Source organism: Aedes albopictus, chromosome 3 (assembly GCF_035046485.1).
Source record: "Aedes albopictus strain Foshan chromosome 3, AalbF5, whole genome shotgun sequence".
Classification (NCBI taxonomy): domain Eukaryota; kingdom Metazoa; phylum Arthropoda; class Insecta; order Diptera; family Culicidae; genus Aedes; species Aedes albopictus.
The window spans coordinates 268,388,894-268,533,072 of NC_085138.1; the positions used below are offsets into that span (position 1 = coordinate 268,388,894).

A 144,179-nucleotide genomic window follows, 5' to 3' on the forward strand; every position below is an offset into this window, starting at 1 on the left:
AATCTAGTAGTGCTTTCTCCATTCTCATCGGAAGTTTTTCGAAAAATTCTTCAGAAATATTGCTAGGGATTCCAATGAAAATTCCTACATGAATGTCTTCAGGATATTTTTCACGGACTTGGTTGCATTAGGAAAATCCTGAAGGTATTCCTCCACCGATTTTTTATTATTAGTTTCAGTGATTCCAGCAGCAATTTCTCCAGACCCGAGCAGGACAAAAAAAAACTGAAGAATAGCAAATTCAAGTATGGTAATCAAATACCTACAACTTGAATAAGGTGTAAAGAAGCCCTACCTAAGAGGTAAAAGAACTAAAATAATAACTGGTGAATATTCTGTGCATAACACGTGAATCAGGTATAGCAATACCTAAATAATAATCAGCGATTTTTCCATACAAATAGTGATTTTCCCATATTTCAGCAATACCTCAAGCAGTCCTCAACACCAAATCAATAACTCGTTAAGATATTTTATCAATACTTATCTACAAAATACCAAAATAAGTCATTTTTAATACCTGGGTAACCGACTAATACCACTAGTTTACAGCATTTTTGAACTCGGTAAGCTGATGAATGTTTTTGGTGTAGAATCATGCCCTGAGTTCGAAAACACGAAGGAAAAAAAATACAGTAGAGCGGAAATTTTTTCGACTTTCCATACAAGGCTGATGATTTGAAAATAATTTTTGTTCTATTTTTAAGCAAAGTCACTCACTTCACACATCTCATTCTCCGTAATCAATGCTCCGATTGAGCTGAATTTTTTACTGTAACTCGCCTACATATGATAAGTCAAATAAACGTTGAGAAAGAATTTTTAAATTATTTTTTTCTTATCGAAAAAAAATACATTTCTTCCTATAATTTTGGAAATTTTGCTAAAATTTAAGGAGGTCGTCCCCAAAACTCGCCAATATCTTGAATTTCATCAATCTGACGCAAAACCTGTATTTAGTTGATCGAATGGTATTATATTCAGCTTTTAATTTATGGAAAAAGATTTAAAATTGGTTGAACAAAACGCAAGATATTTGAATTTTATTAAATTCCAAATTTTAAAAAGTTGTTACACTTGATATTGAGCTAAAACTCAAAAACTGTTCTACTTTAAATTTTTTGAAGCACGGTTTCGAAATCAGCGCTAAATTATGCTTCAAAAATTTTGGTCGTTGACAGAAGTTCACGACTTTCGTTTTATTTTGTAAACTAGTGTACTTTGTCTTGGTATGATACCTGACTTTTGTATGCTGCAGTCATGTGTCAGTTATTCGTTCCTGCTCAGGGAGCTTCCAACAGAAATTCATGCATAAATTATTTCAGGAGCTCTACCTCGTGTTACTCCGTTTATTTTCCCAGAAGTTTCTTCAGGATTCTTTATGGGGTTCATTGGTTCTTTGAAAGCTTCATTCAGAAATTCTCCAATAATAACCCCAAAAATTCCTTTAGAAATTTTAAAACGGGTTTGATATGAAACGTTTACAGACATTTTTTTATGTGTTTCTCAAGATATTCCTTCAGATATGCATCCACTCCATGAGTGCTTTTAGAAAATTCTCCAGTAACTTTATTACTGAGCTTCCCCAGGATTGTTTGCAAGGTCTAAATATATTATTTTATGAATTCCACCAAGGTTTTCCCCAAGTATTCCTCCAGTAGTTTTCCAGATATTCCTCCCGGAATTTTGCAGGAATTCTTCCAAGAATGACTTCAGGAATTTCTAAAGGGAATTCTAAAGGATTTTCTTCCGAAATTCCTCAAGGGTTATTTCAGAAATTCACAATGGACATCTTCATTTTTTTCAGAAATTCCTTCTGAAGTATCTCCAGAGGCTCCTTTTGTATTTCACAGATTTCATCGGAAATTTCGGCAACGGATTTCTTTAATAGTTCTTCCATTTTTTTTTTTCAAAGAATATCAATATGCTTGAAACATGAAAATGTAGGTTACATTTTTTCTGACTTTTAACTGTGAAAATTTAAACATGCTACATTTTTTTCTCCTTACCAACAATTATGTTTACTGAAATGTTCAAGAGTACGATTTATTAATTGAAAGTCGCGAGAAGATTTTATATGAACATAAAATAATAATTGTTTTGCTACATTCCGTTTTTTTTTATTTATCGCGAATAAAACTGTTGTGGCGCATTTAATTGAATATTCATACCATTCCTGTAGCCACCGGTATAATCACTCGTAAGTCGTGTCTTGGACCACTGGCTGATCACAACACATCCAATACATTCAAAGTAATATCACCCTCCAACGCCCATGTGTGAAACTTAAGAAAGTATTCGCGTCATGCAGATTCTCTCACGATTCAAACGATCGCGCTAAGTATTGGATTGGCGCTCTCGTCGCCATCACCGTATAAGCATGCAGATATGCCATGCTCTCGCGATCTTGGCCACCGAAGAGCGCGCCGCCAAAAGATCGTTCGCAGCTTCCAAACGGGGGGAAAAAATCTCAATCCACCTTCAGTCAACCGTACCTGCATTATCTAATCGGATGCTTGGGGAGCTCGCGCTCTCGCCGGTCATCGTCTTTCTCCCGGGTGGAGTTTCTTGTTTGGCACCTCGCCTCGGAGTGACCTCGGAACTTTTTTTTCTCCTGTACTCATTTTGTGTTATTATCTCGTGAATGGTTGATTTCGCCTCAATCAAAACCGGGCGCGTCGAGTCAAAATATCTGTGTCAGTGGAGAATTTCTCCGCTGCACCTGGTCCAATGGATCGTCCGTCAACCGTTAGAATAGGCGCTTGAGGGGCCGTCGTCATTTGACTGTGTTTTGTGTGAGCTGCACGTGAGTTGGTGTTCAAACCATGCAAGTGTGACCTTTAAAATAGTTATTGTGATATTTACATCCAACTAGTCACGCGTGACTGCATACTAGAACAGAGACAGCTAATCCAGTTCCAAATGTTTACCAAATGTGAACTTCAAGAAGGTCAATGCTGTTTGTGTACGTTGTGTGTATTGCTTCTTGGAGTTGGAGACATCTCGTGGATATGCAAAACAGATCTCGCTCTACTGTGTTGAGGTGATTGACAATTCATGGCTGCTGCCATAGTAGGATCCTACGTACATCAATATTCTCCATTGAATGATTTACCATGAATTGACAGATGTATGCAAGTTCTTAGTGAAGAAAATAAGTATAAATGGAAGAATGTTGCAATCATTACATCGAAAACACGCCGTATCTGCGCCCAGAGCAATTGAACTCCACATGTGGCGCTTGACACATAATATTCAGGATGTGTGTCATGCAGTGAAATCGATGTCGTGTTTTCCTTCATAGCTCCACGAGCCACCAAGGAGATTAATTAAACCAGCGTCGTCATTCCAAAGACCACCAAGACATCGTGTCGGTCGGTTTCCTATAGGTACTAGGTAGCTATCAGCGAGAGGAGAAAGTGGCGCGCTCCGTTTGCGAGACCCGACCCGACGACGACTACGAGAAGTCAGAGTGCGCAATTATAGAACTGCAATAATCGTAAAATGTCGGGCTCTTGCTGTTCTTGCGGTGGCAGCAGTAGTGCGACAAGTGGCGAGAATGGTTCTCGCTATCCGTACGGCCAGGACAGTGGGAATGTAACAGGTTGGTATCATTGGTATGTGGACTGGGGGGGATACTTCTGGGAATGGGGATTCGCTCTAGTAGTCGTAGGGAATCTACGAAAAGGGTGCAGCGGTTTTCATCGATTTTGTCGCTACTTCTGGCCTAAAGTAAAAATTAAAGCTAATTCTTCTGAGATCTGAATTTTCTGGACTGAGGGAGATCAACCTGCTGTTAAATATGTGGAAGCATCGTAGAATCGTCGTGCCTAATATGTTTTTTTTTTTTTACAAACAGCTTCAAAGAGAAGCGTTTCGGGGGTGTCGTGTCGAAGAGTCTCATGGGGTCCGAGGGAGTTTCGAGGGGGATTCGAAGGCATTGCAGGAAGTTCCAGAGGAGTTTTGACTGATTTCAGATGCATTTTCAGGGGTTTCGCTGGGTCTCAGATGCGTTGCATGGGGTCGTAGGGGGTTTTGGGAGGATTTCAGGAAGTTTCAGAGGATTTTTGGCTGGTCTCAGAGGTTTTACGCTGGTTTCGATGGGTCCCAGGTGCGTTACCAAGGTCCAAGGGGGGTTAAGGAGATTTCGGAGGATTTTCAGGATGTTTCAGAGTATTTAAGGCGGCTTTCAGAGGGCTTCGGAGAGTTTCCGGTGCGTTACATAAGGCCCTAGGGGATTTTAGGGGAATTTCGGTGGCTTTTCAGGAAACATCAGAATATTTTCGGTGGGTTTCAGAGACGCTACGGAAGCGGTTTTCAGGGGGTTTCGAAGGGTTTCAGGTGCGTTACATGTGTTTTGAGGGGGGTTTTCAGGAAGTTCCATAGTATTTTCGGCGGCTTTCATACACGTTACCGAGGCGTTGAGGAGGCCTAACGGAGGCAATAGGCTCCGAACCCACCCTGAAACGCACCTGAAACCCCCTTCAGAAGCCTCTGAAATGCCATTAAAACGATCAGGAACGTTGAACCCCATTGAACTTTCTTAAATTACTGACTCTGAAATGCTTTGAAACATTTCCCTGAAATTCCTCGTAATGCCCTGTAGAGGCTCCTCAGAATCCCTGAATTGTCCTTAAAGCCCCTTGGAACATCCCTGAAACCCCCTAATACTTTTGAATTGTCCCTAAATTCCTATCCCATTAAAACGCCAATGAAATCTTTCGAAACGCCTCCTAAAGGCTCCTGAAACCCCTGAAACAGCCCCCTGAAATGCCTCTGAAGCCGCCCTTGAGCCTATTTCAAATGCCCAGGAGCAAGACCTGTTATCGCAAACTAGATTCAATCATTTAAGCCTTAACTTAATTAGTACACAAATGTTCCTCTCTTAACCGTTACCAACCCCTCCTAACGAGAGTGCGAAAAAACACTCGTTTCGCTATAACTTTCTTGTTTTTTCAATATTTTTCAACCAAATTTTGACACAAGAAGCGGATATCCTTCTAGTTTAGGGATTTTCCAGGGATTTTTGGAATGACCACCTGGTTCCGGAGTTATTCCGGAATTAAAATGGGTTCAATGACCATATTAGATAAAGTGAATTTTCAATATGAGAACAGTTTAGTTTTTAGACCTAAATGAACCAGAATGATAGAAACATATGTCTGGAAGTCCATACCGGTCACTAAGTGCCTTGAAACCAGTTTTACGGATGTTTCGGGGAACCGGTTCCGGGGTCAATTTTTTAATATGATTCAGTACCATCATGCGACACCGCAAACTTCGTGATTTTTTAAGATACATCATTCTGAGCTGTTTTTATGTTATCCGAAATACTTTTGGCCATTTTGGAACCGAAAGGCGGATTTCACGGGAATTGGTTTTGGTGGTCCCGGGTAAAATTTTCTAAGATGAATAAACACCATCATGCGACATATCAAACTTCGCGATTTTGAAGGTTATAGCATATTATTACGATGATTGGTCATCTAGAATACATTTGGACATTTTGAAATCGGTTTACCGTTTTTCCGTAATCCAGTTCCGGGGCAAAGATTTGGAAATGGTGCAATACTGTCATTTGGAATTTCAAACATCGCGGTTTTCAAAATACACCGTTATGTGCTAGTTTTGCGTTGTATAGAATACTTTTGGCCATTTAAAATTTATGCACATGTTTAATTTATGCACTCCCAGCCAATGGCATAAAAAGAGGTTCTAGTGTATATATATTTATATATCATTTCATTCACTTCATTTATTTAGTAGGCTCAGTGTACCAGTTATGGCTATAGTACCTCAAATTCGCCATAGTTGATTTTCAACTTTTAACGATGCAAATCATCAAGAAAAAATATGTGAACAATAGATCACGTTCATAAAAGATGATTGTACTCATTCAAATTTCACATTTTGCTTAAATTATGATAGAAATAAATCATTTTCCTTAAAATTTCGGCTTCCTTGCACCCTATTTCGCCATAGTGTACCAGTTATGGCAAATCCCATAAGGAATGCATGTAAATAGTGCGAAGTGGAACCGAAATTAAAAAGTATGTCCATAACTGGTACAGGGTTCCTATCATTGGCACACGCCGTAATAAATAGTAAAAGTGGGTTAAGTAAAAGTAAAAGTAAAAGTAGTTTTCCTTAGGTAGTGCGATAACTGGTACAGGCACCCTATAACATCAAATTGAAGATAAAACTGAATCAACAATATTTCTCCATAATACACGGTTTGTGGCTGCCGATCTCCTTCCTCGGTCACGCTCGATGTTCGCCAAGTCACGCTCCATGTGATCGGCCCATCGTGCTCTCTGCACTCCACCCCATATATGCCAACCGAACACCAACTTTGCAGGGTTGTTATCCGGCATTCTTGCACCATGCCCTGCCCATCGTATCTTTCTGGCTATGGCCACCTTCAGTATGCTGGGTTCGTCGTAAAGTGCAGCGAGCTCGTGGTTCATCCTTCTCCGCTACACACCGTTCTCCTGCACACCGCTGAAGATCGTCATTAGCACGCGTCGCTCGAAAACTCCGAGCGCTTGTAGGTCCTCCACGAGCATGGTCCATGCCTCGTGTCCGTAGAGGACTACCGATCTTATTAGCGTTTCGTACATAGTGCATTTGGTGCGTGGGTGAATCTTTTTAGACGGCGTACTTCCGCTGATGATACGCGTTCGTATTTCATGACTCTCGTTGTTGTCAGCCGTCAGTAAGGATCCAAGATAGACGAATTCCTCCACCACCTTGAAGGTATCCCCGTCTATCGTAACATTACTACTCAGACGGGTCCGGTCGTGATTGGTTCCACCTACCAGCATATATTTTGTTTTTGAGGCATTCACCACCAGTCCGATCTTTGCTGCTTCGCGTTTCAGGCGGGTGTAAAACTCTGCCACCGTTCCAAATGTTCTGGCGATTAATGTCCATGTCGTCCGCAAAGCACACAAATTGACCAGATTTTGTGAAAATCGTTCCCCACCTTCCAGAGCGATGTTGAAGAGTAGGCATGAGAGTCCATCACCTTGTCTTAATCCCGGCGGGATTCGAGTGAACTGGATAGTTCACCCGAAACCCTTACGAAGTTTTGCACGCCACCCATCGTTTCTTTAATCGTCGCTTTGATGTCGTTGGACAGGTGATGCGTTGGGACCTGGTATTCACGGCATTTCGGCACCAACATTTCAAAAGGGCGTAACTGAATTTTGAAACAAACCACTCTTTCACATCTGTGGGTCATATTTTAAGTTTCCCACGAAATTCACAAACATTACTAGACAGAGAAATTTCTCTTCTTTCCTATACAGGCGGTGATTTGCATGGCGGCATTGAAATACGATCTACAGATGTGAAAGAGGGGTTTGTTTCAAAATGCAGTTACGCCCTTTTGAAATGTTGGTGCTGATTTCATGAGGATTTGCCGTACAGATCTGGTTCGTTGTCGACCGGCCGTCGATGATGCCAGCTTGATAACTTCCCACGAACTCATTTGTTTTAGGTGACAGACGACGGAAAACTTTTCTGGGCACATCTTGATGAGTTCAGCTGCGATTGCATGCAGTGGCTTAATTTCCCCAACAGGGGCCCATATAGCCGAAGCGGTAAACGCACGGGTATTCAGCATGACCATGCTGAGGGTGACGGGTTCGATTCCCGGTCGGTCCAGGATCTTTTCGTAAAGGAAATTTCCTTGACTTCCTTGGGCATAGAGTATCTTCGTGCCTGCCACACGATATACGCATGCAAAATGGTCATTGGCAGAGGAAGCTCTCAGTTAATAACTGTGGAAGTGCTCATAGAACACTAAGCTGAGAAGCAGGATTTGTCCCAATGAGGACGTTACGCCAAGAAGAGAGAGAGAGAGGGAAGGAAAAAAACATCCTTACCAGCTGCTTTGTTAGTTTTGAGCTGGTCGATGGCATCCTTAACTTCCCTCAGCGTGGGAGTTGGTTCATGTCCGTCCTCCGCTGCACTGGTGTCGTCGTTTTCTCCATTGCCGTGGTTTCCCGTGCCTACGTTCTCCACGCCATTCAGGTGCTGATCGAAGTGCTGTTTCCACCTTTCGAGCACCTCACGCCCGTCCGTCAAGAAGCCTCCGTTCTTATCACTGCACATTTCGGTTCGCGGCACAACGCCGTTGCGGGATGCGTTGAGCTTCTGGTAGAACTTCCGTGTTTATTGGGAACGGCACAGCAGTTCCATTTCTTTGCACTCCGCTTCTTCCAGGCGGCGCTTTTTCTCCCGAAAGAGGCGGGTCTGCTGTTTCCGCTTCTGTTTGTAACGTTCCACGTTCTGTCGAGTCCCTTGCTGTAGCATTACCGCTCTCGGTGCGTTCTTCTCCACCAAAACCGTTCTGCACTCTTCGTCGAACCATTCGTTCCGTCGATTCCGTTCCACGTACCCGATGGTGCTCTCGGCTGCGCGCGTCGTTGATGGCTGCTTTCACTGTACTCCAGTAGTCCTCTAAAGGGGCATCATCGAGCTCGCCCTCGTTTGGCAACGCGGCTTCGCGATTCTGCGCCTATGCTGAGGGGACATCCGGTTGCTTTAGTCGCTCTCTAGGTTGTACCGTGGCGGTCGCCGGTACCGTACAATGTTGATGACGGAGGGTTTTTGGCGCAGTTTTACCATCACCAGATAGTGGTCGGAGTCGATGTTGGCGCCACGATAGGTCCTGACCTAGATCCTGACGTCTATAATATCGGAGAAGTGCCGTCCGTCAATCAGAACGTGGTCGATTTGAGATTCCGTCTGCTGTGGTGATCTCCAGGTGTAACGATAAGGGAGGCTGTGTTGGAAAAACGTGCTACGTATGGTCATATTTTTGGAGGCGGTGAAATCAATGAGTCGTAGCCCGTTTTCGTTCGTCTACTGGTGGGCGCTGAACTTTCCAATCGTCGGTCTGAATTTCTCCTCCTGACCTGACCTACCTTGGCGTTCAAATCCCCTATGATGATCTTGACGTCCTTGGGCAGGGGTCGTACTCGCGATCGAGCTGCGTGTAAATGCGTCCTTGTCATCATCAATGCTTCCGGAGTGTGGGCTGTGCAAGTTTATTATGCTGAAGTTGAAGAATGGGCCCTTGATCCTCAACCTGAACTTTCTTTCGTCGATCGGCCACCAACCGATCACGCGCCTCTGCATATCGCCCATCACGATGAAAGCTGTTCCTAGCTCGCGTGTGTTGCCGCAGCTCTGGAAGATGGTATGATTACCTCTGAACGTTCGCACCATGGATCCTGTCCAACCCGCGGTTCTTCAGTAGATCTACGAGTATGCGGGTGCTCCCAATGAAGTTGAGAGATCGGCAGTTCCACGTACCGAGCTTCCAATCGCAAATCCATTTTGTTCGCTGGGGTTGTTGCCGTTGGTTCGTATTAAAAAAATAACATCACACTGGCGCACACAAGCGGAAAACGAATCCAACTGGTGGTCTCTTCTTCCACTGACGGGTTGTTGTCGCTAGCCCAGCGCTGGAACAGAATTTCACGGGAATCGAAAAAATCCCAACACACCAGTGCACACAAGAGAAAAACGAATCTCACTTGTCCGAAACTCTTCTTCATACTCCGTACGATTCTCCTGAGGATCTCTTCATAAATTTCTTTGATGAATCTTCCAAAAATTCTTTCAAAAATTTCTCCAAAAGTTAATCCGAGGACATACATTTATAAATTTCTCCGAGCATTCGTTCAGGGATTTTTCTAAAAATTCATTTGTAATTTTCTTAAGAAATTCTTGTGACGGTTCTTTTAAGCACGGAGGCAAATTTCGTTCGTTTGAAACAAAAATATTCATGTTTATTCGGTAAACTGATAAAAATTTTAAAACTAAAATTTTAATTTTTAAAACTAACTATTTTATTAATTTCTACAAGACCAATTGGGGAGCCCCCCGTTCCACCGTTGAGAAAATAGACAAAAACTCACAAGTTCCAGCTGCCACTCCAAACAAGATTTCCTCCTGCAAAAAAATCATGTTTCACCAGAAGTTTCCTCGAAATCCCGTGTATATTATCTACATGGTGTTGGCATTGGAAATGCCACGCGGGAGGTGTTTTTTTTTTCAGCGAAGAAAAACCAATATTTCCGCCAACCAGCAGCAAAAAAAAACAAAACAATTTAAATTTGTTTTTAACATAACCTGTCGGAAGATGCATGTTTGTTTCAAACATGGATTGCTTTCGCTTCAAATGTGACGTTCGATTTGCTTCAATCAGTTTTATTTTATTTTATTTTTTTTTATCTGTATTAACAAGATTATCAGCCCTTGGCTAGTTCATCTCGGGACCCACGCTTTACTTCTCTTCCGAAGGAAGAACTCACATTTTGCGAGTTTGCCGGGTGTGGGATTCGATCCCAGGTCCTCGGCGTGATAGTCAAGTACTCTAACCATCACACCAGGTCTGCTCCACAGTTTTATTTTTATTGCCTGAACAAATTGACAATTTATTTGAATTTACCTTAAATATTTTTGATTTTACCATATTTTTTTCTGTGTGAGGGTTGCTCAATAAAATCTGCGAGAATTTCTTTAAAGCTTGATGAGGAACTCTGATCTATCAAATCTTCTTTAAGTTTCTGTAATGAAACTTCACGAAATTCCTTTGTGATTTTTTTCAGGATTGTTTATAAGAAACCTTCGAAAAATTGCTCGTTCAAAGGGTGTCCTGACCTAAATTGCATCACGGAAAATAGTGTACCGTAAACCGGGGTCAAATTGATCACTCGGGTACTACATAGTAAATCCATACTAGGAACTCTTAAGCGTCGTAATGATCTCAAACTTTTTACGTCATCTGATTCGTACCGTATGCGTTATAATGTTTGCACCATCGTCAAATAAAATTCCAGTTTGACTTGTGAAGACAATGTATTGGTTTTATTTGCAGGCATTTAAGCTATTACTCATATCCTAGTAGGCTGTGAATAAAAAGTGTTGATTTTCTTAGTTTTACACTTGCATAATGACTAAGTGGCAACCTAGCTCGTGATTTGTCCACGCGCAAATGTCGAAAAGTATCCGTGGTAGTGTCAAAGTCAAGATTAACAATTTTTGAATTTATTTTTTTATTTTGACATTGCATAATGGTGTAGACATTGGCACACAAACAAAAGTTATAATAACTATTGATTCTGGAATTTGGTACGGATCGATAGTTTTTCGGAAATCGAAAAAAACGGAGGTTGCGTTCGGGCAAATTCAAGACTTTCTTATATGGCACTACTCGTAGCTCCTGGATGCCATTGGTAATAATGTAAGTTTTTTTTCTATGGTCGAAGGATCATAAAGGCCACCGTAATTTTCCTTTTCGATATGCCATGCCGTTAAGTCGCTGATTTCGCGTTTCTTTGCCATTTTTCTCATTGAGCGCATATAATTCACCCAAATCTAATTTTTGGTGGCAGCGATATCTTTCTTAATCCATGTTAACCTTGGACGACCAGTGGACACCTTCGGGAATAGTTGCCCTTGCTTTTTTTCGGTCTAAGACTGTTTTACGGTTCTCCTGAACACTCCTGAAATGTCTTTTTTAACATTTGCGCGTGGACAAGTCCCGACTACCGCTGCTACCCCTACATGCTGCAAATTTTAAACTTAAGAAATCGGATTTTTTTACCCGCAACCTACTGTGATATGAGTTATAGCTTACGTACATGCAATAAAAACCAAGACATTGTGTGTACAGGTGATATGGGTACCTTATTTGTACGATGGTGCAAACATTATCACGCATACGGTAGATGTCTAGAGATGAGTGTAGACTTTTATTTTTTTTTAGAAAAAAGTTGGTTTGCCTTATTTTTTCAAGGAATTTGCAATGTATTTCTCATTTAGCTGAAATCATTGCTACTAAACAATCAATTGCTAATAGGACTTCCCGTGAATTTTCTGTTTTAAGATTTTTGTGGAGCCTTGGTTGGGGTGTTATGCAGCTAATCAGCACATGAAATAGTTATAAAAAGTTCATTTTATGAAGAAATAGTCATTTATTGTGATAGAAATCACTTATTTCAAATGAAATTACCTGCCTTTAGGCGTTTAAGGGGAAATTTCAAAATTAAATTTTGCAATTAAAGTATTAAATTTACTAGTTGAAAGATATTAGACGCGTTATTCGGTTTTAGAAGAGCAAAATTAAGCGGTGAAGGAAGTTTTCCTTTCCAACCGATGCTTAATTGTATACTGATCAATTTCGCCCCAAAGTGGCATTTCCAATATTTTGATATTTGGAGTTATTTAACTAAGTTTAAATTTGTTGAACAAAATTCTGTCACACGGATCCATGGAGATCCACTGGGTACTGATTTTACAGAAATTCTTTTAGCAATGTTTAAACAGGCACTGATGTTATCCGCAAAAGTTGCTTTAAAGTGATCAATTTGACCCCGGTTCACGGTATAACTTTTTATTGCATGCATCAAAATGGAAGATTCCCAAAATCTAAATTTCTCGCATCGGAGATATCTCCATCAATACTGAACCGATTCTGATGAAATTTTGATAGCATCATCTACACATAATAAACTGTTGCTGGTTGAAAAATTAGCCATTTTGATGCATGCAATCAAAAGTTATACACTATTTTCCGTGGTGCAATTTGAGTCGAGACACTCTTTAGAAGGTAATTCGAGGTCAATCCAGAAATTTATCCAGAAACTCCTACGATGGTTACTCAAAACATTTTTGTGAAGATTTCTCCTAAATTTACTCCAGAAGTGTTTCCTTTAATTTTTCAGGATATACTACAGATGTTTTTCCGAGGATTTCTTCACATATTGCCCCGAAGTGCCCTTCTGAAATTCTTCCAATTTTTTTCCGAAAACTCTACTTGAATTCTTATGATAATTCCTATAAATTCATCCTTTTCTTAAGATTAAAAAAAAAACAAGTCATTGGTTAAGTCTTCAAGAATTTTTTGAAGTAAACATTGTTGTAAATTCTTCCGGAATTTCGTGAACAATGGGCAAGATAGTCGGATCAGGAGAATTATGATCTGATGAAGGCTGGGGGCAACCGAGGGCGGAGAGTCGTAGCTGCAAATTGATTATTATGGAGTGAAATAGTTAGTTATAGTTTGCTATGAATGTGTTATTACAATCTAAATAAATAAATAAATAAATAAATAAATATACAAATAAAAATGAAAAATTGCTTGGAGCCAACGATTTCCAATTGATTGTAAAATGAGGAGAAAAAGTTCGGCCCAGTTGAAGCGTATTACACCTGTATGCGGAACCAAGTTATTTTCAGCAATCACAACAGATAAAGTTCATTTTCCTCCTTTTGTCGGAGTTTCCCCTCAATAATGAGTGATGAAGCCCAGAATTCGAGCGATTTCCGCTGACCCAGTTTCAACTTTATCAATTAGAGATAATTGATTCGCAAAATGAAAAATTATGCTCCACCGTAGTATAGATCTCATTTCCGCTACTTTCGCAATCATTCAGATTTATACTTTCTCCCGTTCGATCAGTAGCGGCATCCTGTCACGGCTCTTTCTGTCGCTGTCGCTGCTGCCGATGCTATAATGTAATGTGAATCTGATTGATAAGAAAATGAACCTCCTTCGCGCAAGCTGTTCGCTATCGCATATATGCACCACAGGCCGATATCAACTGGCTGCTTCAGTAGGTACCTACGAGCGAGAGTCTAGTGGTAAGACACTGTACTAACCTAATCCAGTTCGTATTCTACATCAGCATAATCACGTGAAACGGGGTGGCAGAGCCAAGCGTTTCGCCCGTTCGCCCGGACCCGCAGTGAAGGGCAGAATCAGCATCATTTCATTGCATCATTCCGGTGGATACACCACACAGTGTGCTTCTAATACTTCGGGTAGGATACTTCCACTGACTGACTGGCAGCTGCTCTGTGGGACGCCACCCGAACATGTGGTGCGTGTGCTGTCTTGATCCTTTGCCATCATCTTGGGTCTCGTTCGTTTGCTGAGTTGGGCGGCTTCTTGGGAGTAATTTCTGCTGCATGTATAAAGCTGACTCAGGTTCGGAAAAAGGGTTGAAATCAGTCCGAAGGGTATGAATCCCAGACAGCGATCATCAGTGATGCTTTTTTCTCAATAGCAAAGCTTGGAAGCTAATCTCAATTTAAAAGTCAACACGGTCCGCAATATCCAGTTGATAAAAGCGGAATATTTTCTTCAACAAAATATTTTGCAACATTTCAATACTAACGGAAAGTCATACTATATAGGAGCGGACCATAGAACACAAGACTATCACGCCGATGACCTGGGATCGAATCACACTCCCGACATACTCACAAAATGTGGGTTCTTTCTTCGGAAGGGAAGTAAAGCGTGGGTCCCAAGATTAACTAGCCTAGGGTTCAGAATATCGTTATAATAGACAAATAAAATTACTTTAAAACACATTTCTAAAGTAAAATGTTGTTGTTTACTATAAAATTAATTTGTTCTTTGAAGTTTCCTAGCTCATCTTTTTTTTTTTTTTTGAAAACACGGACACGTTTAATACTTCCAGTGAGCTGTTCGCTCTTTAAAGGAAGCACGACACTAGACAACGGACAAGCATGCAACGCCCAGTGGCACAGCCGAAAACTTTTCCTGACAGCTGCGGCGGGAATCGAACCCGCGCTCCTTAGCACGATGTGACCAAATGCTTGGTGACACTAGCCGCACGACCACGAAGCCACACAACAATCTTGGTTGCACAGTTTACATTTTACAGTGTTTAACACCGACTACAAATTTTGACCACATTTTTGTGACTCTGGGAAGTAAAGAAATTTAATTTCAAATATCTGTCTATTTTCGATTAACGCAAGACTGACGCATATTACAATTCCAGCACCGGGATCGACGCTTTCAAGAATGAAACAAATCCAAAAATGAATCCAGGAACGAGGATTAAAAGGATATTTTGCCTGCCATCCGGAAGATATTTCTCCACGAGTACCTTCCTAGATTCCTCCAGGTATTCTTTCAAACATTCCTGTAGAGTTTTCTTCTGGGATCAAAAAATATTCTAGGTTTCTCCAAGAAGTTCCTCCTCGGATTCCTCTAAGTTAACTCGTACCATCCCGCTTGATTATCTCTTGAAATGTGAAACGTGAGATTTGTTTTCAAAAAGACTTTCTGACGCCTAGGATTTCTTTGGAAGTTTGTTTCACGTAGAACACATTGGTAAAAGTCGGTTTTCTCGGCTCTGTTAATGTGACCCATCCGTCTCTCTAAAGGGTTAAACCATTTTTGTCTGCATCTCGACCAATTGTTACGTTCTTCTTCTTCTTCTTCTTTTTCTTGGCGTAACGTCCTCATTGGGACAAAGCCTGCTTCTCAGCTTAGTGTTCTATGAGCACTTCCACAGTTATTAACTGAGAGCTTCCTCTGCCAATGACCATTTTGTATGTGTATTTCCTGTGGCAGGCACGAAGATGCCCAAGGAAGTCAAGGAAATTTCTTTTACGAAAAGATCCTGGACCGACCGGGAATCGAACCCGTCACCCTCAGCATGGTCATGCTGAATACCCGTGCGTTTACCGCCTCGGCTATATGGGCGTTCATCAACTTGAATTAGATGTGCTGTGTATTACACATCCTGAATTGATAAAATAAATGAAAGCTATTATCAATTTTTAATAACGTTCGCTGAACAGCTAAGATTTTGTATCCTTAATTTTACACCAGCATGTCAGATATATATGTTTTAACTCCTCAAACTCTAGACTAACTTAAGCTAATTTTATAAAGAGTTCATCGTAGCAATATAATTTCTTTAAGAGTTCCTTATTGGATTAGCCTAGACGTCACTATTTAATTTTTTTCCTGGAGTTTCTTCGCGGATTTTTTCAGAAAAATTAGAAGGAAACGGGAAAATCATTCTGCACTACCGTTTACCCCCGTTGGTTTGAACGACACCTCATGCAAGCCAACGGGGTTCCGTTTTCAATTTGAACTTCTGTGGGCATCGAAAAACACAATAATGGTAACCATTTTTGTTGGTTTGCTTTGATTCTGCGTTCCGTTTCACCAAGTTCCACGAACACCATTTTTAGTTTCAACGATGTGCAGATTAGAGGAGGTCAAATTAAAAAGTGTTCAGATTAGATGCGGTCAAACGAACGGAGGTAGACGGTAGTTGCTATTGAGATTTACCAAGATTATCCTTTCGAAATTTCTACTTGAGTTCTTCTGACTCTTAAGAATTGTCTTCGGGAATTCATTCAAAATTGTTTTCTAAAGTTCTCCAGAAATACTTTTTGACATTCCCCCAGGAGTTTCTCCTGGGGTTCCCCCAGAATTCCTTTTTGGGATTCCTTCAAAATTTGTCTAAGATTTCATTAGGAGTATCTTCTGGAATACTTTAAAAAGTTACCTCCAGTATTCTTCCTGGAAATCGTTCTAGGACTCATCCAAAATTTTGCAGCATAAGTTTATCTAGGAGTTTATTCTAGGAATCATCTTGCTGTTCCTTATAGAAATAATCTAGAAGTAATCCTGATCTGGGATTTTTTTCCTGAAAATTCTGCAGGAGTTCCTTCCGGGGGTCCTTTCGAAGTTCCTTCTAGGAAAACTGCTGGAGTTGTTTCAAGCAATTCTTCGGAAACGCCTTGTGGGAAACCTTCAGTATTGAGGAGTTCTTGAAAAAATCCCTGGAAGATCTTAGAATTCCTTTATCCCAGACTGAATTTCTGTTCCTAAACTCAATTACTAATACAGTTTGCTCCTAAAATCCATGATGAATTTTAAGAAGCGGACCGTAAGAGAGTCAACTATACCATTCCAAAATAGAACGATAATTTGTTCCTTCACACTTATGCATTAAAGTTTTAACGTAAAATTCAACGGTTTCGACAAAAAACGGGGGTGTTAGTTTCGCCCCGAGTGTTTGTTATGCTCGAACAACCCCCCTGATCGAGTCTGACCTTTGATTATTTCATATGCATATTCCACCTGTTATAGACTTAGGGGCTGTCCATAAACCACGTTGCCTTTGGGGGGGGGGGGGGTCGGCTAATTACCATTTTGTATGGACAAATTAAAAATTTTGTATGGACAAATGACCACGCGGGAGGGGGGGGGTGGTTGAAAAGTCCCAAAAAAATGACCACGTGGTTTATGGACAGCCCCTTATTATGGTTAGCTATTGAATACAAAATGTATTGAAAACTACTGTGGCGCACACGACATTTAAGACATCATGGGTGCCATCACTTCAAATTAATTCTTGAATAAGTAACCTCAAGATTAATGATAAACTATAAATAAATCGGATTCACAGCTATCACATGCAAATGAATCAGCTTTCTGAATATTCGCCATGTGATAGCTGAGTCGGCAGTGGCCACGCAGAAAAATGGTACTTGTTTAAAACAATAAAACGCATGGTTGATTTTCAAACTGAGAATTTACTTACTCCAAAGTTATATTTAATTGTTTTCATTTAGAGTTTATCGATAAAAACAACCGATTACCATCATTTCATATAATTTTAAAAATTTCATTTGTTTCAACAAAATAAAAAACCATAAACATGGTCCGAAAGCACTCACACATCTATAAAATGCTTACCCCAACATCGCCACAACGAAGAAGGTGCAGCTAATCCATCACGCCAACTTCCAAGTGCAGCTTTGGCCGTGATGGATAACGCGCAGGTACTCACGACAGCATCCACACAAAGTTGATCGGTTTCGCCTTTTTTGTCTTTTTTTAGTCGTTCTCCTCCCCATCCGCTTACCGACGGTCTAAAAATAGATTTCCGAGCTGCCGCAGTTGCTGCCGTCACCAACACAATCACATTCTGGGTTTGTTAGTGGCAAAAGTGCAGTCGTTTGAATCAATCCATTATTTCATGTTGAAAATACCATAACACTGTTTGTTTTAACAAACTGTCAAAAATTTCGACAAATGAAAATATTTGTATTATCAAACAATAGAACAGCTCAGTTTAAACTAGAAATCAGTCTGTCGCTATAGTAAACTGAAAAATCGGTTGATTTGAACTAGAATTTAATTGTGTTTACAATTTATTTTTCTGCGTGTTTGACCAGCATGCTGCAATTCTGCATTGACACCACTAGATGATGGTTCAGTACAATACAATTTAGTTTGACGACATGACTCCAAACTATTCCAGTATTGTTTGAGCTGAGTGGCAGCCCATGTGTCAATCTGAAGCTGTACCCTACACTTGGATACCGGAACAGCTGGCTCAGTGCCAATGGAGTCATGTGATGCTCCATTGCGAGCTAATTCATCAGCCTTTTCATTTCTAGCGATGGAAGAATGCCCAGGTACAAATATAAGGTGAACAGCGTTTGCTGAATTCAGCTCCTCGATTTGAGTTCGGCAAGCGATAACTATCTTCGACCTAGAGTTGGCCGACGCAAGTGCTGTAATAGCAGCCTGGCTATCTGAACACAAGTATATTGCTTTGCCCATTACGTGCTGCTGAAGTGCTGATTGTACTCCGCACAGAAGAGCAAAGATTTCGGCATGAAAAACGGTGCAGTGTCTACCAAGTGAATAAGACTGATGCAGCCTTACCTCACGAGAATATACACCAGCACCTGCTCGACTCTCGAGAAGGGAGCCATCAGTGTAGCATACGATGCCGTCTGAAATACTTCTCTCCAGATATCCAGATGTCCACTCTTCCCAGGGAGGGAATTTCGTGGAAAATGTCATATATGGAAAATTACAAGCAGGTGTATCACTTGGAGCAAGGACAACATTGTCCCAACTCACCAAAAGTGGAAACAATGAGGTACTGCGGTTCACAGGAGTTTCCTCTAGTAAACCGAGTACCCATAGGCGGTAAGTGCAAGAAAGTGCTTCTTGCTTGAGATGAATGTGTAGTGGGCCAACGTCAGGGGGAACTTCGAGCGCTGCCGTGGGAGTTGAAGAGAACGCTCCAGACATCGCCATTAAGCACATCCTTTGGAGATGACCTAATTTTGATTGGACCGTTCTCACTTCGCCTTTCACTTCTCGATATCGTAAACAATTTTGAGTAAAAGAGTCACGGTGGACTTTCCAGATTGGTAAGCATGTTGGTTCACATAAAGAGGCACATCTGCCAGATGAACATCACGGATGTGATGGTCGGCAATGCGTTCTAAGCACTTCAGAAGAGAAGAGGTCAAACTGATAGGTCTGAAACACTGCTTCTTCATACGGCGCACGACCCACTTTCGGAATAAACTTTACAGTAATATCCCGCCAAGATTGGGGAATATACCCTGTAGCAAAACTGCAAACAAGTAGTTGTTTCAAAACATGTTTGAAATGATCAAATCCCTTCTGAAGCAAAATAGGATAAATCCCATCTGCCCCAGGAGATTTGAAAGGAGCAAAGCTATTTAGTGCCCATTCAATCGGTTCTAAAGCTATGATACTCCGAGCCGAAGCCAGAGAGTCATAACTACAAGAAAAGACATTAGGTTCATCAGAAGATGTAATATCCACACATCCGGGGAAGTGTGTACTAAATAAAAATTCCAAAACTTCCTCATCAGAGGAAGTAAAATCACCATTTGGCAAAGTTTGTTCACTTGAAAATCCTTAGATTTTGCAAGGATTTTGTTCAACCGACTGGCTTCACTCAAACTGTAAACATTTGTACAAAAGTTTTTCCAGTCGGATCGTTCAGCAGACCGAAGAGCTTTCTGGTAGGCCTTGTGAGCCGACCTGAAAGCTTTCGAACCAGCCGAACGCCGTCTGTTCAAACTCTTTCTGCATTGTGAGTCGAGTCAAGAACAAGACACTGAAGACGACCTTACAGTTGAGGTCGAAATACGTATCTGTCAAAGGATGCAAATTCTTAGTGGAATTCAAAGGAACAGTACTTAACGCGATTTTCTTTTTATATTCTTTCTGTATTGTTTCCTGAGCATCGCCAGATCAGAATTCCACCAAGGGGTTGCTCTTGTGGTCTTCACAGACCGCAGAGGACAAGCTTCTTCAAAAGCTTCCATGATGAAAGCCGTTGTAGTATCAACGGCATCATCTAAAACACTTGGAGTGTCAATGGATGGTGAGTATCCATGAAATTTGACTGCAACCAAATCGGTAAAGAGATCCCAGTTGGTTGACCGGGGATTCCTGTAACGCAAAGTTTGCGAAGTAACATTCACATGATGTAGCGATGGTCAGATAAAGATGTCTAACACTTCCTCTCTAGCAGATACCATGAAGGTTGGGTGGTTGCCTATGTTAAGTAATGCAAGATCTGTGTCTGCAAAGATTGATCATTGCTGTTTTTTTAATGCTGAACAATCACAGCAAAAAAAAAGAACATCAACAATAAAGCCAGATCGGTATCGATTTGAATGCGCCAAAGGCGAGGATGCACAGAATACCGTGTGTAAATCGCATAATGCGAACCCATATAGGAGAAAATTTAAACTATTTGGCAAGAATGGCATCTTAATAATCCCGCCCTTATTCGGCCTCAAGTATAAGATTGAAGAAGGGCAGCTGATAGTCTCAGAGAAACACAAGGTCCACCGCGCTATTGCTCCGGTTAGCGCAGTAAGGGCAAAATACTGTGGAGGGTGCCCAAGTAACCACGGTGCTGAAGCCTTATTGCATGCTGATATAAGGTGTATTTAGAGCAATCATTACTTTACATGCAAACTTAAAGTTGATTTAAAGTGGAAATGGGCAATTATAGAATCAAATTACGATTATACTGGTATCGGCTGTTCGAGCCCGTATGAAGTTGATCATCAATATTAACTTATTTTCTCGATCAGCCTAGATAGCTGTGTAGTGTCGGTAGCGATTGTCTCAATTGGCTAAGAATAACACTACGGACCGCCTGTTCCGGTGGTAAGAATCCACCAAACAGGGAACCCCAATCCAAGGTGTCAGGCGACCCGTGCTGAGGGATGAATGGTTGAGGGGGTTTAAAACATGCTCGATTTTTAACGGAGCCCGTAACGAGGGTAGATCTCCCTTTTGGGTTGCGTTACGGAGTAAGATCTACCAAACTGAACCCTGGTGACATCCAGCTTGTTAAGCTAGGGTAATGCGTTTTGGTAATAAGGATTCATGGTACAAAGCCCTTGTTATTAATGACAGTTTCTAAAATTGCATTTATTTAGCCTTACGGATAGTTAAAGACTCGGTTTATCCTCGCCGAGACTACACTTGATGTAAGGAAAACAAACATGCTTTGCGTATCTAATTGCGTAATAACCTACTAAGGACTGATAAGTACTGGTGATACAAGGACTCACGTGAATTATTATTACCGAACATATTCTCTAATTTGACAGCGTTTTGCAACTAGCCTAAAGTCCCGGTTTTTCAATGTTGTCCTGGGACTAAACTAGGAGCAAGACTCGGATGAAGCCAGAGTTCCGATGCATGGACAAAAAACAGTTCTTCCGTTTTGGTTTTTCTCAGAAATAGAATCAATTATGTGTGATTAAGGGCGCACTTTCGCTGGGATTTATTTCCCTGTGAAAACGATACTTTTTCATCACATTCGATTTCTCGAACCTCTGAGGTAACAAAACAAGATCTGTACAGAAATCGATGCTCCATTGCCTCTCAATGACAATGGAGTAGTACGACATGCACTAAATACTAAGGATACGGGTATTGCCACAAAAGATCAAAATACTGGTCGCAGTGGCTCATCCGAACAGAAAAAAAAAAAATACTGGTATAATCTTGAATCAGTCGCATAATTGCCATTTCCACTTCAAAACAACCTTAAGTGTTCATGCAAAGTAATGATTGCTCTAAATACACCGTATATCTGCATGCAATAAGGCTTCAGCATCGTGATTACTTGGGTGCCCTGGTACTCCACAGGCTCCGCTGCGATTAGGTTTTTATAAGACTCCTCTAACCATTTATCCCTAGGCACGGTAAGCATAAAGCCACATAACACATTGAATTAGGGGTCACCTGATTAGTGGACACCTACCACTGCAACAGGCGGTGCGTAGTGCTATTCTCAGCCAGTTGAACTAACCGCTACCGACACTACACAGCTATCTAGGCTGATCGGGAAAAGAAGTTAATATAAGTTAAGAAGTTAATATAATACAACACTAATGTATTGTAACCATCAGGGTACGAAAAACGGATCACGCCGAAAAACAAACGCTTTGTCCTAAGCGGTGCATGTCGGTAACAAAGGCGCTCCGCAACAAACACATGTCAGGCGATGAGAGCAATAAAACAAACATCGTTTGCCGTGCGTGTGCTGATATTCCGGCTTTTCCGCTGAAATTTTCGACCCACATTATCGAATTCATAAGCATTTGGACGAAATAAGACTCTTGCAAACCTCAGAGTTGAGTTTCAGTTGTAAAACATTGCGAAAATCACGATGTGAATAGAACGAGACAAATATTCCTACCGTTTTTGTTGTGAACAAACTCGGGAGCGATTTCGTCATTATCTGCTAACGAAAAAACAAAGCGTTGTTGCCGTGCCTTCTTTGTTGCCTATTTTTCGCTTGCGGTGACATATCCTGCGTACACTGGTAACCATGTCAAAACGCTCATTAGAAACATTTAAAAGTATCATTTTGACACTAAAGTGTGTTCACATGAAGCGGGTTTCTGCTCGTTCACTGCATTCATAGTGAAAACACGAAAACTGCGCTAAGGTGATTTAAGCGATAAACTAAATGTAGTAACGTTTTTATTCCACCAAGAAGCAATTAAATTCATATATCAGGTATGTATTTTGCATTACTAAAGTAAGTTTGACAAGAAAGTACTTTTTAATTGAAACAAAAAGGCACGGTAAATGGGTACCCTAAAAATCAATGGTCTCCATTCAACGTGCCCCATATTGTCCCATATATCTAGAAAAAATCGAAATTTTGAACATTCGTTTTTCTAATAAAATCTTGCAAGTTATTACTTGAAATGAATTTAAACGAAGAAAATTCCCTTGGCTGGGTTGTTTTGATCATTTTTAAACGATGTAGAATGAAATTTCTCATACACGGTGAATGGGTCCCTACTACCACGGTGAATGGTGACCTACCACGGAATTAGGTGACCCTACTACGCTTTACTAATTGTACTATATCACCAAATTTTGTGAATTTTTTTTTACTTCTGTGGATATTACTTTAATGTTAACATATAATAAAGGCAATTAAAAGCGGCACCAACAATGTATATAAGACTGGTGTCAAATGACAGCTCTTATTTGCCCCGAATCCTCTTAGATCCACGGTGAATGGTGCCTTGACGGTACATAAAAAAATACGACATCAAATGTCGTCACCCCGTTTATCACCGCACTCCATGCTACAACCCTGGGGAGTGCTTCAGAAGACCAGGCTTGCTCTATCCGTTTTCTGCATACTCCCGCACTTTGCAGTATGCGCTACTCCCCCTCCAGCAAGTGGCAGATATAGTTCACGTGTGCCCATATGTGCCGCTCATTTATTTTTCGCTTAGCAAAAGATTACGGCATCTACATAAACGAACGCAATAAAAAGAGGTCAATTGATTAGCATAACAGGGGAACGGGCGCCCGGCCTTGGTCTCTCTATGCGGTTCTAGAACATTGTGTCACCATTAAACTTTCTAGAATGTGATGAAGAATGGGTGGATTGTTATCGGAGAAAGAGATATTTTAAATAACTGCGGTTTTGCTCGAAGAATAATTGGGCGATTAACTTAACAGCGATTAAATATTTTGCCGATTAAACGTCGCGATCACATAGGCAATTTATGCTTGACTCTACCGCATTAGACCTAACGTCATTGCCCGGAAAGCATATTCTCAAATGAACATAAGAGTTACCATAGTGCAAATTTTGGTTGTATATATAGCAGCGCTTCTCAAACTATGGGTCGCGACCCACTGGTGGGTCGCAGGCTAATTTTTAGTGGATCGCGAATGCTTGGGCGATATTGTAATAAATGTCTTAGTTAACTTATATCACATAACTTTGTAGGCCATTTTTTTAAATTACAATTACTCTCTTGGTGAATGGACTGAGTTATTTCTAGAAATCAGGATTTTCCTTAATTAATTTATTCCACGATTTATACTAAGATATGCACACAGCAAAATCTAGCCACTGCATTTTAGATAGAAATTTTACAGTTTTCAACGAATTGTGGCAACCTATGGCGCAAATGAAAACTTATTGTGTAAGGAATCGAAAAATATTTACTTCGGGAGATATTTTGACATTTTGTTTAAAATAGAAACAAGGGAACAAGAAGTCCTCGAAAAGTTTTTGCACAAACGTGCTGAAAATCTGACAATGCACATTAAAACGATCGTCCCCGCAGACTTGAATTAGCTTTCAAGTATTCGATTCTATACATCATTACAACGTGGAAAAGTTGCAGATTAACTTAAGAACAAGAAATAATCGAAATTTGGCAAGAAGTACATAGCTTGGTCAACAATATGCATTTGTGGTTTGAAAAATCGAACTTTAGAAAATACATGTACAACAAATCATCTTTTTCACTACGGGAAATGTCGGGAAAAATAGCTGGCATCCCTTATTCAAAAGCTTAGATATTGTGTATGGATTTGGATTGATTTTTGTGCCCTGATTAGGGGCTGTCCATTAATTACGTAAGGGAATTTTAGTGATTTTCTGACACCCCCTCCCCCCCTTGTAAGATTTTTTGTATGAGAACCCAAAAATTTTTGTATGGCGCGTAAGATTTCTCAAACCCCCCCTCCCTCCACAAACCCTTACGTAATTAATGGACAGCCCCTTATGGTGGAGAATCCTTGCGTTTGCATGTAGAAAACTATGTAAAAATTGTACCGCATTTTTTCCAAAAAACCTAAAATCTCATACACCTCAAAACTCAACCCAATTGTAAATTATTGAGTAAGCGTGAATTGGAACCTTCTAAAAATGTCAAGAAAGGCAGCTTTCATAAAAAAATAAGATTGATTTTGACACAAAGGTGGTAAAAATTTCTTGGAAAGCGATCGAAGGTACTGTGCAAAACTTTACGGAAGGACTCAAGCGCAAAGCTCGATATGACGGATATAATAAGACAAATCAACAATGTTTTGATGTTGATTTAAAGTAAATTTATGCTTTTTTACGATGCATTGCTTTTGGGTTGGAAATAAGTTAGAATGCATTATTACTGCTTGATTTTGATTGGCTAGATTTTGCTGTGCGCATACCTTATAACAAACTAACGACTAACTGGAGTACAGTCATTGCACAATTATGGGTCACACACAATTATTAGTCACTTTTCACTTTAGTAGATAAATACTTATTAATTGCAAGCTTTTGTTAGCTATTATTATTTTTCTTACACAAGTTGATTTGTTTTGTTTCACTATACGTATCGCACACGGGCTTATACATCAAAAAATACAAATTTTCAATATTTTTTTGTTCGGCGCAAAACTAGCTGTCAAAGTAACGGTTCGATTGTGAATAACGGACAGTGCGTGCGCTGCTTTCGTAAGCTCTGTAAAAGCGAGATTTAGTGATTTTCATGTGCGAAATGGTATCGTCACCAGAACAAAGGTATAGTTTACGTTCTAAATGAAGAAATTCATGTGACTGCAGCTAATTAAAGCTTATTTCAGGCAAAATTTAAGTGACTCATGATTGTGCCAAGGAACACCGAAAATCACACAATTATGGGTCACTTTTTGTGCAGCATAATATTGACAGTTCTGCGTACATGGGCATTGCATACTTTTAGGCGTTTATCGGAGAATTTGTCCCAATTTTGAAAAATTGATTTCAAATCGTGAAAACACGCTTCGTTAAGAGGTTTGAGACCAGTTTTGGATTCTACTATAGTTGATCTATCGAGAGCCGATTTCTCTTGAATGACCCATAATAGGCAGCAAATTGACCCATAATTGTTACACAGCCAATTTTGACCCATTATTGTGGTTTTCATTATTCACCAACATTTCAGTAATTTTCACCGCCTAAAGTGAATTTTACAAGCATATTTTTATGTAAAACAATAAGAAGGGGTTTCAAAGAAGAGAATTTAAAATAAAAATAATGAAAGTGTTGTTTTTGTATGAAAAACGATTCATATTATGAAATGGTTGTTCCTTGAGTGACCCATAATTGAGCAATGAGAGTATATTCAATATTGAAACTTATTTCTGGGTTCTGAAACTCCTCCTCTCCAATCCTCTTCTTGGCGTAACGTCCTCACTGGGACAAAGCCTGCTTCTCAGCTTAGTGTTCTATGAGCACTTCCACAGTTTTTAACTGAGAGCTTCCTCTGCCAATGACCATTTTTGCATGTGTATATCGTGTGGCAGGCACGAAGATACTCTATGCCCAAGGAAGTCAAGGAAATTTCCTTTACGAAAAGATCCTGGACCGACCGGGAATCGAACCCGTCACCCTCAGCATGGTCATGCTGAATACCCGTGCGTTTACCGCCTCGGCTATATGGGCCCTGAATGTATGAGATTTCAATAAGAAGGTGTATGATTCAGGTAAAATTTCAGATTTTCCTGGGTGTCTGGAAAATATGTAATGAGTTTAAACATATGCGCCCGCTTGTGACGTAGTTGGGGGGCGAGGCCTCTCAAAACCAACCAATACGGAAAATACCGATGCAGTTCATCTAATTAAAGCAAATTCACGTGAAAATTTTGGCATTAAGCTAAACAAAAACTTGAATATTGTTCAATTTTGAAAAGCTTCGCCTCCCCAACTACGTCACAAGTTAGCGCCTATGAGTTTAAGTACTCGCTTGCAGTTTGTATTTTCAGTTATATTTAAACGCCCAGTTCTGCAGTTAGAAAGTCATCTGACTCATCTGACCATTCGGCAGTATAATAATTTTGAAAACTCCTTTCGCCGTAGAACAACATTTTCAACTCAATCTGTTTGAAAAGTTCTGCTGAAGCATAAAATTAAAACTATTTTTTAAAGGCTTTGTATAAATTTTTCGTTCTCTTTATTTTTAAAATATGTGATAGAATACCTAAAATGTATGGTGTTTTAAAGTGTTACATGAAGCCAGGCTGATTGATTTTGAATAAGGAACTTGGAAGCATCTCTAAAAGACAAAGAGTTAACCAAAATCGATCACTTAGGCACCTTAACCTTATTTTGAAAATGAAACAGTTTCTGTAAAGAACGTAAGCTAATCAAAACCTATGAAGGCGATAAAATATACTGCAAAAGTCAGTCCAAATTTTCTAAAATGCTGTATGTTATGGAAATATGTGCTGGAGGGTCGCTAAATTCTATAACAATCAATAGTGGGTCGCAAGCTGAAAAAGTTTGTGAACCCCTGGTCTATAGCATTGTGTTAGGAATAAGTCACAGTAACTTGTATAAATCAAAATTTGCGATAATGTGTTTTTTCACGACTAGAAAAATATGCCAAGTTTATAACACATTGCTTTATGATGTTATAAAATTTCTATAACTTATATTGTTATAAAAAATAAAAAAAAATAAACAAAATCTGATACGAAATTTTGTTTCAAGAAAACGAGATTATAACATTATAACATAATGTGACAGCATTGAGTTAATATTTTATAAACACCAAGGATATTTAACTTGATTATATCATAACGAGTTATGGATATTATGGTTTGTTATAATAATGTTATATTTTTGTTAGAACTTTTTAGACGGGTTAGGTTCATTTTAGAATATATGCTTTCGGGGCAAGTTAAGAGCCAGTTCGCGAGAACCGCGACCCCCTTTCCAAAGGAAGTGGAATCGATGTGCTCCGATTGAGCTGAAATTTTCAGGGTATGGTTTTCCATATAAAAGATGATATCTGGCCGATTTTCAGATTTTTCCGATAGGGGGAAGTGGGGTAAAGTAGCCCTCAAAGATTTCATGTCTAAAAATAGGTGAAATCACTAAAATCGCAATAACTTCCGCGAAAGTTAACGGATTCAGCTGAAATTTTGCATGGACACTCTATTCCTATGGCACTTCCATTTAAGCCAAGCGTTGGATATTCTTTGATATTAAATTTGGAGAAATAGGTTATTTTCATAATTTTTTTGACGATTTTCAGGGCATCTGTTTTCGTACCAACAGAACTAGGATTAAAAACTGAGTACTACGTTTTGAAGGACTACCCAAGAGCTTTCATTTGATATGTGACCCAGATGCGCCAACTTAAAAATTTTCGAAAAATTTATTTTTTCTCGGGGTATGCATTTTACCCCATATTTTTAGCTGTCTAAAAAGAAGTGTTGTCGCAAATTATGACAACGTTATTTAACTTTCAAGGGTTTTTCTTCAATAATAATTCAATAGAAAAATGATTACTAAGAAATGCAATTATTGGATTTTTTTCATTTTGGGGAAAGTAGGATAAAACGGACTAACTCAACCTCCTTTAGAAATAATTTTGCTACGATGTTCTCTGATCGGACTCGAATTTTCAGAGTTCTTTATTCTATTCAAGAATAGATGCTTTATCACAAATTATTTCTTTTTTTCGAGAGGATATCGAGGTAAAACAATTCTTAGAAAAAAATGTTGAAAATAATCAAAATTTCAAAACCTACAAATACTATGGTAAAACTTGGCGAAATTTCATGAAATTAGAAGAAATTTCTAAATTTTTATTGCTTATTCAAATGAGCAAGTCTGACAACATTTTGACGTCGAGAAATGTCACATATTAGCACGTGGTGTGCGATTCACCGGATTCTTTCTCAATTTTTCTTTTGACATGCATCTCCGGTTCAATTTTCCCTCTTTTTTCTCGTGAAAGTTGCTGCAGTGCACAATGGTCCACGAAAAAGATTTACGAGGGAAGATGCATTCAGCGCCTTCAAATGGTTTTTTGGACAAATATGGTCTTCTACAATGTTGTTCCCAAAAATAAGGCCCTCTTTTCAATGTAAATAAAAATTAGGGTAGTCCATATTTTCAATGAAATTGGGAACCAAACTTTTTTATTTGCAAGAATAACTGTATACATTCTTCGAGAAAGTTGTAGATCTATCAATTTTGAGCTTCCCTAAAGTTCCCTGAAAACACTTTTTATGTAGCTTTCAAATTGACCGATCTAGAGATATTTTTCTGAATAAGCTTAGGGTGATTCAATAAAAATCGTTTTTTTTTGCGTTAACTGTTTCAGTTTCGATTTTTCATCAAAGTCACTCAAGAAACACTTGTAGAGCACAGTTTTTTGAAAAGGTATTATGACGGGTTGGGGCAATCATAAAAATTATCTTTTGCCCGCATTCAAAAGAAAAAACATATCAAAAAATTAGGGGGGTGTTTTTTGAAGTGAAAAATACTTGAAAAGTGCCTATTTTTTCTAGAAAATCATCAATAACTTTTGAACGGAATGACGTAGCAACATTCTCAGCGAACGAAAATGCGCTTTTTTCGAAGCTCTAAAAGTGGTTCTCACGCGACTTAGACGAGAAATTTTAAACAAAAAAGATATAGCAATAAAACGATTTGTTCTAGCGTCACCCTTATCTTTATCTTTTTGTTTCAAATTTCACATCATAGTTGTCTAAGAACCATTTCTAGAACTCAAAAATATCGCACATTTTCGTGCGCTAGGAATGTTGCTTCGTCATTCCGTTCAAAATATATTGATGATTTTCTAGAAAAAATAGGCACTTTTCAAGTATTTTTCACGCACCAATCGGTCATATCACCTGCTTAGCAAAAACATATAATTTTTAAGAAAACACCTGTAACTTTTGAACCAAAAGGGATAAAGACCATTTCAGCGCACAAAACGACGCGTCTTCAAATGCTCTACAAGTGTTTCTTGGGCGACTTTGATGAAAAATTGAAACTGAAAGAGTTAACGCCAGAAAAACGGTTTTTCTTGAACCACCCTAAACTTATTCAGAAAAAAATATCTCTAGATCGGTCAATTTTAAAGCTACATAAAAAGTGTCTTCAGGAAACTTGCTCAAAACTGATAAATCTACAACTTTCCCGAAGAATGTACATATACAGTTATTCTTGCAAATAAAAAAGTTTGGTTCCCAATTTCTTTGAAAATATGGACCACCCTATTTTTTATTTACTTTGAAAAGAGGGCCTTATTTTTGGGAACAACATTGAAGAAGACCATATTTGTCCAAAAAATCATTTGAAGGCGCTGAATGCATCTTCCCTCGTAAATCTTTTTTGTGGACCATTGTGCACTGCAGCAACTTTTACGAGAAAAAAGAGGGAAAATTGAACCGGAGATGCATGTCAAAAGAAAAATTGAGAAAGAATAAGGTGTATCGCACACCACGTGCTAATCTGTGACATTTCTCGACGTCAAAAAGTTTGTCAGACTTGCTCATTTGAATAATCAATAAAAATTAAGAAATTTCTTCTAATTTCATGAAATTTCGCCAAGTTTTACCATAGTATTTGTAGGTTTTGAAATTTTGATTATTTTCAACATTTTTTTCTGAGAATTGTTTTACCTCGATATCCTCTCGAAAAAAAGAAATAATTTGTGATTAAGCATCTATTCTTGAATAGAATAAAGAACTCTGAAAATTCGAGTCCGATCAGAGAACATCGTAGCAAAATTATTTCTAAAGGAGGTTGAGTTAGTCCGTTTTACCCTACTTTCCCCAAAGTGAAAAAAATCCAATAATTGCATTTCTTAATAATCATTTTTCTATTGAATTATTATTGAAGAAAAACCCTTGAAAGTTAAATAACGTTGTCATAATTTGCGACAACACTTCTTTTTAGACAGCTAAAAATATGGGGTAAAATGCATACCTCGAGAAAAAAAAAAAAATTTTCGAAAATTTTTAAGTTGGCGCATCTGGGTCACATATCAAAGGAAAGCTCTTGGGTAGTCCTTCAAAACGTAGTACTCAGTTTTTAATCCTAGTTCTGTTGGTACGAAAACAGATGCCCTGAAAATCGTCAAAAAAAATTATGAAAATAACCTATTTCTCCAAATTAAATATCAAAGAATATCCAACGCTTGGCTTAAATGGAAGTGCCATAGGAATAGAGTGTCCATGCAAAATTTCAGCTGAATCCGTTAACTTTCGCGGAAGTTATTGCGATTTTAGTGATTTTACCTATTTTTAGACATGAAATCTTTGAGGGCTACTTTACCCCACTTCCCCCTATCGGAAAAATCTGAAAATCGGCCAGATATCATCTTTTATATGGAAAACCATACCCTGAAAATTTCAGCTCAATCGGAGCCCATCGATACAAGAAGGGGTTGCGGCTCTCGCGAACTGGCTCTTAAGTGTTAATGGGGTAGAGTCAAACATAAATTTACTTTGGAGAATAGCGATAATTTAATCGTTTTTCTCCGCAATTATCTGAAAATGAGAATAAAGATAAATGCCTCAATGTCCAATAGAAAAGCAGGCCATAATCTCCCGAGAATCCTGAGACGGAATTGATATTGTTTTGCTAGCACAACTTTGGAAACAAATCGACTGAACGGTACTAACAGTTAACGATATGATTGCGTGCGGAAAATGAAATATGAAGTTTAATATCCTACCGAAACACAGTTGTGTCACGTTGAGCCAAGATTAGACACGTGATTCCCCCTCAAATGACCTACTTCTTCGGACTTCTAACACTCCTGCCTGACGCCAACTACATTGCGCTCTGTTTGGTAAACTTTTGTCAAATAAAACGTGCTACGAATTGGAATCATGATCTCCAGGACCAATCCTTGCTAGTCACCCCCAACCTCCATATTTATTTGATTACATATACTGTTCATTGTTTCACAAACAGCATGCATAAAGTTTTCCTTTTCTTTCCAGAGAAACATTACGGCTGTTACAAGGTGGGCATCCTGTTCTCAGTAGTCATCATTTTGCTCCTGCTAGTGGGCTGTGTGCCCGTATTCTACCTCACCCACAACAACAACCTGATTCTGTTGATCTTGCTGGTAACGTTGATCCTAATAGGCATCGTTACGTATGCTTATTTCCGTTGGCAGCACCGGAGGGCTCTGCAAATGCGACGCAGCTACGAGGAACAGAAGATGAATCTAACCCGGGCTGTCAAAAAACCAGACCCAAAGGCACAAAACCCGGTAAGGATTATGATCTCTGTAGGATAGTTTAATCTACGGTTTGATCAATGAAATCTTTCTTCATTTCAGACGGTTCCAGATCCAGTGAAAGGAAAATTGGAAATGAACAATGGGAAAAGTGCAGGTCCTGAACAACCACGTTACTCATTTATATAATGCATGACATATGTCTGAGAAATAAAAAGACAGATTTCCAGTTTAAATTATTTGTTGTAAAATGTTTATATTAACTACGTTATTGTTCTTCTTAGTTCAAAATGCAGATAAGTACATTAAAACTTTGAAAATCTGTTGGACAGCTAAATAGAATATGAAATATCTGCTTGTGCATAAAAATGCTTTACAATCATGAAGGTATATCGAGATATCAAGATCAAGGATGGAAAATGTCGCTGAATTTCATGAAAAAAAATGTCATGACATTTTCCTATTTACACCACTTCTGGTGTTGATTTCTGTTCGTTTCGTACGCATCACCTCTTCATAACGCTGATTAGTTATGGATAATCAATGATGTCATCGATTAGCATTTCCGATTCCGACTAAGTGCAGTGAAATTAGCAAATAAAGAAATGACATTTTTATGACATTGCCCATCCCTGATCAAGATTACCAAGTCAAATATACGATTCACTATGCACTCGAGAATTGCTTTTATAAAATTATTATGTTATTATGTGGAAGAACATATTTCTGTTTACTGTTAGCTTTCGTAAAGAATAAAGTTATACTTATTGGTAAAATAAATCATACAACATGATTATATTTTTTCTGAGAGAAAAAAAAACAACCCAATCTACTGCGACAAATATTGCACATTTCAAGAGTGTTCCTGAGCCAACCGACTAATGCATACCCTGAGGTTTTCTTGTTCAATATTTTTCGTCTTTTTGCATCGACAAACAATAAATTCGATGACATGAAGAAGAACACGCTGTACGATTATTACGATAAACCAAAGGAGAGCGCCTTATCCCTCGAGCAGTCGCGTCTTCGACCGTCTTCAGCGACACCACGCTCACGCTGTGTACCACAAGCGTGCATTTTCCATGATGCGTGTACTCAGTACACGACGAAACCGCTCCCGGGTTAAGCATGACGTGAAAATTTTTATCGAAGATACCATCGCTCAGATCAGGAGATTTTCCGTCCGATTATTGGTAAGAAGAGCCCTCATTACCCAGGTAACCAGTAAGCACTGTTCTGAGCATTATAACGGTTATTGAACAGATTTTCAGTGCAAAAAAGCTCCATATAAGCATTCTCAATGCTTATAGGCACTATAAACAGTAAACACTAACATATAAGCTCTGTATGCCTATATAAAGCCTACAAGCTGTAAATAAGTTTGTCAGTGCTGTCACAGGGCTTGGAGCACATGACGTTTACATTAATCAAAATAAATTTCTAAAACAGACTCAAGTCCATACATTTTAACATGAATGTTAACGGATCGGAACCCAAGCAGACAAGAATAACAACTGAATAACATATCAAGGCATTAATGTTAAATACTATCATACCTCGATATGCCATCCATTAGGTAGACATAAGAAGCAAAATAACAAAAACGTATACCATAATTTTGTACCTACAAAATATCAAGCCTTGTTATTTCAATAATTAGTGCATACCTAAATTTTTAATAGCTGAGTTTGTTATTCAAAAGGCATTGAATAACAAAGTAATAATAATTCTTACTATTAATTTGTACTTTGGATTGACAGTTCCATGATGGAATAGCAAAATAATAATACAATTATTTCACTGCCAAATCAACAAATACCACATCAATACCAAACTCTGCTCAAAAACCTCCAATTGTTATTGTGGTGTTGTCATAAAATTTGGAGAATAATTTATTAATTACAATTTTAGGTATTAGAGCACAGGCTGTTCTTTGCATGGTATGTAAGGTATTCCCTTCTGCTCGGGAATTGGGGGCACGGGATCATTTCTGATATCATTCGAATGCTGCTCAGAATGCTGTTGTTTAATAGATAGTGGATATTTCCATTTTTTTACAAGCAATTGTGGTGATTCTAGATACGATTCTCTAGCTCTAAGTCAAACTCCAACCCATTTCCCTCTTCTTCTACAACGTTTCCCGACCATTTATATGCCTGCAGGCATCCCTGAAAAAATCCTGAAGAATCTCTAAAGAAATCCCTAGAGGATATCCTGAGGGAATTGCTGACAAAAAGGATGTCCACGAGCAACTTGTGGGAAAATTCCTGGAGGAATTCCTAGAGCATTTCCTAAAGAAATGCCTGGATAAAATCCTGGAGTAATGCCCGGAGTATTTCCTAGAGGTATTCCTGTGGAAGTTGCTGGAGGAATCCCATGAAGAAATTCCTGGAGGATTCTCTAGAGAAATTCTTGAAAGAATTACTGGATGAATTTCTGAAGGAATCTCTAGAGGAATGCTGGGAGATTTCCATTTCTATTTCTATTATTTTTCTATTTCTGAGAAATTCCTGGAGCAATTTCTAGAGGAATTTCTGAAAGACTTCCTGAAAGGATTTCCTGGCGGAATACCTGGAGAAATTTATGGCGAAATCCCTGGGGGAATCCCTGAAGCTTTTCTTAAAGAAATCGTTGGAGAAATTTCAAGAGAAATGCCTGGAGGAATCCCTGAAAAAAATCCTAAAAGTATTCCTGAAGAATTTCCTGGAAGTATCCTCGAAGGAATTTTTGAAGGTATCCCTGAGGGAATCCTTGGAGAAATCCCTGGAAAAATCCTGGCAGAATTCAAAAACTCAGCTAACTTAAATTATCCCCGACAGAATATTTTCAAATTTTGCATTTATATTATTATAGCCGAAATTCTAACATTCTATGAAGAAAAATCCGGGGTACATGAAAGTTCGATAATAATCAAAATTTTGACATCGTGCCCTGCAGGAGTTTCTAAAGAAACCCCAGGAGGAATGCTGGAAACAATTCCAAGAGGCATTCCTAAGGGAATCCCTAAACAGTCCCTGAAGGAGGTACTGGATTAATTCCTGCAGGAGTTCTTGAAAGAATTCCAAGAGGAATTCCTGAAGGAAATCTAAAAGGAGTTCCTGGGGGAACCCTTGGAGGAATTTTTCAAATAATCCCTGGAGTTGTTCTTGAAAGAAGCACAGAAGAAATTCTCGGGTGAATCCCTGGAGGAATTCTTGGAGGAAAACTTAAAGGAATTTCTGAAGAAATCCCAGAAGCAATCCCTTGAAAAATTCCTTTGGGATCCCAGGAAAGTTTTTTTTTATCAAATACTTGGGAGAATTTTTGTAGGAATACCTAGAAAAAATATATGAAAGAATCCATGTCTACAATAAATTCTGGACGAATTGAATGGACTCCCAAAAGAATGTTTCTTCCAATGTTTTAAGGAATTCCTGGTTGAATTTTTAAACAATCTCTGGTTAAATTTTCTGAAAGGGTTTCTGGAAGATATTCCTGCTTAAATACTTCGAATTATTCCAAATTGAATTTTTGGAGCAATCTCTACTGGAATTCTTAAGGAAATATATGGAGAAATATATGAAAAAATCTTGCAGAAATACCTAAAAGGATTTCTGTTTACATTGTTTTGGGAATCCCTGGAGAAATTCCTGAAGGAATCCTCAAAAAAAAGCACTAGAAAAATCACTGGAGGAACCACTTAAGATATTTCAGGAGAAATTCCCGAAGGAATGTCTGGTGAAACCCCTAGAGGAATTCTTGAAAAAATCTCTGAAGCAATCCATGATGGAGTCATTAAAGGAAGCTACGGAAAAAATCTGGAGGAAATCGTCGATGTATCCTTGCAGAACTATCTGTAAAAATGTCTGAAGAAATCGTGGGAGGAATTCCTGAAACATTTCTTGGAACAAACCCTGAAACAATCACCATCGGAACCCTTCCCATGGAAGAATTCACGAGGGAGAAATTCCTTGAAAAGTCCCTAGAGGGATTTCTGAAAGAATCCCTGGATAAGTTCCTGTAGCCTGTATCCGCAATAATCGGAACACAGGTCCCGGCTGTATCTCTGTAATGAATTTGTAAAATTGGCCAAATAATTGACTGAGAACTATTTGGTGTAGGGTAGAAGCTTCAGTTTTGGCCAGTCCGGAGTTTTGGCCATAGTGCGGTATTGAGCCTGTTGCGATCTACAGTGTATCAGATAATTGTCCGTACAGCATTTTATGGTCAAAATAATTTTTCATTTAAATGTTTATAACTTTTTTATACGTCGATCTAAAACGCTGATATTTTGACCAATTATATCCCATATATTCAAGCTCCATTGGTAAAATTTTGAGCAAGATCGAATAAGTTTTCTGAAAGTTATAGAACTTTTAATAAAACTTTTAAGATTTTTTAACACATTTTTAAAACACTATATCTCAATATGTACTTTATGAAACTTTTTTATTTTTTTTTTGTGTTACAGCTTATACCTAAGGCTTTCATATGCAGCTTCGTTTAAGGATTTATATACACTTCATAAAATATAAAAAATCTGTATATTTTCAGAGTGTCATTTGGAAATTTATCATATTTTGATCAATAAAAGTGCCAAGTGTTTTCAACTTTTTTAAACTCTCTTAATGTAATATTTTTATACAGGACCTACTAAACTACATATGAAGAGTAGGTCCTATGGATTTTTCGTTCAATTAATGCACTTTTATTGGTGGAAAACGTTTGGCAGATTATATGTGCAAAATATGGTAAATTTTTAAAGATCGTCAACTACATAAGCACATTTTTCATATTTTTTGTAGTGAATGTAAAACCCCAAACATAGTTGCATATGAAAGCCTTAGGTATCAGCTGTAGCACAAAAAAAAATTGAAAAAAAAATCATCGAGTACATATTGAGATATAATGTTTTCAAAATGTGTTCAAAAATCTTATAAGATTTACTAAAAGACCTATAACTTTCAGAAAACTTATTCGATCTCGTTTAAAATTTTACTAAAGGAGCTTTAATATATGATTCATGATTGGTAAAATTTCCAACAATTTTGATTGACGCATAAAAAAGTTATAAACATTTGAATGAAAAAATATTTGGCAACAAATTTGCTGTACGGACAATTGTTTGATACACTGTAAATAGGCGTAAATTTATTTTTTTAGTAGTAGATCCTAATACAATATGATGATTACAGCTGTGAAAACCACACATTTTGATTAAAAACTGGAAGAAAAAAATATATTTCCTTAAAAAATCTGCTCCCATATATCTATTTTGGCCAGGGTGCTTTTGGCCACTCCCATAAGAAATACACGTGATTGGCCAAAATAGAAATCAAACTAAAGAATATGGCCAAAAATGCGGCAGAGCTTCTCTTTTGGTCAGTGCCACTTTTAATACAAAAATCAAGTGTTGGCATGATTTCTGCATTTTTCCATCAAAATATAGATTGAAACCTTTCTTTTGACGCATTGGTTGTTTTCATAGGATTATTGATTATTTTTATAAAAATGATTTCCCTTAGACTGGCCAAAACCGGTGCCCGCACCCTATATTTATTGTTTGTGCCAAATTTCATAACAATCGATGCATTACTTTTAACTGTGGATGAAAAACAAACAGACGTGGTTTTAGGATTTTTTTCATTCGCACCAATTTTCATTCGCATAATTGATGGTTCTATTACGCTACAGTTAAAAGTTCTGTGATGATAGTTATGAAATTTCAATAGCAGCTATGATACTTGCAGAGACCCTTTCTTGCAAAATTTCATCAACTTTGCTAAATTGGTTTGAAAGCTGCTGGTGTTGATAGAAGTGAGTGTTAGTGAAAACTTTTCGTGTTTTTCATGTGCGATGTTTACCTATTCATAACTTTTGAAATTCTCTGCCAATTTTCATGAAATTGTCAAAGAAAGTTGTTGATTATGTGTATATTATGCCTGCAAAATTTGATGATAGTATTTTCAATAGCATAATCGAAACAATAAAAGGTGCTGAATAATTTGTGTCTGAGGGGCGAAAATCAAGTTCAGTCCCAATACATGTTTCGACTACAAAATTGTTGATAGTGCATCGTTTTTTTTTTGAAATTTTGCCTTTGCAATAATCTACATGAGAGCTTTGTGTACAAAATTTCAGTCATTTCCTTTGCCAAATTCAAAAGTTACATCAATGACAAGCAAAACTAGAGGCTGTACAAAATTCAATGGCGCACATTTATCTATCGCTACAACAAAAAGTAGTGCACCGATTCATATGAAATTTTGCAGGTGAAATGGACACGTCTTAAGATGTTATTAGGCCAAATTTGAACAATTTTAATGTATCTATTGTAGAGTTAGAGCTATATTTCTGTGTCCCGATTATTGCGGATACAGGCTTTAAACATCAAATTTGAAGCTATTCAAGCTTGTTATTTGGTGGTTATCTTGGAGAAATATGGTGTCGAAGGCCACGCCCACCCCCCTGCCCCCCTCTAGCTACAACCATGCTCCAGAGACTTGGTACGAAATCAAGTTGGCCGTATATCAGCCGAATAATTGGCCAAAAGTGGCTTTTGAGCAGCTCTATAAGAGGATACAGAACCAATTAGCCAGGTTCTATATTTGACTATAGAACCGACTTAATGCCATTATTACGGCCTTATGGTTACTTGGGAGCCTCAGAGTGCAATTCTGGAATTAAGATCTTTAAGCTCTACAAGCTCTACTCTTGTATCTCTTTCTTGATTTCTTTACTTTATCGATTGTATCCTTTCACGATTATTTCTCCAAAGATTCCTCCAAAAATTCTTCCCGAAACAGCTTCAAGTTTTTTTTTAGATTCCTTCAAGGTTTCCGCCAGAACTCCTTAGTGAATTCCCCCACGAAAGCCTCTACAAACTCTTCCATGATTTCCACCAGTCATTCCCGGCACTCTCGTCAGTTGCTCTTTCCCTGAGAGCAGCTGACACTGACCCTCTTCTGAGCTCATGGCTCAAATGGACCCGGATATTTGGACATCGGCGAACGGCAACTCATAATGGACCCCCAATCGGACTGGAAAAAAGGAACAACCAACAGCAAACACAGCAACATCCTCGTGCTCATCATTCTACCATGATAGGGTAGAAAGTGAAAACAGCGCAACGGCAACCAGTTCGATGTTGTATAATTGAAATAGAATACATTTAGGCGCTGTATAAATTGTAAGTACAGTTTCCAATTGGAATCGCTCACGCAGTGCCCTAGTGAAAAAAGAGCTAATTTACGGTTAAGTGATTGAAGAAAAAAAAAACTACAGGAATTCCTTCAGAAATTCCTCCAAGAATTTATTTTTTGAAATCCTCGAGGAGTTACTCCTGGGAATCTAGGAATTTCTCCCTTGATTCCTCCAGGAATTATTTCAGGAATTTTTATGGGAAATACTTTAGGAATTTCTTTCGGAAATATTCCAGAAACTATCTTAGGAATTCCTCCAGAAATTACTTCATGAATTCTTACAGCAAATACTCCAGGAATTTCTCCAAAAATTCCTCCAGAAAAAAAAAATAGCTTTTAGATTTTTTTCAGGAGTTTCTCTAAGAAATCCTCCAGGAATTCCGCTAAGAATTCCCTCAAAAAATTATTTACAAATTTCTTCCCAAATTATTACATGAATTCTTCCAGAAAGTACTCCAAGATTTCCTCCAGACATTTCTTCAAGAGATTCCTGGAAGTAAGTGTATTCTTGTAGGAGTTATTGGAGAAATTCCTTAAAACAATCTTCAAGAAATTTCTAGAGAGATCATTTTGGTGCAATTCTTGACAGAAGTTATGGAGGAATTTCTGGAGGAATTCTTGGACGATTTCCTGAGAGCATTCATGTATGCATTTTTGATTCTCGAGGTCGACCTCTAGGAATTCCTCAAGGAATTATTCCAGGAATCTCTTTATGTATATCTTCAGGAATTTATACAGGAATCCAGAAATTCCTCCAAGAATTAATTCTGGAAATCCTCCAGGAGTTACTCTACGGAATCTAGGAATTCTTCCCTCCCGGATTTATTCAAGGAATTGTTCCGGGAAATACTTGGAATTTCTTCTGGAAATATTCCAGGAATTATTTTAGGAACTTCTACGAAAATTACTTCATTAATTTTTACAGTAACTACTCCAGAAATTTCTCCAAAAATTACTAAAAAAAACTTCAAGAGTTCTTCCAGGGATTTCTCTAGGAAATCCTCCAGGAACTCCTCTAAGAATTCCCCCAGGAAATTCTTTACAAATTTCTTCACAAATTATTACATGAATTCTTCCAGAAAATACTCCAAAATTTCCTCCAGACATTTCATCAAGAAATTCTTGAAGAAATTCCTGGAAGTATTTTTGTAGGAGTTCTTGGAGAAATTACTGAGAAATTACTGAAAGAATTCTTCAAGAAAATCCTAGAGAGTTTCATGGTGAAATTCATGAAAGAAGTCTTGGAGGAATTCCTGAGAGGATTCCTGTATCCGTTTTTGGTTCTCGAAGTCGACCTCTAGGAATTCCTCCAGGAATAACTGCAGGAATTTCTATAGGAATAACTACAGGAATTCCTCCAAGAATTATTTTTAGAAATCCTCCAGGAGTTACTCTTGGGATTTTTTTTTCTTTTTCATTTAGGGATTTTCTGCCGTAGGCAGGTTCATCCCGAGTCTCGATAACTACTCTTGGGAATCTAGGAATTCCTACCTTGATTCCTCCAGGAATTATCCCAGGAAATACTTTGGGAATTTCTTCAGGAAATATTCTAGGAATTATTTTAGGAATTCCTCCAGAAATTACTTCGTGAATTCTTACAGGAAATACTCTAAGAAATTCCGTTTTCTCCAAGAAATGGCACCGCTCAGACGTCAACCGGTTAAAACGTGGATTAGTGCAGACTGAGAAACCATTTTCTCCAGCGAGAGCAAACGATTTGTAAGTGAGGGCTAGTTGGTGAGAGCATACTTTTATCACGTAAAGGAACCGGAGTGAGAGCCTTTTCAATCGTCTATTAGGTGCAAGGAAAATATCACAGGCTGCTTCATCCGGTATCGCTATGTGATAGATCGTTACTGGCGTGACTGAAGGGAAAAATTTAATGCCTGACTAATATCATTGTATCCCCTGGCATTTGCCCATCTGTGTTGCCTTTTCGCTGAGCAATAGGCGTTTATGGGCTTGTTGGACCAATTCATGTAGCAAGGCCAAACGCTCCACCTACAACTGTTATGTACGAATATTGGTGTATGTGCGTTAAAAATGGGACATTTCTTTCCTCAATAAAATATACTGTTTCTCATTTTGAATGTTACAAAACATCAATAGCGGAATCAATTCATTTGCATTCAATATCCATACATACAGATGTTCTTGCTTGCTAGGGTGTACTAAATTAGCTAAACATACTCAAAAGAAAAAAACAATTCAGTCTCACCCGGTGGTGGACGAAAACTAAAAAAAAACAAGTACTTACTCTAGTATTAGTCCCTAATCCAACCAACAGAAAATTATACAGTTATCAGCAAAGTTACACACTAACAGTACATAAAATCATAATTTGTTCTACTTTAGCATATGTTCCTAAACTCATTGCTCCTTCCTTTGTCCCACATTCAAGATCTTGTTTCCATAAGTTTTTTTTATGCATATAGGTACATGCGATACGTATATCATGAATTCCACTTCGTAAGCATTACGAACGGTTTAGTAAAATTGGGCTTAGCGCAGCTAGCTCTTGTTGTTTGGTGGAATGCCTGAAACGTTGGGAAGATTCTTGTAGAACTGCAACAGCTGCTCGGGGCTCAGAGCCTGCAGGTAGAGGCCAGGATTCGAGTAGATAGCCGAGAGATAAAGCGGATCCAAGGGGAATCCTCCGGCCAATGGTCCCGATTGTGGCGGTGCTGCCGAGGGTGGATTCGTCGATACACGAGTATTGGATTTATTGGCGGCGGCGGCGGCAGAGGATGAGGCAGAAGACAATGCAGCGGCTGTCGCTTGCGCCTGTTGCTGTGCCTGGAGTTGCTGAAGCATTTGCAGTTGTTTCTGCTTTTGCTCCTGAATGCGCTTCTGCTCCAAAGCAGCCTTTTGCTGTTGCTCGAGCACTGCTTTCTGCTGTTGCTCGAGTGCTGCTTTTTGCTGTTGCTCGAGCGCTGCTTTCTGTTGTTGTTCGAAGAGGAGTTTCTGTTGCTGCTGCATCTGAACTTGTTGAAGAAGCTTGATTTGTTGGCTAAGTGGGTGGGATAACGGGGAATCGGCAGGGGGTGGGTGTTGAGGCGACGAAGGAATTTTCTGCGTCGGCTGGAGGTGCTGCGGAATCTGTGGCGGCGTCATCTGCTGTAGGGCTGGGGGTTGTTGTTGCTGGGCTTGGGAATTTGATCTTCGACGAGGGGTTTTCTTCGGAGCGACCGGTGGCTGTTCGGTGAGTGTACCCAGCAGCTGGGTTAAGCCAGGAATTGATGTCTTTGAAAGTCCAGAAGAAGAAAGAATGCTGGCAACCAGAAGAGGATTGGCCTTTTGCAAGTTGGCCAACAATAAACCGGTTTCAAGCAGGGAATTTGCATTCGATCCAGTTCCATTGGAACTGGATGTAGATGAACCTGATGATGATGGCCCTAAAGATATTTTGGGGCTTGGTACTTTCGGTATAACCGTGGGGGGTGTTCCAGCAGCGGTTGGGTATGGCACAAATTCGTAAGGCTTTTTCTTCAAACTTGGAGGATTCTGTTGCTGTGGACTGGTTACGGTTGGTTGAGGAATTTGCAACGGTGTTTGGTTGGGTCCATGCACCAGCGTAATTTGTAAACTTGGTGCTGACCGTGGTGCGGACCGCCCTGCACTGGACCCTGAAGTTGTCCGTTGTCTGGACGATGTTGCCGTAAAGTCCAGACCTGCTGAACATCTTGCGGAAAGATTCTCCGGAGCTGCCGTTTTGCTGCAAGTTAGATCTAGGAAATCCGTAGGTGCCGAAATCGAAATTTCTCTCGATGGGACGGAGGGAACAATGGGGATGTCCTTGGGATTCCCAAAGATTTGTCCAGTCTTTGCATACATTCCCTGAGTCTGACATTCAATCGGTGTTGGAATGTATTTCCTATCCCGTGACCGGAAATCATCGGGCGCTTTATTGCCCCGTTGAGGACTTAATTCGGCAGTAATATTTATTCTCACTGGGTTGGGGCTTGCTTTGGGGCTATTCTGGGAAATAGCCGAGAAAATGCTTTTTCCATTGGAAATGGGCGTAACTTCAAGGCCACCCTCCCGTAAAATGTCTAATTTGCGCTTTTTCATCGGTGGTAGCAACGAAGGAATTGGACGAATTGAAAGCCCAACCTGCTTGGTCGGATTGGTATTATTACTACTAGGGCTTTTTGTGGGAGTTGATGGCTCACTTTCATTATCACTGTCCACGAGATCAATCACTTCAGTGGGCGCCGGGATGCTAGGTTTAGGCACACTACTTTCCGCTTGAATGGCCGATCCCATAGGGTTCCCACTCAAACCGGAAGCCAAGCCAGCTAGCACAGCAGCTCCGGCCGGACTGCCCAACAAACTGGAGGCAATTGGAGTTATTGTTGTGAGATTTTCTCTGCTGAAAAGAGCTCCCGCAGCGGATAGTAGAGGAATGTTTTCCTTTTCAAAGGGCTTAGTAGTAACCGACCCAGTCGTGAGGTTCGACCCACTACCGGATGCCTTTCTATCAGCCTTCATGCGGACATTTCGTAAGGACGACGTTTTCGAGGGTGTATTCGTACCACTCGGAGGATTCGTACTAGCAGTACTAATCGATACCGTACCACTAGTAGGACAAACGGAAACCTCTTTGATCGTGAGATCGGGATCTGTGTTCACGGGGAATAAGGTTGCACTAATGTTGTTTTCGAAGTTAGCACCTTTGGAGCTGTCCGCCGATGGAGACTCGATATTGATTTCCTGACCAGATTTGTCTTGCTTAAAGCTATACTTAAACTGCGAAGCGTCATTTTGCCCACCATTGGAGTTCTTATCACTCGATTGCACGGTAATTTGTTGGATCTGTATCTGGTTGGTGATTTGAATTTGATTCGTTATATGCTGAGGACTTTGTCCACTAATCTGTTGACTATTTGGTTGCTGATTATTCTGGGGATGGATGGTCGTCTGGTGCACCGTAATGGTTGTGTGCGGTTGGTTAATCTGTATCTGCGACGACTGCTGATCTTTTTCGTCGATGTTCGGCCGTACAATTACAGTCAACGGAACGGACACCGGAGACATTCCTAAATGTACCCCGTTCGGACTGCCCGTCACAGGACTACTGTTGCTGTTGTTGCTCTCCAGTAGCGGGGATAATGCCTTCGCTCTTAATTTACTTTGTACTTCCGCAGTATCTTCCTTGGGAGGCTCCGAAACTTTGCTGTCTTCCACCTCTTTCTTCACAACAACGTCTTCCACGGTCTCCTCAGGTGATTCCTGATTTTCCTTGTCCTCTTTGCATTCTTTCTTGACAATCACCTCTTTCTCATCGACGGGTTCCTGCTTCTCGACTTTAATTTCCACAATTTCCTTAAAGTCCGATTCACGCGGTGTAGGGGAGATTTGACTTTCGTGGGACGTTTCCGTCTGCTCGTCAATTTCCTTCTTGATTGCTTCGGCAATCTCCCGCTGATGCTTCTCATAGGGAAACAGTATCCTTTCGTACTTCTTTCGGGACATGGCTCCATTTTCGCCTCCCGTTCCTTCGAGCAGGCGGTTCCATTGCTCCTTGGAGTTTATCTCACTGTACCCACCAGCGTTGAGTACTCGCGTATAAATGGTGTACAGTTTCACTGAAAGAAAAGAAATAAGTTAATAATAGGTAATTATGTAACGAGTTACAAAAGGAAGTGTTTTTTCTGTATCAAGCGTAAATTCATTCAGAAAAGTTTGTGGAGTTTTACAAATACGGGACTGCTTATTTAATCGATTTTTGCAATGGGTGGGCTGCAGAAAGTGTTATACAATAATGTTTCGTGAATTATGTGCATTTCATTTGAGTACAATGAAAATTTCGTTGGTTCCTAGCTTGATGTAGTTAATATTGGCACGTGCCAGTACTGGCCACGTCTTCTTGATAATTGAGAAAGAAAAAGAAATGTTAGTACGGCATCCGTTGTTACTGAAAGCAGAGCAATATCTCTGCATCTTCACGGTTGTCGCGGGTTTAGCAGGAAGACATGAAAAGCTACATGATCAATCAGGGTTCACCTTGGTACCGTCGACACAGAAGTACGGCTGTAGCTCTGTAATGAATCGGTAAAATTGGCCAAATAGTTGACTGAGAACTCTTTGGTGTATGTTTATTATTTGTGGAAAATTTCATATAAATCGATGCATCACTTTTAACTGTGCATGAAAAACAAAAAGACATGGTTTTAAGCATTTTGTACAATCATGGCCAATTTTTATTCGCATGATAGATGGTTCTTCTACGCTACAGCTCAAAGTTATGTGATGACTATTATGAAATTTCGTTAGCAGTTTTGAAATACGTTCACACAAAATTTCATCAATTTTGATGAATTGGTTCAAAAGCTACTGCTTGCCAATTCATAGCTTTTTAATTTTTCTGCCAATATTCCTGAAATTTTCACGGAATGTAGTTGATTATTTGTATATTATGCGTGGAAAATTTGATGATTGTTGGTACAGTAATTTCAAAAGTATAATCGAAACAATAAAGGGTGCTGACTAATTGCTGTCTGAAAGGCTAAAATCACGTTCAGTTCCAATACATGTTTTGACTATTATATTGTTGGTAGTGCATCGATTTATTTGAAAATTTACCTATGCAGCAAATCGACAATGATTTTTCATAATGCGGGACTACTTTGGACACTTTTGAATATGGGTTTTTTGAATTCGAAATATGATTCAAATCTGTTTGATATCTTTGGGACTATTATGCAGCAATAGTTGTCCCTTCATTTGGTTGAAATTATTTTTCAAACAGACCGTTTAGGGGCTGTCCATAAACCACGTGGTCATTTTTTTTGGGACTTTTCAACCCCCCACCGCGTGGTCATTAGTCCATACAATTTTTTTTATTTGTCCATACAAAATGGTCATTGGCCGAAACCCCCCTCCCCCCCCCTCATGACCACGTGGTTTATGGACAGCCCCTTATTGCTTGTCAGGATGCGAAGAAACATCGAATATATCAATAAAATATACATAACGTATCAGAACATTTGCTCTGTAAGCATTGTTTCTACAGTTCATAAATTTCAAAGCATCGATCAATTCATTCAAATGCATCAACGTAGCATATACAATCGAATATTTGTATAGTTACACATTATAAATGACCGTTTCACCTAAATAAAGGATTGATGGTCCCTCTTTTAAGGTTGTCAATATAGAAATATCATGCTGCTCATAATACCAAAGGTAGCACAGAATCATCTTAAAACGCATATATTTTTTGAAATCATGTCTGATATAGTATACTACAGTATTGGTACAAAATAGTTTTCTAAATAACCCTGGAATTTCAAATGCAGTTTTGTTATACATAAACATGCCCAAAGTTGCCCCATCCGGTTCTTTATGAGATGTGTACGATTGGTGTATGAACTACTTTTTTTGTTTGTTGATGGATTTAGTTCAAATTTTGCATACAACCTACTTACACACTCACGTTTATGATGTGTAAAAATTGTGGAAATCCGTTCACTACTCTGGGAGTTATAATGTCATAAAGTTGAAAAACCATGAAAAAGTGTAAAAAGAAGCCCCGCAGGACGGTAAGCAGGTAATGAAACCTATTCAATTTTACGGCTACGTACCTTTGGTGACGAACCATTCAAAGATACAGTTAACAACCCAAGATATCATCGAGATATATACTTATCGATTTGCGAAAACCTGTGGTTTGTAATTGATCAGACGATCAACGATGTTCAGCCAAAATTGACATTTTTCGATTTGGTGATAATGATGATGGTTTGATTCAAACCAACCACCACCACACCACTGATGAAGGATAAATGGCGAAATATGTAGATGACGCATTTTTGCTCAGATTTCAAGGTATCAACGAGCCAGGAAAGAACTTTTGATTGATTATCAGCTAGATTGTAGCTTAGCTAACACTTCATGTCGTACAAGAAATCATTTCATTTTATTTTACTACTTATTCCTTGTATTTAATTAAAATTGTCCAAAATATCATGACGTCCCGGTGCCATGACCGCCCTGCTTCCTTAAAGTCAGCCCTGCAATAGATACATACCTTCTCTAAGTGCTGCTGCTTGTCTATTTGCATAAGCCAAAGCCTTCTCGTCCAGATACTGCTCGACTCGCTGCAGAAAATCTTTCTCATCCGGTGCCATTCCGTCTTGGATGACAAACAACTTGCATTCCAGCTCTTCCTCCTGCTTTTCTTCTCCAGCTTCTTCCACTGGTACATCTTCCGGTTCCTCCTTGTCCACTTGAGTTTCTTCGAATGTCGATGTTTCTTCATTCTCCTCCTCTGGTTCACTTTCCTCAGCCTTCTTAGCTGTCCGACCAATCTTCGGCTTGCGGCCGACCTTGGACTTCTTGCTTTTGCCCTTCGATGACTTCGATTTACTTTTGTCCTTCTTGGTAGGTGGTAGCGGCAAAGGCACAGGCGGTACAGCGATTGGGTCCACCGCCTGCTTAACGGTCTGTGCTGCCCGGGATGGCCTGGGGTTATAACGAGGAGTTGACTGAAGATCGACCTTCTTGGATGGTAAAACCTAAAACCAGAAAAAAAAGAATCAGTATGACGTATCAGCGACCAAGGGACCCACACTTCAAACAACATACCTTGCTATAGGAGTAATCCGACACATCCGTGTCATTTGATTCGCTCTCTTCCGAAATCCCTTCCTTCTTGACCACCACAGATGACGAGTCCGAGAGCGTCTTCTTCCGTTTGCCACGTGGTCTGCCTTTTAACTTTGGCGCCAAATGGTTGCACAACAATTCATGCGTTTCCAGCTCGGGGTAGTCGAACGTTTCTTTGCAGAACATGATTTTTAGGTTGGGTGTGGTGGCCACAAAGCCGCTGAGTGTCTCCACCAGTGTATTCCGCAGCCATTCATCCTGCACTCCCTCTAGACGTTTGAGAACGGCTCGGTAACGACAGTAGCGGGAAAAGCTGACTACCGCAATTTTGGATGCAATATTTTCGACTGTTTGGAAAACGAATAAACAACAAAATAATAATAATTAATTGGTATAATTTGACACAATCAACAAACGGGTTGGAGATAAAAGTTTGTGTAAATTCTAATTCCTAATACCAGTCAGTTTTTTTGGAAAAAAAGGCGAATGCTATGAAGAACATCATTTTTGAATACATTTAATTGCGCACTAAATGATGCTTGTTGTTAAAATAATCGTGATTCATCTCTTTAACAAACTACCAATTCACATTAATAGAAATTGGAAACACATACCGTAATCCGGGGAAAGTAAAATGAAAATGGAGATGGGAAGTTTTGTTCATGAAATTGAACTCAAATTTCCATGTATTCATGCCAAGCATGATTGTTTGAAAATGTATCTTATAGCGTTACGAAAAATAAGTAAAAAAAATTGATTTATTAAAATTTTTATGAATCTTATTTGCATAAACTTAATGTCATTTAGGAAAATGTGATTGCTCAGGCGTAAGATGGCAGAATGATATGCGGAAATCTTCAAACAGTAACAACTTTGGTTTCACTCGATAAAACATTTTCAAATTTTCGGAGGAGATACTAGAATAGTATATCTTCGAACGCCGGGTGTGAGTTTGGAGTACATTTTTGTTTGTTAATAGTGGTATCAGGCACACCGTACGTGCATATTTACTCATATAAGAAAACTCTATAGAAATGGCTCAAAATCTTCAAATCACAAAAACTTTAGTTTCCCTCGATGAAACATTTTCAAATTTTCAGAGAAGATACTAGAATAGTATATCTTTCGAATGCCGGGTGCCACTTGGGTGGACATTTTTATTTGTTAATAACGATTTTTGGCACACCGTGAGGCAGGGATTGGCGGCATGCACCGTGCGGTGCGAAAAAAGCGTGTGCTTCACACAATCGCAAGTGCTCGTCTCCCGTTTTGCCGAGAGACAAGAGACGTATGAGTGAGAGCTTTCGTAATTGTGCGAGAGACAATCGCTGCACTAGCTCTACGGCGCAGGGAGTAATGCACGGTGCTTGGGACTGCGCTTGTCTTCAAACAGAAAAAATCAATTAATAAATTAATTGAAGAGTTTGTGTTTTTGGCAAAGTTGTTAAGCTTGTCAAGGGTTGACAAGTGATGGGTCGTTTGATTCGAAATTTTTCCAATCGTGCGTAGTATCAAGCCAAGTGCGAAGCACGGAGACAAGCACCGAGAGAGTGCATACGACAGAGTGTGAGAGACAGGAGAGCTCCAGCGCGCGGCAAAGTAAGCGAGCAACACACAACCGATTGCGCGTACTCGTCTCCTTCTAGTTTGTTGTGCTGTCTCGTAGCAGAGTGTGCGGCACGCAAAGAGTTTTAAGTCGCACCCCATCCCTGGTGGAGAGAGCACTTCGAGGAATTGTTGAACGGTGGGAATGGAAGAGCGACAGACAGCATTCGAATCCACGACGACGGACAAGCTGTGGAACTTTCAACGCTAGACGAGTTCAAGACAGTCATTAGAGGGATGAAGAATAATTAGGCTGCTGAGAAGGACGAAGTCCCGGTCGAGCTTCTCAAGCACGGTAGTGAACAGCTATATCAACTCTTACACCGTATTATATTGAAAATATGGGAAGAGGAAGAACTGCCTGCTAGTTGGCTGTATGGTTTTATTTACCCTCTATACAAAAAAGGGCATCGACTAAAGTGCGCGAATTACAGAGGAATAACACTTCTCAATTCAGCGTACACAATTTTGTCCGGAATTCTGTTTAACAGGCTGAGGCCGATTGAGGAGTCCTTCGTCGGCGAATATCAGGCGGGTTTTCGTTAGGGCCGATCAATGACGGATCAGATGTTCACCCTGCGGCAGATTCTCGATAAGTTTCGGGATCACAACTTGCAGACCCATCATCTGTTTATTGATTTCAAAGCGGCGTACGATTCAGAGAAGAGAAACAAGTTTTGACAGATTATGATCGAACATGGTTTTCCGGTGAAGCTGATTAGACTGATTCGTGCGACGCTTGACGGTTCGAAATCAAGTGTACGGATTGCGGATGAAAATTCGTCATTGTTCGTAACCTTAGACGGGCTGAAGCAGGACGATGCTCTTTCGAACTTACTGTTCAACATAGCTCTGGAAGGAGCGATATGGAGAACTGGTGTGTAGCCATTGTCACAAGGTCGCATATGCTCCTGGGCTTCGCGGATGGTATCGATATTTTTTTTTTATTCTTAACCTTTCAGTACTCGCGCCAATTTTTGTAACGCGAGCAGTCGCGCGTTGTACTTTGTACAACACCCATACATTCTGAAATATCTAAGGATCCTGATTGTTTAGAGGAGGACTGTCTTTGGCAAAGTTGTTGGAAATTTCATGGGCTACTTGATGCTGACAAAGTTGATTCGTAATATGTCCACTAGGCGGCGCTAGTGAGCAATATCATGTTATATCTTATATCTCAGGATCCTGATGTCTTAGAAAGATGATGTCTTCGGCAAATTTGTTTGGTAGGTAAACGGCTTACAGATTATTGGCCGTTTAATTGGAAATTCCACCACTAGGCGCCACTAGTGAGCAAATAAACTTTAAATCCTATGTATCTCGGGAACCTGATAACTTAGAAAGATGATGTCTTCGACAAAGTTGTTTGGTAGGTCAAGTACTTACGGATGATTCGTAGTTTAATTTGAAATTTCATCACTTGGCGGCGCTAGTGAGCACGTAAATATTATATATTATCCTCTGGACCCTTATTACTTAGAAAGATAGTGTCTTCGGCAAAGATGTTTGGTATATCAAGGGCTTATAGACGAGTGACAGTTTGATTTCAAATGCCACCACTAGGAGGCGCTAGTGAGCATGAAAATTTTTAATCTCATGTAGCTCAGGATCCCGATTAAAAGGGCACGGGACACCGTCTTCAGCCAGAGGCTGTACAGACTGAACAGAACTTAACACTAGACCATGGACACGACATACATTACATGCAAGAGTGGATAGCATGATGCGGTTATACGCTTGGTAACGCTAACCGAACGGCCACGAAGCTCCACTTTACTCAGAAAGATGGTGTCTTCGGCAAAGTTGTTTGGTAGATCAAAGACCAAATGGAGGAAAAGTTACATCTCGTGCCGACCTTCTAAAAGATCGAAAACTTACAGATAGTTGTCCGTTTGAATCGTAATTTCACCACTATATGACGCTAGTGAACATAAAAAATGTATATGCAATAGTTCTCAGGATCCTGGTTACTAGAAGAGAGATGGTGGTTTCGGCAAAGTATTTGACAACTTAAGTGCATTTGGTTGATGGGTCGTTGAAATTAATATTTCGCCTGTAAGTGGTGCTAATGAGTATGCAAATTTTATATCTTATATATCTCCGAGTCTGATTACCTGGGAAGTTGATATCTTTGACAAGGTTCGTTGGTAGATCAAGGGCTTTCAGTCGATTGACCATTTGATTCGTGCTTCTGCCACCAGAAGACGCTAGTTGTAAATTTGCAAAAGCATGAATGTGTTATTATTCATCTAGAAAAATATCAACGAGCTGTAAATTTTTATACTTTCGAAAGTTTTCAAAATTTGAAAATTACACAACTACTTGATTATAATTTCAATTTGTTTAAATTTGCACTTGATTGATTAGTTTTACATGAAGTTGAAGCGCTTAGTAAAATATTCAATATCTGACCGTCGTGTTTCAATATACTCTATCTTAACCCAAGCAACACACATGTTATAATAAAGTTACGACAGCGCAAGTTTTGGTTGTATAGAAGTTTATTTTACGTAATTCTAACATTGTGTTGAAATAACGTAAAATAAACTTCTATACAACCAAAACTTGCGCTGTCGTAACTTTTATATAACATGTGTGTTACTTGGGAAGGTTGTCAATGTCACGGGATAAGTACATCCATCCTTTATCCATCAAACAACAATGTCGAAGACATCATCTTTCTAACCCGACGTCTCCACTAGACAGAAATGACTTGCCATTTTGCTGGACAGATGTGTCATGAAATGTTCTCTCGTTGTTTGCATGGAAAGCAGCGGTGTTGATCATTTCTGTTAAGTTTTCTCTTTCTTCTTCTTCTTCTTGGCGTAACGTCCTCACTGGGACAAAGCCTGCTTCTCAGCTTAGTGTTCTATGAGCACTTCCACAGTTATTAACTGAGAGCTTCCTCTGCCAATGACCATTTTGCATGTGTATATCGTGTGGCAGGCACGAAGATACTCTATGCCCAAGGAAGTCAAGGAAATTTCCTTTACGAAAAGATCCTGGACCGACCGGGAATCGAACCCGTCACCCTCAGCATGGTCATGCTGAATACCCGTGCGTTTACCGCCTCGGCTATATGGGCCCTTACAAGTTTTCTCTTTCTGGCAGCAAAATGGCAAGGTATTTCTGTCTAGTGGAGACGTAAAGTAAGTAGAGTCTGGGATCATTTGGGCAGGAGCACTTATTTTGGGCACTTGCTGCTATAACTCAGTCAGTTTTTAATCGATTGACTTGATTTTTGAGACACGATCAGATACGCACAGTATCTAGCCATGTTCAAAAATTCAAGTCAATCGGTTTGAAATTGACTGAGTTATAGCAGCAAGTGCCCAAAATAGGTGCTCATGTCCAAATGGTCCCAGACCCTAATCAGGATCTTGAGATATATGAGGTATAAAATGGGAATGCTCACTAGTGCCACCTGAATGTGAAATTGCACGTCATATTTGTCTTCATCAGTTAGTGTTTGATCTACTAAACAACTTTTCAGAAGACACCATCTTTCTAAGTAATCAGGGTCCTGAGACATATGAGTTATAAAATTTGATTACCCACTAGCGCCACCTAGATGTGGAGTTTCAAATCATACGGCTCTCCATCAGTTAGTGTTCGATTGACTAAACAACTTCGCTGAAGACATCATCTTTCTAAGTAATCAGGATCTCGAGATATATGAGTTATAATATTTTAGTACTCACTTGCGCCACCTCCCTAATAAAAATGTATTATACACTGGCGATTTGGCGAATGATTGTATCATTCCATGTATGATCAAAATGATAGCCCGAAAGGGTTGTTAAGCACGTTGTATCATATTTTTCTATTAGGGCTGGATGTGGAATTCCACATCATACCTGTCTTCATCAGTTAGTGTTTGATCTACAAAACAGCTGTGCAGAAGACACCATCTTTCTAAGTAATCAGAATCCTGAGATGTATGAGTTATAAAATTTCAATGCCCACTAGCGCCACCTGGATGTGGAGTTTTAAACCAAACGGCTCTCCATCAGTTAGTGTTTAACCAACCAAACAACTTTGCCGAAGACACCATCTTTCTAAGTACTCAGGATCCTGAGTTATATGGGAAATAAAAATTACATGCTCACTAGCGCCGCCTATCGGTTGAAATCTGAATTTCTCAGATCACCTCGCGAAGGCCCTTGATATCCCAAGTAACTTTGCTGAAGACACCATATTTCTAGATCATTTAGATTTTGAAATACACTAATTCACATTCAACTGTCTATCTTATCTTAAATATAGTACATTCTTCATATTGCGATTTTCAATTTTCCGCATTATAAGGAGTTATACTGTTTTCAAAAAAGGTCTTATAATATTCCAAATAAGATTCCTGTAGAATACATTTGGGGTTGACATCGATAGAAAAGATGGTTTCAAAGTAATAGTCGATAATTCTCATGTGTTGTACAAAGTACAGCGCGATTAACGGAAGGTCAATCACTTAACCTAATTTACAGCTCTATTGTCCACTAGGGCACTACGTGAGCAATTTCAATTAACAGCTGCACTTACATTTTGTACAGCGCCTAGATTCTATTCTACTTTATCGAACTGGTTACTTTTCTGCTGCTTTCACTTTTTTTACTTTATACCTAGTATGATGAGCACAAGGATGATGATGGATGGCCGTTGTTCCTTTCCAGTCCGATTGGGGGTCCATTATGAGTAGCAGTTCGCCGATGTCCAGGTATCCGGGTCCGTTTGAGCCATGGGGCTCAGAAGAGGGTCAGTGTCAGTTGCTCTCGGGGGAAAAGTAACTGACGAAAAATTGCAAGTGCCGGGGCTGGGAATCAAACCCATGACCATCCGCATATGAAGCGAACGTGTAACCAACTACGCCACGGGCCCCGGCAATGGTATCGATATTATCGGGATCGACCGTCGGGCCGTGGAAGAGGCGTACATACCTTTTTAAAGGGAGAGGATTGGGCTAACGATTAACACCACAAAGATCAAGCTCACGATTAATGCTGATGGTCAACGTCGGTTCGGCCGTGATAGTGGTGACGAAGTGGTGAAAAGTTTAATGTTGTGGACGAATTAGTTTATCTTGGTACTCTAGTAACGTGCGATAATGATATTACCCGCGAGGTGAAAAGACGAACTGCAGCTGCGAATCGGGCCTTTTCCGGTCTGCGAAACCAGCTGAAGTCCCGTAAGCTGCAAACGAAGACAAAACCCGCGTTGTACAAAACTCCGATTCTTTCGGTCGCTTTATACGGCCATGAATCTTGGACAATGAGAGAAGCTGATCGGAGAGCCTTTGGAGTCTTCGAAGTTCTGCGAACAATACTCGGCGGTAAACTGGAGAACGGCATCTGGCGGCGTCGCATGAACCACGAATTGTACCAAGTATATAAAGAGATGGATATAGTGAAGCGAATAAAACACGGCAGGCTGCGGTGGGCTGCTCTCGTAACTCGTATGCCGGAGAAACGACAAACTGAACCCATATTCAGCAGAAAACCAGGAAGGGGCCGTCGGCTTCGTGGTAGGCCTCGCACACGTTGGCTTTTTGCAGTTGAGGAGGACCTAAGGGCTCTAAAAGTTCAGGGTGACTGGAAGCGATTGGCTCAGGACCGAGACCAGTGGAGGCGAATGCTTCATTCGGCGTAGACTATACTAAATAATCATTTACCTGGGACTTTAAAATGGATTACTGAACACATATGTTTTTAAAATTTGGCGCACCATCTAAAAAAATGAAATGGGCCACGTTCGGTGTAGTACTAGATTTGCAGTAATGAGCTGAATTTTTTTATGGTGAGAAGGTCAATTCTCCGGTTCTGCAATGAAATGGTACAAAAAGCGTGGGTATTATGATTCCTGGCCTAATTTGATTCTGTTTGAGCAAAACTTTGGATAATTATAATTATGTTGTTTATGTTGCAAGAAATGGAGAAAACAACAACACTGTTGCCCAAAGTGTTGCTCAAACAGCACCAAATTAGACAAGGAATCATAATACCCTCGCTTTTTGCACCATTTTCATTTTTTTGCACAAAGTCATCCCCAGAATGCTCATGATATAGGGCATAGTGGTCTAGTGGCTACCGCTTCTGATTCGTATGCAGAAGGTCATGGGGTGAATCCCTGGGCCGTCCCTTTCATCCTACTTTGTATCTTCTATTCACTTTCTCTCTCTCTCTATCTCTTCTCTACATATACACTGAGGTCGACCATTTTGTAAGTTTAAGAGATTTTACTACCGGAAATAAAAATTTTGAAAGTCGGTGTTAATTGATATGTTACATATGTGTACAAAACTGCTAACAAGAATCAACGTTTTCCAGATTTTTTACCGTACAATATTCTTTCGCTACAAGTTTATTGAAACACTGAAAAAATTTTCCAATTTTGCATTTTGTGCAGATTTTTATTTTGTGGGTTGTATTCATACAACCATATTTCAAATAACCTTAAACATTTTCCAAGTTTCTTCAAATTGTTCTAAATTTGACTATAAAATTTCATTGAAGAACTGAAATGAAAAGACCAACCCAGCTTCGAGATAAAGTATCATGAATATTTTCAACTACTTTCCGATACACTCCTTAGGGGCCGTACACAAATTACGTCACGCTTTTAGGAGGGAGGGGAGTTTGCAGAACGTGACGGTCCTTGCCCTTACAAAAAATATTGAGGTCCAATACAAAAAGTGTGACATAGGGGAGAGGGGGTTTGAAAAAGGTCGATTTTAGCGTGACATATTTTGTGTATCATCCCTTATCACTAAGCTGTGAAGCATGATTTGTCCCAGTTGAAACGTTACGCCAACAGGAAGGAGTAGAAGTAGAGCTCCAATTAGCCTCAACATAATCATATTTTGGATGACCTAGAGCAGCTGTTTTTTAAATGTTTGCTAAGCTTTCAGAACATTCACTGGACATCAGGGCCCCACACTTATATATATATATATATATATATATATATAAAGAAAAAAGAAAAATTCCAAGTCTTACCTCCTGAATCGGTTGTCTTGGACTCCCAGAAGCTATGTTCAATATTTGAGCAAAATCGGTTAAGCCTAAGGGGCGCTCAAAGTGCTTGAAATTTGTATGGGAAAACGTGGCCAAATGTATGCAGAAATCTTAAGTTTTCGATGTTTTGCCGCTAGGTGGCGTTGTAAGCGTTTAATGGTAAAACCTTTGGTATTATTGTAAGTGAGCAAGAACAGAATAATAAAATGCACTGTTGTTCAAAGCTTGCTTCTTGAGATTTGTGCGTCTGAAGTTCTAATGCACTGTTATAGTAGCGGGATTTCAAGACGTTTGTCCTTAATACTTCGCCTCACTTTACCTAGGGTATAACTTTTCCAACAGGCGTCGGATCACTTTGTGGTCTTCAACAAAGTTGTTTGATATATAGTCACCTGCAATAATACCAAAGGGTTTTCTCATTATACGCTTACAGTGCCAGCTAGCGGCAAAACATCAAAAACTTAAGATTTCGATAAACATGGCATTTTTTTTCAATTTTTTTGTTTTCATATAAGTGTGGGCCACCCTACTGGACATTGTAGATTTCATATCGCAGCTTAGTATGATGTAAAAAGTTACTATTGCACCACCGGTAAACATCATGATGTAAACTGAAGGACAGTTTGGAAGGCCTACCTCATCCGAAAAAATATTTGTCACCATCTTTCTCCATTTTTATACTTTCAGGTACCAAACCTATAGAAATACGTTAAAAAAATTGTGTTATAATACTTGGGACAATTCATGCCTCAAAGGGTAAAAACAGTAATGAGCATAAGCAACGATTTTGACAAAAAAATCCTGTACGGATATTATTTTTATCTGTGTTATCGAAATTTTTAGCCCTAGGTTAGTTCATCTCGGGACCCACGCTTTACTTCCCTTCCGAAGGACTCGTATTTTGTGAGTGTGTCGGGAGTGGAATTTGATCCCAGGCCCTCGGCGTGGTAGTCACGTGCTTTAACCAGGACCACTCCACAAGTACAGATAAATGTATGATACACTGTATGCATTGCTCGTATTTAGATAAATTGCACAAAAAATTGATCAGCATAATTTTTCTTGCAGTATGCATTCTAAGAATAGCTGGTTGATCTCATGAAACCAAGTATGAGCTTTTAAATTGGGAAGAGTGCATGATAATGTATAACTGAGAAAGGATCAGTTCATTTTGATTCGCAACGCTCATCGAATTGACAGATTATTTTATCAAAATATACTGTGTCATAGGCTACGTTAACTAGGGTAAGTGTGTCCATCGTTGTGGTATTAAGGTAAATTCATTTTAAAAACAATGATCGTACCATCTAATGAAGGGTTGCAAAACGTTAGTTGATAGTTTTCAATCAAAATTTGCTTGGAAAAATATAAAAACTATCGTTTCTCTCTGTTTTCGATCATAAATCGCTTGCCACAACATAAGGCACACTGTTCCTATTATAGAGGTAAAATTTAATTTTGGTTCCTATTGTTGCGGTATCCCATTGAAATCATATGGGATACTGCAACATTAGGAACACTACCGCAACAATAGGAACACAGCAGCAAAAAATTTAAGGAAAATATTTTTTTTTTAATAGGTTTTTGGGCAAATATTAAGCACATAAATGGTGCAATCTCATAATTTAAGCATAATACATCTATTAAAAATGCCTTTTGGTAACATTTCAGTCGAAAAAGTGCTCAATTGCCACTACCGCAACATTAGGTACTACCACAACGAAGGGAACAATTACCCTATGCAATCACAGTTAGCGAAGAAGTCGTTGAACTCCCAATGGTTAGTTGAAGCATTGGAAACGATCAACAAAGATTCACTAAATGTAAGTCTTCCATAATGGAGGAGGCATCCAAATAGTACGTTATGCAAAATTTGTAAATTTTTCACCTCTTCACCTCTGTTTCCGGAAACTCAATCCATTAGTTGTCAAGTTTGTGAAAACTGAAAATTTTGCATCGCTTGCGGCGTACTTAACGGACGACCCATCACATCAGCGATCGATTTTGCCGCGTTAGCCAAAGTATAACTGTAACAGAACTCGATCGCGATTTAGTCTAGTCGGTGCCAAGAAACCCAACCATTCGCATTCGCTCGTTAGTGCTCGCGCAAGCTGTCTTCATGTCGCGGCTGGATTCTCTGAATGTGCATTTGCCATGCTTTCGCTGGCTACTAGTGTTAAACTTGGTCAGTGCATTCCTATCTCCGCCGGCACAGGCGTCTATTTTTTACTCCAGCCACACACTTCCGGTGCCTAAGTATCGCTCCTACTTCGATTCCGTAGGAGAACAACGAGTAACCGCCAACAGATACGATGTGAGCGTTATCATACAGGAGGACATTCTTGAAAGAAAACAGTGCGAATGCATTCCAAAGTATCTGTGCCACCCGCCACGTAACATCATAAATTTGCAATCGTAAGTACAAATCTACTTAAATAATTGCAAGACAATCACCACGAAACACTCAACGATTAACTAACTGGTAGTGTTTTGATGTATGTTATTTATAGTAATGATCAATATTTACTCCAAAACGTCTCATTTTGTTTCTCTTCTTTCTGTGCGCGACTTTTCTTTCCACAGGCGAGAATGCCATCATCATGAAAAAGTCTGCTGTGAAACATGAGAGGTGCTCCGACAGAAACCATAACACGAATTCGGCTCAGAGTAAATCACGAGAAGTCCGAGATTAGGTCTCGAGTGTAAAACGAACGTAAAACAATGCATGTGTTTCTACTCAACGTCAATATTCTGCTGCGGTTACGAGTTTCTCGTCAAGCGTTTATGTGAATTTGTTCTCCGTTTTCAAAATAATAAAACAAGCGTTGATATATGATGCGATAACGACTTTCCGATGGAAATCTGCGAAATGCCCATAGTTTAGAGTGGATCCCCCAATTGATCAACTACTTACCGGCATGCTTTTCCTTGTCTATGTCCTCGAAGTTGAGTGACAAGTGCTTGCTGAGAAACCGAGTCGTGATCATCGAGTCCTTGGCGCTGTGTTTGTTGTACGTCGTCCGGAGACCCCAGTTCCACTCCAAGTCGGTCGTAATCCACGTGAGCAGATCGTCCGCTCGCAGGATGACTTTGTCGGAAATGGCCAGCACTTCGTCCTGAAATGAAACGATGAAGGAAGTTTCGTTATTTGTCTTCTTATGATAGTGAAAACGTGAAAACATGAAAGCACATAGCTTTAAACTTGGTTCAAACGCGAAGCATTCAATAATCATTTATTCATTACTCATGTTTATTTTACAACATTATTGAAAGTTATTATTAAAGTTATATAACTCTAATCATTGCGGTAGGTACCGTTACAAACAAAGCCCCCTGTGCAGTGGGTGTTCAGCATGACCATACTGAGGTTGACGGGTTCGAATTCCGGTCGATCCAGTATCTTTTCGCAATGGAACTTTCCTTGACTTTCTTCGGCATAAAATATCTTCGTGGCTGCCACACCATATGTACATACAAAATGGTCATTGGCAGATGTATCAAGTCAGGCCTATTCCACCAATATGAGCCTTTGACGAATTCATCCTTAGATCTTTTCCATATTCTCATTGAACCGATGACAATTTCAACAAATTCTTGATGGTCCCAAGCTAGATTTATTAGTACCTTTTCTTCATGGATCTTTGATCAAATTCTGTGTAAAACTTTAGCATTGAGTTTTTTTGTAAAACATATGCTAAAATACAAGAGTTAATCTAAGACATTCTAAGAAATGCAACATTAGGTGGTAAATCACTCGAAGAATCTATCAAAAAGCAATCTGTTAAAAATTCGATTTTCCATCTAATCCAAACAGAATTTTTGACTACAGTGCGAGAAATAAGTATAAAGACAGAGCCGTTTTCCATACAAAATAATCATGTTTAGGGATCAAAATCTCTTTTTCTAGCGATTCGATTGTTATGGAATTTTGTCGGCAACCTTAAAATAACTATAATTTTGGCTAGAAATATAAATCATCATCCATGAAAACGTTTATATCGACTCAAATAAATATAAAGACACTTTTTTTTATATGGAAATAAGTGTCTTTATATTTATTTGAATCTGAAAAGTCGATATAAACGTTTTCATGGAAGATGATTTATATTTCTAGCCAAGATTCTAGTTATTTTAAGGTTGCCGACAAAATTCCATAACAATCGAATCGCTAGAAAAGGCTAGAAAAAGAGATTTTGATCCCTAAACATGATCATTTTATATGGAAAACGGCTCTGTATTTATACTTGTTTCTCGCACTGTAGAACATTTTTAAAATGCATTCCAAATTTTCATAAACTTACAAAGAATTATAAGACCAGCATGTCGAAAGACGACCAAGAAGACATCTTAGAAAGAATACTCTGGAGTACAGAAAAGAAAGTCAATTTGTCGAGAGCAAGCTACTGAAATATTCCTTAGAGTTCCCCAATGATTAGGAATGATTAGGGATTCACTGAATGTGCAGTTGGAAACTCAAAAAAGATTTTGCTGAGAAATCGAACGGGACATGTCAGAACTTCACTATGGATTTGACCAGAAAATGACTTAATGTAAGAAATTCTTGAAGGAACTCGCGAAAATGCTGAAAATAACAACCGTTGACGTAAACTTGTATAGGTCAAAAGTGTTGAATATTCCAAGAACTCAAACAAAGCATCTTGAAAATTTAAAACTTTGAACCGATAGTAAATCCAACAATAATTCGGCCACTAAATATGCAAACTTCCAATTAGTTTATAATAGAGGCTACATCATCTTACCCAACCTGACTCACTGGCCTTATTCCATGCAAAAGACTAGGTAAATATAAATTTTATATATGCATTTTCAAAACTAGAGCGTTTAGATAGTTGGGGTTCAAAATTTGGTTAAAATCGGCTGAGGAATGGGCTCTCGGCGAATTTTTGAATTTTCAGTTTTCACCTGGGATTAAACGAGATAATCGTGATTAAAATAATGATACATCATTATCGCTCTGTCATAAACAATGAAGTACGTTGCACCGCCGTAAAGATAACAGTCAACGCATTCGTTTCGTAGTAATCGGTGTCAAGTTTGCGTTGGTTGTCATCCTGCGTGTACGTATACACATGACTTTACCGCCAATTTCAAACAATGATATATCTTAGTCACCAAGCGTCACCAAGCAATGCGTATTATCTGATGCATCTTCGTACTATTTGTAATAGCCGTAAAATGGGGAAACGTTGATAGATTTTCAGCTGGTTTTCACAACATTTTTCCACGTAACAGAAATGTCCCTAATTTTTAAACACTGAGATTCCAGCTATCAATTGCAATTGAATGATGGAATACATATGTTTCGATTTGTGAGTGGCCCTTTAATTTGTACATGTGGGTGAAGGTTATTTTTCCAATTCAATGGCAATTATAATAATGGAAGGATGCATGTAGAGCGTAGAAGTAATAACATTTTTTTTTAATTCGTACGTGGACTTTTTTACGTAAAAAAGGAACTTCAATGATTCACATTGATTTTTTTTATTTATCTAGGTTTTTATCCAATTCCCGTCTATCTAAGCACCGATTATTAATAATCAAATTTATTCTTTCACCTCGTTTGCTATCAATTACTAATTTATAAATTAGCTTTCATATTAATTAAAACAATATTTGAAAGATCTACAATTTCCTTAAATAATAAGATTGAATAATTGTCCCTCGAATTCTATTTCCCTATAGTCCATGTCTATTTTGGGCACACCGTGAATTCGTTCCCGGCACACCTTCTGCGTGACACTATGGTACATCCATTTAGCAGCCTGGTCAAAATATATGACACCACGGTTATAACCTATAAACTATAGTTTATTCAAAAAGTCGACCAAAGTTTTCGCAATTCAAATCAAATTATATACTCAAAGTAGTATTTGAGAAAAAAGCTTTTAAATTGAAATGGATGTATGTAGCTTTAGGATAACGACCAGAGCATTTCTATTAATATTTTTGCCCACCAGATCATAATAGAATATGGTATCATTTGGCTAGGGGGAACTATTTTGAGCACTTGCTGCCATAACTCAGTCATTTTTTACCGATTGACTTGAATTTTGGGACTCGATCAGTTACGTACAGTATCTAGCTATTATCAAAAATTCAAGTCAATCGGAATAAAGTTGACTGAGTTATGGCAGCAAGTGCCCAAAATAGGTCCCCCTGCTCAAATGGTCCCAGACCCTACGTCATCACAGTGCAACAAAGGTATCTTTCTCTAAGGTTGTGAAAAACGATGTTTCATATGCAAAAAATCCACGCACATAGCACAATGGGAAAACAATAGCAATAAAACGCGAATAAATTCTATATCTCTGCTCGGAGTGACTCAAAAAGATGAGAATGAGAGAGAGAGCGGAGTCAAACGAGCTCTATACATACACTAATTTCTAGCATCGTGCGGCGAATGACACCCTCCTTATCTGAAGCTACAGAGATTTTGGCAGTTTGTGTCAAAAATGCATTGAAATCCATCCACTCCGAGCAGAGATATTGAATTGATTCGCGTTTTATATCTATTTTTCCCATTGTGCATTGCTTGCATCCTCTCTAGATGAAGGAAACTTGTTGTTAAAATTTTACCAACGAAAAAAGGTGATTTATTTAATTAATTGAATAGCTTTTGCTGTATTCTGCAGCTCAGTGAAATCATACAATATGAATCCAGTGAAGTGCAATTGAAATTTGGTCCAACAAGTGAAGCTAGCAAAGTGAAAATTGAACAGTGATGAAGATAAAATCGGCTAACTGCCGCTTTGATGCGGTTGCCTCCGTCATACGCAAAACAAGAAAAATGTTTAACTCGTAAGAGGATTGAAATTGAAACGTGAAATTCAGGTTAACTATTCGATTTCCAGTGCTAGAAGCTGGTGCTCAGCTACATCTTTTTGCTTCCATCTAATTGGACATTGTCAAATGCAAGTCGGAATATCTGTAATGATTGACTATTTTCCGAGACGAGACATGACGAGAGTTTGCACATATGATGAAGTATTTTTTTTTTGCCAGGACCCGTGGCGTAGTTTGTCACACATTCGCTTCATATGCGGGTCATGGGTTTAATTCCCAGCCCCGGCACTTGCAATTTTTCGTCAGTTGCTCTTCTCCCGTACATAGGATGGTCAAAAATTATGATTTGACCGTAGTTGTGTATTTCGAATTCAGTCAAATTCTTCACAATCCAAATCAAATCATGTGTTCAAAGCGCTACTGAGCAGACAGCTTTCACATTGAGATAGATGTTGCGTAAGAATCCAAAATGTTTCCATTAATATTTTTGCTATCCAGAACATAAAACGCCATCACAATGTAACGAAAAATCTTTCTATGTGGTTGTGGAATTCAGTGTTTCGTATGTAGAAAATCCACGGACACAATTGACTACATCTTTCCGGGAACGAAGACAATTTCGTCGAAAAAAAAACAACTTATTGCAATAATTGAGCAACACGTGCTGCATTCTTCAGTATTGCGAATATTTTGTATAGTTTTTCTTTCGTTGCGCAATTTGCGCGCCGGTCAGTTACGCGCAGCTCCACTCCAGTTGCGCGCAGCCAATCAGGAGCAAGGAAGCAGACGACGTCGTTGCGCGCCAAAGCTACTCGCAGCACGTTTCTATTGTCTGCGACCAAAACAAACATCGACGCTCGCCCACCGGCTGATTGTTGTTGTTGATAACTTGCGTGGAAAGGTAAGTTAACTCATTATGGTCCCTTTCGAGATTGTTTTAATGAAATGGAAATAAAACAATATTTTCTGGAATTGTTACTGATTCGATTGGTTGTGCCATTATTTGTTGCATTCAGTCTTGTACTGATCGAACGCGGTTGATACCGGTTGGGTATGTTTTAAGTAATACAAATATGGATACTGCCCATGATAAGAGATTCACCCTTGCGCACAACTGACTGACAGATCGGTAAAAGTGTGAAACTAAAATTTTTCTTGCTAAGCGCAATAGTGAAAACCAACTTTGAAGTGCCACACGGTGTCAAAATCTCGATTATTATCGAACTTTCATGAAGACTAGAAAATACTTTATCGGCGAAAATGTTTCCATACATTTTGTATGGCACGTGTTTTGGCCTAAAACTGTATTTAACGATTTTTAATATGAAAAATAGCCAAAAACTTAGATCAATTAAAATTGTGCCGGTGAAATATGTTCACACTTACTTGAAAATACTTGAATTTTGCCTTTTTTTCTAGAAAATCATCAATATCTTTTGAACGCGCACGAAAATGTGCGTTTTTTGTGCTCTAAAAGTGGTTCTTAGACAACTTTGATGAGAAATTTGAAACAAAAAAGATAAAGAGCTTAAACTGTTTTGACCAAATTTAGAGCATTTTCCTAGTTTTCATATGATGACTTTAGAACAAATCGTTTTATCGCGTTATCTTTTTTGTTTCAAATTTCCCGTCAAAGTAGTCTAAGAACCACTTTCAGAGCTTCCAAAAACGCGCATTTTCTTGAGCGGAAAATGTTACTACGTCATTCCGTTCAAAAGATATTGATGATTTTCTAGAAAAATATACTCTTTTCAAGTATTTTTTGCTTGAGTTACAAAAATAACACCCCTTTATTTCTTGATATGTATATTTTATAACAACATTTCTTCTTTTGAATGCTGGCAAACGATATTTTTATATTTGCCCAAACCCGTAAAATCACCTTTTTAAGAAAAACATCTGTAAGTATTGGACCAAAAGAGATAACGACCATCTCAGCACATGAAACGACGCATCTTCAAATGCTCTACAAGTGTTCCTTATGCGTCTTAGATGAAAATCAAAACTGAAAAAGTTAATGACAGAAAACTGGATTTTCTTGAACCACCCACCCTGAGCTTATTCAAAAATATCTCTAAATCGGTAAATTTTAAAGCTACATAAAACTGTCTACAGCAAACTTGCTCAACATTGATAGATCTACAACTTCCCGAATAATGTATATAGTTATTCTTGCAAATAAAAAGTTTGATTTCCAATTTCTTTGAAATTATGGACCACCCTAATTTTCATCCACATTGAAGAGGGCCTTAGGGACAACTTTGTAGAAGACCATATTTGTCCAAAAAACCATTTGAAGGCGCTGAATGCATCTTTCCTCGTAAATGTGGTTCGTGGACCACTGTGTACTGGGCGGAGCTATCAAGCAGTTGCTAAGCTGTCAAACGGTAATTTCAGAAAAACGTTTTTAAATTGCTTTTAAGTACCAAAATAAAGTTCTAAAAACCTAAAAAAAATCATAGTGACTCAGTAAAAGATGCTCTTTTGTATAAAGTCTAAAAATCAATACATTTTTCAAAATTTAAAAATCTAGTCCGGCTCGCTGCTGCTTTGGCGCGAAACGAAAAAAAAAGTGTATGCCTTCAGTGAAGTAAAATGAAAACGTAAAATTTTGCGTATATATTGCGTATTTATCCGATTTCCAGTGCTAAAACTGGTTTTTAATAGTTCACATATTTTTGCTTCCATCAAGTGAGTCACTAGCAAAGGAGAGGTGAAATATCTTTAATTATTGGCTATTTTACATCTGATATGACGGGAATTAGTGCATATGACCAGAGTTGCGAAATATCAGTCATGTCAGTTGACTACTGATTTTGCACTACCGTCACTATCGCTGTAAGCCGATCAATATCAAAACGATAGTGACCGGCAAAGACTTGATACTGACCCGCACTCCAGAGCACTATCATAGCTACTGAACTGATATTTTTGCGATTTTGGCCAAAACTCAAAATTTCTAATGACCAACATACAAAACTTGTTATTCTGTACCACATATTCAAATTTCATCACGGTAAGTGTTTATTTCGATTGTTAAACGAATTTTAAAGATGGCCTATCAGTAATATCTATCCGCCATCGCAATCAGTCCAGTTGTGATACACGCTAAGAAAAAGTTACTCTAAAATGAGTAAGATTCACACAAAACTGAGCTAAACTGGAACAGCTCAAAAAATGAGTAAATTGCATTTCCAGCGATAGCGCTGGCCCAAGTGCAAAAATCCAACCAATTTAAGCCGTATAATATTCTTCGCATCAGCAAGAATATTATACGATTTAAACTGATGAGATTTTCGCACTTGGGTCAGCGCTAGCGCTGGAAAAAAAATTTACTCAATTTTGAGTTGTCCCACTTTAGCTCAGTTTTGTGTGAATTTTCTGACCGTGTAGGAAAAGAAAAGTGACGGTGACTCAACAGAGCACACGCTGACTTGGATCGCAGTCAGCCTATCAAAATCGACGGTTTGCCTACCATCGATATTGACAGAGAGCAACTCTGCATATGACACAAATTCTACCCTATATCGTACACATTAAAGTTAGTTACTATAGGTGAATTCAGATGACCCCCAATTGTAGAGGCGCTAAGTGAGATAAGGTGAAAATCGTTTGTTTACATCAAAAATTCAATTTTTCGTTTTCCAAATTAACTCATATTTTGCCTTGGTGGTTGCTATTTTCCATTGGTAATGGCTTCTATTATCATCAATCTCGATGCCCACGGCGACAGACACCGGATTGACCAGCTAACAAAAAATCCGGAAGATTGCCCGCCGGAGGCATAGCAAGAGCTCCTCAAATTAATCACATAAGTTGTTCGTAAGTACCTACCGGATCTAAGCGCATCTGAAAGAGAATTAGATTTTCTTTTCAAAAAGTGCTCGTTTGTTTCTCTACGATGCGGAATTTGATATGAAAAAGTGAAAAAAGTGCAGTTTGCCTATGCTGCGCAATGGCAAATTTCGGCGGAGCCCCTCTTTTGAAAGGTTTCTCATTCCTGCCACCAGATGCGGAGGGATCGTTAGCTTCCGTTGGAGTTGCCTATAGGCAACTCCAACGGAAGCTAACGATCCCTCCGCATCTGGTGGCAGGAATGAGAAACCTTTCAAAAGAGGGGCTCCGCCGAAATTTGCCATTGCGCAGCATAGGCAAACTGCACTTTTTTCACTTTTTCATATCAAATTCCGCATCGTAGAGAAACAAACGAGCACTTTTTGAAAAGAAAATCTAATTCTCTTTCAGATGCGCTTAGATCCGGTAGGTACTTACGAACAACTTATGTGATTAATTTGAGGAGCTCTTGCTATGCCTCCGGCGGGCAATCTTCCGGATTTTTTGTTAGCTGGTCAATCCGGTGTCTGTCGCCGTGGGCATCGAGATTGATGATAATAGAAGCCATTACCAATGGAAAATAGCAACCACCAAGGCAAAATATGAGTTAATTTGGAAAACGAAAAATTGAATTTTTGATGTAAACAAACGATTTTCACCTTATCTCACTTAGCGCCTCTACAATTGGGGGTCATCTGAATTCACCTATAAAATTAACTGATTAATAAATGGAAAGAGTGACGAAATAGGTATCTTTCCCTACCAAGAGTCCCACACTTTATAGGCAACTCCAACGGAAGCTAACGATCCCTCCGCATCTGGTGGCAGGAATGAGAAACCTTTCAAAAGAGGGGCTCCGCCGAAATTTGCCATTGCGCAGCATAGGCAAACTGCACTTTTTTCACTTTTTCATATCAAATTCCGCATCGTAGAGAAACAAACGAGCACTTTTTGAAAAGAAAATCTAATTCTCTTTCAGATGCGCTTAGATCCGGTAGGTACTTACGAACAACTTATGTGATTAATTTGAGGAGCTCTTGCTATGCCTCCGGCGGGCAATCTTCCGGATTTTTTGTTAGCTGGTCAATCCGGTGTCTGTCGCCGTGGGCATCGAGATTGATGATAATAGAAGCCATTACCAATGGAAAATAGCAACCACCAAGGCAAAATATGAGTTAATTTGGAAAACGAAAAATTGAATTTTTGATGTAAACAAACGATTTTCACCTTATCTCACTTAGCGCCTCTACAATTGGGGGTCATCTGAATTCACCTATATGCACGACACATAACGTATAACAGATTTGAAATTTTCACTTCAACGACCACAGCGCCAAACGACGTCAACATGAACCTTACAATATTCCATGCACTCACCAATGTCGACCGAGTGTGTGAATCTTTGCTCACCGGTCGATATAGCAATATTATACAGTAGAGCGAGTGCTAAGCAGAACAAGCATGAATAGGAAATCCTCTGACAAACATAAATTGTCATACGCTGTTTCCACTGTACATACCTAGCCGATTAAAGCAAAGAGAATGAATGAAAACGAAAACTCACACATGTAATTATCTTTGGGGTTCAAAATATTCTTATTGTTACATTATGCGAGATCGATAATTTCAATATAACTTGTTTGATTTTACAAAACTTTATGTTAGGTTTGATGATGAAGCTTTTATATTAAATGTGCTTTTAGTTTAAACTTCATAAACTGAGTTTTAAATAATATGTATGTATTTATTCAAGGCAACTATTCCTAGTTTACACAAATGAATCATAAAAATAACTACGATTTAATCATAATATGCATATCTTGCATAGTCATTATGGAAGCCTCGGAAGCCTAATCAAAAATGAATGATGATTTTATGCACGACAACCACCAGGTCTCAACAAGTGAAATGTGACATATACCTATAAACCTACAAGAAAACAGATTATTTCCAGTAATTTTATCGCAACACACCAGAGCAAACCGACCGGCTCGTAATCTTGCCTTATCACTTTCCACGGTTTTACATCCAATAATGTAGGCGTGAGTGTTGTGAACGGTGAAGCTGTTGTACACGCTAAGAAAAAGTTACTCTAAAATGAGTAAGATTCACACAAAACTGAGCTAAACTGGAACAGCTCAAAAAATGAGTAAATTGCATTTCCAGCGATAGCGCTGGCCCAAGTGCAAAAATCCAACCAATTTAAGCCGTATAATATTCTTCGCATCAGCAAGAATATTATACGATTTAAACTGATGAGATTTTCGCACTTGGGTCAGCGCTAGCGCTGGAAAAAAAATTTACTCAATTTTGAGTTGTCCCACTTTAGCTCAGTTTTGTGTGAATTTTCTGACCGTGTACATAGGTTTGCTATAAATATGTAGAATAGCATAACCCCGTCCCATTCGTCTCAGCCGCGCCACTAGTGAGCTCCGAATCAGCAAGCATATCGCGTAGCGGTGACTACAAGTGGTACTTTAATTTAAACACTTATTTCAGCAGACGCGCTAAGGCTAAGCAGTGGCGGAGTTTAAACTTGGCTACCGTCCTGCATCGGTTACTGGATGCTTTTGTGATGTAAATCATTGATTTATTCCAATTTGACCATAGTTGACTCAACAATGTTAAAAATAAAAAGAAATTCGCGAACGAAAATTAACTTTCGAAAACGCAACACCGTCCGGAAACTGCTTCCGAACGGTATCGAGTCGTATCGTCATATATGCAGTTATAGAGCTATAGCAGCTTTACGATGACAGACCAGCGATCATTATCCGGTTTTGAGTCAAGCGAGGTTTGCGTGTGTATTTTTTCTCTCTCTCTTCCACTTCGTGGGCTCCAAGTTTGGCATTGAATTTTCTCGGGGCTGTTTTGCTTCTTCTCCTTCGTTACAGTATTTATACTGCTGAACCCTATCGCGAGCTTTCGATGTGGTCAAGCTGAATTTATGCCGTTGTTCTACCGATTGATGTGTTTTAAGAGCTGGTGTGATGATGTTTGTCACACATTTTATTGATAATCATTTTAAGGTAAAGATATGACGAAGCCACAGCTCAAATTTTCAAGAGCACAAATCTTAAGAACCAAACGTCGGATTGCGCTGAAAAGTTGATCGATTGGTTACCCGCTGGTGGTGATCAATCGATCAACTTTTCAGCGCAATACGATATTCGGTTCTTCAGATTTGTGCTCTTGAAAATTTGTGCTGTGGCTTAGCCATATCTTTACCTTAATCGGATTTTTGTAATTTTAGGAGGAAAAATGACGGAAAAACATCATTGTTGATCTACATGTCTAATAGAAGTCCTTCCAAAAAAGGGTTATCAACATGGGTAAAGTAACGATTTTTTGGAACAAAGGGTTTTCGGTGCCTATAAACATCCAAAACAACTGTACAAAATCGGAGACGAACCAGCCTCGGTCTGAAAGTCTCGATAATAAAGATAAAAAAAACTGTACAAAATTGCGTCGCCGCCTAGACAAACAGTTAACATGTACAGTAAAGTGTATGACTATTCTATATCTACTTTTATTCAAGCAAGTTTCATCGCATAAAGGTGCAGCAAAAGTGTCTTAAGTTTATAAATGTGAGGGCGTTATACGTGCAATGACGAGGCAATAAGAACGATAGGGTATCGCACCACTTGGGCGGTGGCTTCTATATTCGTCTGTTTTCCACTATAACTCAGTCAATTTTAAACCAATTGACTTGAAATGTTGTACACGGGTAGATACTATACCTATCTCACCACATTCCAAAAGTTGTGTCAATTGGTTCAAATTTGACTGAGTTATAGTGGAAAACAGACGAATATAGAAGCCACCGCCCAAGTATCGCGATTCCCTATATGACTTGTAGTGCGTTCTTGTAAGATTTTCGGTATTACCTATTGCAATGCAATGCAGAATCTTATGTAACCAAATAGGGGGATTGATTAGGGGCATAATGAACACCCTAAGCAAATAAGTACGTTAGGCCTGTATAACAGAGAAAAACTTAACATATTAACAGTTGGCTTACAACTTTAGCATGTTTCCTACGTATTTCAATCATTTACAGCAGGTAGAATGTCTTTATTGTGAAGAAATAATGAATCGTAAACTGTGTCTCTTTTAGGGCTGGCAGGAAAGGTACAGGGCGAAATGAACACGCATTTCACACTGGGCCACGAGCGGGATCTAGCAAGTAAAAACCTCTAGCGTTTTGGGAGTGCATTTTTTTGAGTTGGTGTCTTCGGAGACTTGTATTTATTTTACCTGTACTTTTATGTGGTGAAGAAAATTAGTTGGTAATTTTGCCGCATAGGTGGCGCTGCGATACTAACTGTTTTTGTTTTAAGTTGTAGAGCGTTCAAAAATAAGTAAAGTCGCCGAAGACACCACAGTTGTGTGACTTCAAACAACAAAGTTATACCAAGAATAGACGAATTTCGCGCCAACTCGACCAGTGGTTGGCAACACCCTCTCAGAAAAAAATGAAACTTGGTGGGCATAAAGACTAGGTTTTTATAAGCAACTTTGCATACTTAAATTTTCGAAAATTTTCAAGAGTAACATTTGAAGAGGGGCTAACTTTTTTTCGAAGAATTTTTTAAAATCGATGTAACTCAAAAATGACAAGACCTATAGAAAAGTGTTGTATAGGGGACTTTTAGAGAATTGTCCAAGCTTTCATGAAAAAATATTTTAAAAATTCTAAGTACATTTTTACACGCTTAAAAATATATTTTTAAAATTAAAAGTCAATTTACAGAAAATGCCCACTTTTTTATGTTTTGAAATTTTTTTTCCAAGAAAGTCAATATTGTTGCCTAACTTTCCTCCATACATCACAAGATGGGCACTTTTAAGGAAAAAAAGTTTTTCTAACAAAAACTTTTTCATGTTATTTTTTTAGCGTGTTGCGCATTAACTCGTACAGGATGTATCAAGAATCCTTATACCCATTTAATAACACTCAATGGGCATTACAACTTTGTTTGATTGTGTGCCTTCTTTTTCTTGGCGTTACATCCCAACTGGAATAGAACCTGTTTCTCAGCATGTTTTGATATCTGAATGCTTAAAACAGCATTCTGTTTGCTGAAATTGTATTATTGTGTGCCTAGAACCAGTGAACTAACATCATTATTAGAAGCGAATGATAAAGAATCGGTTTTATTTCAACAATGGCTAACCACTGATCGATGCAATTTGGAAACTATTACTAAGACTATAGACGAGTTTGTTCCGTATTTTGTAGAAAAAGTTGATAAGCTTATAACTCATGATTTCATTTTTAAAGAACAATCCTTATTTTGCGGGATAAAAAAGAATCTCTTAAACAGGGTGAAGTATTAACAATTTGTGACTTTTCAGAAAATTATTCATTTATCATTCAAAATTCAGCTCAAGGTTACCATTAGAATAATTCTCAAGCTACCATTCACCCCTTTGAAGTGTACTACAGAAAAGAAAATAAGTTGGAAAACTTTAGCTTTATAATAATATCTGAAATATTTACACACGATACAACAGCAGTTCAGTTATTTATATCGAAACTGCTGGATTTCATTAAACAATCGATTGATTTCTCAAAAATTACTTTCATGTCAGATGGAGCAGCAGCTCATTATAAGAACAAAAAAAAAATTTGCCAGTTTGTGCAGTTTTCGGTCCAAGTATGGATTGGAAGCAGAATGGCACTTCTTCGCAACTTCACATGGCAAAGGTCCATGTGACGCTGTTGGAGGTACTCTCAAGCGAATGGTAAAACGAGCAAGTCTTGCTCGAGATTATGGAAACACAATCACAACTCCTCGAGAACTGTATGACTGGGCAGTTAAACAGCCAGATACACATATAACAAAATTGAATTTTAGCTTTATTTCAAATGAACAATATGCAAAAATGACGGATGAACTTGAAGAACTATACACATACAGTCACGTAAAAACAATACCTGGTACACAAAACTTTCATTCATTTGTGCCAATTTCTGGAAATCAAATTGAAGCGAAGAAGTTTTCGAATTCAAAAGATAATCCAAAAAAGTTTACTTTGTTTCAGATAGACTAGAGATCTAATATTCAAAAAACGTTACAATAGAATGTATAAAAGAAGGATGTATATATTGTAGAAAAGAAAATAATTGAATACACATATACATATGTACATATTTCATCAATACACAAGCGTTTTCATTGATATAAAACCCTAAAAGCAAATTTGTCTTGAGCCCTTTCCAATATCAAGCACGTTTTCAATGTCAAGCACGTTAAGATATTAAAAAAGTAGTTGAGCCCATTAAGTTTTAATGGATTGTCATTAGGATTCTGAATACATTACTGTACGAGTTAATGCACAACACGCAAAAAAAAATGAAAAAGTTTTTTTTTAGAAAAAAAAATTTTCCTTAAAAGTGCCCATCTTGTGATGTATGGAGGAAAGTTAGGCAACTATATTGTCTTTCTTGGGAAAAAAAATTCAACACATAAAAAAGTGGGCTTTTTCTGTAAATTGACTTTTAATTTTGAAAAGATATTTTTTAACGTGTAAAACATTTTTTTATATTTTTTAAATATGTTTTCTTGAAAGCTTGGACAATTCCCTAAAAGTCCCCCATACATCACTTTTTTGTACAACTTATCATATTCGAGTTATATTTTTTGTGAAAAAAAAACGGATAATGCGCAACACACTGAAAAAACTAACATGAAAAAGTTTTTGTTAGAAAAACTTTTTTCCCTTAAAAGTGCCCATCTTGTGATGTATGGAGGAAAGTTAGGCAACAATATTGACTTTCTTGGAAAAAAAATTCAAAACATAAAAAAGTGGGCATTTTCTGTAAATTGACTTTTAATTTTAAAAATATATTTTTTAGCGTGTAAAAATGTATTTAGAATTTTTAAAATATTTTTTCATGAAAGCTTGAACAATTCTCTAAATGTCACCCATACATCACTTTTTTGTACATCTTATCATATTCGAGTTATTTTTTGTGAAAAAAAACGGTTAAAGAACTTTGACACTTTTTAAATGTTAGTCTAGGTTAATTTTGAAAAAACAAAATACGCAAAGTTGCTTGAAAAGGTAAAGTTTTGAAACCTACAAAATTTCATAACATTCTGAGGGGGTGCTGCCAACCCCGAAGACGAGTTGGTGCGAAATTCGTCAATAGTAAAATTTACGTGAAAATCACGTTTTCATGACTATTTTGAATGTTATTTGCAAATTCATCAATTTGAGCACTTCACACGTGTTAATCAAAGTAGCCTGCGTCTGATATACCAACTTTACAATTTTTCGGGACATTTCAAATGGTTTTTTGGGGCAAAATAGTAAAAATTACTATGATTTTTACTAGCAGTTTTTTCAAAAAGTTGCAAATTTCGGCAAAAGTTGATGCTTGCTTCAAAATATACCACTCAAGATGTATTAAATCTGAAAGTTTGCCGGAGGTATAATTTGGTGTTTTTGAGATATCTTGTTTTTAAATATTGATGTTTTTATACCTAAATTATTTTCAAAGAGAAGCAATTCCTTATTCCAGAGTTGTCCTGCCAGTAGATATTCACGGATCATTTTTCAATTAAGAGCTTTATGTTAACCCAACGCCCTGATTACTTCAAATTGACGTTTTGTGTTAAATTGTTTGGTGCATCAATGCGACTCACGCAAGTGCAAAGTTTCGTTATGTCAATCCGTGTGGTCAATTATGATTTTCAGTTAACTCAGCGTACAAACGTACGTAAAAACGAATAAATTATTGGTTAAATTATAAAAAAAAAATCCTCAGCCCAAGATGAGATATGAATTCACGACTCTTATACAATAGGCAAGTGCTTTACTAACTAAGTCACCAATTAATGACACGGCATTGATGAGCTAAGTTTTTTTTCATAATTCCATCAATATCCATCTAAACATTTGTAGTATGTACGTTGAGTTAACTGAAAATTATTATTGATTGCACTAACGTAAGTCGCTCATACAGGAGGATCAAAAAGCATTATAATTCTTTTCTTTCACTAGACCAATAAATATATGTGCACTGTCGATTAAATACATTGATGCGTAAGACAATTGAACATAAAACGTCAATTCCAAGTAGTTGAGGCGTTGGGTAAACATAAAACTTTTAATATAAAAGTGATTCGTGAGGATCTAATGGTAGGACAACTCCGGAATAAAGAATTGCTTCTCTTTGAAAAATTTGTAAAATACAAGAACGTATACTGTTTTGGCTATATGAGCTATACATATGACCCATATCTAATAGGTGTTATGAATTCTCACTCAACAAAAAGCAAATAATTGGCTCATTCCAGCATCGTGCATATACCTATACTTTGCATCGCCAATCATCCTTCAAATCCTAAGCAACGGTCATTAAAGTAATGCACAAGGCAGAACAAAATAAAACGTCAACTCATTCTGCATACACATTGGTCAATGCCAAAGCAATTTTCGGCTCAAGTTTAGCTAAAGAAACAAAACATACTATGACGAGGTAGGTACTGCATTCAGAAAATATTGAACACACCGTACAGTGCTGTTAGTTTGCTCCTTCTCTGATAGACTTACGACCAACCCACTTCATTATAATTATTACGAGAGACCTCACGCCAATATGGGTTTGCAGTCAGCTAACGTTGAATAGCAAATTCTGCTACCTGTTTGGCCTTCTTGTGACCCATGAATCTCATTTGAACGGAGGAAACGTGCAGCCAACGCAGCGTACAGCGAAGACGAGGAACAAACCACTTTATTGCGTTTCGAGGATATGTGGTGCTTGTGCTGCTGGCTGCAGCGTGACTTGTTTTTAGAATCACATTGAAAGTAATTTCCACCGGGGTTCCATTGCTTGCTGCAACACTTCAACGAACATCGCATTTTATGGATATTAGCCACACAATTGCCTCCTAAATATTCGCTGCGGCTCCTCTGTCACCAATCATTCATAACATGGTCTCCAACGTGAACACGTGCTGAGTCGAATGCGCTTTGGAGTGTTTAATTTTGTTTACCGCGGCTGCGAAGCCAGGTGCAACACTTGAACTCTCACTTTCACGCAACAACGGCGCAACGCAGTTGGACAGATGTGTCGCGAAATCTTGCCTTGATACATGTTGACCCCATTGGGTTCCAACGCGGCAGATGGTTTCACTTCAACGAGTGAAGACCGTTGAGGCTTAATCAGTTTTACAAAAACCTCTATGAATCTAGAGTCTAGAGACGATGTGCAATGTATTACGAACGGATCGTTTCGAGTATAAGCATGAGCATAGATGACCGTACAATTCGTAGTTGCTATTGCTACTTCGTAGATTGACCAGAACCAGAACTATCGAAATTGCAACACACGGAGCTTGGGATTAGTTTACCTCTATCAATGTGCACCTTTGAGAATTCCGAACTTTATTAAGTTAGATTCGTCATAGTCCATACGGTCATCGAGGAAAGGAAGAAATGTTAATATGACGACTTGCGTTGCTACTAATGATACCGACGTCATTTCTGCGTCTTCACGACTGTCCCGGTAAGGAGTTCTTGTTAGTAAGAGGGTAAAAGTCACACGATCTGGATTCACTTTGATAGGTGACATTATTCATTCAGTCTCTATTTTAATCAACGCACTTATTTTCATTGTACAAATACAATATGGGCTGCAAAACGGTGAGTTGATGAGGAGAGCGTCCAACATAGCTCTGGTCCTCACAAATTCCTATCTCATGTTTCTACGGAACTCAGTCTTCCAGAGGAAGAAGTGCCAGCAGGAAGAAGAAGATCGCGAAGCAATGGAAGAGCTGTACCGCGCTAAGGGCACACGGAAGTACATACTACGAGAAGCTGAACCGCTCGCGCAGAGGCTTTGTGTCACAATCCGACATGTGCCGAGACAATCACGGGAATCTTCTCACGAGCGAGCGTGAGGTGGTCAAGACGTGGTGGCAGCATTACGATGAACACCTCAATGGCGAAGTTGTAACAGATCTAGGAGTACGTGTGTAGGACATGCGCAGGACGAAAGATTTCTAGCTCCTAACCTTCAAGAGATTGAGGAGGAGGTTGGCCGGTTGAAAAACAACAAAGCCGCTGGAGCAGATCAACTACCAAGCGAGCTTCTAAAACACGGTGCACAACTATCGCGCGATCACACACGCTGCCTACAAGGTACTCTCTCAAATGTTATGCCGCCGTCTATCACCGATTGCAAGAGAGTTCGTGGGGCAATATCAGGCTGGATTCATGGGTGAAAGCACTACAACGGACCAGATGTTCACCATCCGCCAGGTGTAGCAGAAATGCCGCGAATACAATGTGCCCACACATCACTTGTTCATCGATTTCAAATCGGCGTATGATACAATCGATCGAGAACAGCTAGAGGCGAATTGGATTAGTCATTAATGTGTCGAAGACAAAGTAAATGATGTGAAAAGGCTCAAGGAAGGAATTTCTATCGACGGTGACGAAATCGAGGCGGTTGAAGAATTCGTGTACTTGAGCTCACTGGTGACCGCCGACAACGACACCAGCAGAGAAATTCAGAAGCGCGTTGTGGCAGGAAATCGTGCTTACTTTGGACTCCGCAGAACTCTACGATCGAACAAAGTTCGCCGTTACACGAAGTTAACTATCTACAAAACACTTATTAGACCGGTAGTCCTCTATAGGCACGAAGCAGGGACGCAACGTGCAGAGGACCAACGCGCCCTTGTAGTTTTCGAATGGAAGGGGTTGCGTACCATCTATGGCGGAGTGCAGATGGAAGACGGAACTTGGAGAAGGCGAATGAACCACGAACTGTATCAGCTGCTGAGAAAACCAACCATTGTCCCCACCGCGAAAATCGGGAGGCTACGGTGAGCGGGTCACGTCATCAGGATGTCGGATAGCAACCCGACTGAAATAGTTTTCGAGAGTCATCCGACGTGTACAAGAAGACGTGGCCAACGAACTAGGTCCCGTATCCGCCGTAGTGGGGCTGCCATCTTAGGTATAGCACAGAGAACAGACAAAAAGAAAGTTAAAAACCTTTGTAAATGATTTAAGTGTATCTCAACGCCACCAACGGAAACTGCCCAACAAACACGATTTGACCACGCGATGGCGGTGTTCATCGATAAAGCACACTAGCCCACAAAGTGACACAAGCCCTCAAACAGCGAAGAAGGAAACAAAAATAACAACACGACAACGTAAGTGCTAGGATGCTAGCACCACACAACGGAAGCATAACGACATAAGACCGTTTCAAAGTTTAACACAAGGCAGGAAACGAAGATAGACGTCTGATCTCTGTGGTATAGCTTCTTGTGGAGGAGCATTTCATACTCAGCCACTGGATACCATAACAGACGCTGTTTGAGCCGCACCTTCTTGGTGAACAGACGCTCGATACGTATCTCTTCAAGTCAGCGAGACAACAGTGCCAAGGCTGCACTACCAGATAAGTACACAACTCTTAGCTGGTGGTCTTTGTGATCGAGTGGGAGTCTTTTCGCCACTTGTGTCGCCACTTTTGAGAAATCTAGTATACGCATCGATACAACACGATAACAGCCGTTTTCCTACTTATAGTTTTGCCGACGACAAGGCTCACAGGCTGCTTCATTTGTATGTAATCGCTGAAAATCCGATTATGAAACTTTGTACCAGAGATACTGAACAGTCGACTTTTCATCATAATTTTTATTTTATTTAACTCATTTTTGTATTATAATGGCCAACTTTTCCGAACTGGTTCATAATGAAACTGATATGAGTTGCATAATGAGAAATAGTTGGATAATGTTCATAATGCAACTCATTTGAGTTGCATTATGAACATTATAATGCAACTCATTTGAGTTGCATTATGAACATTATAATGCAACTCATTTGAGTTGCATTATGAACATTATGCAACTCAAGTGAGTTGTATAATTAAAAAACCATTGCATGAAATTTTGTATGGAACTCGTTCCAAAACTCGATTTTTTCAGCACTCTTCGTAGTTATCCAACTCGGCAAGCCCCGTTGGATAAATGTACGACTCGTGCTGAAAAAAATCAACTTTTGCGTTACATATATAGGGTGCCTGTACCAATTATGGCACTACCTAAGGAAAACTTTTTGTACAAAAATAACGAGAAGACCAACGAATGTCACGAATATGTTAAAAGATAGTTTAGTTTCCATACTACACAGGAAAAATATAAAAACGGAGCCAAAACTACTTTTAGTATTTATTACAGCGTGTGCCAATGATAGGAACCATGTACCAGTTATGGCTACATTTTTTAACTTCGGTTCCTTTTCGCACTATTTCCCTGCATTTCTTATGGGATTAGCCATAATTGGTACACTATGGCGAAAAAGGGTGCAAGGAAGCCAAAATTTTAAGGAAAATGATTTATTTCTACCAGTGGACTTTAAATGTGTGCAACCATCTTTTGTGAACGTGATCTGTTGTTCAAATTTTTATTATTGTTGATATATATCGTTAAAGGGTGAAAATCAACTATGGTGAATGATTGGTACTATAGCCATAATTGGTACACTTACCCTACTATTCTTTAGACTTTTCATACCAAGAACAAAAATTTTTTCGTTCAATATGAATTTTTACCGTGATTTTTTTTTTGTTGAAGTGAACCTCGAAATTTTATATACGAACCATTTAAAAAAAGTTTGTAAATCAGTCAACTAGTTTGTAAGGTATCGTGATCACCATAACGGAACTTTTTGAAAACAATATTTAGAAATAATCGCGGGATTCGATGGTGATTCGGCTTGCGCTACGCCACTCTGATTGCGGTTCAGTGTAGAAAACTTTGACACGGAATCTCCGGGAGCTTTACCGGGTTTCAATGTGTGATCATTGCCGGTTGTATAGTGTATAATATACGTGGCTACTTTTTATTTTGCGTCCATTGCTGGAAAGTGATTGCGTCCATTGCTGGAAAGGTCAAGAAAATGACGACGCTTGTTTACTAAATAGAAGATATTGCATAGAGTAAAAGTGATAGTTTTGTTTCGTGTTCAGAGTGAAACGGTTCGGTTGAGCGTTGCACCATCCGTAAGACCTTTGTGTGAGTTTAAATGCCGGCGATTTACGAGTGGTTCCAGAATCAAATTATGTGGTATAGTTTTGAAGCAGCATGATGTTCCAATGATGACTGATTGCATGCGCGACGGAGATGTGACGAGGAGCAAGCAGGATGTAAGCTGTTTCCAGATAAATTGGTTAGACCGTTTTCAACTACGTTTTTCATGAGGGAGCATTTATAAACTTCGAAAACTAATTTTTGGTTCCCCCGCACGCAGTTTATTTCATTTCAGAGAGCGAGTGAAAGCGCTTAAGCCTAGGCATAAGGGCCAGGACACGGACCAAATACCTGTGTTCCATCCCAGGAAGCGAAGGACCAAGGGGTGGCATTAACCTTCTTATTTGCTTTTTGAAAAGCTGAGCGGTTGGTACGAGATGTCCCCACTCAATGGCTTTATTGTAAAACCAATAACGCTGCACAGTAGGCCTGGCCACTTTAATGCTTGTAATGCATTTCCGATGTACTGCAAACATTAATAATGACAAGAAAAATGGTAGTATTAGTCGATTCTATCATTTTCCAGGATTCTTTCAATGAATGGCTGTGTATGTGTAGACTAGACTAGACAATATTTAGAAATAATCGCGTTTAAAGATTTGCACTTTGCCATATCCTACAATGGGCTGTGTAACTTTGGTTCTAGTGCTCCAATCTTTATTAAATTTGGAATGTGTTTTTACTGGCTACAAATAAACCTAATTTTCCCTCCACTCTCTCTTGATCGAAAATAATTTCTACCACAAAATCAATGACAAAACTAAGCATTTTAATATTTTTAACACTTTATTTAGCTTAGAAGATTTTACAAAAAATATAAAATTGATTAGTGTAATCATCGATTGTGTGGTGGAAATTATTTTTCGAGCAACCAAGGATGGACGTAAAAAAAGGTTCAAGCGTAGTATACATTCCCGATCAAAAGTTTGGGTTTGGTCATTCCCTCAAAAACATGTAATTTTTCCCCGCCAATGTAAAAATTTAGAAAAAAAAAGTTATTTAATAAATTATCGCTTGATGTCATCGACCAAAAGTTTGAGGCCACCCCTCAAAATGATGTATCGGCCAAAAGTTTGGGGTCACTACCGTAAAACATGGAAAAACGATTAAATCATTTTGTTGATAACTTTGTCATATTTCATTCAATTTGAATTCTTTTTGAAATATTGAAACGCTTATTCGAAGACTGAGAAAGTCATCCCTCTTTCCATCAAGTTTCTAGTCGGAGCGGACCTGGTGTGATGGTTAGAACACTTGACTAAGGAGTGTATCGTAAAGTAGTTGAAAATGTTTAAAATAGCCTAAAAAATAGTTTAATACAACTTTTAAGTAATTTTATTTTTGGAGATACTGTATAAATCCTTGAAAAAAGAAATGGCTTTTATGATTTTCTAAAAATGTTCTTTTAAATGGGTTTTTAACCTAGATTACTGAACGCATGTTTTTAAATTTTTGCACACCTTCTAAAAAATGTAAATTGCGAAAAAAGTTCGACAATGTTCGGAAATTATTAACTTTTTTGTGCAAATATAATAAGCTCCAGAATCCTCATGATATAGGCAAATTATTTTTTTCAAGAAAAATCTCCACTGCATTTAAGCGCAATTCTTAAAAATGAAAAAAGGCCATTTTTGAGGAACACCTTTTTTCTATGCTCCTCCAAATCATGTTTACGCAAATAAAAAATACATAAAATGAAAAATTCGCATTTTTTAAATAGGGTATGTTTTTTAATTTATGGACGAGTAAGTTAGAGCAAAAAATAGAATTTTATAACCTTTTAAGATATTAAAAGCAGAACTTCAAAGTTTGACCAAAAAATAGACATTTTTTGGAGTGGACCATTTTGTAGATATAGGAGATTTTTCTGTCGAAAATATGAATTTTGAAAGTCGGTGTTGAATGATATGTTATATGTACATAACTGTTAACAAGCATCAATATTTTCCAGATTCTTTATCGTACAAATTTTACTCGTTACAGATTTTTGAAATGTTGAAAAATCTTAACAAAATTGCATTTTGTGCAGATTTTTATTTTGAGAGGTGTATTCATTTAACCATATTTTCAATAATACTAAACTTTTTCCAAATTTTTCCAAGGTATTCTAAACTTAACTATATTGTGAAGATTTCATAGAAGAACCGAAATGAAAAGACCAACCCAGCTTCGAGATAAAGCATTCTGAACATTTTCAACTACTTTCCGATACACTCCTTATCATGCCGAGGACCTGGGATCGAATCCCACTCCCGACAAACTCGCAAAATGTGAGTTCTTCCTTCGGAAGGGAAGTAAAGCGTGGGTCCCGAGATGAACTAGCCTAGGGCTAAAAATCTCGTTAATACAGATAAAAAAAAAGTTTTTAGTCGTGAAACCCTATATTAAAAATATAAATTTTTGTACAAATTGTTTTTTTTGTGGTGTATTCATTCAACCATATTTTTGATTTTACTAAATATTTTCAAAATTTCTTCAGATCATTTCAAACTTGATTATATTGTGGAGATTTGAAAAACCTAAATTAAGAGTCCAGCCCAACTATATCAATTGAAAAATATATTGAATAATATTGTTATTTTTTTATCAGAATTTGCAAAAAACATGAGTGGTATGGGGTGGTTTGAAAGAAATTATGTATGTTTTTAAATCATATATGATTAGCTTAATAGGAACTAAATAACCCAAATGCAAATACTACTCTCATCCTAACAAGCGGCATTTAGTTTCCGTAAATAAAACATTTACTTTTCCAATAGCATCCAAACCAGTCGACAAATCTACATTGAAAGCAAAAAATACAAAAAATAAATATTAAATAAATCACTCCGCATGTCATGTGCACGGGCAGGTCTTCTTTCTGGGATCTTGACTGGTCGTTGTTGCAAGTATCGCTACACGCTCAAAAGCGTACACCAACAAAGTCGATTTTTCGGAACAAAGCTTTTTCGATTCCTTTTAGCGTCCAAAACAACTGTGCAAAATTTGGAAGTGATTGGTTACTTCCTCGTATTCCGCATTGCGATTGAAATTTGTATTGAATTTAGTATGGAAAAACGTGTTTTTTTTCCATTTTTCTCTAAAATTGAAATTTTTCGTCTGAACCGATCTAACTAATGACGTTAAAGTATAGAATGGATATGATGAAAAACTTTGCCGAAGACCTCAAAGTGATCCGACACTTGTGAAAAAAGTTATAACGTACAGATTGCCCGGTGGTGCTGAACATTTAACATATAAAGGAATAATATCAATAATAAAATCTCAATTTTTGGCCTAAGTTACCAGGCGAATAACTTTTTTCACAAGCGTCGGATCACTTTGCGGTCTTCGGCAAGTTCACTATATAGAAAACTAGATTGCTAATGACAGTGTAGTCAACCAAGTAATTTAGTTAATTCACAACTTAGGTATAACTACGTAATGGTTTTGACACTTGCACTGACACTGTTAAGACACTGCACGACGCAGGTCCCACGACTCGTGACTTCAACATTCGTTGGCTATTTTGGAGGTTTTTTTTTCACCGTGCTTGTTACTAAATACATTTGGGCATATCAACTGTTTGTTCAAAAGGAGATAAGGCCGTTACAAATATTCGGCTTGCCGAGTTGGATAAATACGAAGAGTGCTGAAAAAATTGAATTTTGCAACGAGTTCCATACAAAATTTTATGCAATGATTTTTTTCATAATGCAACTCATTTGAGTTGCATTATGAACATTATTCAACTATTTTTTATTATGCAACTCATTTCAGTTGCATAATGAACCAGTTCGGAAAAATTGGCCATTATGATACTAAAATGAGTTAGATAAAATATAAATTATGATACTGAATTGCATAAAAAATATTAAAACCTCATCGGATTTCTTAAAGAACTTTTTGCAAGACCCAAGAATATTTTTTATCTGCCCCCTCAAAATACGAAATCCAGCCAATTTTTTTTCAATTTTAATCCTAATATTTGAACTCCATTAACCAGCACAAATTTTGGTTGAAGTCGATAGAGCGTTTGTTAAATTTTCTAACCGTGCACACACTTGATGATATTGTGGTGCAGGGGGTGTGGCAAAATGAGAAGAAACGGGAAGTAGCAGCAGCGCTTCTATACTTTTCACCCCTGTAGCCGCAACGACGACGCAGTCTCGTGTCGCGTCGTCATCGTCGTTCAGTTCATTTCTCTTTCACTGCCTGATCAATTTCAGTGCTCAAGTAGTTGTATACGTAATGCGACTATTCTCTATCAGCATATGGTTCGAAATTGAGATATTCTTGGGGTATGTTTTGTTTGTAATCTTTAAGCATTGATAAAGATTTAATTAGTAATTTCTTACTTTCGAAAAAGCCCTAGTAACAAAGATTCACACGATACCCTAATATCTTTTTAGACGATTTTTACACAAATTCCATATAAAGAAGTGGAACCATCTCGCAAGGCTACTATTTAGGGCAATTTTTCACTAGAATTCAGTAAATTTTAAACAGCAATAACAGAGGAGCAACCGCGGGCGGTCAATCATGCTCATGCTCATGCTCATGCTCAGAATTCAGTAAATTTTAAACCAATTGACACATTTTTTGGAACGCGGTGAGATGGGTATAGTATTATGCCGTGTACAAAATTTCGAGTCAATTGGTTTTAAGGGCCCATATAGCCGAGGCGGTAAACGCACGGGTATTCAGCATGACCATGCTGAGGGTGACGGGTTCGATTCCCGGTCGGTCCAGGATCTTTTCGTAAAGGAAATTTCCTTGACTTCCTTGGGCATAGAGTATCTTCGTGCCTGCCACACGATATACGCATGCAAAATGGTCATTGGCAGAGGAAGCTCTCAGTTAATAACTGTGGAAGTGCTCATAGAACACTAAGCAAAGAAGCAGGCTTTGTCCCAGTGAGGACGTTACGCCAAGAAGAGGAGAGGAGAGGTGGTTTGGAATTGACTGAGTTGCTCGGTACCCTATAAAAAATGTTTCGCCAAAGTCCAAAGAAAGAGAATTGGTTGCGATGTATTCACTAGAATAATGCGTAAAAGGCCATGCAGAAATTACGTCACGCTCTGGGCGTAGAGGAAATGAGGATATAGCAACGCAGTGTACGTACAACAACGCAACTAAAAATAAGGTCGCATTTCGTGTAACGCCATTTATGCGTGACATCCTGTGCATATCGGGGTTAGGCGAAAAAAAGCTACGTCAAAACCTGTATTCACAAACTGCGCCCAATTTAGAGCTCGGATCGGTCATGAATTCGCGATGCGATATTTGCAGTGCGCTGCTCTTCGATTTCCTTTTCTTGTTCGTAACAACTTTTCCTCCGCTATTTTCAACTCATTATTGCTTTTGTTGTGTTTCTACGTTTGCGATATGAGCTCGAAACCTCCACCATGGTGTGATGGTGCTGGTGGTAATGGCATTTGGTGTGGATGTCGATGATGACGGTGATGTTACGGCGTTCGGTCAGTGGTAGAAGAACGTTGAAATCACCGGAGACATGGGATGTAAGCCAAAGTAGATAGGTAGGGCAGATGGGGTAAAAAAGACATACCCTGAATGGGAATTCAGTCCTTTTCAGCATTTCCATTCAATATTTTTTCAACATTTGTATTGTTATATCTATCTGACACGTTCAGCAAAAAGTTTAAATAATCAATTAAACTTTTCATTAACGTATGAAGTTCTATAACATATCCTTTGAATTTCAACTGCGAACTTGCTGCTCAAACCACAAAGTTTATATACAGTCAACTCTTCACAACTCGATAATCTACAACTCGATCTTTTCAATTGTATATCCTTCGTTCAAAGGCGAATGAACCATAAGGTTTAAAACCTCTTTAATAAAACAAAAAAGTATGCACTCACGTGCAAAAGTTTGGGGTCACCCCCTCAAAAACATGGAAATGTTTTTCGGTCATATCTCTGTCATCTTTCATTTAATCCAGTCGTTTTCAGATTCTATCGAAAGATGAAGAGTTAGATTTGATTCGTAGGTACTTTTATCAAATTTTATATTAAATTTTTAGTACAAAAAGTGTTTCTAAACTTACATATTTTTCCTAAATCTGTACGAAAAATTGTTTTCCGTGTAATTCAAAATTAGGTCGACAAGTTGCATTATTTTTGTCCTCTTTGAGAGCCATTCATTAGATTTTAGCGGAAAAATTCATAACCTAATTTAAATGATCGAGTCAAGTTTACAAATCATCGTGCAAAAATTTGGGGTCACCTTTCAAATGAAGTCTGAGTCGGATTTTTATTCAAATCGTCATCTATTTGGTGCAATTCCAATTCCTTCTATGATAGTTGAATGGCAAGACACAGACATGGTTATGAAATGTTCATAAACTAAGTTCTAGACTAAGTACAGGTAGAAAATGGTATATAAAATCTATACTAAATCAGCTGAAGGGGTGACCCCAAACTTTTCCACTCCCATACATAGATATCGTTCGTATGAAGAATAATAAAGACGACAACAAATCTTGGATTGGCCTGTGCAGTCTCGGCCGTTTGGTCTAATTAGAAATCCTCTATATAGAGATGAGCGGAAGTTTTATATGACGAATCGGCAACGCTGTTTGTTTTGTTTACAACTGCTTCCAACACTTGCCACAAAGCTAGATGTTCAAACCTAGTGCGTGACTTTATGTGATGCAAGTTGTTTTGTTTACGATTGCTAATTAATGGTTGAGCTTTATTTTACAAAATTTTGGAAAAAATAGCAGCGCAATCAAAAAAATATTAAATGCATTGCAAAGAGCAGCGCTAATCATATTAGTAGAAGTGAATCAAGCAGCAGCAATGGAAGGTTTTACGAGAAGAGAAGATACAAAAGTTTCTACATGAACATGAGTACTTGAATAAGCATAATTAATTAATTATTATCTTTTTTACTCAGCCCTGTCGTCCTCCTTAGTCACGGGTAGTCGACGACTAAGGAGCATTATTTTTAAGTCAAAAAAGATTTTTTTTTCAAAACAACCATGCAAAATGGTTCATGTGATTATTACCAACACCCACGTGGTGCACATTTACCAAAAAAAATCACTTCACTTCACAACCACCCCCTCAGGAAGCAAAATTTAATAAAACTTTATTTTTGACCATTTTGGGTGTTCAGTGTTAACGCCCTGACCGTACCAGATTGAGTGTAAATGGGATTTGGCAAAAGTCGGTACCCACGACATTGCCCACGACCACCCCCTCAGGAAGCAAAATTTAATAAAACGTTATTTAAGAGCATTTTGGGCAATACAAATAAAAAAAAAATAATTTTACTACAATTTAATATGCCATCAATTCATCGATATCAAAAGTAAATAATTATAATTTGTTTAGTTCTGATTCCAATACCGTTCGAACGACGCATTCCTACAAACAATAAACATGATCGTTTGGCTCACACTTTGACATTTCTCTCTGCACGATTGGCTCACAATGGCCGCTTCCGCAGATCTCTATAATGTAGGATTACTAGGTCTAATGATCACCGGTATTTATAACATCGAAAGACATAGGGGGTTGTGGGGCAAGATGGCCATATGGGCCAAGATGGCCACCATGTGTTTTAAGCATAAATTCGCAACACAAAAATATTTTCTGCATGGGTTGTGATTATAAACAATGCTTCATGTTTATAATGTGCGAAAAAGTTACTATTTGTTTGAAAAATCTACTATAAAATAGTGTTTGAAGTTTGAGTGTTCAAAAACAGTGTTACCTATAGTATCAGGTCATCTGATTTTAAGGATTAGTAATGAAATAACATCGTTTTAAAAATTATTTTTAATTTTTAATGGTGTCTATATGTGACTGTTGTTGATCCTGAACAATAAAATTTCAAAGTTTTGAATTGATTATGCCATATAAGAAATGACAAACGTATCGTAATCATTCGGGGCAAGATGGCCACCTGTGGTAAGGCCTATGTCGCCATCCAAAAATTAATCTAAAGCAGCCTCAAAACTGTTATTGATGTTTAAAGATCCTGCAAAACCACAGAAAATTGCTTTTTCATATTAGTTGGGGCTGTTAAAATTATCTACGATGTAGATGATACCTCAGAAAAACTTTGAAGTTATTTGCTCTTGAACGGTGATTGGTTTCATTGAATATTTTGGTACAGAGATGGAAAATCGTAGCTAAAACCGGTAGGTAGACTTTAGATACCTGGACAAGTGGATAAAAACAAGAACGATACTACCAAAAGGTATACACATTACTGTCCTTTCGATGCCATTACCTGTAGGTAGACACTACATCGCCTGGATCAATAAGGTCGGTTTTTGGAACAAAGATTTCCCGATTCCTTCGTCGGAAATCTGTGTAATGGGAAGTCAAAAAGTTTCTGCTAAACATCTGCTCTTATTTCTAAACATGTTACGAAGAATTTTCTACAGAGTTACAGGCCGGACTCGATTATCCGGAGTCAGGTTCTGGCGCTTCCCAAAACAATATCTCAAAAACGGAATGTTGTAAGAAGCTGAAATTTTGACTGATCACTAACCAAAGTTGGCATGACAAAATGTCAAAATTTCAGCTTTCTAGAGCATGCCGTTGACCAGATATATGTTTGAGAAGCATCACAACCCGACTCCGGATAATCGAGTCCGACCTGTATTGGCGAAATTCTAAAAGTTTTAAAGGGAATTTTGGAACTCAAGGCTTTGGCTTTTCATGCTAAACATGGGATCTATTTAAGTCGAATCCCAGAGCTGTTGAATCATTTTTAGAGGAACTCTGGTAAGAATTTTAGATAAATTATGTTGTATGGGGGTCTCCAGCTAGCCTAGTGGTTAAGAAGGCTATAGATCGCCAATCCGGAAACGGCGGGTTCGATTCCCGTTCTGGTCGGGAAAATTTTCTCGACTCCCTGGGTCTAGTGTATCATTGTCCTTGCCTCAAAATTCATGCAATGGCAGGCAAAGAAAGCCCTTCAATTAATAACTGTGGAAGTGCTCAAAGAACACTAAGTTGAAGCGAGACAGGCCAAGTCCCAGTGGGGACGTAGAGCCACAAAGAAGAAGAAGAAGATGTTGTAGAGTTCCGTTCATTTTTTTTTATTTTTAGAAAAATATGATTGAAAACTCAAGGTTTCCTTCCTGAATTAAGGATGTGGTGTATATAATGAACTTCTGACAAAATCTATAAATCCTTGGAGGAAATTTCTGCAGAAAATTGTGATGAAAATCTTACAGATTTTGAGAATAACTTAAAATAGCAATTCCCTCAGAGATTGCACCAGGTATACATCTAGAGCTTTGGCAAAAAAGACCTCAGCGATTGCACCAATTTTTTTACTAGCATTTTTTTTCTGAGAATTATTTTTTTCTAAAAATTTCCTTAGCAAATTCACTGTGAATTCTGTTTGAGGGCGAAGATGTCGTCATTAATATAATCATCATCATTAAAAACTCGCAGACATCTCGTAAATAACTGAAAGTTTCGCAATTAAAATTTATAAACTGTATTGCGGGTGAAAAGTAGAGTGCTGGAACACATCTTTTATTCAAGAATTTCAATTTGTAACAAGAAAGAAAAATGAACTCAGAAAACTGCTTTCAACTTTTCAATGATGACGATTATATCAATCACGACTTCTTCAAACTCAAACCACTGGAATCTTATACCACGAGGATAATCCCAAAGAGCGTTACTTTGCTTTATATAATTGATTCTATTTTTATTATTTTTTTAAATTTCATTTGAGCAAAGGAGCAAATTTCATTTGAGGAAAGAGGGCCCTCAAAACTATGGCCCCGGCCCTCACATGTATAAATCTGGGCCTGTGCATGAGCGAAAAGAGGACAAAAACCACTGCCCTCTTTGTTTTACTCATACGGAAACGTCAAAATGACCTGAGAATTGTCAAATCATGTAATGGAGAATAGAGTATGTTTGTCAACTCTCAAAATGTTGAAACCAGAACACAACTTTCCGAGGGGGAGGGAATCAAATTTGTTCCAGCCTTATCGAACATCCCGTTATGTTGCCCACTCTACCCCCACATCTCATATGAACATGAACGCACGGATAGAAGAATAAACTGACGGCATGGAAGGGCAAGAAATCTGAAACGGAGCACACTCGACGAGAGAGAGAAAGAGAGAGAGAAAGAGGGCAAGTAGATGACGGCACATACCAAAGTGTATTTTGCTATGCTGCCCTGGAGCTTAGGGGAGAATAGTTTATAGAGTGAAAAAAAGAACGATATTTTCGATAATTGGTTTGGCATGGTTGGATTTTGATCCGAAGTGAATCACTTCGGCTAGACAACACAATAAGCTGTGTAGGTCTACTACAGTTGCAAAAGCTATACCTTGTATGATTTTCAGAACAGGCGCCAATTGATTGTGCAATGCAAAATTAACAGTTGTGTTTCAAGGGAACAGGCTGAACACACTTGTCCGTGCATTTGCTATGAAGAATATTCTGTTACAAGTATCATTTTAAACATTTCTATAAATTTTGAAAACATACAGCCTTGCTGAGCAGTAATTTATTAATACTTATGAAACGAACACCAACAATATACTTCAATAAATGCAAACTGATAACGCATATAGCCCATATAGCCGAGGCGGTAAACGCACGGGTATTCAGCATGACCATGCTGAGGGTGACGGGTTCAATTCCCGGTCGGTCCAGGATCTTTTCGTAAAGGAAATTTCCTTGACTTCCTTGGGCATAGAGTATCTTCGTGCCTGCCACACGATATACACATGCAAAATGCTCATTGGCAGAGGAAGCTCTCAGTTAATAACTGTGGAAGTGCTCATAGAACACTAAGCTGAGAAGCAGGCTTTGTCCCAGTGAGGACGTTACGCCAAGAAGAGAGAGAGAGTGATAACGCATATTTCTGCAAACAAACGTGCCTCTAGAGGTGTCGATTCGTTGGGCAAATACACGGAAGCATCTACCACAAAGAGTTTTCTGATTTGATATCTAAATAAACGAATGACAAAACATATAGTTTCAAACGCTTTTCTTGGTAATGACGGAAAATAGATGACAGTAAGCTCTTCAGAACTAATCGAAACAGATTTCACAGTCGAGCCATCATTCATTGGCATGGATACACCCATGCGCGACGGAGAAACTTAACAGGGTGATTCTTCATATTTACTTGGTAACCTATCACAACCAGCTATGAAGAGTCTCTATTAGAGACCATTTAAATTGAATAATTGTGTCTGTTTCGACGAAATATAACTTTGAGAAACAATTTTCATTTATTATTTACTGTAACTAAAATATTACATTGATAAACATTTATTGTTAAACAGTTCCAAATAATGTAAGGATGAAAGCAACAAATAAAATCTTACAGATCCGTTACACAGTCTCATCGAAACGAGCTAACTTTTATTGTTTTATGACTCAAGGTGCACCATAATCTAACGGACGCACCCTGTTATCTTTCACTTCTACACCTCCAACCCAACGTGATTATGGGAGACAAGTGAATAAGCAGCACCAAGAGGGGACTCGCCAGCCAGGCAGAAATATATAATACTTGGTAAACAAACTTCACAGGCAGGCGGTTGATCGTTGTTGGGGCGAAGCTTTTGATGGCAAAACAGAAAGTCTATGGTGCCTTTATCATCGTTTCGTCCGGCAGTCTACTGTTTAGCATGCGGGTGACGGACGGTGATTACTTACGATGGGAAGGAATTTAAGTATGTTGCAAATGTTTGCCCCATTCTAACAAGCGCGGAATCATGTCAAATCAAGGCAAACTGTCAACTCTAGAAACCGAAAGTTCGGGACCGAATGATTACATTTTTCGACTTACCTCTCCGTGGCAGTTTCGGCCGGACGGTGTGTTTTCGGGCAGGAAGTATAACCGGAGGGCAATCAAAAGACATTGCTCGTTCCGATCTTTCCAGACCATCCGCAGCTCGGCGAGGCACGCTATCGGTGAGTCCGACCATGGTCGCACTGGGAAGCAATCGCCCAGCGCCAGCACCAGCGGCCGTGGATTTCTGCAAATAAAGGAAAACCAAAATAGTTTAGTGTCTGCTCATCACTCAGATAAGAATCGAAGCCTGACTTTGTGTCATACAAACTTAAAAATGTTCAAATAAGCTTCACGAAAAAAATCAGCCTATCAGGAAGAAATGGCTAGGAATAATGATAATTTCTATAAAACTTGATAATTTTTATCGTTAAATTTGTTGAGAAAGTTATGACAGATTATGTGGAAATATTCGCGGGAAAATTTCGGGACGAATTCTGTAGTTTTCAAATAAATAATGTCCAACTCAAACAGATATCTTTGACAAAATTCGTTAAGAATCATTTTATGCAAAATCTTTATATTTTTTTTGTACAAATTCCAAATATTATGAAGTGACATCTTCTAAAAATTCTTAGAAAATTGTACTACGGTTTTTTTTTCGAAAACTACTTTTAAGTTAATTTTAAATTTCTTCCCCAATGCTCTTCATTGGCTTTCCACAATTCCTATATCCTAGAAAGAATTCCGTCAAAAATTTCAAGAACTCGAAAAGATATTCCTATAAGCAGTTCCCCAGCAATGCTTTCAGAAAGTCCTACACTATAAAGTGTCGAGGTTAATTTTCATATATTAAATCACATTTTTCGTCACTAGATTATCCAAAATTGTTCTCAGATGATCTAGCACAAATAGAAAAAAAAAACTCCATCATAAATGTTTTCCCGAAATTACGCTGTCTAGAACGTTTCCTTGAGATTTTAGTTACATATTATATTGGTACAGGGCCGGATCTAAGGGGGGCCGGGGGGCCAGGGCCCCGGGCCCCCACATTTTAGGGGCCCCCACAAAAACCAATTTTGGTTCAAATACTGCTCAAAAACAAAGAAAAACTGCATTGCTCATCGCATTTGTACCTCCGAGGGGCCTTCACAACCGCTCGGGCCCCGGGCCCCCACAATCCTTAATCCGGGCCTGATACTGGACAATAATTTTACTGAGTTCTACTAGGAATGCCGTGAAAATTCCATCAGAAACTGCTAGAAGTGTGTCCAATAATCCACCGGAAATACTTCAGGAATATCGTTTGCCTATTTCAAAGCAATCAATGGAAATCAATTTTTAATTCTGGTACAATCCGCATAGCAATATTTGTTGATGGCACAAATTCCCCAAATGAAGGAGAACGTGCCTCTGGAGCCGACCTACTGATACCTGAATATTTGTTGCAAGTTTCCAAGAAACATGGACCTCCTAGAAATAGGGTATGTGTGCCATCAGTAATCTCACGCTCCCATATTCATCCTATTCGAAAACAAGCGATTATGGCACCGAGAACGGAATCATCTTTTTGTTTTCATGAGTACTTACTACTAACAAAAAATACAAAAAAAAAAAACAAAATAAACAGCGCCTCAATCCTTTTTTTGTATGATGAAAATGCGTAATAAGGGAACCAATACCCTATAATCAACATTTCTTTTAAAGATTCACAAAAAAACAAGAGCGATGTTGAAGGATAGGCATTTCTATTTCGGGCGAAACCTGAATTGAATTCCGGGCACACTTTCTACGTGCCACGTACCTAGGATGGTAAAAAATTATGATTTTAATCGTAGGTGTTTATTCGAAAAGTCGATCGAATTCTTCGCAACGCAAATCAAATCATGTTTTCAAAGTATAATTGAACGGAAAGCTTTTAAAATAAGGTGAACGTGGCTTGAGAATAACGACCAAAACATTTCAATTAATATTTTGCCCACCAGATTATTATACGTCAGCACAGTGCAACGCGGAAATCATTCTCTGTGGTTGTGAAAAATTATGTTCCGTATGCAGAAAATACACGCACACTTTTGCTTGCATCCTCCCTAGACGATGCTTTCGTTTACATTTTACCGACGGGGAAAAAATGATTTATTGAACAGCTTTTGCTGCATTCTGTTGCAGTAAAATCCAACTTTGAAGTGCTACAGAGCTTTTGTGGAGTGTGAATTGAAGGGTGGTTCAACAAGTGCATCTGGTGATGTGAAAATTGAACGGTGATGAAAATCAGCGCGACTAGCGGTTTCAGTCGTCTTGTGCAAAACGAGAAAAAATGTCAAGTCGCAAGTGAAGTGAAATTGAAACGTGAAATTTTGCGTAAATATTCGATTCCCAGTTCTAAGGAGGGTGGTTATCGATAGTCTACATCTTTTTGCTTCCATTAATGAGGCATTCGCAAATATAAGTAAGAATATCTCTAATGATTTGATATTTGTCTTCTAAGGAGACGGATATTAGAGCATGCGACAAAGTAAATTTTTACCCTATCAACCTTCTAGGGATAAGTGTGAACTTTTCACTTTATACAAAAATTAGGCCTGAATATTTGACAAGGAAAGAACTCAAGAAGCAACATCATTTTTACACTAATTAAAATTCGATCGAGTCAAACAAGATGTTTGAGCATTGGTTTCTTTTTGGACAAATAGTTGACCCTGTGTACTAACATTTTCTAGGAGTTTTGCACTAACTTCTCTGAAAATTCATTCTAACAAATCTCTAGAAATTCTTTCAGACATTCCTTTAACTTTATTAGCTTTCTTACAGAGACTCCTCTAAGAGTTTTTTTTTCAGAAAGTTCTCTAGATTTTTTCTTTCGTATTTTTTCTAGGAATACCTTCCAAAACCCATCCAGGCCGTTCATTTAGGATTTGTCTCCGTAGTTTTTTTTTTTTTAAATTCCTGTAGAGTTCCTTAGAAATTTCTTCTAAATATCTCAAGGAGTTTCTATTGGATAAATTAAATAATCTTTCAAAAAAAATTTTGGAAAAATTTCTGAACCAAAAATTTAAAGAAACGGAAATGACGGAAATGCTTAAGGAATTGCTGGAACATATAGTGGCAAGAACTCATAGCTAAATTTTTGTTATGAAGAACCCCCTCTGGAAATTATGTAGCAAACCCGGAAGACCTTCTAAAGGCAAAAGGCATTTTTAAGGGAACTCTCGGAGTATTTTTGAAAAAAAAAATACTCCTGAAAAAGGTTCTAGAGCAACTTTTGGTTTAACTAGTGAAGAAATTTTAGTAGAATTCATACAAAACTCTTTGTGGAATTCGTGACGTGAAATAAGCACTTTGCGGAGCAAATTTTGGATGTATATTTTGAGGAATTCTTAATTAATTTATTGATAAAATGCTAGGCAGGGATCTCCAGTGATAAGCCTTGAAAAACTTAAGTTAAATTTAAAAAAAAAATTCGGCACAATTTTTTAGCCCAAGCAACACATATGGTTACAAAACAGTGACGGCAGCATATGTAAGGGTTGTGCAGAAGTCACTGCGACTTACTACGCATCCCTTACATACGCTGCCGTAACTATTTTGTAACCATGTGTGTTGCTTGGGAGGGATCATTTGACTTGGCTTCGAAGGTATGGAACATTCGGAAGAATTCCCGAAGAAACTAGACCTGAAATTGTAGGAAAGAGATTAATTTGAAGAAACTCCTGGGGGAGTGAAGAGCTCATGAAGGAACTTAAGAACTTTTGAAGAAGCATTTCTCTTGAAAGCAATTTTAAAACTGATTCGAGGAACTTCTTAAGCTTCTTGAAGAAGCTTTTTGAGTTTTTTTTTTCTTGAAGAACCATTTAAGAGAACCAGTGGCGTACCCACTGGTTTTACGGTTAAACCAAACACCAGCCCCCTCCCCCTCCCAGGAGCAAAATTTGTAGAGCAAATTCTCAGTATAAAACGCTTTTAGCAAAAAATGTTTTTCGGCTGCGCTGCTATTTTGACACCACGACTGAAATTGAATATATATACTAGACTGGCCCAAATACAAAAATGTCGAAAAATTCCACGGGGCACCCTCTAGAATCGTGCCTTTGGATGAGAAGAACAATCTGTGAAAGATTCAGCTCAATCGGTTGAAAACTTAGCTGGCGCAAATGAGTTGAAGGTTTGTATGGGATGTTCCGTCCAAATATATGGGAAATTGGATGACCTCCAGTCTCTCATACAGCACGCCGGTTTGGCGAGTTCGATTTGGCTCAAAATTGAAGGAATAGGAGTTGATACCCTAATGAACAACTTTGTAGAAGTTTATATCATGATAAAACTTAATTTAGTTGCGGTTTTACCCAAAGAAACCAGGATAAGGACATCTTCCCTCGTTTACTCTCGGATGTTATATACAGCACGTGTTGGTCGGTCGTAGCTTGTGCGCTAGATCATAGGCAGCTATGTAATTCTATATTGTCTCGATACTCATCCACATGCGTGAGCAATGGAAATGAAGGAAAACAAAGCCGCCTATGATGTAGTGAGTATATTTCGAACGGCAAACACGTGCTGCATGTAACAACCGAGAGTAAACGGGAGAAGATGTCCTAATCCTGGTTTCGTTGGTTAAAACCGCAACTAAATTAAGTTTTATCATGATATGGTCTTCTACAAAGTTGTTCATTAGGGTATCAACTGCTATTCTTTCAATTCTGAGCCAAATCTAACTCGCCAAACCGGCGTGCTGTATGAAAGACTGGAGATCATCCAATTTCCCATATATTTGAACTGAACATCCCATACAAACCTTCAACTCATTTGCGCCAGCTCAGTTTTCAACCGATTGTGCTGAATCTTTCACAAATTGTTCTTCTCATCCAAAGGCACGATTCTAGAGGGTGCCCCGTGAATTTTGAAAACTTTTTTTTCGCTTCATACAAATGTGGGCCGGTCTAATATATACACTCCCGTTCAAAAGTTTGGGGTCACCCCCTCAAAAACATGTCATTTTTTTTAGGCCCATATCTCCGCCAATTTGCTTCCGATTTCAAAACCCTAGGTTTCATTCAAAAGATAATAAGTCAAAGAAACTTTGAACATGATTTAAAAGAAACTTTTTCAAAAAAAATTGTATGTAAACTTAACCCAAAGTTGCCAAATTTACTAAAAAAAAATGAATATAAACTTACGGCAGTGTCGCTGGAAGTTGGGTAGACCAAATTTTAAGATGAGAGCGGTAATATGACCCATTTTCTATTAGCTTTCAACTGCTTTTTACAGAACTTAGCTAAAAAATCTAGAAAAAAAGTTATTAAGTAAATTAATCCTTGATGTCATCGACCAAAAGTTTGGGGTCACCCCTCAATATGATGTATCGGCCAAAAGTTTGGGGTCACTATCGTAAAACATGGAAAAGTGATTTGATGATATCTTTGTCATCTTTCATTCAATTTTAATTCTTCTTGGCATACTTGAAACAAAATGAATGATACTTACTGCATAGACATTGAACCACACATATTTGTTGAAATTCACATACTAAAACTTAACGTAAAGTTGCCTCATTTTTTGAAGCGTGGTAAAATGTGCTAACTTTACATAACATTTTTATATACAAAAATCGTTAAATACGTTAAGTTGAAGACATCAAACGTAAATTTAGTTAATTATCTTTGAAATGAGCCAAAAATAATTAAAATCGAACTATAGATGACGAAGATATCACCAAATCACTTTTCCATGTTTTACGAAAGTGACCCCAAACTTTTGACCGATACATCATATTGAGGGGTGACCCCAAACTTTTGGTCGATGACATCAAGGATTAATTTACTTAATAACTTTTTTTTCTAGATTTTTTAGCTAAGTTCTGTAAAAAGCAGTTGAAAACTAATAGAAAATGGGTCATATTACCGCTCTCATCTTAAAATTTGGTCGACCCAACTTCCAGCGACACTGCCGTAAGTTTATATTCATTTTTTAGAAAATTTGGCAACTTTGGGTTAAGTTTACATACAAAATTTTTTGAAAAAGTTTCTTTTAAATCATGTTTAAAGTTTCTTTGGCTTATTATCTTTTGAATAAAATCTAGGGTTTTGAAATCGGACGCAAATTGGCGGAGATATGGGCCTAAACAAATGACATGTTTTTGAGGAGGTGACCCCAAACTTTTGAACGGGAGTGTACATATATAATATACCATAAAGGGGTTATATATGTTGAAGTCGAGCACAAAATCGATTTTTTTATTCTATTATCTTAAAGTTGGGTAAATGATGATGGTTGGACCAATTTGGGGTATTTTAATACGTAGTCAGAATTGAAGTCAAGTTTTACATATGCTGATAAACTTTTTGCATTCCATACTTGTAATTGATGGAAAGCTCTACTCTTCTAGTTTTCTAAAAGGCCGACAAAACATTGAGTTATTTTATTAATAATTATATAAATAGTTTTTATTAAGCAAAGAAATCTGATGCTGGTTGGACCATCACTGATCATGGTTGGACCAAAACTCTGATCATGGTTGGACCAACAGAAAAAAATAGTGTATTCTTTTGTTACATCGATCGATATGATGTTTAAAAATTATAATTCCAAACAATTAAAATATAATAGAAGCTTTATACTCTTGGGAATCAGTAAATAATTGAAGTATAGCATTATCTTACAAATTTCAAAAGCGCACGTGAACTTTTCTTTTCCGGGGTTGGGACCTGGCGCTAATGAAAATGACACTTTAGGGTGTTGTTCACTCATCTTCCAGCACCCGATGCAGCTAGTAGCAGCAGAGTACCACTGAGCGGTTGGGATTTTGAAGTTTCTTGGTGGGAAATCGAAGAGTTTCTATTCCCCTCCTTCACGGTGTGCTGAAACACGATTATTATCGAACTTTCATGAACCTCTTTTTTATTTCGTTATAAGTTAGCCTTAACCGTATTGAAAAAGATTCTGGGGGGTAGAAAATCTTTCATTGGGGAAAATTAAAATAAAATTGGTTTTAGTATTCTATCATTATTCTTATATAAACTTGTGTTATGAAAAAATTAATAAAAACTAAGCTCATCTTAAAAAATATACTTTTTAATAATAAATTTTAAAACCCTTACAGCGAAACGAGCGTAGGAGTTTTAACAACGAATAACAAGTTTTTTAGACGTTCGCTGTATGTACCCAACCCACTATAGTCTGCCAAAATTCATATATTAGCAATAGAGCATGACCTTCATGTGAAGGTTCTAATTTTTATCTGTTGATGGATTTCACACAGACAAAACCCTTTAACCCTTTGGAGACGGCATTTTCACTTTTCTGGATGCAACCTAGCTGGTCTAGAACACGTTTGTAAAGGTCAGTTTTCACGGTTGAACTAATGTGACCCATCCGTCTCCAAAGGGTTGAAGTTTATGGGACATGGTAACAATCATTTTCCATAATTTTTCGGCTTCGTTGCACCCTATGTCACCGTAGTGTATCAGTTATGCCTAGTCCCATATGGAATGCATGTAAAAAGTGCAAAGTGGAACCCAAATCAACAAATGTGTACATAACTGGTACAGAGTTCCTATCATTGGCATACGCCGTAATAAATACTAAAAGTAGTTTTGGACCCGTTTTTATATTTTTTGTTAAGTATGAAAACTAATCAATCATTTGACATATCAATGACATTCGACGGTTTTCTTCTAATTTTTGTAGAAATAGTTCTTCTTAGGTAGTGCGATAACTGGTACAGGGACCCTAATTAATACTAGTTTTTTATGTTCTTAAGCTGATTTTATACATTAAATATAAAAAATATGGTTACATACTTTTACAAAAGTTCAAACTTTTCCTTATGTTTACGCACATCAACATATACTACCCCATAATATACATTGCTGATTACTAAATGCGAATGTCAAATAATGAAAAAGGTATCATTGATCATCAAAAATCCCTCCCAAAGTAAATTTCTGGCTACGCCACTGAAGGGATCTATTCATTGATTTATGAAAGAAATTTTGAAGCATTTACCAACAAAATCTTATGAAACTGCAAAAACGAATGAATAAAACCTGGAGGAAAGCTCCTCAAGGAAACTCCGTGCAGGAAATTCTATAATCTAGACGAAATTTTGAAATAAAAACATCGTTGTAATTGTAATTTTATTAGTAACGATACCCTGTTGGATACATTCGTATACTTATTATCAGGTCAAGGAGAAAACAGTTGGATATTTTAATAAGGAAACTAATTAATTACATCTACTGAACAATGAATCTAACTGATAATTTGGGCTAATAGCTTGTATGAATTCCTGGGCAAATTAAAATATCCTAAATTAATTTATCGCCCCCTAAGGGCTGTTTTGAAGCTAGATAAAGTAGATAGCTGTTTAATATGCAAAAGAAGTTTATTCCAAAACAAATCTTTTGATTCATACTTGAACAAATAGTTGAATGTTTCCAATTCAAATACCTAGAACAATCTTTTTCAAAGTATGTAGGACGAATCTTTGTAGAGCTTGTTTGAAGAGCACGTGATCTCCGGGGAAAATGTTCACATCGACTTTAAAGAATTTAAAGAACTTAAAACACAATGCTGCAAATTTCAGTAAATGTCAATACATAATTGAACTTTCTTGTAGGTTTCTATGATTTGAAATAATAATTTCTAAAACACTAGTTTTGTTAGGGACCGTTCGTAAACCACGTATATTGTTGGATGTGGGGTGGTGGTTATGGCAAAAGTCTACGCTCCATACAAATTTTAAAATCTTCGTATGGACGGATATCTGAAATGACCAAAATTTGGCCTAAGTGGTTTATAAACAGCCCCTTACCGTCGTTCCTAATCAGTCCGTTGAAAAGAAAGGTCTGTCAGGTGTTAGCGTGAGGTTCTATCGATTTATCCCTTTATTTACAGTTCTGCTCAAAAGGGGTGAGTCTGAATCGACGGTTTGTGACGGCTACACAAAAAGAATGGTGGAGTAGCTGGGATTTGAACTCATGGAACATCAACTTCTCTCTCTCTCTCTTCTTGGCGTAACGTCCTCATTGGGACAAAGCCTGCTTCTCAGCTTAGTGTTCTATGAGCACTTCCACAGTTATTAACTGAGAGCTTCCTCTGCCAATGACCATTTTGCATGCGTATATCGTGTGGCAGGCACGAAGATACTCTATGCCCAAGGAAGTCAAGGAAATTTCCTTTACGAAAAGATCCTGGACCGACCGGGAATCGAACCCGTCACCCTCAGCATGGTCATGCTGAATACCCGTGCGTTTACCGCTTCGGCTATATGGGCCCTATAATCATCAACTTATGATCCTTGAAAATTTACTACAGAATCCTGAATTTACAATAAGCATCTAAGAAATAGAAAGTGGCATGAATTGCATCTGCATTTATGCCCATATAAAAGTTTTCATATCAATTAACTTTGGCCTTCTCCTGTCGAACACTCAAAAGCTCATAAAGTCATTCCCTCACCTCTCTAACCGATTCAAATATCCCCTTTTGCTTCCCACCAACATAAAAAAAAAAACATCCCGTGCATGATGGGCCCGCGATACTTACTCTTTTTCCGCTGCCGTGGCATTACATAAATTATTCACACCGGCCGCGGTGCTGTTATTTTCACTGACACATTTTCGTTGCGTCTGTTTTGGCTTCGCGTTTGCGTTGGTTTGCGTTTTGCTGTTGTTGTTGTTGTTGCTGCTGCTGTTGCTACTGCTGCTGTCGGAACTATTGCCACTGCTACTTTGACTGGCGGTTTTCTGACTCTGACCGGAAGGTACGGTCACCGAGGGCACGGTGCCCGTCGCCGTGGACAACGGGTTTGCCGTCGATGTCGATGTCGGTTGCGACGTCGATGGCGACGCGGTTGATGATAACGAGGATGTCGATGGACAGGACACGCCTGTCGCACCCGTTGCCGTTGCTGTCGTGGATGCAGCTGCTGCCGACGCAGCAGAGTCCCTGCTGGGAAATGTGATTTTAACGCCCTTGTAGAATGTGTAGGATCCACGATAAGCACATGCTCCACCGACGACCTGCGGAAATTGGCAGAAGTAGAAAGGATAATTAGATAAGTGCATTACAGGAATAGATTAATCATGTTGCGAGGAGATGGAATGTTCGAGAAGCGTAGAACTAATATTACTCTTAAATATCTGAGCGAAAATATGATGTCCATACCCCTTCAAAATTGATTGTGTGAGTTTTTATACTCTTATAACACAAATATTGATTGATTTGATATATCCTGAAAAAAAAAAATGTACGCATTCGGAATACCAATCTAAGATTTGGTAAATGGTAAAAATGAAGGAGCAATTAGGAACAGCAAACAGGATTAACACAGTGCACAGTGGGAAAAATCGACCCAAAAAACGGATCTTTTAACGCCGCTGGTTTCGGTACGTGAAGTTGACCATTTCTGACGTAAAAAATTACGAGAAATCGATTGGTGCTAAATTCATTCTCCGCACGACACGGAAAGTGGTCCATTTTGCCCCATTTTGCCCTTTTTTTTATACACAAAGAGAATCAAAATGTACTTTCAAACAACTAACACGACTGTAGATCATTGAAAATAGCTGCAGGTGTAATTGGAAGTTAATAGGAATCATAAGAATACTTGAAAGATCATTATAAATGCTCATTTTGCCTCATATGCCCCAACAACTGTCGGATATTAACAACTTTTCCTAATTTTGAATGGATTTTTAATGTTACTGACTTGAAGTTGATTTGTTTGGTATAAACAAAAAGCGTTAGATCTGTTATCACCAGAATCATCTTTGGGAGTTGTCCAATTTGCCCCATTTTGCCCTATTTTCATGAAAAAATGAGATTTAAAATGTATTGATGAAAAACAAATACTGCTATTGAACGTTGAAATTAGTTTTAGGTGCAATTGGAGGCTAACAGTTATCATGCGCATATATGAAAGATATTTTCCCTATTTAACCCTTCATGCCCCTTGAACTGCTGGATAATAACATATTTTGTATGGTTTTGTAATGTCGCTGGATGAAAAACATGAAGCTCTGGATCATTTTTTATATATGCAAATGCGGTTTATCGATTAATACTACAATCATTCTCGGAATGGTATAAATAGCTGTCCATTTCACCCCAATTTACCCTGATTTTTGCATGTAATGACTAAATCAATTTGCCCTGATTTTTTGTCAAGTAGGGTGCCTGTTCCAGTTATCGCACTACCTAAGGAAAACTACTTCTACAAAAATAAGAAGAAGACCGACAAATGTCGTCGATATGTCAAATGATAGATTTGTTTTCATACTTTACAGGAAAAATATAAAATCTGAGCCAAACCTACTGTTACTATTTATTACGGCGTGTGCCAATGATAGGAACCCTTTACCAGTTATGGACATACTTTTTAATTTCGGTTCCACTTCGCACTATTTACATGCATTTCTTATGGGATTTGCCATAACTGGTACACTATGGCGAAATAGGGTGCAAGGAAGCCGAAATTTTAAGGAAAATGATTTATTTCTATCATAATTTGAGCAAAATGTGAACTTTAAATGAGTGCAATCATCTTTTATGAACGTGATCTATTGTTCACATTTTTGCTTGATGATTTGCATCGTAAAAGATTGAAAATCAACTATGGCGAATTTGAGGTACTATAGCCATAACTGGTACACTCAGCCTAATGAATAAATTAATTTTCATTATTAGCATTGGTACTGAAACCAATGTTATCAAAAAGACATATATATGACTTTTTGTATAATTTCAGCTTTTGATGGGGAATTAAGGGCATAATAAGCATTTTATAAAATATGTCAAATATGCGCTAAACTGATTGAATAGGGCGTCTCAGAGCACCAAATTATATAAGGGGGATTCACTTAACAGCGTAAACTGATTAAACTAATTAAACGTCGCGATCACCAAGGCAATCTTTGATTATTTCATTCGCACAATTATGAAACATTTCAAATAAGCAGAAAATCATGGCTTACGCAGCAATTTAATCTGTTTAGTGAATACCCCTATATATTTAAGATGCCTCATATAATCAGCTGTGTGCATATTTGCCACAAATGAAGATAAGGGTTAATGCTTATTATACCCTGTATTCCCCATCAAAGTCATAAGTTTTAAATGTCCTTTCGATTACATTGGTTTCAGTAACAAAAGTCCATCAACTTGGACATAAGCAAATGGGGAATTCAATTCATTAATGAGGCGACGACAAATCAGGGTAAATTTGGGTAAAATGGACAGCTATTTGTACCCTCCCGTGAATGATTCTAAACCTTATCGATATAAAAATGATCTAGGACTTCATATATTGCAACCAGTGGCATTACAAAACAATAGGAAAAATGTTATCATCCAGCAGTTTTAGGGGCATGTAGGGCAAAATAGGGAAAATATCTTTCATTTATGCGCATGATAGCTGTTAGCTTCCAATTGCAACTAAAATTAATTTCAACATTCCATTACAGTATCTGTTTCTTATAAATACATTTTAAATCTCATTTTCTATGATAATAGGGCAAAATGGGGCAAATTGGACAACTACTGAAGATGATTCTGGTGATATCAAATCTAGCGCTTTTTGTTTACGCAAAAAAAAGAAATTCAAATCAGTAACATTAAAAATCTATTCATAATCATGTAAAATTCACAATTTCCAGCAGTTGTTGGGGCATATGGGGCAATATAAGCATTTTAAAGGATCTTTCATATATGTTTATGATTTCTAATAACCTCTAATTACATCTGCAGCTGTTTTCAATGATCTACAGTCGTGTTAGTTGTTTGAAAGTACATTTTGATTCTCTTTTTGTATGTAAAAAGGGCAAAATTGACCACTTCCCGTGCCGTGTGGTGAATGAATTCAGCACCAATCGATTTCTCGTAATTTTTTTACGTCAGAAATGGTCAACTTCACGTACCGAAACCAGCGGCGTTAAAAGATCCGTTTTTTGGGTCGATTTTTCCCACTGTGCAGTGGGTGACAACCAAGCAGTGGAACTACCAACACTACTGGTTGAGGTAAAGAAGGACCTTAAGTACAATTACATTTATAGTACTTATACTAATTGAAACACTTGAAGTACTAACTCTTACCTTACTGAACTCTTGATACAAAAAACAAAATTTATAAAATATATGAACAAAATATAGTTTCCGCGAATCTCGTCAATTTAAGGTGACACAGCCAAGCACATTCCATCATCAATAATAGATTTCCTTCCTATTGTACTGCCACGGGGCAGAATCTGAGGCAACAACCAGGGCGTAGGTATTCTGTGTTTCCATTTCCGCAGGGTTGTACCGAAAGAGACACATATCGCTCTTGAGTTCCACAACCAAGTGGATGCGATATCCACCCTTGTTTTCTCCACGGAGCCACCCATTTCTATATAAAAACCTCCCATCATACTACAGCAAACACTTCTGTAGTGCTGTGTGGAGTGTACTGTTTGTATACAAGAATCATGAATCGGTATATGCTTAAACAAAATTATAATTTTCTAAATTTTCAAATCATGCAGAAAATAGTAATAGTTTAATTTAATAGTGTAAAATATCTGAAATGAGAAAAATCTGTTATTACCAGCATTATTCGAAGCATGGTTGTATTTACAAACCCATCCGAAATACATACAATGGCACATACTAGGCTACCCCCTTTCGGATGGCTTGGCTGGCTTGAATTTGCGGCTACGGTGCTAGGCGGAATAAATGCTTTCCTTAGCCAGAACTGAGCCACAGAGTAACTGCAAACGTGAGTTTCAAAGCGGACCCAAATTCGCCCGTGTGTACCTACATTGAATGGATTGGATATGAGGAGGGTAAAAACCTGCCTCCCACCACTTCTCTCCCAAACCCCATCAGAAAATTTTCCTTTCCGGTGATGGAAAGATAGTCGGTTGTTTTGAATAGGATTTTCATTCCTAATTATATTTCACACATTATTGTAACCTTTTTTTTTAGATTTCGATGCAACCGATCTAAATGTTACGAAAAATCTTTTACAATATTGATCCATATTGGGTTGTCTCTTCCTCTCCACTCTGTTATGAAGGCCAAACACAATAACTGTATGGCATGGAGCTTGGTCGTCTCGGGGAAGGAGAATGGTAGTACGTAGCAGCATGACACGTTTGGCTACATGGTGAACGGTACGGAATAGGTATGTCTTGTGCTTCCTATTCTCATGTTCATTTTTTTATGCCATCAGAGTTACACGACATGACTGGGTTTTGATACGTTAAAAATAAACTGGATGAGAAATGGTAAGAAATGAGATTTGAAATACAATGGAATGAAACTCATATTGCGCATATGCATGGTTGAATTATAATAAATTGTATAATAACACTTTGTCTACCGTTAACATTTATATTGGCAAATAGGGTCTGGGACCATTTCGGCAGGGGGACCTATTTTGGGCACTTGCCGCTATAATTTCCCAAATGGTCCTAGACCCTATATACAGGGTGTTAGGTTCCTGAGTGCAAACTTTTTAAATGGTGATAGAGGACCATAAATGACGAAAAAAATTGTTCTACGCATATGGTCAAATCTCAACCGTTACGTAGTTATTGAACTCCCCATGTTTTTGACTCTTATTGCCTTAACTGGCTATAACTTTAAAATGGTCAAACTTATCGCAGTTTTTTAACCCTTATTCGAATGATTATTGAATTTTCTATCAAATGGCATCTTTGAACCGATCGGTTTAGTTGAATAACTAAGTTTTCTAGAGCAAATAGCCTAAAAGTTGTGTGTTTTAATTTGTTTTTGTCAATTATCTTTGAAAAATGCGTAATAATTTAAACTTCTTTATTTGGCAAAGTTGTGGCCCCTGTTTCACTCGACAATTCGTTCTTTGACATCAAACTTCTATCTCTTATCGTTTTCTTGCAATTTCGATTAAAACGTCTCATTTCAGATCAGAAATTTGCAATCGTCATGGAAAGCACTTTTTTGCGCACTGTGCCGCACATTAAAATCAAAATTGCAGGAAAACGATAAGAGTTAGAAGTTTTGCGTCAAAGAACAAATTGTAGAGTGGAACAGGGGCCACAACTTTGCCAAAGAAAGAGTTAACAGTAGATAGCTGCAAAGTGGAGACATAATAAAATTTAAGTGGTTTTTCCTTGATGATGCTATTAACGAGATCTAAAAACTGAAGAAATAACAAGAAACCCTACTCTAACAAGTTTTATTCTAAGCTAGTAAATCTATTTCCCAAATTCAACGTTCATTAAACCAATCATTGCTATGATATCCTGGATTTGCAGAAAGGTTGCATATATGAAATGTTTGTTTGTCAAAGTACTTAGTTTTAAACGTTTTACTTTATTTCCATTTCATATTGGCTATACTAATGACTGGGTTTCAGCACTTCGGGAGAGATTTTACGGTACCGAAAGTACCGGTTACCAAGGTTCAATCAGTATCAGTATTTCAGTACCATACATTGGTCGGTATTACCGGTATTTTAGTCAGGTTACATGGCGTCTAAACGATGCATATAAACCAAGCAACCAGCGAAAAACAAGGATCGAAACGTTGGATGAAATAGTATCACCCCGATTATATTTTTATCCTGACTGAAAAGCCAACCGAAAAGGGGTAATTGTTCCAAATCAATAGAGCTTTAAAACTATTCTTGGAGATGTACCAGCCTTGGGCTGAAAATCTCCCCAATAAAACTAAAAATAATAAAACTATTCGGTGGAGCCGATTTTTAGTTACGTTCTACTTTATTACATGAGAATTATGACATATTTAAGGGCCCCTAGCCACAGCTGTGAAGGCGTGAGTATTCAGTATGACCATGCTGAGGGTGATGAGTTCGATTCCTGGTCGGCTCAGAGTCTTTTCGTAATGTGTAGTGTAAGTACAAAGTGGGGACATTACGCCAAGATGAAGAATGGCATGTTGTTGACCTACAAGAACACAGTCTTCTAGCAGCTTATAATAATTTTGGGCTTCAATTCTTCTCAAACGAAAAGACATCTAGCTTTAGTTGTCGACAAATGAACATGAATCGTTGTCTGATCGACAAGTATGAATTGACTCATACTAAACGAGCCGAATCCACTTCCTCTGCCATTCCGCTTTAGTTTCGAAGTGTTCTATGTCTATGTATCTGTCTCACACATGTTATATTGAAAGCAGTGACGCCAGTAACGGAAAAGCATGCCAGTCTAGATTCTAGAGGAATTCTTATAATAATCTCTGGATAAGTTGCAAGAGAAGTTTTCAGATAAATCTCTGGGGTAATACATAACGGACTCTCTGAATCACCGCTAATCCCTGAAGGAATTCCTTGATATATCGCGAATCTTTTCCTTAATCCGCATACAGATCAACAAGTTGTTCGTGATTGATGGTAACAACACTTCTACTGCCATTTTCAATTGAATAACAGTGATTTAGTTAGTGAAAAACTTGACGCATTGGTAATCAGCACGTAACTTGTGCACTGGGGTATGGATTTGAGTTAATCGTTACCCTGACGAGCAACCCAGAGGTACAAAAGAAACTCGTTGAAATACTACGTTTTCTCGACAAGCTCAGTATTCCTAGAGTAATTCACGAAGAAATGCCGGGAAATATCCAGGGAAGAATTCAAGCATGAATTTCTAAATAAAACCATAGAGAATTACACTGTTGAAAATGCTTTGACATCTATGTGCACAACAGAACATGTGCTCGATGAACAAATTGAGATTTGAAATTATGAAAAGAAATCCACGTACTCCGGTGAGACTCGAACTCACGACTCCCAATTCGCTAGACGGGCGCTTCTATTCCTTCAAGCTACGGAGTCACTCGACTATCTCCGTCGCCAGCAGGCCTAGAACTGAACTCGATTCCACAATCGCACATGGTTATCTTCTTTTCACAATCCAAACCCCCTTCGGATGGGATTAGATGAACATCTAACACATTGTCTGTTGTGCACATGTATGTCAAAGCGGGAGAGGAAGTTATTTTTAATTGTCGAGAGCTTCGGGCACTGCCTTCCAATCACTTATTGGTATGGCAATTAGTGTGCAGTCGGACTCTCGACGGGTCGGTCCTCGGCCGACCGAATACGGTAAGGGTGACCGTAGCACCTTACAAATGTCAATTTCTTGATTTTTGTTTTGGCTGACCAAGCCATGTGGGAAATTACACTGTTGAAAATGCTTTGACATCTATGTGCACAACAGAACATATGCTCGATGAACAAATTGAGATTTGAAATTATGAAAAGAAATCCACGTACTCCGGTGAGACTCGAACTCACGACTCCCAATTCGCTAGACGGGCGCTTCTATTCCTTCAAGCTACGGAGTCACTCGACTATCTCCGTCGCCAGCAGGCCTAGAACTGAACTCGATTCCACAATCGCACATGGTTATCTTCTTTTCACAATCCAAACCCCCTTCGGATGGGATTAGATGAACATCTAACACATTGTCTGTTGTGCACATGTATGTCAAAGCGGGAGAGGAAGTTATTTTTAATTGTCGAGAGCTTCGGGCACTGCCTTCCAATCACTTATTGGTATGGCAATTAGTGTGCAGTCGGACTCTCGACGGGTCGGTCCTCGGCCGACCGAATACGGTAAGGGTGACCGTAGCACCTTACAAATGTCAATTTCTTGATTTTTGTTTTGGCTGACCAAGCCATGTGGGAAATTACACTGTTGGAAATGCTTTGACATCTATGTGCACAACAGAACATGTGCTCGATGAACAAATTGAGATTTGAAATTATGAAAAGAAATCCACGTACTCCGGTGAGACTCGAACTCACGACTCCCAATTCGCTAGACGGGCGCTTCTATTCCTTCAAGCTACGGAGTCACTCGACTATCTCCGTCGCCAGCAGGCCTAGAACTGAACTCGATTCCACAATCGCACATGGTTATCTTCTTTTCACAATCCAAACCCCCTTCGGATGGGATTAGATGAACATCTAACACATTGTCTGTTGTGCACATGTATGTCAAAGCGGGAGAGGAAGTTATTTTTAAGGTGCTACGGTCACCCTTACCGTATTCGGTCGGCCGAGGACCGACCCGTCGAGAGTCTGACTGCACACTAATTGCCATACCAATAAGTGATTGGAAGGCAGTGCCCGAAGCTCTCGACAATTAAAAATAACTTCCTCTCCCGCTTTGACATACATGTGCACAACAGACAATGTGTTAGATGTTCATCTAATCCCATCCGAAGGGGGTTTGGATTGTGAAAAGAAGATAACCATGTGCGATTGTGGAATCGAGTTCAGTTCTAGGCCTGCTGGCGACGGAGATAGTCGAGTGACTCCGTAGCTTGAAGGAATAGAAGCGCCCGTCTAGCGAATTGGGAGTCGTGAGTTCGAGTCTCACCGGAGTACGTGGATTTCTTTTCATAATTTCAAATCTCAATTTGTTCATCGAGCACATGTTCTGTTGTGCACATAGATGTCAAAGCATTTTCAACAGTGTAATTTCCCACATGGCTTGGTCAGCCAAAACAAAAATCAAGAAATTGACATAGAGAATTGCCTGAAGTAATACCTGGAGCTACAGAAATCTCTAAAGAAATTCATTGATAAATCCCTTCTAGAATAATTCCAGGAGAAATCTCTATCGGAATTCTATTTCGGTTTTCGGTTCGATTTCTCCATACGCTTGAAGATATCTAGCATAACATGTAAATACAGCCAAAGTGATTTTTATCAACAAACACGTTTTGGTCACTGTCATCTCCATCTCAATCCACCCACGCATATCAACAATACTTTCAGCTAGACCACACTTGAAACTTCGAAAAAAATGCTACGTCATTTATGGACGCTCCGCTCCCTTATAGCAGAGAAGAGAAGGGCATCTCAGAACAAACCGAACAAACGAAAAGTGATAAATTTCAGGCGTGAAAAATCGACTCGATTTATTTTGTTTCTGCCCATTTCGTTTCCATCGTGTATAAACGTCAAAACAACTGTATGGATCAAAGTGTATTGATTATTTCAGGTATAATCAAAATTAATGAACAGATGACGTCATATCGATGATAAATTATCTTATTTTTCAATTTTTTTTTCATTGAGAGCATATCAATTGTTGTTTCGACCACCATTGCAATAATATGGAACACGTAGCACCAAAGATGTTTTGCAATTGCAGGCTGTTAGAAAGCATAATAATGGTGTTTTGCCATTTTTTCTTAATTATCATAACGATTTTATACATATTCCCATCACTATTGTATCGCGTACCCTATTTACGGTTTTAAGAGATAAGCAACTTTGACTGTGTCTCCGAAATACATTTTAGTCAAACACATTTTTTTTTTGCGAATCAGTTTTTGAGTTGGTGTACCTGCCTCCGAAATACTTTGCTTATTCGTGTCAACACGGTTGAAATTTTGCGTGTAAAAAGTGTGGCTTCAACCGCTAGGTGTCGCGACCAACAGCATTAAATATTTATCAATTTCTGACTCGGGAGATGACCTTCTCTTCTCTGCTTATAGTGAATATCCTACATACAGCGTACATATGATTTGTTTTCTTTTTTGTTAATTTTGTTCTATTATATGACTGAATCACTGTTATAATTAGCACTATTTTGATGGAGTAGCTGTTTGCACTATTTAACTTTTCTTAATTTATATTTCCTTTGACTTTTGTTAGACATAGATTGTCTTCGTGCCCGATACACGATATACAAATGCCATATGGTCATTGGTAGGGGAAGCAGTTTATAGCGAGTAGCAAAAAGTTGATTTTTTCAGCACGAGTCGTACGTTCATCCAACAAGGCTTGTCGAGTTGGATAAATATGAAGGGTGCTGAAAAAAAATCGAGTTTTGCAAAGAGTTCCGTACAAAACTTTTTGCCATTCAAGGGGTAGTCACTCTACACACTGCATTTGTGCCAACGTTTTTTTTTAATGTGTCAACCAGTGTGCAATGGTGTGCCCTAGTGTGCCGAGGTGCCGAGCATCAGCTTTCCACGCTTGTCATAACGACGGATGCACTGAACTGAAAACATGATAAAATAATCACAGCAAACATTGAATCCAAGGAAAACAATGTCTACTGTCATAAAAATTGATTCCGCAAGGTTTTCCGATTATATTTTGGGCTTCTCAATTACAACTATTTAAATATTTTATATTTTAGATTCAGGAGCGAGCGGTGCATACATCTACAGCATGATGCCCCTAGATTCTTCTGTTGGTGTGTTAATTCAGAAGAATCATTGGAGATATTATTGTTGTTAATCTAACCGCAATAGGGTCCTAAAATTAAAGACGAAATCTCGCTTATATTGAATAATACGATCAAGCATGGTATTCTAATCGGAATTGCACTTTACTAGAACTTGAAAAACAAAGGAATAATGAGAAAATTCGAAATAAGAAAAATGGTAAATAGTTCTACTTTGACATTTGAGGTCAACCTTGTGTGACTGAGCTCGACATTTTTCGCACTGGGATTTTAAAATTGTTCCTATCTGACATACACGGTGAAAAAAAATCACTCAAAGTATGTGTTATAAGCTAGAGACGAGACAAAATGCTGAAAAAATAAAAATTATATATTTTCAACTACGGCTAATAAAAACGTCAAAAAATGAGTAAATATGTACTCTTGAACCATATATTGTGGTTTAAAACAAGAATCCCGATAGGACTTTAGGAGCCTATACATATATGAAATCAACTCGTGAAAATCGTTTCATCATTCGCGAAATTGCATTACACCCAAATTTCTTGTTCTGGCGTCACGACAGTCCGGCTAACTGCCTTTGTCCTAGGGCGTACTAAGTGAGAGGGAAGTACTTGGGTATTTTCGGTAGTTTTGTTTCTTATGAGGGATTTTGTCAGCCATATTTTCTGTAGCTAAATTCAGTTAGGTTGGGAATGTTTTAAGCAATTTTTGATCCCCATAACCCAAGCCATGATCCACTTGACAAAGAGAACACAACTGGCGAAAACGTACTTCTCGTACGTTGAAGTTTTAGTACGAAAATCTTCTAAATACGGGACAGGTTATTCTTGTAAAGGTTTCTAGGACAAACAGACCCGGATTAGGGATTGTGGGGGCCAGGGGCCGGAGCGGATGTGGAGGCCCCTCGGAGGTACACATGCGATGAGCAAATATGTTTTTCTATGTTTTTGAACAGTGCTTGAGTAAAATGAAAAATAAAGTTAGATCCGACCCTGAGGACAAATGTGGAGTAGTAAAGATAGAACAAATGGTAGTCATTCGGGGTGAACCTTAGACCTGATGATGCAATTCAAATTCTTGCCGAAGCGATTTTTCGGTTTTGACAGCTGGACATTTTATCCTGGTTTCAAAGTTTGCTGAGATGGGTTTCTCATAATTTCAGTTCAATGTGAGATTATGTTGATATGTGCCTGCCGGTGCCACTGGTGTGCCCGGTGTGCCCATGGCACACTGTGTAGAGTGACTACCCCTTGTTGCCATTACGTTGTGAAAACTTCAACTTTTCACTGTGCAAAAGAACGCTAAAACGGCCTACTTTTTTCATTAAAACAAAAGTGCCGAAAAGTACTACTTTTCGACACTTGTGCTGAAAAGTAGCACTTTTCGGCACTTTTGCCAACATATATTATTCATTAAATTTCTTGTGTGTAATCAATAGGATGATGAACTACATGTTAAATGAGGTTAATTGATCATGATACTAAGTCGTACCTCTTTCTGCAAAAGTATACAACCTAGAAAAATTCTCATTTTTTGTAATGGCAAAAAATTTCTTATGCAACCCGTTGCAGAACTCGGTGTTTTCAGTACTCATCGTATTTATCCAACTCGACAAGCCTCGTTGGATAAATGTACGACTCGCGCAGAAAAAAATAATCATTTCGCAACTTGTTGCATAAATAACTATTATGCAACGATTTTTTCTTTATAAATACAATTCATTTGAGTTGCACAATGTTGCTGATGGACTTCCTGCCTACTATTCAACATCGCCCTGGAAGGTGTTATGCGACGAGCCGGGCTCAACAGCCGGGGTACGATCTTCACGAAATCCAGCCAATTTGTCTGTTTTGTGGATGACATGGATATTATTGCTAGAACATTTGGAACGGTGGCAGAACAGTACACCCGCCTGAAACGTGAAGCAACAAAGGTCGGACTGGTGGTGAATGCGGCTAAGACAAAGTACATGCTGGTAGGTGGGACTGAGCGAGACAGGACAAGCCTTGGCAGCAATGTTACGATAGACGGGGATACTTTCGAGGTGGTAGAAGAATTCGTCTACCTCGGTTCCTTGCTAACGGCTGACAATAACGTGAGCCGTGAAATACGAAGGCGCATCATCAGTGGAAGTCGTGCCTACTATGGGCTCCAGAAGAAATGGTGGTTCTCTACGGACACGAGACATGGACGATGCTCGAGGAGGACCTGCAAGCACTCGGAGTTTTCGAGCGACGGGTGCTAAGGACGATCTTCGGCGGCGTGCAGGAGAACGGTGTGTGGCGGAGAAGGATGAACCATGATCTCGCTACACTTTACGGCGAACCCAGCATCCAGAAAGTGGCCAAAGTCGGAAGGATACGATGGGCAGGGCATATTGCAAGAATGCCGGACAACAACCCTGCAAAGTTGGTGTTTGCTAACCATCCGGTTGATACAAGAAGGCGTGGAGCGCAGAGAGCACGATGGGCGGACCAGGTGGAGCGTGATCTGGCCAGTGTTGGGCGTGACCGACGTTGGAGAGCTGCAGCTGCAAATCGTGTATTGTTGATTCAGTATTATCATGAATTGAGCTTGAGCTTGAGCTTGATTGACCGCCCGTGGATGCTACTCCAGTATCGCCAGACCAGCTACACTCACACAAGGACCAATGAGATAACTGCCGGGGACTAGCAGGCATCTTCAATATGTTGGTGATCTTCAATTTTTAGGCGACAATGGCGCCTGCCACGTCAGGTTGCAGGGTCAATGTGGGGAAGGGGTAAGGAAGTGATGATTGCAATCGTTTGTATCCACATCTGGCCGAATATACCTCTGCGCCAGCACAAATTCATGCGGATGTTGGAATGTTGGTGGGAATTGGTTGGCAGAAGGTTCACACATTGGTGTGTGGATACCAGGGGAAGGTGATAGAATTGTGTGTTTTGTTATTATTTTGAAGATGTGCGGCACAGTTCGCTTGATTGCATAACTTGTAGGCGTTTTTTCTAATAGGATTGTGATACTGTGCTGTGAAAGTTTGGAAGGAAGGGAAACGGCTTTTTCAACCCGTTTCTGTTCTAGCGACGGCTATGAACATGTTTATATACATGAGTTGTATATGTAGAGAGTAGAGAGAAAGTATATAGAAAGAACAAAGTAGGAGGAAAGGGACGGGCCAGGGATTGAACCCAGGACCTTCTGCATATAAATCAGAAGCGGTAGCCACTAGACCACCAAGCCCGTCTGTTGATTCAGTATTATCATGAATTTGATGTTAACTAAATAAATGAAATGAAATGGAGGTTCATCATGAACTTACAGTGCATGATATGAATGAATGCGTTACTAAGATAGGTAACAACAGGTTTGAACACATACTAGACGTGAAAAGAAAAATCTTCTGTACGGAATTTTACAGAAACTACTTTCATCAGAACTGGCTTGCTGCTAGTTGCCGTTAAAAATTAATCAGAATAGCACCAAACGAACAAATCTCTGACAGGCAGTTACATAACACCCATTTAAGCATGATCGATCCCGCGGGGTCAGGTGATAACATCATTGCGCACGGCTCGTTGCAGCAGCAGAGGAAGCAAAAAAAAAGATAAAGAATCCATTGAAGTCTACATAAGACTGACATCGTATCACTCGATTCGCAGCTTGTGCATTGCATTGCCTTTGCCAGAGTCTGCCTCTTCCGAGATATGTATTCAACCGCCACCGTCTACCGGTCGTCCATCCGTACGTCCGTCAGTAAACCAATCGGTGGCATTGCAACGAACGGGAGAGCGTCAGAGTGGGTCGGAAAAGAAGTTGGTAGTAGCGATGAATCTTGATCAGTTGGAAATGACTACAACCGTACGCTGAGAAACATGCGCACATACTTTGAACTCGTTAAGTTCGCTTATGAAATGTTGAGAGAGATGTCTCAAAATTGATTATCTATATTCTAGAAAATCAAATTAAATAATGAATACCGAACTTTACCTACAGATCAGCATAACTCCAATGACACAGAATGTTAGTGTGAAAACATTAAGCGTGTATGTTCGCTTTTTCAAGAAATTGCATTCCAAATAGGAAAATCAAAGTATTCTATTCGCGCTTCTACAGTTTCAAATAATGAAGAGTATAATAATACTTAACTTATAAATTAATATTGTACTAATTAAGATCAAATTAGTAGAACAATTAAAACAAAAGTTTACCAAAATATGCAATTCATTGATGATTACCGATCACAAATGAGGTCTCCGACTACCTACTCAGCATTTGTCTTCCCAGTTTCAGAGTTTCAACTTGTTTTGTCTGATGTACAAAAATCCCATTCTTTCCATCAGCACTACGGAGACTAGTCATCACATCTCGCTCTCAGTTGATGCTTACACGGTAAATGTTCTATCTACAAACATTACCCGGCTAAGCATTTGAATGATGCTAATTGCCTCCCTGATCAAACGCTGATCGGCCATTCATTGCTTACATCTACTGCTCCATGATTTTTACAACTCTTTTCCAAATTCAAATTCTAAAACCTTTTTCAATGGTTAAATATTATGATTTTTTCAATTTTTGCTTGAGAAGTTTGATTTTAAAAAATCCTATAGTGTGAAACACATTTAGTGTGTGGAATATATAACACAACAGTTTCACCACATCCATACCATTCAGCAGCGCGCATTAGGAAGTGCCTTCGCAATGCTTGGCTCGTGTTCGTTTTCTCATTGTAAGAAGAAAATGAAAATCGAAAAGTGTAGATATAGGGTGAAAGGCATATAAGAGGAACAATCAAATTAGAAGGCACTGAAAATTCCACAACACCTATTTTGAGTTGATTTTTGATAGTTTATACAGTTTCAAACTATACTTTTCATATTGAAAAAATTGGTAGTACTAAATAGAAGGTGCACCGTATATCATCGACATCATTTGTGGTTGTGTAGGAGCCGATTGTCGTTTTTGGTACGTCAGCCCTACTTCGTTGAGTCGTCGCACTAAGGGGAATTTGGCCAATCTGGTTGCCCAAAATTATCTTCAAGTTCAATTTGAGTTCATTTCATATCATTTAACTTATTTATTAGTATACTTGTAGATTAAGGGTAGCCCTTAAGTGGAACTCCACAATCGGTTTCTTGGTTGAACCACTTTAAGCATTAACTAAAATTCACTACCGTCAAACGGGGTTACTTGCAACAGCGGTGTAACTTGCAACACGATGGCACACAATAAATGTGAACTATTTTCTCATAATAATGAAAACTGGTATGCTTCACCATTTCGGTTATCAAAATTATGTGTACCAAAGATTGTTTTAATGAAAAAAATCAGTTTTGTTTCTTTGCTTCTTGTTTAGCTACACTGTTAAAACTGTTTGCTCATTTTATGCCATAAAAACAAGTATAAAAATCGTGCTTTACCTCTCTCCTATGGTAAGTGCGATGAGTCTGGTGACCATCCTTGCAGTTAGGGTATCTAATAGTAAGCTTAACTGAACGATAAAAGTTTGATAAACTTATCGACTAAGTAATGTAAAAAATCATTATCATGTTTGACAACCACTATGGGGTAACTTGCAACAGTTGAAATTAACAAAACTTTCTATAATTTATTTCATTTCACGATATTTCGGATAGAAATAATCGAAATGGGTCATTGATTAATTACGTAACATGCCAAATTGACGGATTTGATATTTATAAAGATGAATTTGAGCACCCATTCATATTATTTAAGCTGAAGTAGCCAAATATCATTTTAAACTAAAAATTATACCTAAAAATTACTCACTTTACCTTTTCAACAAATTAGATTAAGCATTGTTGACACTTTTTAACTAGTACTGACAGGGGGGCAGCGAAAGCCAAAATCCCCGTAGCTCACAACAAAAACACGTCCAAAATTGTTTGTGCTGTAAATCGATGCATTACACAATTTCTTACTGATTTATTTGCTATCTTCGCGTTGTCGTGTAATTTCGAACGATTGCACGCTAAAATTTTGATAACCTTTTGCTAGTTTTACACGTTTTACTTAAGTAATAACTTATGGTAATGACTAATTCGCAAATGTCGTTCACATCCCAGATCTGTCAGAGTGCCCAAAAGTGTCAATTTCCCAAACATGTCAAATTCATGTGGACTACGGCTCATCTATTCGTGGTTGACGTCCGCGCTGCCCCGCTGAGTACTGAGTCATGATATCCAATTATATTTCATATTTGACGGACTCAGACCTGCTGTGAAAAGATATACTCTCGCTTAGAATAACTACCAAGCCTTTACTGAAAAATTGCATTTCAGTTGGTTAGTGTACATCTTTTCAAAGCATTTTCCATGCATTACATCAAAAACTTATAATATGACCAAGAATTAGAATGCTAGTGTAGTTTAATGATAGTTGACTTAGCTTCACGTCATGTGTTGCAAGTTACCCCACAGATGGGCTAACTTGCAACATGCATGTATTTCGCTCTTCCTGATTAGGTGGCAACGTATTTTAGTAAATAAAGTCCTGCATAGTATTCTACTCGTGCTAATTAGTGTACACGATGCTTTACAGTATGTTTCAAATGTTTAGATTTTGAATGATATTGCTTCAAAGTCGAAAAGTGTTGCAAGTAACCCCATTTGACGGTAACATAAATATAAATTCAAATTCAAACCTTTATTAAACACAGGAGTTCATTTAAGTTTAATCTAAGTAATGGCCCAAGGATACACAAATGAATTTTTCATCTAAATTTAATCAATTCCAAGGCTGTTACAAAAGTGCAAGGCTGTTACAAAAGTGTCGATTTAGAAACCGCAAAATCCGCGCCAAGCCATTTTAAATACGCGCCGAGGTCATCAAATCCACGCCATTCAAAATATATGGTTTTGATGGCCCAAATTCATAAAAAGACTGAATTTTTCGATGAAAATCAACTATTCATGACTTTTGTTGCACTCCTGGTGAAGAGCATTTATTTTTATAAATTGATTTTTAACTATTGCTAATCCACGACTTTGGATGACAACATCTAAATCTAACAAGAGCATGCTGCTCAGGTTAGTTTTTTTTTTTTTAATTTGGAATAACACATCTTGGATCAATAGTTCTTTGATTGATTATCAATCAGGGTGTCTACTATTTTACGAAAAAGGAGCATTCTTGGTGAACTTTTGAAATAATTCATAATCTTGAATATAAGAAATCCTGAAAAACCAAAAGGTCATTTGAGAGAATTTTAAGAAATTTTTCTGAAGCTCTTTGAAAAAATCATGGAACTTATTATGTAAAGATGCAAATGGAGTAAACCTGGTGAAATTTTTTGATTAAATCACCACTAAATTATATTCATAAGGGTGATATTTATGAAAAAAGAAACATGTAGTAAAAAAGATGTGTAGAAAAGTATTAACTCATTGGAAAATGTATGATAAGAGTTTCTGGCCATGCAACCCCTTGGAAATTCGGTGAGGATTTCAGTAAGAATGTCCTCAGTCTTAGGATTTCGAAAGCTTCAATGATTTCGATGTATTCTACAAAAACTCTAAAAATTCTACCAAGAAACCCTTTACTCTTCAAAAACTATGCCCATAACGCCCCTCTCAACGAGTGCTTCGATTGGAAATCATAGTTTTTAACAAAAAAAAAAATGATTCGGCAGAAATTCCATTAATAATTGATTCAGGCATTTCGTCAATTCCGTTATTCTGAAAGTCATCCATAATGGATCAAGAAAATTTTGCGTATTTAAAAAAATCTTATGATTAATATTCTACCCAGAGTTTTTCAAAAGATTTTTTCCATTGAATTCTCTAACAATACAATCGTAAAAATCTCCTGGACGTCTTATCTGATCTATCTGTTTTGATTTCTTACGACAGACATCAATGATTTTCTTTAAGAGATTCTGTTAAATTTGATTAGAAATTCAACCAAATGTTTCTCCGAAACATTCGGCAGACGTCTTTTTGCAATCACCAAGCAACTCTAGACATTATTTCAGAAATCTTGCCATGATTCAGTGTTATTTCGAACCTCAGGCGTTACTCTATAAGTTCCGTCCAAAATTTAAATTCTGTCCAAAAGTTTAACCAAAAATTGATTTCGGGGTTAAGACAGAAATTCCTTCAAGAGTTTGACTAAGAAATTCAGAAGAGGATCTTCTCAGTTTTAACGAGTGTTTAGTGCAGTGGAACTTATCTAGCACTCTAAACTCGGGACTGTTAACATTGTTTTACGCAAGTATAAAATCCCATAACCCTAATTAGAAAATGTTATTATTCTGATTGCGTTGAGTTCCTAGTCTAAATATTTGATGTAAGTGCATTTGAAAACCATTTCCGCAAAATCCGCGCCGAAATCAGCAAAAACGCGCGAAATCCGCGCGAAACGCAAAAATCGCGAAAAACGCAAAATCCGCGCCACCTGTAACAGCCCTGCAATTCATTATCTCGCGCGCGTTTGCTTCGGTGGTTCGATTTTTTTTCCTTTTCTATTTTGTATTCCGAAGTGAGCATTTCGACGGCGGTGAGTGTGCGGTGGACGCGTCGTGGTCGTGGATCGAGTCGGTTCCGATTTTTTTGCTTCCCGTCGGGATAGTTCCCAATACACTTTTTTTTAGTTGATAATAAATATTTTCTTTCATTTTTTGCATTTACACAAAAGAGCGAAAAGTGTTAGTTCGGACTCTCCGGTCGAAAAAAATCCGAGCGCCGACAAGTGAGTCGCGTTCAGTGTATTTCTGTGTGGAAAAGACTAAAGGTTTCTGCTCCCTAGTGGAGTGAAGACGCGCGATAGAGTTTTCATTTTGGCTAGTTTTTGCGTCGAAAAGTGGTCGGTTGTTAACGGCGGTTTGTGTATATTGATCCATTGTCAAATCATATCACCAATCATAGATGACTCCCGGACTGACAATGTACCTTACCCTACTAACAAAAAAATCCTTCCTGAGACAAACGTGGAGATGCAGCGATTCGCGGTCTTTATAACAACGTTTGTCTTACTAACATTCCCTCCCATCCTCGATGACCGTAAGGACGTGGCCGGTGCTGTTATTGACCCTATTAAAGTTGAGAGCTCTCGACCTGTGTACATTGAGAATAGTTAGCTAGTCCTAAGCCACGGGGGTGAATCTTCATCACGAAAAGAGCCGCTCGTTTGATTGATGGACACTAGCGAACCTGGTGGTGGAAAGCAAGCTTTTTTGTACAGCGAGCATAGGGCGGGAGCGAGGCACGCTTTGATGATTTTTTATTTCTTCAAAGAAATTCATTCCAATCTAGTTCTCCAAGTGAAAATTTTACGACTTCCACCTCGAAACTTCAAGCTTGTTCGAAGATGCACATCTGTTCTGTGCCTAAGCCCTATTCAATGGTTCCTTGTGCAATTTCGATTGTTCTGGTCAATCAAGGAGTAGCAACTACGAATTGTGCGGTCATCTATGCTCATGCTCATGCTCATGCTCAAATTTAATCAATTCATTATCTAAACGGATTCCAAGGTTCCAGGAAAGTTTAAGATGAATCAATGGCTAGGAGACTTAACGGTGATGTCATGAGGGTTTCATAAGGATTTTTCCATAGGCGTTACAGGATCGTTTGTGAGTTTGAGTAGAAGGAAGATAATGGGATTACATGAGCTCTCATGAGAATTTTAGGGGAGTTTCAGAGGGATTTCAAATCATTTCAAGGCGTTTCAGTGGGTTTCAGAGGGTTCCGGGGGCTTTAAAGGAGTTTGCGAGACGATTGTGGGAGTCTTAGGAAGTTTTATGTGAGTTCCAAGATGGTTTAGGAGGAGTTCCACGGCTTAAAGATTTTCTGGGACATCGAGAGGATGCAGAAGGGGTGACCTTATTAACTTGTGCGAATTGTGCGGTCATCTATGCTCATGCTCATGCTCATGCTCATCAGGGGGATTCAGAAAAACTTAAAGAGACTTTCAGAAGTTTCAAGGCGTTCCAATGGATTTCAGGGGTTTCAGCGTACTTCATTAGAGTTTCGCGGGATTTCATGGAGAGTACCTTGGGATTTAAAGCTTACGGGAGTTTCAGAGATACATGAGACGGGTTTTCGGCGATAGCAATTTGACCAGGCTTGTCATTTGCTCCCGCAATGTGCCTCAAACGCATGTTTTTGTTCTCTTTATCTTTGTCCGCTCCCACCACTATCGTTTGTGCGGGAGCGTAGCGCAAGGAGGAAGCATGCGAAAACAAAGAGAAACATCGAACCACAAAAAATCAGCACAAAGAGAAACATTTTTGTGCATCATTTTTGAGGCTCTCGCAAAGTTGATCGACAATTTCACCGGCGTTTTACGCGGTATGATCGTTCCGTTCGCATGGCATGACACAATTGCATACATAAATACTTGTACGCTTGTTAACTATTGATTTTTGAGCATAAGCAAATTTATGTTAACTCCCGGTGCACAAAGTGCCTCAATTTTGAGTAAACGCACTTTTTTATGCAAACAAATCCGCACATGTTTCGGTGTCACAAGTTGCAAGCAGGAAGGTGAAAGAAACCGAGAGAAGCCGCTCTAACATTGGATGCGGGAGCGTGGTGCAGATTTTTTGTTCTCTTGTTTTGCTCTGAGGAGGATTCCATCTCTGAATTTGACCTGGTAATAGGTCAAGGCAATGTCGGGAAATCGTCAAGGCGTTTCACTGGGTTTCGGGTGGGTTCCCGGGGGTTTCAGAGGGTTCTCGGGAGGTTCATGGGTGATTTTAGAAGAGCATGAAAGCGTTTTATATCGTTTATAGGGTTTTCACCGGGCTTCAGGAGTATTTAGGAGAAGTTTATGGAAGGCTTATTGATTGATATTCATAAGGAGTACAGGAAAGTTTAAAAGCGTTTTGACCTTCGAGTGATTGCACTGTTCTAATTTGCACAACACGTTGAAACAATATCACTTTTCTGGTCTCGGAGGATCAAAATATGTCCCCGGGGGTTTCATTGGGGTTTCAAGATGTTTAAGGGCCCTTCAGAGGGATTCAACAAGTCCAAGTGTTTTGGAGTTTTGGAAGGTCTTCTTCTTCTTCTTCTTCTTCTTCTTCTTCTTTATGGCTCAACGTCCCCACTGGGACTTGGCCTGCCTCGCTTCAACTTAGTGTTCTTTGAGCACTTCCACAGTTATTAATTGAAGGGCTTTCTTTGCCTGCCATTGCATGAATTTGTATATTGTGAGGCAAGTACAATGATACACTATGCCCAGGGAGTCGAGAAAATTTTCCCGACCGGAACGGGAATCGAACCCGCCGTCTCCGGATTGGCGATCCATTGCTTTAGCCACTAGGCTAACTGGAATTTTGGAAGGTGTAGGGTACCAATTTGAGGTGTAGGACCAATTTGAGTAGTTCCTACGCTTTTTCAAATTTCACATCGTATTTGTACTATTAAAACGATAGTTTTTGAACCCAAAAGGGTTAACTATATGAGTAAAATGATACAGCGGGAGTCACTTCCCGAGCCAAGTCGGACAGCATATTGAACGATTATTTTGATGTTGTGATATTGCCAATTATTATTACTCAGATTGTTGTCAATTTGGTCTATTTTAACGGTTAAAACATCAAAAATAAGAGCAGAAAAAATGTTCCCGTGACATCAAGTTGCAAACCATTTCTGCTATCGATGATGGCAAATGGATAACTGTTTTTGATATCAGTAGGTGAAAAATCGTTAAAATCGAAAAAACCCCTAGAATCATCATACATAGACTACTGAAATTTTGAAAATCGATTAAATATGTACTTAACATAAGCAATAATTTAAAATGACAGCTAATTGAAATCAAAATTTGAAATCAAATTTAACCAAGATAAATTGATATTAAAATGTGTTATCAATTTGCTTCTGAACACAAGTCATGTTTTCAACTTGCTATAATTTTGTTATTGGACTTTGCTCTGGTTGTTACCCTTGTAGATTCTACTCAAAGGCGTTTTGGAGGCCCGTAGGCAGCTCAATAAGGTCTCGATACTTCCCTCCTCTTTCCAACTGCAACTTGCATTTAACACCCTTTAACTTTTCCCAACTCTCCGTTCCTGTATATCCTCCTAATACTTCACCATAAATTCGAGTAGGGTAAATCATCAATTATTGCACACCTTAAAAACTCTCCAATTGTTGCACACTCCATGCTTTTCTTATGAGGTGTGCAACAATTGGCGATTTACCCTTTAAGTCATTATTCCATAACTTTTCATGTGTCATGTGCAGTATGATTTTTCTTAATACGAGTCAGCTTAAAAATGATTTTTGGCCATTCATATTGAACAAACGTCCCTTAGTGCGTCGTTTCGTTTAGCCAGAGATTGATAGTGAAATTGAACGGACGAAGCGCAAGAACGACAGGCTCGAAATGGTGAACCGCTGGATAGGGAAGAAAACGAACGAGACCTTACTGCGTTCGATCTGGCACTGGCTCGCTCGTTGGGATAGTTGATCGAAAATTGTTATGCTAATCGTGCACAAAATCTAAGCGTAGTTAGATTCCTCAAAGCCACCAGCCGTTTACTCAACAATAGCATTGAGATGATTCATTTAGAAAACTTAAAATATCAAATCAACAATTTGAAGAAAATGCAAAATAAGCTCGATTTTCACGTTTTCATTCATTTTGTGAACCCATTTGTTTGCCCAATATAAAAAAGTGGAATGAAATAAAGTATACAAGTTTCTAGTTTTTCAAAAATATATACTATACTAAACTACACATGTTAAAGACTTTATTAAAACAAACTTTTGCATCAACATTTTATCTTCTGGTAAAATCAATTTACCATTTTATTGTAACAAGCACTTTTAGATACATAATGTGCAATTTGACAGATCATCCCGCGTTCACTGAGCACATGATCATTCTCTTCACTTCATTTGAGAACGGAGCAGAAACTGGTATTTCTCCTGCTGTATGGTGGTGGTGCGCTGTTGTACGACTTGTTCTGCGCTTGGGACGCATGCCAACGAAGCAGCCAGCAGCAGCAGCAGCGTCTCCCTTCCTTCTTTCCGCACGTTTTCGACGACATTGATTCTCTAATCGGTTGCCCTACAGCAGCAGCATTGACGACGACGCTGTTGGTTTAGAACCACTCGCAGCAGCTCTCTGAGCACCATACTGTTGTACCACGTGATTTTTTCAAGCTATGCATAACGACCCAAAGTCAGAAAAATAAAACTTCACACCCATGAACTTACGAAAGACGGTGCATTTTAACGAGAACTGGCTGTCACGATTGAGCGATGCTAAACCAATTGCGGTTGATTTGTCATTTTTTCTGCGTTTGTCAATCAGCAGGCAAGCATAAAGAAATGGAAATTGCTACCGTATAAGCGGGAATTACCGTTGTTGTATGTTGAAGTATGGATTTGCAGTTTTTTTTCTTCATTCTCCCAAGCAGGGTTAGTTTATGATAAAGGTCGATAATAATAATAATAATAATAATAACAACAGCATCGACAGAATCAACCACTAGCGGCGAGCTAGTTGGAATGATTTCACAAACAAAGTGCGGTGCACAGCAAATAAACGCCAATCTACGGCACCGTCCGTGTCGGGTCCGAGAGAGTAAGTATTTATACGGAACAGGCGTTTGCAGCTGTTGCTTCTGGCGGAGCATTTTGAACGTGCATTTCTAGGTATGTATCTTGGTGCTGGAAATTATTTCATAATGGAGTGGTACGAAATCACATCATCATTCTGAAGAAATTTAACATTTTCAAACTTTGGTTTGAATGGATATTTTTCGCAATTGGTGCCACCAACGATCAAGCTCTAAGGGCCGAAATATGTGGGCCTAGGGTCACACTGCAGTGTGGTGGTAGCCCTTCAAATAGAGGACCTACATACATACCATGGGAATCCCTATTAACATGGGACAACCTTGCTGCACACGACAGCATATTTTTGCCCATATAGCATGGAAGAAAATAATTTATTTTTTTCAAAAATATTCTAATCGTATAAATGTCGTTGTGGAACAATTTGAATCTACGGCAATAAGCAGAGCTAGAAAAAATGTTGATACCCATTCAACCTCATTCTTTTTTTTTTTTTTTATCGAATCCACTTTCGAACGTAAATTGGTCGCATTCCCGTTTACGCCAGCAAAATCAAATGGGCTACGGAATCGAACGAACCAAATACGTTCGGAAGCGGATACGTCCGTAAACAAGAATGAGGATTACATATTATAAATTATTCACAACATATTAAAAATTCTTGTGTGGAAAAATGATAAAACATAAAACACTTGTCAATTTCTTGATTTTGCTTTGGCTGGCCAAGCCATGTGGGAAATTACACTGTTTAAAAGGCTTTGACATCCATGTGCACAACAGCACATGTACTCGATGAGCACATCGAGATTTGAATTATGAAAAGAAATCCACGTACTCCTGTGAGACTCGAACTCACGACTCCCAATTCGCTAGACGGGCGCTTCTATTCCTTCAATCTACGGGGTCACTCGACTATCTCCGTCGCCAGTAGGCCTAGAACCGAATTTGATTCCACATGGATGTCAAAGCATTTTCAACAGTGTAATTTCCCACATGCTTTGGTCAGCCAAAGCAAAATCAAGAAATTGACATTTGTAAGGTCACCCTTACCGTAATCGGTCGACCGAGGACCGACTCGTCGGTAATTTCTCACGAGCCTTGGTCAGCCAAAGCAAAATCAAGAAATTGACATTTGTAAGGTCACCCTTACCGTAATCGGTCGGCCGAGGACCGACTCGTTGAGAGTCCGACTACATGCTAATTGTCATACCAATAAGTGATTGGGAGACGGTGCCCGAAGCTCTTGACAATTAAAAATAATTTCCTCTCCCGCTTTGACACACATGTGCACAACTTAAACTTTATCGTGAGATTCTCTCAGAAATTGTTCCTGGGATTGCTTCAGATTTTCTTCCTGTGAAGTTCTTTCTATGATTCCTCCAATGGTTTATACAGAACTTCCTCAGAGATTCCTTGTGCGATTCTATCAGAAGCTTCTTCTGAGATTCCCAAAGAGGTTCAATCTGGGATTCATCCAGGAACTCCTTCATGGAATCCTTAAGGAAATTATTCTGGGATACTTCTAGGAATATTTTTCGAGATTCCTTCAGGAATTCCTTCTGTGTGTACTCTGAAATTAATCCCAAGATTCATCCAGGAGTTCGTCTAGGTCTCCTCAGGGTTCTCCTTCTGAGATTTATTTCTGGGGTATGTTCAGCATTCCTTCAGAAAGTTCTTTCTGTGATTTTGAGCAGTTAAAGAAATCCTTTTAGATTTCTGAAGGGATTCCGTCTGGGATTTCCCCGAGGGTTCTTTCTGAAATATTCCAGGAATTCTTCACGGGATTCCGCCTATGATTCATTTAGGAATACCTTCCGGGAGACCGCTAGGAACTCCGTAAATTTTCCAGAAATTATTTCCGAGGTTCCTTCAGAAATTTATTCAGAGAACGCTCCACAAGTTCTTTCTGTGATTCCTTTAGTAGTTTCTCCAGGGATTCCATAAATTTGGATGAATTCCAGAAGGAATTTCTCATATGATCCCTGAAGGAACTTCTCCCGGTTCTATCTGGAATTCCAAAATGAGTTCCGTCTGACATTCCTCTAGAAGTTGGGACTTCTTCCTTTTTCTGAGATTCCATAAGCATATTTTTCTGGGTTTTCGTCTGAATTTCTTTAACTTCACCGAGAGTTCCTTTACGAGGGACAGGGGAGGAATCCCAGGAAGAAGTCATGGGGAAATATCAGAAGGAATTCCTGGAAGAATCTGGAGTTCCTGGATCATTTCTGGTAGGAAGGGAAGAATCCCAGAGGGAACTTCTAAAAGAATCCTAAATAAACCTCGCGAAAAATTTCATAGGGAAAGGAATTCTGAAATAAACCCCAGGGAGAATGCCTGGGGGAATCCCAGAAGGTATTCCTGAAGAAATTCCTAGGAGGATCCCAGAAGCAGCTCTTGGGAAAACACTACAGGAAAGTCATACATTCAATCACACTACACACAATCACCTTGATTCAGTAGAATTTCTACTGCACGTAGTTACGAACCGCAATTTTATTGGGATCCCACAATAATTGTCACAAGTCCACTTGAAGTTTGCCCAGACCACAAGCGAAATATCTTCTCCCAAATCCCATAAAACAGGTTTGCCCAGAAACCCACCCAACAGATATGAATTGGCACCCCGAGCAAAGCCCAACAACAAAATTACAGCAAATCGGAAACATGATTTCGTATTCAGCAACAAATTTATATCATACTTTGATATCAGTTTATCGTTACTTAATTTGATTTAAATTTTCGTTTTCGGTTTGCTGTCATTTTAAATAAATGTAAATATTCAGAATTAGAAAAGTTTTAAATCCTCTAGAAAACTATGTAAAGTAATTCTAGGGATATATCATTAGTGCAAATATATTATTGCATTTATGATTTGTTTTCAACCGAAAAACTCTACATTCAACGATATTTCATGTTTCTTGTGCTGATAACAAAAACAGTTATCAATTTGCTACCATCGATAGCAGGAATTGTTTTCAATTTGCTGTCACAGGAACATTTTTCGGCTCTCACCGTTAAAACGACCAAAACGACAACAACCTGAGTTATCAAAATTTGCAACATCACAAGTCAAAATTTGTTTTCAATTTGCTATCAAACTTTGCTCGAAAAACTCTACATTTGTCAACTTTTCTCGTGCTGATAACAAAAACAGTTCTGAATTCACTATCATCGATAGCATGAACTGTTTTCAATTTGCTGTCATAGGAACATTTTTCTGCTCTTATTTTTGATGTTTTAACGCGCTTAAACGACCAAAACAACAACAACCTGACTTATCAAAATTTGCAATATCACAACATCAAAATTAGTTTTCAATTTGCTATCAGACTTTGCTCGGGACATTCACCACTTACGCGCAAACCATACAATTCAATTTCAATCATACTACCCGAGAACGCCAACGAAAGTTGTCTAAGTCCGAACCGTAAACAACAAGGCCACAAAACGTCAAAATGCAGTACCCTATTAGGAACAACTTAGTAGAAGATCATATTTGTCAAAAAAAACATTTGAACGTGCTGAATGCATCTTTCGTAGGAAATCTGGTTACTGGATCGCTGTGCAGTGTGCATTGTGAGCTCCCGTTGTGAAACAGTTTTGCATGTGCTGAAACAATATCATTTTGCACTTGTTGCATAATTAACGTCTAATAAATAGCAGAATAAACGTCTAATAAAATTATCTTTCCACTAGAAAGGATTTTGGTAGATTTTTTCTTGGAAAAAAAATGAGGAGTTTAGACTCGGTGAGATTTTTTAAGAAATTTTCAACAAAAATGATGAATAAGCCTAAGGTTGAATACGTGAAAAAAAATTGAAACGTACATATTATGACATCAATTCACCACAACGAAATGGCGTAGAGACATACACAACTTACATAACGGTACATAACTTTAAAAACTTTCATCAGATTTTTTATTTTGTTTTAGCTATTCTTTAAAAAATCCTAAAAAAAATAATTTAAGAATAGTTAGGGATTTGTTCGATGCTCCTTCGGAGATTTCTTTTTTGGACTTTGGAGCGATTTTCTCGATTGTCTGTTTTTGCACATAGAACAACTAGATATGCGTCCACCGGTAGAGTATTTACAATTATTAAGCATTATTTCTCAGGAATTGTTGCTTCTGAAAGTTTGTTGAAGATACATCTAGATGTTTTGAAAGAAAATTCTATGTGAATCAGTTCACTGTTGAATCTGTTTCAGACTTCAATTAGAAGGTGTACCGAGCAGTACTCCAGCTATTGCAGAAAACTTCGCCTATTCATGGTTTCCTATCCAAAATATTAAGAAAATACTGCGATTTTTATCCAGATCCTGGATTTTTTACTTGATACCACTCAGAGATTTACTCAAAAATTTGTCAGGGTCTACTAGTAGGTACCCAAAATATCCTCAGTGCTTTAGCTTAATTAAAAAAATAGCATTGTGGAACTCTGCTTGCTCTAAAGCATCAGCTACCAATTCTCTTGAAGAGCTGTAAAAATCAACTCCATGAGTTTTACAAGAAATTTTTTCAACAAACGCAAGATTTTTTTTATATTTCAGTAAAATTTAGCAAACAATAGCAATAAATCTATCCTAGCACAAGAAATGCCCTGATTGACTACAGAATTCCCTGATAATTTCAGGTTTTATTTTGGGCTGAATGAAATTTCCGTGTAATTCAAGGTTTTCGAAGTTTTTTTTTCCAGCTAGTAGACACGTTTTAAATTATGGAATGGTTAAATTCCTACGCTCTACTTTCAAGGGACATGTTCTAAGAACGGCTGCTTGCCACATGTTCATTTTCATTTTAATTATTTGATATAATTAGGTGAAAATAAATTTATCAATTAACCATTGCGCGCACTTGTTTTTCCTAATTTTTGGAATTCACACTTTGTACATTATCAAAATTTACTGATTTTTTATACACAAATTAATGAAATAATGTCTATTTTACCATTCTTTGTTTTCACCGGTTTTTGTAGGTAAAAAGTATATTAAAAATGCCAACAATTAAAAAATGTATTAAAGATTGCAAACAAAAAATGCTCCTCAGTGTGATATCTGGAAACCCCTGATCCAAAAGAAGGCAGCAGCAAAGTGCGGAGATGATAAAATGGCGTACATATATTTGCAGGCTGACGGGTGCCACGTTGCGATGCCACTTGGTGGGGACTCGGACGGAGACAGACACACAACAGCAGTGCAGTGGAAGCGCGCGGAAGGCAAAGCAGGGCACGTACCCCCCGCCTATGGGTAGGTAATGATGCTCTGGCTCAAAACACATTGAAGGATTTAGAAAATTTGCAAAGTACACCGGTTCATTGCCCCCTCCGGTCGATGCAGTTTTGATAATAATGCAGCTAGGACTAACGGATAGGGTAGCCTGTCAGTATAATTACAATGTGCTCAAACTGCATCAACTGCAGCGAAGTGTTATCGCTCTGACGCTGTCATCGATGGGTCTTTCGATATTTTAAACGATCTATTAATAGTTCCTCTACTTTAAAGCCACGGTTCCGCAACAGAAACAGTGCATACTCGTGCGGATAGAAGTGCTTGGTCTTTTTGGGGTGAATTATCGATTTTTCTGGCTCAGTTGTCGCTTGAGAGATTTCATTTCTTTGTCGCTTTGTTATGGGTTACATGATTATCGGTTGGAGCTGAAGCCTGAGCCTGTTGTATAACGAAATTACAACAAAATGAATTTTAATGTTTCCGGTTTCGATTTGACATTTAATGAGGAAAATCATTCACTTAGCAATTTTTTTTCCAAAACATGTTCCATCACAAAACCATTTTAAGACATTGTTTCCATAACCCTGAGCTATTACACTTGCCTAGTTTTCTTCGCGTTTGTTTTTGCTATCGGCATTCGTTTTGCCTGCTTCTGAAGCTTTTGGACGATCGGTTTGTGTTTGCTGATTTTTTTCCGCTTCGCTTCATGCCTTGTCTTTCCAACCATTCTCCGCAGAGCGTTCCACTCCGATAATCGTGTGCGAAAAAGTGGTTCATGCTTTTACTTCAAACGGCACGGCACGGCGGTTATCTTTCCATTCAAAAGAGGGATTGATAACAGATGATAGCTATGATCGGGTGCATGAAATTGACGAACGGACAGTTTCAGTTAATTGAAGTTTGAAGAGTGGATGCCATTCGAAATGTAGCCAGATGGAGTGCTATGATATTGAATGAATTGAACACTACAAAGTGATTGTTTATTTTATAATTTAAATATCAAAATTCGAAGTCCGTGTTCTAAAAAGACGTGACCTCATAAAGAACCTTCAGTTTCGTTGAACTGCGCAGAGGCAAAAATCTTTCATGCTTAATTTAGATATATGGTAACATGAGTATAGGTAAAACTGATGATCAAAGAACAATTACATAATTTGAACATTTATGTAGCCTAAAACTTGGTCGATTGCATGTTTTTTTTTTAAGTTTACACAGTCCACAACGAATGAAAAAAAAATCCATGAAAAAATAATGTGTATGTAATGCTGAAATGCATTTCACTCACAAATATTGTATTGCTAACAAAGTCACGTGATTCATCACAGTTTGCAATAAACCAATTCAGTTGATGCTATTGTTTGCGCTACACTGTTGATAACAGTTTCATTTTGAAATTATTCTTATCAGTGCTGCTCAGTTTTCGCTTATGGTAGGGGTACTGGTTATTTAAAGCCATATCAGCAATAAATTAAGAAGTATTCACCTACTATCATCATAAAATGTTTCACTTGCCATTGCAACGTGATGGTAGCACAGAAATCCTGATAGTGTTGATTTAGGATTGAGGACCCTTTTACGCTGCCTCTATCCAAGGATAATCGGGGCAATTTGGCCAATGGGATAATATAGGTAAGCACCCAAAACAAACTTTTTTTAAAAAAATATTTTTTGAATTATGAACACAATTTTAACTAACCTATTTTTAAACAACTAGTTCAGTCAGATCAAAATCATTATGAACATAGGATGTTACAAAGATACAATGTGGTTTTCTGCATCTTCAGTCGACTTTTCCACTGTTGTCTTTCTGACTTCAGCTAGATTGAGGAGGTACGTCCCAAGCGTCTGTTCACCAATGAGGTGCGGCTCAAACAGCATCTGTTCCGGCATCCACCGACTGAATATTTATTTATTCCACCGTCTTCAGCTGGGCTGCACAGACTGATTTAATGCTAAACTACATACTATTTCTAATACAGGGTACGAAAAACGGATCACGCCGAAAAACAAACGCTATGTCCTAAGCGGTGCACGCATTCCAGGAACCTTAATATAAACATATATAAACTTGCATGAACCTAAAATCTTTTTCCATACTGCCGTAATTCTGCAAAGTGACGTAAGCGCCATTCAAAATTTCGATTTTTTTTGGTATGTTATATATAATATCTGATGTAAAAATAACACTGTGGTATGCCTGCTGTATTAGAATGCAAGATATAGTCGTAATCTATCATCCAAGGAAAGAAACTAAGAGGATGAGCAAGAGTTTTGTGCATAATAGGGTAATTCGTCAATTGTTGAACGGTTAGTACCGGCATTTTGGTTTTCGTTTGTTTTTCCGTGCATAATTCCACTCTAGTTAAAACATATCCAGTGAACGTCTAGATCTACTTATCCCTTATACTGCCCATTGAATTTGTATTCCCTTAAATTCCATTTTCTAAGATAAAATAGAACATTTGTATGGGAAGTCTGTAACCCAAATGTTGAACGCTTCCTTAAGCTAGCTCATCCTAATGTTGGACGGTTCTCGCCAATTGTTGAACGGTTGAAGCTTTGCTCGTAATTGATGACGTATAACCCGACATCAACCTATCATTCACCTGTTTTTATTTTGGCCACCAAACCCAACACAGACACGACAGTTACCCGATGTGGGTCCAACAGTGGTCCAACATTTGATAAAAATTGACTCGACTTTGACCCGACATCCGATATTTTTTCACTCTGGCGGATTTTTTTTCCGGGTTTTTCGAGTTTTGTGATCAGCTAGTCCGAGCTAGTGACAATTCATTTGAATGACAAGGAATCGCACATTTGAAGAGAGCTCTAGTGGAATGAAATCGTTTGAAACATGACTAGATGAAAAAAGGGCTGAAAATATTTGATTAGAAGCGAAAACGACAGAAGAAAAGTACGCCTTTAAAAGCCCCTGAAACTCTCCTGGAAACCCATGGGACCCACTCAACCCCCAAGAACACACATGGAACGACCCTGAAATCCCTTGAAAACCCTTGGATTGCTCCTGAGCCTCCTGGAACGCCTTGAAATACTCCTGGGACCCCCTTAACACTCTGAATTCCTCTTGAACACCTTGAAACCCATTGAAAACCACTGAGGGGGTTAGAAGCAAAGGGGTGTAAGTGACAGAAACCCACTTTCGAGTAAATGAGGTTTGAAGTTTTCCACTAAATTTTCATCCCATACAAAATGTATGAAGTTTCAAAATCGACCCAATTTTCAACGATTTGTTGTAATTTTTCTAATCATCGTAAAAAACAATCTTAAAAAAGTTCCTGAAAGCTTGAAATCTGAAGAATTTTTTGATATGTTCAGCTCAAAATCGACAAAATGGTCACTTACACCCCTTTGATTCTGGGCCGATCCACTGGAATCTTTCTGAAGCCCACTGGAACACCCCTAGATCATCCCTGAAACGCCCTTGGAACCCCATGAAATGCACGGTTAGGTAAAATGAAAAAAAAAATTCTAGCAGTCATGCTAACATCGTAGGTTATGCCAGTGTTCAACAATTGGATCACGGATGCATAATGATAGTGTGATATTGAAAAATATTTTTTCAAATTAAATTACAATGAAAATGTGATTTTAAACATTGTTAAACTGTTAATGACATCCTTCCAGTTCTTGTAACTATGGTGTGCCTTTGATATTTGTGGTCAATTTGCCCACAAAGCTTATTTCGTAACAGCAATTTCTTAAAATAAATCTTAAGAATTGTGCAGTTTTCGTGCCATCAGCGGTACAAAATTTTCAATAAATTTTTTTGACGTAAAATATGTATAATTTTGTAACTTAATTAGAGCAATATCGTGACACACATGTACATGCATCTACATCATACGTTTACGTTGGATAAAAATTACTTAAGTAAGATTTATAATATAATATTCAGAAACTGTTCAACATTTGGGTAGTGTTCAACAATTAGCGAATTACCCTAACTAAAAATTGGGCGAAAACTCTCAATGTCGCTTACGTCTCTTTGCAGAATTACGGCAGCATAGTGTTTTAGCTTATTTTCTTACCTTTCAGAAAAGCCTTTGTTCAAAATATTTTATCGGTAAAAATTGAAATAAATCAAGTTTGAAGATTTTCTATCAAATGAGGTATATTCAGAGCATAATTTTGTTGATCATCCCGAACTGCAAACAACAAGGCATCGTGCGTGACCTGTCACATACCCGATGGCCTCTACTTAGTTTTCTTTTAACTTGTCATTTCTCCGGTATCTGTGTTATATGGTCAGCCCAAGGGGGTCTGCCGTGGTTAATTAGTTCATTTTTTTCTATTTTGTGGGCTTCGTAGTCATGCTATTAGTGATGGTAAACGTTTAGGTGTATATGTAGTAAGTCATGGAGTGAGACTCGGAAAAAAACTTTTCGTGAAACGAAAAATTCCTAACTAGCTTCTGTGTGTTGTCGGTTATATGGTGATAATAATGTTCAGTCTGTTCAGCGTCTGACTGAAGACGGTGTGAATTGCCATCTTATTTACCCCTACAGCAATATCGCAGCTTTTTCTATCAGACTTTATTTACGTAGTTAGCTTAAGTTATGCCATCGTCCTGCTAACAGTTGCGTGGAAAACAATTAAGAAGCATTAACGAGGGCAGCAATGTTTGTGTGATGAGGCACACAGTATACCAGAAGATGAGGCACGCTATTTAGCAATGTAAACTTCAACTTTGGACGTCAACTTGTGACGTCATCCTTATCGTCCTTTTTCTTGGATGAGATTGATGAAAAGCAATCGATCGTTCAAAAAGTAATTTTTGAACATATTATTTTAAAAAACCCGTATTTTAGTGAAAAATTGAAGTTGCTTTATGAAAATTTCACTGCATCATCAGAAAATATAGGAAATGATGTGGTCGAAATTTGAATAATTGTAATTCAGTGATTTGGGCCAAAACCATCGTTAAAATTGAAGTACTTTTTGGATGCCCACAGTTTTCACTCCGTATTGACCATAATGAAGCACCGGTGAAGCATAAAAGCCGACGACAATTCGTTCCATTCCAAGTTTAGTTCTAAGTTTTTAATAAACAATTAATATCGTATGAAGCGTTTACTTAAATTTTCGTATATTAGTTATTTTTTACTTAAATTTCCACGTTTACTTAAATTTCCGTATATAGACAATTGTCCATAATTGTCAACTTAAGTTTTGTGTATGAATTTTAAATGTTGACTACTGTAAAAACTTTATTGTAAGCAAACAAGTGATGTTACACGCGTTACTACATATTACAATGCGTTACCAAGTAATGCCCACTAACTTGCTTACAATAAGGTACAATGGATGAAAATTCTATCCTATATTTTCTGACGCTGCAGTGAAATTTTCATAAAGCTACTTTTTCACGAAAATACGAATATCTTCAATAGTATTTTTTTTTTCACATAACTTATCATTATTCAAAATATGAAATTTCTATTAATTTGAAATATTGACCATAGAATGTCAATATGGTCAGATGATGAAGTGGTGCAACTTTCAGTCAAAAATATTGATAATTGCCAAAGTTACATAAGATTGAACTTGACGGATTTTGGGAGGAAAATTCGGCTCGGTTGTTTTTGCTACTGAGTACTTGTCTTGTTGGCGATATGCTTAGCTCATGTATCTTAGAGCTGGCGCGGCCTGCATCAGACGTACTCGTACTAGTGAAGGACGCCGATCGAAAGTGCTTCATCTACAAATTTTTGGCAGAGGAAGTCCTTGCACTAGCGTGTGCAGAGATCTTGCCTAGGGAAGGGGTGGGGGGGACGGTAGTTAAGTCACTACAATGATGGTGTAATATATGATCATGGTGCGAAATAGAATCAAGGTGTTGCACGCAATATGAATTCCCAATATGGGGTTTCAGCATGCTGTGGTGCTAACATCCCCTATTAGTTTTTTTTAGAGTTCTTATAAATTGACCAGTTGATTATTATCGAGCCCTGAAGAAGGTCCGATCCGAGGACCGAAATGTCGGCGAAGATAATAATCAATCAACGCTAAAACCAAAGACTGCCTAAGTCGAAATCCGATATTGTAAATCACCAAGTATTTACATTGGGATTCTGGAGGAGGCTGTGATAAACGTATCGTATAACTGGCAGTTTGAGCGTTCGACTCTTTGGATGCACTGAGTGTTGAATTTTTCGGCTAAGCAGTCAACAAACTGTTTCAACAAATCATTTGGTTAGTTCAACAGACACAAAACGAACAAAGATTTTTCCTTTGAAGATGACGAGGAACATTGCCGAACCGTAAAGAAACGCATACCAGAAACCTAAGTATTATCAAACTTGCATGAACCTAAACTCTTTTTTTGGCATTTCACACCGTCTTCTGCCAGATGCTGAACAGACTGAATACCATATAAACACCATATAACAGACAACACACCGAAGCTAGTTAGAATTTTTTCGTTTCACGAAAAAAGTTTCTTCAGAGTCTTACTCCATGACTTACACCTAATCGTTTAACTCCACTTACCGCATGACCACGAAGCCCACAAAAAATGAGCTAATTAACCATGGCAGACCCCTTTGGGCTGATCATGTAACACGGATGCCGGAGAAATTACAAGTGAATATAATGTTTAGAAAACTAAGAAGAGGCCATCGGGTATACGACAGGTCACGCACGATGCCTTGATGTTTGCAGTTCGGGATGATCAACAAAATTATGCTCTGAATATACCTCATTTGATTGAAAATCTTCAAACTTGATTTATTTCAATTTTTACCGATAGAATATTTTGAACAAAGGCTTTTCTGATAGGTAAGACCATAAGCTGAAACCCTAAGAAAAAGATTTTAGGTTCATGCAAGTTCGATAATATTTAGGTTCCTGGTATGCGTGCGGTGCATGTTGGTAACAAAGGCGCTCCGCAACAAACGCATGTCAAGCGATGAGAGCAATAAAACAAACATCGCTTGCCGTGCGTGTGACGATATATCGGCTTTTCTGCTGAAATTTTCGACCCACATCATCGAATTCATGAGCATTTGGACGAATTAAGACTCTTGCGATCCTCATAGTCGAGTTTCAGGTGTAAAACAATGCGAAAATCACGATGTGAATAGAACCAGACAAATATTCCTACCGTTTTTGTTGTGAACAAAGTCGGGAGCGATTTTGTCATTATCTGCAAACGAAAAAACAAAGCGTTGTTACCGTGCCTGCTTTGTTGCCTATTTTTCGCTTGCGGTGCCATATTCTGCGTACACTGCTAATAATATTCTTAAAACGAGTTCTACTTATATTAAAGTCAAAACATTCAACATCGTTAAGTGCATTAAAACATCGCTCTAGCGGATTGTTTTGGCCGTAAACTGTATGATATCGAGCAGTAATGAATGAAGTTCGCTGGCGTGTTCGGCATACAGGTACAAAGAACCGCGCGAACCGCGCTTGCTGAAGAAGTTCCGGGCAGTCAATCCTGTTGCAAAGTACATCGTATGCAAACATTCTTTGTAAATACAAGCGGCGCTTGCGTAATGGCTCCAGTCTTATAAGTTGACATCGGTCATTGTACGGTGGCAGCTGCAGCGGGTCAGTCTCCGTAAAGCATAGCGAACGAAGCACCGTTGGACCCTTTCTATACGTCCGATTTGGGTTTCCCTATACGGAGCCCAGATTTGAACCGCATACTCCAGAATACTTCGGACAAGCGAACAGTAAACACTTTTTAAAGCGTACGCATCACGGAACTCAGAGGCATTTCGTCGGACGAACCCAAGAACAGCAAAAGCCTTAGCGGTTGTCGAGGTCACATGGTCGTTAAAACTTAGCTTGCTGTCCATAATTACTCCTAGATCCTTGATTGAGTTAACTCGTTCCAGCACTATCCCATTTGCTCTGTAATCAAAAGTCAACAGCGTTTGCGACTTACTGAAACTTATTAGCTTACACTTGATCGCGTTCAGCTCCATTCCGTTTGAGGCACACCAAGCAGCCACAGCGTCGATATCTTGTTGCAAGGCTGCACAATCCACCAGCAAGCTAATGATTCGGTATATCTTAAGATCGTCGGCGTACATAAGGTGATGTGAGTTTATTCGTTTAATGTTCCTCCACCGGAAATTGTACCTAGGAGTTGTGGGGGCAAAGTGGACAACCTAAGCATTTTGTTCGTTTCCAGTGGAAATGCGGCAAAATCCATCTGCTTTTCCGAGTAACATGGAAGGTAATGATATACTCTAGAAATCTTGTAAGGGATTGCATTTAAAAAAATATTGTTTTCTTTGATTATTTTCTTCACCAAAACGTGCATAAAAATAGCGTGAAAAAATCTCTGGGGGTAAAATGGACAAGTCGTTCAAAGTTATATAACAGCATATTATTTCTATGTTTTTAATTAACTATCAAATTTCATACGATTCCTTTTTTTTTTGTTTTCAAACTTTTAATACAAACTTTGAAACACATTTAAATAATTATTTTAAAAAGTATGCAAAAAACAAGCACTGTTTTGGATGAAAATTATATTTAGTTGATATAAAATATGTTTTTATAAGTTTTTACTTCAACTATCTCACGATATGTATGACGGCTGATGATTCAGGAATTTGCAAAAAAATGAAATTTTGGTGAAATTTGAACCGATTGTCCTTTTTACCCCCACGGTCTGATTATGTTAAAATTAATTCCAAAACTTTTTTTTACAAAACTATTTTTTTCGGTCAAATATAGTCTTCTACGTGGTCTTTATTGATTTAGGGTGTAAGACTTGTAATAATTTGAAAATAACTTACGAGATAACCTTAGCAATGATAAGCAGATTTTACATCATTTCCGGTTTTTTACGTGATTTTTAAAGTTTTTGTCATTTTGAAGAAGTTTATTTGATTTTAATGTTCAAAATCAGCAAAAGTATAATGATTCATGCTTAGGCATGAGCTTCAATCGTTAAAACATGTTGAAAAACAATAAAACCCATCAAATTGCACCCTGTCCATTTTACACCAGTCCACTTTACCCCCACCACCCCTAAGGTAGCAGCCCCACCACGGTGGATACGGGACCTTAGGTCAACAACCTACTGTTCTCAAAATCCCAAAAATCGTTCCAGAAAATGAAAGATTACGACCTGATTCAACGGTAACGAATTCTAGCGCGGAACAACGGACAAGAATTGGAACGTGAAATATATTAACCCTGGGCTAGGGTAAACTGGCACAACTAGTCAATGAGGTATGCCGTATGAAGCTTGAGATCCTAGGACTGAGCGAAATCCGTTGGCCGAACTTTGGAGAACACTGATTGGCGTCGGGTCCAATTCTGCTACACTCTGGCCTACGAGGTGAACACTAGTATGGGACAAACATCAAATTTTCGCTCCAGTCGACTTTTTTTTATTCCATTTAGGTCCCATATGATCTGTGTAAAATTTCAGCGCAATCGGTGAAACTATAATTTAGCGCAAGCGGTTCAAAGTTTTCATAGGATTTACTATGAGAAAAGGAATACTATCAAATAAAAAATCCCAGAGGTCGTCCCTTGTCTCCTTAATTCAAATCGATCAACGCCTCTTGTAGAAAAATCATTTATGAAACTTTCCTTCGAAGACCGCAAAACGATTGGATGATTGTAGAAAAAGTTATTGATTTATTACCGATTAGTGATCCAACGAATGGCTTTTTGTTTTGTTTTATTAGCATCACTGTAGCTGCTGCCTTGGCTGCTGCTGTTTCTGGGGGTAGTGCAGTGAAATTAGAAAACAACAAAATGACATTTTTATGACATTTCTCATTCCTGGGTATAGGACGGATTATTCCACCATATTTTGTACTGCATTTTTTCTGGGATTACAAATTATAATGGAAAAACATGACACACAAGATAGTCGTTGTGTAAAGTGCGTGAAGCGTGTTTTATTGTTAATTTAATACTTTTGATAAAAAAATAAACGTTCGCTACACCTCGGTAATAAATTGCATCCATGAAGAATATATTGTTTTAAATTTGTCTCTCGAAAAACATCGCTGCCATTAATCGTCATTTTTGTTAAATTCTAAACGCTGCACGTTTAAAATCAAACCAGGAAATTATCAAAACAATTGCGAAAAAAAAAATTCGATTACACTTCATTGTTGTTCGAAACCTTGTGGCTACCGTTCTATGACGTCGCAACCGATGCGATGCGATGTCTTGGTGGAGGAGGCGAACCCGTTGCATCAGTGCAGTTCGTTTCCCATTACAGTAATAGGTGCCCCACTCGCAGACAACAGCTTGTACTAGTAGGTAACCCTGAGTATGTGTAGCTTCGTTTCAACAAAGACAATGTACCCATAGCACGCGAAGCGAACCCCCGGTCCGGTGTAGAGATAGAGAGGGGTACATGTTGTTTTTATTTTCCTCGTTTGTTTCATTCCGTTCCGTTCGTATCGTATCCAACGTGTTTCACACTGACTGACCGAAAATTGGCTTCATCGGAAAAAAAGAGAGAAAAAAAAATCCCATTCGTACCGGGCTAGCTGCGTGTCTGTTTGTCTCTCGGTTGCCTCGATACCCCTGGCGAGGCGATGTATGGCCATCAACAAACTTTAGATTTGGTTATTTCCTTTTTGTCGTTCGGCTGGTCTACAGCTTTACATGCACAACTACGCACGCATTTCTTCGGTGGTTACGTCATGGTCAGATTTTCATTAGATTTCGCTTTCGGTCCCGTATCATCCGGCGGGTGAAAGTTGATTCCCAAGAAGGCTTTGTCACTGTGTTATGGTATGGTGTTTTGATAAATTAGAGCGGTCAAATATACATTGATGATTTCTACAAGTAGAATGACGCTTTACTTCCCTTAGTTTATTTTGAGGGTTCTACAAACTAACGATCATAATTCGACGAGGAAGACGATGTAATTAGATCGACTAATTCAGCATAATGAATCACAGATTAAAATTATGGGGATTTCATGTCATGTAAACTTTTGTTTAGTTATGTAAACCCAATTTCGAAGGTATATAATTTAATGTTATACGTCATGTAATCTCTCTGAGCTATGCTGAATTACATGACATATAATGGAAGTTTACATGCACTGAAATTTACAGAACATTTGTCAACTCTATATGTGTGCCGTTTTCGGCAAAAGTTCACTTACGTCGATTTTTTAACTTTCGTTTAGAGTTGAAACCGTTAATGATTATCAAAAAAAAAAAAGAATACAAGGAGAAGGCGGGGGTCTAAAATGTGTAAAAATGAGTCTACGTAGCTAACGAAAAGCATCTATGTAACTGTAAAAATGTTTCACGTGTGAAAAAATGCTTTGGACACGAAGTAACTTATTAGACTAGAGAAGAACGTATGAACTATTTTGGATTGGCTTTCTCAGTCACTAAGTCAAGACAAGTATTTTGAACTGTTCCGACGTTTCGGCCTTTTGGTTGTGGCCTTCTTCAGGGATATATTAACATACAGTATGACCCATAAAAAATGCGAAAGTTTTCAAAGTCATCGTTCCCCTACTTCGAACTGATTAACCTTGCATGTATCCATGGGATAGTATAGTAGAGCCACTTATCTGATAATGGCAAAGGAACATAGACTGATTTCATGCACATACCTTTGGAAATATAACGTTGAACATATGGATGTCGAAATCGTCCACGCGCCAGAGGCCGTTTTTTAAGGATATAATTTTCTTTCAATTGCTTTCAATCATATTCAATCAAATTTTATTTTCAAAATAGTACTTTTATGGCTGGATAAGGTCTTCAGGAGTTCGTTGGTTCGTCGGACAAGAACGAAAAAAAATATTAACTTATAAATTAAGAGACATTTTCTGAAAATTGAATTATTTGACAAATGATAATTTTTAGAAAATATTATGTTTTAAGCATGAAATTGTTTTTAAGTATGTGTACCTATCATAAAGGTAGGTTTATATGCCTTCATCGACAAAACATTGTTTTGAAAAATGTTCAAACAGTGTTAAGTTTTTTATTAACTTATCTTAAATACGGTTTTTAATATGTAGCACCTTTTTTAGTTTTTGTTTCCTAAATATTTGAATTATTTTTAAAATATTTTTCAAACATGAGCGTATTAAAGAGTACATATTTCTTCATGGTTTTCATGTGTTTAAAAGTTTTAATCTAAGTTCATTTGATAAATTAGAGCGGTGTATGAAAATTAGAGGAAAACTTGATTTTATTTAGAAATTGTTAACAATTATAAGGTATCCCATATACGTAATCAATGAATATTTTGACAAAAAATTTAGAGATCCTGTATGACATCCAAAAAAGTTTGATTCATTAGGATTATTTCATTAAAAATAATCAAATACCGCAAAAAATTGGAATTTCGCATTTTTTATGTGTCATACTGTATAACATAGAACATAAAACACAAAACATTGAATTTGGACTCACTATTGTCTACTGCCTATGTTTTTATGTTTTATGTTCTATGTTATATGTTAATATATGCTTTTAGCAATCCCTGAAGAAGGCCACAACCAAAAGGCCGAAACGTCGGAACAGTATAAAATACTTGTCTTGACTTAGTGACTGAGAAAGCCAATCCAAAATAGTTGATCAGTATCCAGTCGAAACCGCCTTTGAAGAACGTATGTGTTTTGGCATGGTGTTTTTGAACTGGAGCTCGAAAACCATTCGTTATAGAGAAAACAGTAACTGAGAAGGTTGAGAATTAAATACACACTGACAAAACATGACATATTTCACGTTCTGTTATGGGCGAGTGAATGCATCATCAATGCTTCACAATTATTTAATTAAATATCGATGTTTGCGGCTAAAGCAGTCGAGTGGAAGTTATTTCAAAAGCCAGTCTTTACAAATACCGGCGTGAGTGAGCAATTGCGAAACAATTACTTGTCCTCTCGTTGAGACTCGAACTTATGTCGAATTCGTTTATTTGCACCGCCTGCACCGCTTTGCCACCGGGTGTAGCAAACTTGCACCGAAACCGTTCGTTTATTCGCAGGTACTGTTCTGTTTTGACACCCGATTGGCACCGGTGCAAGAAAATGCTACACCCAGTTTGAGCGCGGTGTAGCAGGTACAAAGCTAGTTTTACCAATACATGTATATCGCTGAACATGTATCGTAGTTTTGTTTTGGTAGGAATGATGATTTTCTTTTCGGCATTAGGTAAACAGTTTTCTTGGATATTCGTTTATTTTGAGAAGTATTAATTTCCAAAGAGCAAATCTGTTCGTTTAAAAGTTATTTAAACTTGATCGATGATTATCAAGATGATTCTGCGGAATTTTCAAAATTTACCAGTATCATGAAATTTCAAAGAGTTGATTCAACGTATATTTTCCCCATCACTTTTTTTTTGATTATCGCAAATATGTGGATTTTTAATGATTTTAATCATTGGAATTTTCTGTCTGATGATCTATGTTATATGAAAAAATGACGTAATAAAGTTT

The 144,179-nt window shown here is 38.3% G+C and overlaps 3 protein-coding genes across 3 annotated transcripts; 1 reads left to right on the forward strand and 2 right to left on the reverse strand.

The window, feature by feature from the left end:
* The first annotated feature begins 2,390 nt into the window (after positions 1-2,390).
* LOC109416719 (uncharacterized) lies at positions 2,391-32,738 on the forward strand. The gene is made up of 4 exons (XM_062860715.1): positions 2,391-2,806; positions 3,305-3,604; positions 31,709-31,983; positions 32,053-32,738. Exons 2-4 carry the CDS (start codon positions 3,505-3,507, stop codon positions 32,137-32,139), a joined length of 462 nt encoding a protein of 153 aa, XP_062716699.1. The 5' UTR covers positions 2,391-2,806; positions 3,305-3,504; the 3' UTR covers positions 32,140-32,738.
* Positions 32,739-41,207: 8,469 nt separating this feature from the next.
* On the reverse strand, positions 41,208-101,883 carry LOC115257754 (protein split ends). The gene is made up of 6 exons (XM_029857684.2): positions 101,348-101,883; positions 91,862-92,051; positions 59,268-59,469; positions 47,721-48,088; positions 47,164-47,650; positions 41,208-44,719 (listed from the first exon to the last, which is right to left on the reverse strand). The coding sequence occupies exons 1-6, from the start codon at positions 101,866-101,868 to the stop codon at positions 41,643-41,645; spliced, it is 4,845 nt and encodes a 1,614-aa protein (XP_029713544.2). The 5' UTR covers positions 101,869-101,883; the 3' UTR covers positions 41,208-41,642.
* Positions 101,884-138,282: 36,399 nt separating this feature from the next.
* On the reverse strand, positions 138,283-138,813 carry LOC134290736 (uncharacterized). The gene has a single exon (XM_062857928.1). It carries the CDS (start codon positions 138,811-138,813, stop codon positions 138,283-138,285), a length of 531 nt encoding a protein of 176 aa, XP_062713912.1.
* Between the last annotated feature and the right edge of the window lie 5,366 nt (positions 138,814-144,179).

Excerpts from the sequence above, each read along its gene's own strand:
- LOC109416719 (XM_062860715.1), top strand. The coding sequence starts at position 3,505 with ATGTCGGGCTCTTGCTGTTCTTGCGGTGGCAGCAGTAGTGCGACAAGT. Across the intron at positions 3,605-31,708 it reads GGACAGTGGGAATGTAACAG|AGAAACATTACGGCTGTTAC; the intron begins GTTGGTATCATT and ends TTTTCTTTCCAG. Across the intron at positions 31,984-32,052 it reads ACCCAAAGGCACAAAACCCG|ACGGTTCCAGATCCAGTGAA; the intron begins GTAAGGATTATG and ends TCTTCATTTCAG.
- LOC115257754 (XM_029857684.2), bottom strand. The coding sequence starts at position 101,868 with ATGCACTTATCTAATTATCCTTTCTACTTCTGCCAATTTCCGCAGGTC. Across the intron at positions 48,089-59,267 it reads AGACAAGGAAAAGCATGCCG|TCGAAAATATTGCATCCAAA; the intron begins GTAAGTAGTTGA and ends TTTTCCAAACAG. Across the intron at positions 44,720-47,163 it reads AGCAGCAGCACTTAGAGAAG|TGAAACTGTACACCATTTAT; the intron begins GTATGTATCTAT and ends CTTTTCTTTCAG.
- LOC134290736 (XM_062857928.1), bottom strand. The coding sequence starts at position 138,813 with ATGTACGCCGACGATCTTAAGATATACCGAATCATTAGCTTGCTGGTG.